At 42.6% G+C, this 144,179-nt stretch overlaps 3 protein-coding genes across 3 annotated transcripts in view; 1 reads left to right on the forward strand and 2 right to left on the reverse strand.

Annotated features, from left to right (window-relative positions):
- The window catches only part of LOC134490725 (E3 ubiquitin-protein ligase TRIM39-like), an 11,486-nt gene extending 6,521 nt beyond the window's left edge, over window positions 1–4,965 (reverse strand). The window contains exon 1 of the mRNA XM_063293968.1: window positions 4,358–4,965. Within this exon, the coding sequence (XP_063150038.1) occupies window positions 4,358–4,789 (432 nt within the window). The 5' untranslated portion in view covers window positions 4,790–4,965. The remainder of the gene's footprint in view (window positions 1–4,357) is intronic.
- A 4,735-nt stretch (window positions 4,966–9,700) lies between these two features.
- RAPGEF3 (Rap guanine nucleotide exchange factor 3) lies at window positions 9,701–70,073 on the reverse strand. Its single transcript, XM_063293969.1, has 28 exons — window positions 69,824–70,073; window positions 69,057–69,272; window positions 43,962–44,015; window positions 42,409–42,515; window positions 40,417–40,538; window positions 36,606–36,768; window positions 35,742–35,826; window positions 34,073–34,133; window positions 33,526–33,602; window positions 32,261–32,407; window positions 30,796–30,911; window positions 28,659–28,747; window positions 27,639–27,717; window positions 26,417–26,567; window positions 25,738–25,820; window positions 22,886–22,925; window positions 21,903–21,984; window positions 21,479–21,625; window positions 19,201–19,298; window positions 18,354–18,479; window positions 17,928–18,109; window positions 17,271–17,361; window positions 15,023–15,073; window positions 13,678–13,765; window positions 13,286–13,350; window positions 12,960–13,014; window positions 12,320–12,391; window positions 9,701–11,536 (listed from the first exon to the last, which is right to left on the reverse strand). The coding sequence occupies exons 1-28, from the start codon at window positions 69,827–69,829 to the stop codon at window positions 11,418–11,420; spliced, it is 2,772 nt and encodes a 923-aa protein (XP_063150039.1). The 5' UTR covers window positions 69,830–70,073; the 3' UTR covers window positions 9,701–11,417.
- Window positions 70,074–98,690: 28,617 nt separating this feature from the next.
- On the forward strand, window positions 98,691–120,621 carry SLC48A1 (solute carrier family 48 member 1). The gene is made up of 3 exons (XM_063293970.1): window positions 98,691–98,896; window positions 115,887–116,054; window positions 118,034–120,621. Exons 1-3 carry the CDS (start codon window positions 98,758–98,760, stop codon window positions 118,168–118,170), a joined length of 444 nt encoding a protein of 147 aa, XP_063150040.1. The 5' UTR covers window positions 98,691–98,757; the 3' UTR covers window positions 118,171–120,621.
- The last annotated feature ends 23,558 nt before the right edge of the window (window positions 120,622–144,179 follow it).

The raw sequence follows: 144,179 nt of genomic DNA on the forward strand, positions 1-144,179 counted from the left end.
TCAGAAAAAACACACACCAGGCATTTCTATAAAAATAAATGTATTTACAGAAAGCACAAAAACATAAGTTTCATATCCAGATATCCTGGACAGGCACAAAAGCTTTACAAGCTCATACACGCACACGCGCTCAGAGTAGGACTGGAAGGAGAGGCTGTGTAAAAGGAAACTGAAATAAGTCCAGGCAAACTCCCCTCCAGGCAAGTTCCTAAGATGGTCATTTTTTTCACACCCAGACCTGAGGATACTTAAGTTTGACCTTCTGACTCTGCCAGAGTGATTTGTTACCATAGTAACTTAGTGGCTTGGTCAGTGCAAACAACCAAATGCCAACAAATGACAGCACCCATTTATATAAAGCTAGTTCATCTCTTGCTTATTTGGAGTAAGATGCTCCACTGTCAGTCCCAACTCAGCACAGCAGAACAGGATAGAAACGTGGAGGGAGGGAGGGAAAGAAAGAGATTCCCCCTCAGTGGCAGACAATCAAAGCAAATCACCATCATTTCTTAGAGCAGACAGTAAGGATATCACACTGGTTTTAAAAGAGAAAGTTGAGAAAAAGGAAGGAAGTGAAGAAGGCAGCCAATAGTGAAGGCGACCTCAGGCTGTGGTTTTAGTGGTCCAGTTTCGGGCCTTGAAAACAGTAGGACTGATCTAGAAGGATAAATTGTTGATAACTATTTGTCCTTATTGGGTGCCAGCTCCAGATTTCTAACACTTTCTATGGGATAATTCCACTGAACCCATTACAAGCCACAGAGATAACCATGCCACATCAGAAACTAGTTGACACTATCTAAACTGTCTCAGAGTGCACTCATTTGTAAATATACCTAACAACATATGATATTGCTAATGTAGCCATTCAACAGGATAATCATATCAAGGAATCCTGTAAGGAGACAGATTTTTCAGCATTGCCAGCTAGGAATGTATGGATAGTGGCAAATCTGATCCATTTTACTGCCTTCAGATTTCCACGCCAGCAAAACATAAGCTCAGTTTGTTGATACATTTGCTGCTCTATACAGGAAGAGACAGTGATTATTTTTATTTTAGAAAATGGGCAAAACAGTGGAATTCTTGACTTTTTCTTTCTTTTCCTAGCAAACAAGTGCCATGTCAATGTAGGGCTCTTTACAAAAACTGCTGCTCCTGTCCAGCACTTCATGGAGAGATCATTGAATTCTGAAAATAAATAAAAGTTAAGTCTCACATTTATAGACTGCCAAACTCCTAATGACTCTTGGCTAAAGTTTACCTATGTTTACTACTATGTCCACACTAATATTCATCCATGGATCTTACCTAGAGAGAAATACCTAGATATGCTTCAAGGAAGGTTCTACTGTCAACCCATCTCTGTTCAGACGTGTCACACGTGGTTGATAGGAGGTTACCAACTGGAGAAAGTAGTTTTTGGAGAAATCACTGGGCTTGGAGATAATGTTTTAAACAATGTTCATATCACAAGTTGACACTAAAAGCATAACACACCATGAAAACAGAGCTGTTCCATTCTCTGATAAGAGGGAACTATCAGTAAAGGGTCGTCAAAGCCAAGTTTCAGAGAATGAAGAGGTTTACACCATTTTTCCAAGGGCCTTTTTTCATTCTGAGGGAAGTTTGACCTGATTCTCTACTTCCTGGAGAAAGTAGGAGATCGAGGTTTCATGATAAAGGCTGTGACATGTGGAGATAGGCATTCCTGTCTGCAAATGCTTCCACTTCCACCTGTTGCTGTTGAAAACACAGGAAAAGAGAATAAAAAGTTGGCAACAATGATGTGAGCTCACTGTTGCTGCAGACAGAACAATTTTACCACAATAATATGAGAGAGGGAAAGAAAAAGGTGGATGTAGAAGCATTTTTAATGAATAACATCAGAGTTGCCACTTATTGTCCAGCTGTGTTCCACTGCACTTTAGCAGCTGATATATAGAAATGTGGGGGGGCGGGCGGGCTTTTTTCTAATCCATTTTGTCTGCCTGCTCAGGAAAGCTCATTCTGCTTAATTCTGGCCAAGTTATAAAAGGTGGAGGAATATTGCCAGGTGAAAAAAAAGGCTAGCAATCCTAATTCCTAAATGTAATGCTACCACAAGGGTTAAGAAAAATTGCTCAACAGCTGTTTGCAGAACATTACTGCCCTCTAAAAATGTCACAACAGAGCTGTTTCTAGGTTTCTTTCTTTGTTGTTTTTAACTGGATGCATTTGTTAAAGATATCTTTTTCTTTCAGACCATTAATTTTGATGTTCTGTGCCTATAGAATCAGTAGTAAATAAATTTAACTTGGGACCAATATTAAAGCAATTAGCAAGTTTTTGGCTAACAAAAAATTTCTTCTAGCTAGACAGTCATGGACTGGGAAGAGAAGGGAAGGGGAAGGGGAAATTTGGTCTGGAAAAGGGAGAGGATTTTGTTGGGTGTTTTGCCTAGCTTGTACAAAAACGAGCAGCACAATTTCCCACCATTTTGAGGATGGACGTACAGGAAAACTGTACTCTAAGTACTAATATATGCTTCCAAAACAAATAAAAACACCCTCTCAAAAGCTAAAACTCCTGGAAAATGCATAACCCTGTTCATCCTCATAATGAGATGCTATCTGCTTTGTAACAACAAACCTGCTCAGCACATTCCTCTTTCCCCCCACACGTCCATGTTCAATATGGCCTTTGGGAATAAAAAGAAGTTGCATAACCTTGGGTTATAAGATGCTGATCTCTTTAGGACAGTATTTCTCAGGCTTGGCAACATTACGATGTGTGGGCTTCAACTCCCAGAATTCCCCAGCCAGCATATGCTGGCTGGGGAATTCTGGGAGTTGAAGTCCACATATCTTAAAGTTGCCAAGGTTGAGAAACACTGTTTTAGGAACTATAGCTATTGTAGGAAGCTGAGATGTGTAATTTGGCTAAAATTAAACAAGGTGGTTAATAGCTTTTTACAATTCTCAGATTACAGTGAGGGACTTGTCTGTCTTAACTTTTTTCATTGTTCTTGTTTCCAGAAGGCTATCAAAGGGGGCAATTACTTGTTTAAGAGGGAAGTAAGCTTGTGGATTTCATTAGGAGTTCCCATCCCAGTGCTTCCTCTCCGAGGCTTAGAAATGGAACTAATAAAAACAACATCCTCTCTGTAAGCTTCTAATGTTGCATGGTGAAGATAGGAGGTCTTGCCAAGTCCAATTTGGTTAGCCTAGTCTTGTTGCATGAAGATAGATTGTGTCAAAGGCTATGAAGCAAAGAGAATAACATCAACCCTGAAAATGTTTCCTGCCGGGGTTCATTTGGAAATAGTCATTGAAGGCTGCAAGTATTTACATCAGATCTGTTTCTGGGAGAAGCAAGCCCCCTTTGAATTATAGGCAGCATTTAAAGAAAGGCGAGGACAAATTTGAAGGGAATATGGGGGAATATTGGTAAAAAAAATCTGCTATTTTGAAAGAAGCTAAAAGAGTTTCAGACTAATCAAAACAGAGAGAGAGAGAGCAGAGAGAGCAGCTGATGCTGTAATAGTTTTGAAGCTAAAAGTGCCTGAATGGGAGGCCACAAGGAGACCCACGTGTGCTACTTCAGGGATGCCAAAAAGGCAAGAGGTGGAAGGCAACACGCTCCCCTGGCCTTCTTTTAATAGTCACAAAACCCCCCAGGATCCACAGAGCAAGGGTGGAGATTAATTTTCCCAAGCAGCATGCAGTAAGGATTTTGAGAGGAGCAACCTTAATTCCGTATTATGTTCAAAAAGCTTAACTAATGCTCTTGGCAATTTCATAGCCCCTCAGGGCCAAGGTGGGTGAGACAGTGGTAGCCACTGCACTTGTCAGTTATGCATCTGTCTCCACCAAAACAAAGTCAAGGGTCATAGAGGGCTTTTTTAAAAACAGAACAGAGAAGCACAAAGGCACAAGCATCTGGCAGAAGCCACGACGACATAACGTGCATCACAATGTCATTGTGCAAATGATGCAGATTACATCATTGGATGAAACTGCGTATCATTTGCACATGACATCACTACCCCTCTAGCAGATGCCCATTGATGTAGGGAAGAACAGTTGAATCCTGCCTGGGCAATTTGAATCTAAGAGCGGTCAGTTTTCTGCATCTATGCTTCATCTGTCTATTTATTGGCTATACAGCCCATCTTCTCTCTGACAGCCGAAGGAGGCTTACCTGAGAAGTCTCCCCTCCATAACAACAACCCTATAAGGTAGGCTGGGCTGAGCATGTGTAACTGGCCCAAAGCCACCCAGTGAGCTCTGTAGGCTACTGAGGATTTGGACAGGCAAAGAAGCCCATCCTCACTCGTGGCCGGCTGTTTTGACCCCAGACCCAGCTTCCTCCTTACCTTGTAGTCATGAGCAGCTTCCTCGATGGGCAGGACCGAGTGCATACGATGCTCCCTGGATTTGTCACACACCAAGCAAATGGGCTCCCCATCATTCTGGCAGAAAAGCCGCAACTTTTTGCTGTGCTTCTCGCACAAAGCTTCGATGAGTCCTTGGCTGGGCCTCCGAGCCAGCTGCTCGATGCCCTCCACAATGTTGGCCAGCTGCTTGTTGGAGCGGGAGCTGCTCAGCAAGAACCCCGTCCGGCACTGGGGGCACAGAGCTGCCCCAGTTGCAGAACCGGCTCCTCGCTGGCAATAGTCGGAGATGCACACCTGGCAGAAGTTGTGGCCACAGTCAATGGTCACCGGGTGCTTCAGATACTCCAGGCAGATGGAACAAGAGACCTCGTCCTGAAGCCTCTCCACGGGGTCATCCACCCAGGAGGCCATGCCTGCCTAGAAGACCATGAAAATCTGCCTGAGGGTGGACAGCAGCCTCATTTGCAGCACACGAGGGAGTGGTTACAGCAGGGAGGAAGCTTTGGGTAAGAATTTCCTTCTTGGAACCCTTCCATCCGCTTCTTTCTGTTGTTGACGCTTTTCATTCCAGACCAAGGCAAACACACAGAAACCAAGCTTCTTTTGAAAGGAAATAGAAAGGGGAGGCAGGAGAACAGGGCTTAAGCCAAAAGGCAAGGTCACCACCTTGCGTAATTTCCCAAACAAGGTAAACGGATTTCAGGGGTGTGAGGCAAACAGGGCTGTGTTTCTCAAACTCCTGCAGAAGTCTGTGTGATCTGCAGTCTCCTCCAGAAGTCTGGGGGATTAGAATCGTGTTATTGATGCAAGTGTTTGGGGTTGGGGTTGAGCGGGGAGAAGAGGGAACAAAGGTACTAAATTTCACTAAGAGAGCCTGACCTACTTTTCCAAACATGTATTAGCCCTCCCATGCAGCCAAAACAGCTAATTCTCTTATTCAGGGAAGGGCCTTCCCATGAGATCTCGGAACAGCCCAAACCCTTGAAGCTCCTGAGAAATACACTCAATTGAGAGCTGCATCCAATACTTCCAAGGATTATGCACAAGAGAATCCCATGCACACATTTTTCCAGCAGGATTTGGATCAATGTGGCATCCATTTACCCCAGCTTCTAATAGCAAATTCAAGCACTGACTGCTAAAACAGTCCTTGCATGCTTGGGAAATCAGATTTTGTAGAGACACGTCTTGTCTTTTTAATTAAGAGGGTCCCTGCCATCACCTCCCAGAGTTGCTGGGAGTCGGGTGGCATATAAATTATGGTTGGTTGCACAGTCAGCCAGATGTTTAGATTGGATTTGGCATTTTTACCCACCTATCAAGTCTTTCCCAAGGACCTGGGATAGGCAGTTGCTGTTGTTTGATGGTGTTAAAGGTTTATTTCCTCCCACCAAAACTCCAAACACAGCCAGGAAGTGTAGTGAGAGTTGGAAAAGATCAGAATAAATTCTGGATTGGTTTAGCAGTCAACTGGTCTATTTTGGAGGGCATAATTACCATGTTAAAAAAAAGTGTGCTCCAGTTTATAGTTGGTGGTTCCATTTTTGTCTGGCTGTAGCAGTACTTTGCCAACAGTGCGAAGGAAAAGGAAAAACTCGTTCTTCCCTCCCTGCTGGCAGCTCCTGGCAGCTTCACTTTCCCACATCCAGGAAACACATATGAGACCAGCAGATCTTGAGGATGAGGTCTTGTAGTTCCTGGCAAACCACTTCAGTTAAGAAAGCTCAGATGTCCCTCATGCCATACAAGGAGCCTCTCCCTCTCTCCAAGATGTGGAACCGGGCCAGCAGCTCACTGCAAACACCTTGTTTCTCCTTTTCCAAGTGTGCAGCTAAGGCAGTTTTCTAAATCCAATGCTTGAATTTGCTGCTAGGAGTGATAAATGGATGCCAACTAAGTGGATGCTGACTTTTTCTTTTTAAAAGGTGGCATTTATCTTACTCAGACTCTTGACGCAAACTCCCAAATTCATTCTCGCGTAGCACTGAGAAACATCAGGACAGACCTTCAGCTTTTCTACCCATTCAGCAAGATCCTCAGCACTCAGAAATTGATTGTATCCCTTCAATGGAAGAGGACACCATTGTTCAAGATCCCCGTATGACTCTGGAAGGGAATTCCCCATATGCCAGGAAGGGAATTTCCCAGATACGAGAAATGAGCAAGATCTTTTCTCTGATGTCTTCTTGAGCTTCACAATCCCTGCCCCTCTCAGACCTACACTGGCAGCCATTCTCTCCCAGGGTGCCCTGGGACTAATGCCATGCCAGGGCCATTTGGAACTGCCAGCCAATAGCTCCTTCAGGAATTGCATCATCACAGAGGAAAGCCCCCCTTTTTTAAAAGAAAACTGGAATGATACTGCAAAGGCTAATTCCCCCTGTACATAAACAGTCAAACACACACATTTTGGAAAATGTCTCCTCTTTCATCCAAATTGTCACACACAAACACACACTTGTGAATAGCACGGCAAATTTTTCATTTGGCTTTATCCAGATGATCATTACAGCATAGTTTAAATGGGATACAGTACCTCCTTGGCCAGCTTCAGGGCAGAACCTCAAGGCACATCATGTTAGTCTTCAAAAGTACAGAATGCCCTGCAGAAGTCACTTCCCATTCTGTTCTCCAAGTCAGAGACTGTGAAGGACAGAGCCTAGTACACTTAGGGGAAGTCAGAATCAGCACGGCTAGCCAGCAAGCCAGTAGGCAGGAAACACACTACATAGAGGGGAAGTTGTAGTGAGAAGCAGGTATGTCTGTCACTCCGTCAGTTCTTCCCTATAGCTTCTCATTTTTGCACAGAAGCATTTCCCACACCTGAAAGTCACTATGTGTCAGATCCCCCACGTCAAAAGCCGACACTATGCTTTTTCCTATTTATAGCCCATCTTCCAGTCATCAGCAGAACAAGATCGAATACATTGTTTATTTTATCTATATATTTTTTAAACTGCCTCAATCTTAAAAGACTATAAACAGTGTGGTCATCCTGTCTAAACAAGAGGGCTATGTTAGGGCTTAAATGTTTCCAAACCTGATGAGAAGTCAACACTTTGCAAGAATCTGAGAAAACAGTAAAATATACAGTTTGCAAGTACCTGGAAACATTTTGTACACTGGGGAAGAGCAGCAGTGGAACATCTTACTAGGATGAGTGAAGCACTATATGCTGCCATCACAATGACTGTGGCAGTAACGACTTAGCCTTATTCTGAGAAGACTGTATCTTGTGCTACAGTCAAAATATCATTCCCTGCCTGCTCTAAGGGGGTTCTTCATCCATGGTCCCACAATTGAACTCTAACCACAATTAGTGGCATGGTTTCCTGGTGTTTAGGGAAGGGACATTCCTCAAAATATGATGTATGCTCTAAAATTGGTTTAACCTAATTAATAAAAGCATTTCCCCCCCTCCCAACTCTCAAGGGAGAAGAGGATCAGAATACTCTAACTCCACTTTCTTTGTTCTAGTTTTGTCCCAGCCAAGCTCTGGCCACCCACAGAAGGTTAAGTAAGGGCCCTGCCATCAGCAAGTTGCTCACCCCATTTTGATCTCCAATTGATTTCTTTCCACTAGTACTTTATCCAGCTCTCAAGTGGAGATAAGGCTTCCATCTCTTTGGGGCCTAGTGATTTATATGGATCACAAGCAAATTCAGCAGTGCTATCAGTGGTCCCTCTGCACCCCTTCTCGTCTCTTGAAAACAGTGATGAGCTGGTGAAGGCATTGTAATAAATTAATGGCAAACCAGACATAAGAGGATTGTGCATGTTCTGAAAATGATCCAGAAGGTGTTTTGGCATGTACACTGTCCATCTTTAAAGCAGGAAGCCTGAAAAAAGACGTGGCTGCTTTAAAGACACACTGTGCTTGACCCTGTGCATTCTAAAGCTGATCTTCTGAATCACTTTGAAGCAAAACCTTAATAGTGATGGCTTGGATCAGAAATAAGAGGGGCTGAAATTTAGCTATGGAATCTAGCCATGGTACTGCAGGGATTCCCTAGATGCAAATTAGCCCAACTCAGCATCTGTGACTAAATGATAAATGCAGACCATTTCCCACAGAAATGTTGGCTGTTTTGTCTTAAGTCTTACCTTATCTGCCTCATTTGTGAACCTGTAATTGTGCTGAAGAAGGGAAGTAATCACATCTTTTTCTGTGCAACTGCCAACAGTGAATCACTGAAGGGGAGCCTCTGCTCCAACTTTAATTGCCAGAGTTTTCATAGTGCAAATGTAATATTAAATTGTAAAATCAATCTATATCCACCAATGGTGCATGAGAGTACTTGGATGGCAGACAAGCGAAGTCCAAGAAAGCTTCTAATAACAAGTTGCTTTCATGTCAGAACCAAGGGAAATCCATACCTCCTCCCCACTTCACCGCTCAAACTATGGTCTGCAACAGTTGTGTTACTTTCCCAGTCTGGATGATGAACTTGTGAAGCATCTCATTCACAGAATTTTACCTAACAGGTGGCTTTTAAAATAAAACTGAACCTTGACTGCCTTTGAGCTGATTCAACTGCAAAACGTGAAGGAATATTGAGTAAAGCAGCAGCTGTGGATCAAAATGAGAGTATCACAAAAGGACTGTGGAGGAATCAACTGGGTTTATCTTTGTTAAATGTCTCAACATCCTTTTGCAGGCACTGTGAAACGAAGAGCATGTCATTACAAAGTTGACCAGCTGCCCAACTGTTAATGCTACACTACCTTCATTTGGAAGCACTGAATAATTAAGAAGTGGTCCTGTACAGAAATTAGCTTTAGAGATAATTGGCCAGGAAGCAATGGACACACACTTTCTGGGGTGAGGAAGTAAACCCTATTTCCTAGTATGTTTTGTTTATGTGCATGTGATTATTTTCCCTAATGTACACATTTTTATCATGCTGTTTTCTCTAAGATATCCTTCTGGCAAATCATGTTATGTCTGTTTCTCTAACATGCACATTCTCTATGAACTTTTTGGTTAGAGAACTGCAATACAAAATACAGAGAATGAAAAATAAATCGAAGCACACCTGTATTTTGGTTGTCATATTAGTTAATGATTTGCAAATTCAGCTATTTCCTGTCAAAATTGAAAACAAAGCAATTGCTGCTGCAACAGTACTCACACTGATCTTTGACTATACATTTTTGGGAAAGGATTTAAATTAAAATATTGAAGATTAGGAGAAACCTGACCTAAACCACCACTTTTTGCCCACAGCTGGTCTAAGGGAGCTGCAGGCCCAGTGCAATGCTAGGTTAGAAACTCCACCCCTGCCCCCAGCCCTAGATTAACACTGCAGATAGATTCTTACAGAGATGTTAAAATTGTATTTTCAAAATGGAATACCTACAAAATCAGAATAAAAAAATAAAAGATAATCTAGAAAAACATACTGTACACAAAAGTCACCATGCAGTAAAATCCTTGTTAGGAGAATGACCCTGTTGGCCCAGTCTGTCCATTGGCTCACACAGAGCTGTTTTAGCCTCTAGCTTGCCACGCCACCCCCAGCTTGCCACCGCTGCTGCCACCACCACCACCAGCCTCAAAAAAGTCCTATCTACCTAATATACCAATTGGCTAACGGGGAACTGCATTAAACAAGGGGTAGAGTTGGCCACTCAAAAATCCCTTTGGCTCAGTCTACATGCTGGCTAATCCAGAGTTGTAGGAGCCTGTGAGAAGATCTGGTCCCCCTGGAAGTCCCTTGTGTTAACAGAGTTGCATTAGTTAAGGGGTAGACTGCCCCACCTGAAAACCCCTTTAGCTCATTGGTTGACAGAAAGTCACATTAGCCTAGCGGGGGACTTGCCTACCAAAAACCCTGTCAGCCTCAGGCAAACTGAGGCACTCACTTGGTGGAGAAACAGAAGCAGACAGCCATAACTTCTTTATGTTTGGACCCTCACTGACCTCTAATCTCCTTCAGCCTGCCATCTGCTTAAAGGCTCTCCATTTGGGGGCGGGGGGCAGCTCCGTATATTACAACCCTCTGAAACCAGCCCTGCTCTTGCCTCCGTGGCAATATAAGGAGGGCAGAAACAAGGATGCTTGAATCAGGTGCTGCACACCTACCTGTCCCTGCAACAGAAGCTGCTTGCAAGTCCACAAATTCTTATGGGCAACCCTGAAATTGGCGTGAAGAGCAGCTTGCATGAACTCTAAGAAGCATCCCATTTATCTTCTGCAACCCTGTAGTGCATCCCATTTCTAGCAGGTTGCCCACTCACATCATATACAAAAGAGATGTGATGTCTCAGTGCAGTGAAGGCGCCAGACTAGGACAGAAGGACCCAGCTCTGAGTCCATCAGATGCCACAGAAACTGATAGGCCAGCCACTACCTCCTAGTCCAGCTTACCTCAGAGGATTATTGCCTGTAAGGAAAAACTTGGAGTGGGAAATGCTGTGTACTCTGCTTGAGCTCCAGCAGGAAAGCAGGATATACATTTAATGAATAAATAAATACATCAGTATATTCTGTGGATTAGTTCAATCAATTCAACTGGAGAGATGGAGATGGCTCCATTCACATGTTTTAAAAGAATCCTATTTAAACTTGGCAGTATTTAGCAGCAAGGAAAAGGATGAAGAGAGAGAACTCCTAGACAGAAAATAACAATCCATCAGACACACCAAAGCAAATCTTCCCATTTCTTTTTTTTTAAAAAAAACCCACATTTCTGTTGAACACTGATAACTGATAAATGGGAGTGTTTGCTCCTTTCCCAGTAAGGCAGCCCAAAGTGATCCATAAAGCAGCCTTTTTTCATGCCAGAAATTTCACAGCCTGTAAAACCATCAAAGGTGGCAGGACACACATCCTTCCTCAGGCTCCGCAGAGTTGACGCCTACTTTTCCAGCATCAGGGCAGAGATCAAATGGGTCATCAAGAGTATGAACAACTTTCCCATCTGCCTGGGATCCTCCTCTGGCCACTTGTGAGGGCGGCTGGCCTAACCCACAAGAAGATACCTTCCCAAACAGTCCTTGGCAAGCTTTTGTGTCCTTGCTTGGCAATCTTCCAGCATCAGGATTCAAGGTCTCGTGAGAGCCGCAAAAGTTCCTTCTGTCTGTCAATCACTCTCAGGTGCTGGATGTAGGCCCAGGTTGCAGCTGGGCTTCGAGTACTGAGGGACTGTTCTGAGCCTGATAAGAAACAGATCAGGATTAAGGATAACTATCATCCGCAACAGTCTGAAAGTTGCAGAAAGCAGACAAGACAACTAAATAAGGGATCATGTGACAGAGTCTCCTAGCTGCGTTGAGGAAGAAAGTAATTAAACAGGCAGAACCTTTTCTTTTTTGGCTTCTGATGCAGATGTGGCCAGTGATGCAATTAAGTCTCCCAAAGAACCGAGACCAACTTTATTGGCCTTCTGGGAGATAGGGGTGGGAGTCAAAGGATAATTTTAGAGCAAAGTGGTGCATTGAGCCCCATAATTGCTCAACACATCTATTTTACTTTTTCCTCTCCAATACTCCCACCCCACAAACACATATGCTGCTGAAAGTTGGTCATCAACTTTTGGCAGAAGAGTCTTGTGGCTGGGATGGGGGGTGGGATTCATATGGGTTGCTTATCCCTGGTTGAGCCTAAACAGCAGTGGCTCTTCAAGATTTAGGAGGTTCGCCCACCTCCAATCTGGACCTGTAGATACCAGGGGTTGAATCTGGGGCCTTTTGCATACAGAGTCAGAACTCTGTCACTGAACTATAGTTATTTCCAAGGAGTTTCCATGAAAACCTCTGTTAGTACATAGTCCTTATGAAACAGCTGTTGCCACATTTGTGTGGGGGGGGGGAATACCAACAGCAACTTTTGAGGAGAACAATATAAAAAGATTGTCTTTGGAATTGTCAAATCATTGCATGCCAAAGTCTAGAGTGAAACAATGTGCAGGAGACCCCTTCCCCACTTTGCTTGCTTACAGGTTGAGGCGCGCATTGCCCGAGCTTCTTCCAAGAGGTGCTGGGGGCGACTCCGCAAGGGAGAGAGGGGAACTGAAGAAAGGGAGAAGGAGAGAAAAGTAAAAATGGGAAGTCAGAGGCTTACAGATGAGGCATGTGTGACTTCCTAGCCAGCTGCTGCCAATCTCTGCTTTTAGTTACCTGCAAAGACATTTTTCTATGTTGCTGTACATGCCAGCTCTAAAAGAAATGCCCATCTATCATTGTAATGCAAGAATCCTTGTAAAGCTTCTAGTCAGGATACATATTTCTCCCTTGATGCATCTCTCTTAACCTTCTGATTCAGATAACCTGTTAATCTTCCCTTTTTAACTGTATGACTTGGAATGGTGGTGAGCTAAAATTTTACTTTTTATTAGAATTAAAAACAGATAAAACAATAACATCACAAATTAATTTTTTGTTGTTCCTGTTGAAAACAGATTTGTAAAATGAATGGGGGTAATTGTTCCAGAAGAGACAATCATTCTATTTCATCAGGCAACTGTATTTGTGCAAGAGTCCTGTGTGGCCACCATTCTAGATTGCAACGGGTAGATCTTGCTTCCCTTGATCCTCACTGATAGCAACTCCCCCATTCCCAGCACCCTTCTATACTCACGGCTGGGATGACTCCGGCAGTGATGCACAAGGCGAACAGCTTTGGCCATCATGCGCTATACAGGGCAGATATGGGCTTGTGTTAGATTAGTCACTTGTCCCCCCCCCCCATTTTCTCTAATCAAGTTATTTGTAGACTGAAAAGCCAACAAACACTGCGTGCATGCGTGCTCAAGGTGCCCTGACCTGCAGTCAAAATCTCAGAACACCAGAGTATTTTCTCCAGCTGGTGTATAACATTCTCCAAAAAGGTATCACCCATTTCTCTTACAGAATAGCACAATGGGAAGTCTACTTCCATTTCCCCTGCCCCATCTCTCTACTCACCAGCTTCTCAAAGTTGACAAGGTTCTCCACCAAGGTACGGTTGCCCTCATGAATGAAGGTCATATCTGCAAAGTGAATGCAAGTCTCTCATCATTCCTTACAAAAAACAAATGGAGACTAGATACCCTTTGTAATTCTAGGACAGTCTTGAAATCTTTTGAATAAGACGAAGTGTTCCTTGAGCTTCACATCTGGTAACTTCTTAGATAAGAACATGTTTTCTGGGCAAAAATGCAGAATTAATTTTCCATCAGCTTCTTTTGGTTTCAATGCAGTTTCATTACATTTCACATTTTAGAACCTCTAGACCAGCTATGGTTATTATTAGGCTTTATTTCTCAGTTACTTAAAACTGCATCTGTTTCTGTTAAACAGAATCCATGCTATTATACCTTTAAGAAGGAGGGGCATAAAAGGGATCATGGGTGGAGATAGTTTAGCCACAGCCAGCCTATAAACACGGTGATTCCAAGAAGGATCCTGGAAAGAAAGAGGATAAATCAGATGGGATGTTTGCAGTCAAACATGCTTTAGGCAGACAACTGGCTCCTCCAAACCATTCTTCAATTGTGTGGCTTTAGCTGGACTGTAGAGGATGATGAATTAGTAGGCATTGGCAATCTTTTGGAGGCCAATGGCCATATTTAACATTTGGGGGTGGAGCTGAGGGCTACAAAACATGATCAGAGCTGGGCTTTGGGAGGAGTTGGTCAGTTTTGCTTTTAAACAATTTGTCTATTCTAGGGCTTACTTTATGGCATTTTCATGCATTCCCAAACTTCAGATGGTGCAATATTATAGAAAACTGGCTATCAGGTTTCAGTAACCATGATTAGAGTGGATCCAATGGCTACTAAAAGGGGAACTAAAGCCTCAGGATGTCTACTCCTAGCTTCCATGCCTGTGGAAACCCAAAAGTATATATTCTGAAAAAAATTAAAAATAGCTAAACCTCATGAGGTCACTATCTCACAGGAAACCTCACACTACAGTGCCAAAATCTTGTATAATTTAAATGAAGATCAAATGCAATTTGGAGTTTAATGTTAAGCCTCATAATGTTTTGGCAATGTCATGAGATTTTGGGCAAGATTTAATAGTGGAGGTGGGGAATTGAGGCCCTAATGCTAGTTTGCACAGTGGTACCCAATCTCCAGAAAAGTTTGCTGAGCTCTTCCTTACATAATGGATCCTCTTCCACAACACCCACCTACTCATATCTTCAGAGGTCCAGAAAGAGATTTCCATTTATCTACTAACAGAGAGAATTCCTCAGCACACTTGAAGTTTTTGAGATTAAGAGCCAAAGAAATTGAGTTCTTATTGAATCCAACAGGGAGAGATCTCAACTTGACCACACAAATATCTGAGCTCATGCCTTTGTGGGAAGGATCTCTAAAGGTAAAGAGAGGGAGGTGCCAACTATTTCAGATCCTGTTCTAGGTGGATTATTTTTCTCCTATCAGGCTACATATTATTATCTCTCCTGTGGAAGGATCCTGATAAACTGTTGACCACCTGAAAGTCAGAATGTAAATATTCTGACTAACATAACATTGAAACTACTATTCTACTCTAAAGTCTAGCTGCAACTCCTAATATAAAACTGGTGCAAGCCACTCTCTCAGCCTCAATTCCCCATCTGTAAAATGGGAAGCAGAGTGGGGATACTATGTAAAATGAGAGAAGAAAGAAACCAACAATTCCAAAGATAAACAGGACCGTCTTTCCACTCACCAACATTCGTTCCATAGTGCCATACAGCTTTCTCGTCTTGTGCGGAAGCTTCTGTGATATGAAAAAAAGTCAGAAGGAGACTTGTTAGAAATGGCCAGTAAGTTAGTGCAGAAAGTTGGGTAATTCATTGATCTTATATTTGTTCAGGTAGGACTTTGCACATATGAAAGAGTGTCAACACATCAAGCCCACAGGTAGAATTTTCATATGTCTGCAGAATAGCATAAAACTTTGTCAAGTAAATCATCAAGAAAATGTTACGTTTTGTTAAGTAAATCATCAAGAAAACCTAGTAAAAAAGAAGATCCTGGGCAAAGTGGTCAGCCAAAATTGACCAAGATAGGCCTTCCTTATTGGGCATAAATCACATCCTGTCAAGAAAGCAGATGACTGAAAGTCAGTTCATATAAGTAACATGTTACTCAAGCTGAGTAATTTCTTCCTTTGAACTAAAAGGATGTGAATCATTTATGAGCCTTAGCTACCAGAAGACGACCTCACCAATTCGTACTCAATAAGCTATGGAAGAAATCCACACTGCTTCTCAAACTGAACATCTGTATTGTGGCAAAACGTGCAAATAACCCATTTGGTGCCTATGTGATCCATTAGTGACTAACAATACTATGTCCATGCTGTAAAACATAACCCAAATCATAGAAATGAACCACAAAAATAAGCAAGCAGACTTAATTCTTCTTAAGGCTGATGTAAGGTCCACTGAGTCGATATTTCAAAACTTGGCTATTTCCCTGGACACGGGCTAGGATGAGTAGAGCTCCTGTTGAGAGAGGGGTATGAATGTGAGCCCAGTCATCTATTCATGATGGTTTGCTTTTGCATTCAGATTTTTTGTTTGGGTTGGGGAGGGGTGTAAACCACCCAGGGTTGCAATGTAAATTAGGCGGTCATATGAATTTCCAGTGTTTCAGTGTTTGCACATATCCACTTAATATTCTGCTCTGTCAACTTTTCTGCAAATTATTTTTTAAATAATGAAAATCTCCATTTGTTTTTGCAGTTTCCTCTTCTTAACACCATTTTAAATGCTATTCTTCCAATGTATGCTCTTCTGTATCAACTTTCCCACAAACAGGTATCTTTCCCAAATAAACACTGTTCCACACATAATTCTTAATCAAGAATAACAGATGCCATAGTACTCCAAGAGTTACCACCTTGCTTACTGCAAAAAAAAAAAACACTGCATGTGAGCATGGTGAATTTCTTCAACAACCCAGTTCAGAGTGATCCACTTTCCAAATCCCCATAAAATGGTCATTTGGGCCCATTTTGAGCTAAATTTATTTCAGCTGGGAACTGATAAGTCATACAGTTGCAACACTATAATCCCTCCAAGAAAGAGATGTGGTGGTCAAAAGTTGTGACCACAAATAGGACATATTCCAGGATGTGGTAAGCCATATTTTAAAAGCATGTATAGATACTTGATTTATCCATTAGTTTATGATGTCAACTTGGCTTGATTCACTGCATCAAATATGAAACTCTATTAAGTAGATGTTTTCCTGTTCTGGAATTCAGTCATTTGTTACCCTCCTCCCAGTTTCTGAAGAATCCAACTTCTTGTGAATTTCAATGGGGAAAGGCCAAGACTCTCCTTTCTGGGCATTCCTTACCCATTTGAGATACTGGAAAACACGGTCCTTCACCGATTGCTCTAAATTTACTATTATCCCTTACTTCTTACCCAGTAACTGAATGTTAAGACCTATTAATGAAGCTCCCAGAACATCTTGTACAAATGATAATGCCCTTCAGGTCTGCCTCTTCTGTCCCAAACTCAGTATTATGGTATATACTATGCATATACACACCCCCTTGACCAAAGATTAGTACAATCCTTCTGTCTGGGAACCAAGCGCAGCTTCAAGAGGGACACACATGGAGCAGTGAGAAAGGAAGAAGACACCCACCTAACCAGCCAGATCAGCTGAATCAACCAGGGCAATCAATGGGGTGACAGATGTTGCAACCAGATCGCCCTCACACCACAGACAGAGAGAGAGACTGATTGCTGTTTTGCACTCCCTCCTTTCCTTAATCATGACCCCACAAAAATGATAAAAGGTCCAGGAAGAGTCTTTCAAAATGGTAGATAAAGATGAAATTGGAAGATACAGCAACCTGCTCTTCTGAACACGCTTTAATGTAATGTAAGTAAATAGTTTCAGACCAAACATTGTTGATTCAACTGTTTCCCCTTCTCTGGGGAGCAGAAACGTACCTCCCATGTCCTAGAAAGGCGGCTGATGGCAGAGTGGCTCAGGCCAAACATCACGGCAAAGAAGGAATTCAGGTTCTTTTGGTCTTTTAGGCTGAAACCAGAAATACAACAACATCATTCAGCCCAGGAGGGAAATCCCAAGCAAAGTTGATTATAAACTGCAAATGTTTCCAAAGGGAAAAACAAGATAAGCTCAGTCCCTAGAGCATCAAGATCTCTCATTGAAAGAATTATCTGTTTCATTTTCAGGGGTCTCCAAAAAGTGAATCAGGATCTACAAGGAGAGGTTTCAGTGCTTTAAGGGGGAGAATCATCTTAATGTTTAACAACAGCAATAGCACAAAGCAGGGAAAGACAACCTGGTATTTATGGATGACATCTCACTAAGCCCTTTGGCTGGGTTCCTGAATTACACTGCTTTGAATTAGAATGCTAAACATAGGAAAGCTGATAAGGAAACCAAACATGGAATTTTCTGTGAAAGGAATATAAACTATTTTCTGGGGAGGAGAACAGATTTTGGGGCTGATACTAAAGGTGTCCTATTGCTCAATTATTTTTGACTTGTCTAATAGATCTCAAGGTGCTCATAAAACGGAAACAGATCTTGCAAGCACACAGTCTGGCCAAATATTTTCATAGCCGGTAGGTTCTTACTGTGCAGCCAGCTTGATGAATTTGCGGAGCAGCTGGGCTCTCTTGATAACGTCAGGACAAAGGCAGAGCTCAGTGGTGACCCAGAACTGCAGCTCATTGAAACGACGCAGGAAACGCTCCACATTGGCTGTGGTTGCACTGGGAAACTTCTGTGGCCCAACAACGTAGTAAATCAACTCCACCTTAAAAAAGCACAACAGTCAGGGAATCTCCACCGTGCTCCAGTCTTAGACACAAAGCCTTGCTTCAATTCCACTTTCAAATGTGCATGCTGACAGTCTAAGATCTCTGCTTGGCTTGACTTTAGACACACAAAGCCAGTAATCTCAGCTCAGTACCAACAAGGATGGTTGAATAACTCATGGCAAGATTGAGAGCACCAATCCTTGTAAGCAAACAAATAAAGTGTCAACACAACATCCTTACCTGATGGATGCTTTTGAAGAGGTTCCAGTCATGCTCAGTGAACTGATTAGCCAGGTCCTTTGAACTAATGAAATCCAAACTTTCCCAGGAACCAATACTGGGGCCAAGCTGTTCAGGGTGAGGAGCCTTTGCAAATGGAGGGAGAAAATGATGCCATTTTTGCTACGTATAGATGTCCTGTGCATACTGGGTCCTAGAACAGAACCTTAATTATGTTTGAACTCTAAGCCCAGGTAATACTAGGAATGAAGATGTATTAATCCTACCACACCCAGTGCACACATCTGTACTATAAGCCTTAACTATCCTGCAGCCCCTTTTAGGAGCTTTGGATTTTTGTTTGGCATTTAGTAAAGAGGTATGAACATATTTGGTTAAAGAAAATGCTACCGTCCTTTCATAAATCTGTAACTCCAAAACCATATGCAGAAGACCAGAATCATTAAACAGCTCCAGTTTGGAAATATAAAATCTTTTATCAGTATCTTGGCTTCAGAGTGAAAGGGATACAGATATAGGTCTGCTGCTTCTTGGAGAATGATTTTTGCCAATAGTTAATTTCGGGTCTGATTTGGGATATTCCCGCCCTGTTTTGGGTATAGATTGCTCCTTCTCCACAGACTATCTCTAATCTCACACAACTCAGGGACTTCATCCCTTCAGTTCAGTGTAACTTTTAGATTGAAAAAAGCCACTTCCTATGGTTGTAAAGTTTCTGCTAGATGTTTTCTATATGCCAGGTTCACATCTTTGATCATTGTACTGAGAAGGTGGCAGTAATGGTAAATAGGACAGGATATTAAATAGGAAGAGACCTGAGAATTTGCCCCCTGCATGGATCACTCACCAAGTTGTGAAGCTCTTGAACACTGACAGCAAAAAGTCTCTCGTTCAACCCCAGAGATGTAAACACACCGAAAGCTTCCATGGGCAATACAACTTTATCTGCCAGAATCAAATTTCAGAAAGCAGGTTGAGAAATACAGTTCTCTCTCAACAGGCCACAAGGAGGCAGCATATGGCAAAGCATCAATATTAACTGTATGTCAAATCTCTGCCTTCCACAACCATGCTAGAGAACTGCAACTCGGGACAGCACACCTTACTGTTACCTCTACTTTCTGCCTCCATTTCACATTCACACTAATATATTGTTTTCTCCTCCCGAATCAATTAGTAGCTGGCCATACATGACATCAACTGGCATGTGGTTGTGCATTTAAAAACAAACCCAAGTGGTGGACTTTCACTGAGTCTTCAAGGGCTGCATGTGAGAATGAATGGGATCGACATCTGCGTTCACATAGAAGTGTACATCCACATTACCGCTTTCTTCCCATCCCCAATACAAGATGCATGGATAAAAGGGTTAAATCACCCCTTCTCTGTGCACTGAGACAACCTGGTTTGCCCCTCCCCTCCGAGCGGGAGTAGAATGCCATTTAAATAGAAAAGGAGGAGAAACCTCTCTCTGTGTGCTGCTTCTCCCATTTAGACTTCTTGCTCCACAGCTTGACTAACAGCTGTTTGGCAGACTGTTAGGAGCCAGATTGTGCTGGGGAGGAGAAAGGAGTCATGCCCTTCCCAGCACAAACATGGAAATTGAGGAAGTGTGAGGAGAGGGAACTGAAGGAGGGGTCAGGAGAAACCAGCCTGGGCCCCCATGGCAGACAACACAGGAGATCTTCAAGAGGGGCCGTTTGGCCTTATCTGATAGGCATAGATAAATCCTCATGTGGCACTTTCATTGTTTTTTGAAGGAAGCCAGACCATCTGAAGCATAAGGGAATAGAAACAAACAACAGCTGACCCAACATTCATCTTGATAGATGAATGTTATGGATAAACAAATCACAAACCACACAGTAACAGTGGTAGGTAAACTTACTCTTCTCTTAGCTCATTGTAGTAGAAGATCTTTGTTAGGCTATGGTGGAAAAATCAGGAGTCTGGGAGCACCTTTTCAGACTAACAAATTTTATTAAAAGACAGAAGCTTTTAACTCACTTCATCAGATGCACAGAGTGACTAGACTGATACAAGATTTAAATTACTTGAAAATTAGAAGTGTGCCCTAGTGAATCAGATGCTCTACTAACGTCAGTTCTGTTTTTCTCCCAATGCCTCAGGTGAGATCCCTGCCATTTTTTATCTGAATAAGTGCCGCCACATGTACATTCATCCATAATTTATATTCAAGGACTTCTTTCTTGATAGTATTTTCAAAATCAAGGAAATAACTTCCTCAGATTATAAAACTTTGCTAGAAATGTGGAAACAGGTTTCAGGATGATTGCATGGGAACTAGCTAACAACAGGGTCTACCTTCTCTGCCACGAACATTTCAGCTTTAAACCTGCAGCAGTCCTTTCTAGAATGGTTTTGACACTATTGAAATGCATCTATGACTAACACCAATTTGGGTGAGACCCTCAGTAGCTCCTGGACAGGGTTTGTATGGCAGAGCCACTTGCCATCTCATGAGGCAGGAGCATCCATCTCCCAATACTGCCACCCCTGATTTGATTTATGTGCCATCAAGTTGTTGTCGACTCTTAGTGCCCACATACATACATTTTCTCCATGATGATCTGTCCCCAACCTGGTCTTTCAAGTCTTCCAATGGTGCGCTCATTGCCATTGCTACCCCTCCCCATTATTTAAAAACTCCTATAGGCCCAGAGTGAAGAAGGCTCATTCCACTGAGGACTTGATCAGTATGGTGGATACCATCAGCAGCTCCTGCTGACCACACCAGCTGCTGCTACTGCTACTGCTATTGCCACTGCTCTTTGCCTCAAGGTAAAGCAAGCAGATGGGCAATAGGGTAGGGAAATGTCCTACAGCGGTCTCATGCTACTGGTAAATTCTTGAAGATGTTGACTTCCAATGACAGACCTACATGGACTGAGCATAGTTAAAAGACTTTCCGACAGCCAGCAGCTCTAAAAAATTATGTTTGTCTACATCCTTGGAAAAGGGTTGTTGCTGGTGGGTTGTGTGTAGCACTGAGTTAAAGGATCTCCTATTTACATGACTGGCATCTCGATGTAACTCCTGCAAAACTCCCATGGCCTCATTATCTTCCCAGGGAAACAGCATATGTCAGGTTACAGTGGACTCACCTCCTGCTGAATTGACCTTGACTAGGATCCAGTCTTTGTTCCAGTCCTGACAGTCTGCTAATGATGCAAGGACTTCCTGCACTAAGGCATTCACCTGTAACAATGTGGTAAGGCAGGAAGAGTCTGGTCTGTATATGTCATATGAAACTATAGAGAAAGATGAAAAGACAAGGAAGGAATGTTAGCAAAGAAGCTGTTCCTTAGATATAGAATACAGGCTTTGCACTGTATAAGTCTCGAATAAGTTCAGTATTGATTGTTAAAGTACCACATCAAGCCAATAAGAACCTTGCGATCATCTCCTGGAGCCAAGCTCCCATATTGGCCAAGCTACCCTGGCATACTGAGAATTGTTCTGATTACACAATGGAAAATCAATGTCAAGCAGACTAGTTTGATCCTTAAGAAAGGAAATCATGATGACCTTTGTCCTTAATTCGGATGGTGTAACTGCTGTTCAGAAAAGGTTCTTCTTGGCTGGCAAACCAGTTCACAACATTCCTGGTCTGGGAATGAAAAAAGAGAAGAGACAGAAAAGCATTACCATGCAAGAAATTACAGCACAATAGAAGTGGACACCCATCGCTAATACTAACATGAGGATCCCTTTCCCATGTCACTCACATCAGTCCCTTAAAGGTACTCAATGCAAATGTTGGTGTCCAAAGATATTCCTTTCTTTCGCTCCCAATCTCTCTCCCTCTTTGTCTATATGTATGAAGGAAATTCAGGTTTCTTAGAAATTCAAGTTTTCAATCTTAGGCTAGCAATATATACATGCTGATGGACGAAAATAGTAGAAATGACAGTAATGGTCCATGAAACAGGATTTACAATGGCTAACAACAGTGATTTTGTTGTCTCTCTCTTTAAATAGCAAGAGAGAATATGTTTTGCAAATTAAGCATACACATTCCTATACCAAGGTTAACCAATGTAATTCTGGTTACAGAATTTAGCTTTTCCTCAGATGCCCTTTGGAAGGTGCTGGGGTAGAAAATGTTGAGTTGCTTGGGCATGTCTCATGTTCTCTAAAAGGAAAATGGGATAAAGCTAGCCTGGTTTCCTTTTCCTTTATGCTAAGGTGTGTTGTGTCATAAGATGAAAGAGAGAGGAAGAGAGCAAGACTCCGTAGAATAGATTTATTTAAAGGAAAAAGATGCCACAATGAAAAGACACGTTGTGCCGTAAATGAAAGAGAGAGAAAGAGCATATGTAGCAGGTTCATATGTCTTCTGAGCTGCTTCCCTCCCTGAGTTCTGCTTTACTTCCACCAAAAAAAGTCAGTGAAAATAATTAAGCAAAATTGAGCTTGTCCATTTGGGAATGCCCTGTGCAACTACTGAACAGTTGGAAAAAGGATCAGAAAATAATTGAATAGCCTCTGCTTAGAGGCAAGGAATTTACCTGTAGCTTTGGAGATGCACAGTTGCTGCCATTTTCTATCCTATTCAAAGAGGAGAAAAGTCCATGTTACCCAGACTGCCAGAGGCTTGCAGTGTGTACAACCAGATACGGTTTTTGAAAAAAACAGAGCAGCGATGCTAAAACTACAGGGATTCAAGAAACCCAACATACCACACATTCAGCCCCACAATCTTCCAAACATCAGGACCGCATCATTAACCTCACCCAGTTTAGATTAAGAATGACTACTGGGTGATCCAGAAAATCTGCCTCATTTGGTCCAGAAGTTATCACCCATGTCAGGATGGGAGCATGAAATTCCACTTGTTGGCTGGCAGTTCCCTCATCCTTTTGCTGCATGTACCACACTGCAGTGGCTTCTACTGGAAGAGTGTTTAGTGAGACTGCTTTTAGAGATATCAGATTGGTATACCTGGGTAAACTGACAATAGAAGGTAATTCCAGCTTCGTCAATCTGTTGCACCACCAAGAAGTCTGCCAACGGAAGATAATACTCCATGCACTGATAAGGTGGACCCCAGTCCAGGAAAGCTCATGCCATAATAAATCTATGAATATTTAGGGGGTCAAATGTCTCTTTGGTGTGGACCAAAGATAAAGTATTGGAAGGTCTCTCTGGGTGACTTATGAGACCTTAGGATATCTAACTGCTGTTTCACAGTAACAGCAGAAGTCAGTCTCTCTCTTTTCTGGAGCCAAAAAAGGTTGATAAGGGGACAGAAAGGAGATATTTGGATGGACAGAAAGCATTGTTCTAACAATGAGCACAAAATTCCTGGATTAAGGACTTGATCCAATTCTCATTATGATACCTGTTACAATTCTTCTTCTGGGTAAAGCATGATGGTGTTCCAGGAGCAGAAGGCCCCACTAATGCCACTAACTAGAAAACTGCTAATTAACATTACAACCTTTCATGGTGGTAGGAAGATAGAGAAAAAAAGGTCCACAGTCAGCTTCTAGCTAACAACCGTAGTGTTGATCTTCAGACAACTCCTGCAGTGATATAAAAAAGGAACCAGTAGAACAGAGAGACAAACTCTCCTTCAGTAAGAAACAGAACACAGTTCCACAACAAGTGATCAATAGTTGCAACACCACTACAAACCAGTCATAAAATATCATCCACCTTTCCAATAAGAAACCATCTGTTCTGAGCAGAACAATGTCCAGACAGCCCCCTGAAGAAGGAAACTTCACAGGCTCCACCAATCACTAACCTTGGTGACTGAAGAAAAGCACTAATCTTCCATCAAAAGGAATATACCCTCTGGCCAGTAATATCATAATCCCATTTCTTCTGGCAGATTTCCCCACCTCATGCCTAACCCAATTTCTAACCTCCTTGACTCTAAAAGGTACCTGCAGTCCACTTCTGAAGGATCCAATGCATATTTAGCAATTCAATTTCTTACTGAAGGAAAGTTTGTCTGTCTCTCTGTTCTATTGGTTCCTCTGTGTCTGCTAATTCATTCTCCAAAATACCTACATGGGATGGAATCCACTGAAATCTAACATGAAGGTTTTGGGAAGAAAGAATATTACTCAGACTCCAAATTGCAGCCAGCATTGATGCCTGATTTGACTTACTGAGTTTATATAACCACCCACCTGCTCGTATAGCCTGTAAACCAGAGTGAGAATCCCACAACATCACAAACTTCTCAGGACACAAACCCAGTCACAATTCCAAAGCTAAATAAATTGCAGTCAGTTCTGCTGTCATTACATTACTCCCATCCATCACCTGAAAACCCTTTTCCACATTCAGGCAAGGAACAACTAACAGAACCAAAACCCTATCACCGTGTGCAGCCTTCAACCAATCAGTACATTCAGTATTTTACAAAAATCCATATCTGGAAAAAGCTGATCAAAAGTCAAAGACTTGATAACTCCAACTGCAAAACAGAATTCTTCCTCACATCCCCCAACAAAACCTTAAATGGGTGATAAATCCACACTGGATTCAAGGACACCATAGAGTCCACTGAAACCAGTTTCCTTAAAGAATCTAATTCAGGCCAAGAGGAAAGTCTAACAACAACATGAGGACAGCAGCTATACAAAATTTTACCAGGATCACCAAATTCCCAACAGGGAGTGTATATTCCACCCCAAATGCCAAACATCAAGCGCCGTAATCTATTCCACAGCATAATGTTAAAAGAACTCTGCCATAAAGTTCCTGATGCACCACAAATAATTCAAAGAGCCTTAATCTGAATTAAATCCAATTTATGTGAAACTGTTTTAGAAGCCAAGGAAAAGACCTGACAGCCATAGTCCAACAAAGGCCTCACAAAACACGATACATCAATAAAAGGGACTTTTAATCTGCTCCCCTAGCAATACTATACATTAAGTGACAATGTGGTTTACTCTCAACATTTTGAACATGGGGAATCCAGTTCAACTTAATCAAAAATTACATCCCAAAATTTAAACTGAGAAACTCAAATAATTGGAAAAATATATAAAAACAATTCCAAATTCACCAGAACCCTCTTCCACATAAAAACCATCCCCACAGCCTTAGTTAAGGAAAATCTGAAACCCTGTGCACTCCCCCACTATTTCAAATCACTAAGAGCCTTATACAATTGTTCTACAGCTCCGTTACAATCTTTTAATTCTAAGTATATATCAACACTTCTGAGTTGTTATGTAAACATTTGCTTGCAATTGTTAACTTGAAGTCTGCCCACACCTGCATTCAGACCTCCTAGAAGAAAGCTAGGCTCTCTGCCATGATCATCCTACTCATGACTAGGCTCTTTTCTGACAACATGTGCACAATTACACCGTTCGGGAAAATATGGCAGACTCACACTCGATTTCTCCGGTGATCCTGTATTTGTTCTCGAAGCAGGGGGCCCAAACGAGCATCCTGAGTTGCGCATTCTGACAAAGTCTGCAAGACAATGGCCAAGACTGATTAGCAAAAGCAGCAAGGCTGGCTACCTTGGAGAGGAACAAGCCAGGTTTCCAAGTCCACAATAATGGGAGAAGAAAGCTAGTCAACCAACATGGCCAAAGGTAGCTAATGTGAAAATAAATACACATGGGACACAGTATAGTTCCTTTTAGGTCAATAATATAAAGTTGTGGTGGCAACAGCAGCAAAATTAGGAAGGAGAATGGTACTTCAACCTTCCAACATCCTCAGTTGCAAAGACTGCTGGGGAAAGGGAGGCTTTGCGTGCATGTACGCACATGTGCTATGTGAATGCAGGAGCAGGTGTGTGCTCTCCCACCCAACACCCAGAGGTCACTAGGAGTCAGGCAGCAATCATCCTTATCATCAGCATATCTACCACCACCATGTATGGACCTCAGAGGGGAAAAGGTTGCACATTTACCAGGAATCCATGCAGAAAATGCTTCCTGAGCCACACCAACTTCCATGGTCACTCTTTTACATAGTATAATTGATGTCCAGCCCTACTGCCCCTCTGCTGCTCCCTAAAGACAAACTGCTCCCTTGGGCCCACACCAACCTCCCCTTACCTGCAAAAAGGCCACAGCACAGGTCTCCGCTTGCAACAGCCGTCCATAAAGTGACACCCACTGGTTGACCAGCCACAGGATCTTTTGCCTTTTCCCCAGGATATAAGCAGCTTTGTCCTGCTCCGAGCCCTCAGAAGGTTCCGAATGGAAGGTGAGCATAAGTCAAGGAGGTGCAGGCCCAGGATGACACGATAGACCCCATTCCAGTTCTGAGGGCGGGAGGGGGTTCTTTCTGGGTGAGGCTTAACTTCTTCCCATGGCAGCAGTATCTGGGAGTAGCAGGCCTCAAGAAGCTAGCATTTTAACTTGCCCACAATGTCCAGAGTGATATGAGGTTAAAGACACTGGGGGATATTATAGCCAGACACCAAATGTTGTTGGGAGTATTCCAAAAGTAGCAGTAGTGAGATGCAGACAGGTATCAACAGTGGGTCCCTGAGTTGCTGAGCCCCGTCCTAAGCTGACCAGCACCTCCACAAACTCCAGGCCAGGCTTCCCCATCTACTGCTTCCACATGGGAGAGTGGGGGGTGCAATTCAGCCCTTCTGGCAGGTGCTAGGCTGGAGAAGGTTGGTCATGGACACCTCGACTACAACTTTTAAAGTTGTAGTTGTTGTTGTGTGTCCCCCCTCCCCATATACTGATGCAAAATTCTGCAAACTAGAGTTATATGGCTCTCATAACTATCAACGCTTATGGCATGGAAAAGTTAGAGAAAGGAGTCTTCAAGGAAAAAAATAAATTGGAGGGCTATATGTACATGGGTATACAGGACACGTAGGATTTTCCCATCAGTATCAAACTTGACTGGGACTCAGAAATAGTATATAAAAGCAGATTGGCATGATATTTCTGGGGAGAATTTAAAAACAAAAAACAGCAAAACCAGATTTTATATTTAGCTAGGAACATACCTAGTGCAGCCTCTAGAATGACTGAGAACAATGGGGGTTGTAATTTAATACATCTGGGGAGCATGTGGTTGGGGAAGAGTGCCCTAGTATAAAAGTCAGGTCTTAACAGCCTTCGAGCCAAATCTGGCCCTGAAGAAGTGCTATCTCCTTCCTCCACTGCACTGTATCAATCCAGAGCAAAGGAGGATGCATGGAGGTTATTACAGTGGTCTTTGCCATGGCAACCCAGTATAGTTCATTCCAAGAAAGCCTTTCCTGACTAGGCTTCTCCATCTAAGATCCAAGGCAGAGGCAACCAAGAAGGATATCGTTGGAGCAGAGTTCTGCACAGCTGTGGTGTCGGCATGAACACACTGTACATCAGGAGAAAATCTCCCAGAAACGTATCTGCAAAGAGGAGAGCAGCCATTCTGAAACATGACTTCCAGGCTAGATGCCATTCTAATTTACTGCCAGCTAGTGTAGAAGATTTGCATTCACTCCCCTCCACCCTGACATAAAGCTCCATACACGTTCCCACACAAAAACAACCACAGACCACCAGATCAAAGGGATGAACAAGCAAGCCCCCCTCTATTAAAACAAAGCCCATGGATGGTCTTCCTGTCCTAGAGATCATCTACTTGATTAGGGCTGGGGGCCCTTCCAGGCAAGGTCTGATCCTCAAACAGGTAGTTTTTTTTATTGGAGTATGGATAGCATGGTTATTCCCCCACATCTTTTTCATCTTGTTTCTTTCCATGAAGGCCATTAAGAAAAAGATAGCATAGCTGCACAGTGTCTTTTCATTGGCTGAACTTGAACAGGAATGCTGCTCTTGGCCTCTGAGTGACATCCTGGAGAAGGGAAAGGACAGAGATCACATCCAACTATGGCTGGGTTCAGGAAGAAAAGTGGGTGGAGCGAGGGCAACCATTAAAATTATTTAACTTAAATTGAGTAATTCCACATATTTACAAAAAAAATTGCCCATGGTGACATTATTAAAAATAGTGCAAAAATGGTGAAGCAACTGCATGAAATTAATTGAAAATAGGTAATATAAAAAAGTAATAGTCTCCAGGGATCTAATAATCTTCCTTTTGTAATACAGTGAAAATGACCATTCATAACAATTTTTGGAGGGGCCTTATGACTTTGTGCAGCCTTATGACACCCCTGCCTTAGGAGACTTGATTTGAAATCATCCCCGGGATACGAGTCTCTGCTCAGTCCTGCTCTGGACAAATTAGTTTCCTGCAGTCCTCAACTTCATACAGTATCGTCTTATAAGGCAATAATTGTTCTGGAGATTTTTCCTTTATGCAAACCAACTATGTGATACTCACCAACAGGATCAGAGAGTGTAGAGTCTGAACGCATGGTTTCCAATAGATAATCAAGTATTTTTTCAGGGGTCCCAGCCATTACTGAATATCTGAAGGAAAGAACAAGATATTGGTATCCAAGGTAGCGTGATTACATGATGGAAGCCAAACTCAAGAGACCTACTGTACCTAAAAGATACCAAACAGCTACAGTTCATCAGGTTTGGTAGCCCTTCCTTCACTCACTGAAGAAGCCACAGGTTGGTTGCATTTGCACCCATGATGGTTTCCCTCACTTTTGCCTCATATAATTAATCATCTACTCCAGCCTACAAGCAATGAGTACAGATCCCCCACTTCCACAGATGTGAAGCAGTGTATTCATAAACAAAACCAGCATGCAGCTTACACCAAAATGATTTGCACAATGAACATTGCTGAAGCAGAGAGATTTAAGAACCACATTAACAAGGAATTAGGGACTTCCATATAAAACATGGAGTGGGGAGGAAGAGACTGTCTGCAAGGGAAGTTTCCCTATTCCATCAGAGGGAAAAGGGGGGGGGGAAATGAGGAGGCAGATACAAGAGAGGAAGGAGCAGGGAGACTTCTGGGGAAGAAATGGCTAACTGAAGACAGCTTCACTAAAAGCGGAGCCGCCGACTGTGATGAGCCAGTGAGTAGATCAGCTCTTTGTAATTCCTCTCCAGACAAGGAGAGGACTGGAGATCACCTGCAGTTGCTCTTCACGAGGAGAATGCAAGACAGCAGTTTCCAGTGGGTTTAGAATTCTGGGAGACAAGGAAATAACCATTTTGCTGAAACCAAGGTTGGCATCTTCAAAAAGGACACTGGGTTCACATGCCTCCTTTTCTAATCACTTTTGGATATTGCTTGTCAACTGCTTTTCAGCTATTAGGACCTTTGGATCAACAGGTTTTACAGCACCGGGTGAGTTTCCTTCAATCCTTAGTGAAAGAAGTTTTAAATACAAGTTTAAGACTTTTTTTTTTCCTTTTGGAATGAACAGCAAAATGGTGCTTAGAACTTTGGTTTTGGAAAGTTACAAACAGACCAAGGGTCCATATGGATCTGAAATAAAATTTGGAATTAATCGTAAGAATCCTTCCCATGAGAACACGCTTTTGTTTTGAATTCTCCTAAAAAAACATGATAGGATGAGACTTTGGAGGTTGTACTCTAGAGGGAACCAGAAGGAACTAAAGATTGCAATTAAAGGAGAACACTTAGATTTGACTTAATATACAGAATGAAGCAAAATATTTTAACACTGGACATACTGAAGGATATTTATGAACAATGGATTCAGAAGTTAATTTTAAGAGTGTCTGCCTCTATAGATAGACTGTGTTTAAAAGACGTTATGAGAGAAAAACAAGTTATATCTGACAAGATTGAGACTGATTTGAAAGTGGATTTAAAAATGACAGGCTACAAGAATGATATGGAAAAAGATGCTACACTGGACATACAAAAGAAGCCAGCTGATACCTTAATAATTAAAAGGGATATACAAATAACAAACCAAGACAGCGATCCGGATAAGTTTCTTCAGGTTGGATTGTAATCTAAATTGGATTTTTACAAAAGAGGCTTGTTAGAACTTTGAAGAATTTTGTGAGAAGGGACAAAGAAAAAATGAAAAGAAATCAAGTTCTAGGACATTATTTGAAAGGACTAAAGATCAAGATTGTTAGAAGTAAAAGGAAGGAATATAAAGTTCGTTTATTTGATCAAGGTTAAAGTAGATATGTTGTTATTTCTGGTAACCCTTAATTGACTTCTGCTGATCAGGACTGAAATGACAATGCTTTATGGATTTGTTTATAGATATGAGATGGGATATGGGAAGAAGAGATCATTTTTGCATTTTAAGAGAAGGTGAAAAGTTACTCAAATTGTTTATACTTGTTGTGATGAAGGGGAAAGCCACTTCTTTATATATTTCTTTTCTTTCTCTTTACTGTATTCTTTTTTTCTTTCTTTTCTATTTTTCATTTTTTTCTTTTCTGCACCTTCTATTTTTTCTTTTATTCTTTTGTTTTAGTTTGTATTAGTTTGTATCTTTTTAATTGTAATTTAATACAACTACTCTTAAAAAAGGGGGCAGGAAAATGAGGGGGGCAGATTGCTGTACCTACTGCTCCCTGGAGTCCCAGGAAGGTGACTGGAATTACTGCCTTGTGAATTCTTCTCTAAAACAAGCACCACTTTCCCATGTTCCTTCAGCCGTAGGGTGTTAGCTTCAACATCCTAGGAAGGAAAGCAAATTATTATGGGTTAACATACATCATCACACACTGGCCAAGAAATGGATCAAGAAAGAAAAGAAATAATCCCACTTCTGAATTTTTTATTAGATTTGGCATCCATATGCCAGTCCTGCACAGCCCCACTACCGGGCTCCTGGCACTTTGTCAGAGTGCTGGCATAAGGCATGCACTCCAAATGGCTTCTGGTAAAATATTAGAGCAGAGCAGCAGCTTTTTAATCATAGACATCCTAGTATTTTATTTTGCATGAAGTCTGAAGTATGCAATCAAGTACTGCAAGGAGGCTGGCTAATCAATATGATGAAGGTTGGCGATGATTAGAATTTAGCAGAAAAAAATCTACAGCCCTCCATCATTGCTCTAATATTCATTGATGCTTATTAATGTATGTCAGAGGTAACAGAAACAGTGGCATACAGGTAGTCCTCACTTAATGACCACAAAGGGGACCAGAATTTTGGTTGCTAAGCAAAGCAGCCATTAAGTGAATCCAACCCAATTTTATGACCTTTTCTGCGGTGGTCGTTAAGTGAATCACCATGTCATTAAGTGAACCACATGGTCACTAAGTAAATCATGAGGTTCCCCATTGATTTTGCTTGCTGGAAGCTGGCTGGGAAGGTCAAAAATGGCAATCACATGACTGCAGGATGCTGCAACAGTCGTAAATGCCAACCAGTTGCCAAGCACCCAAATCATGATCATGTGACCTGGGGGGAGACACTGCGACAGTCGTAAGTGTGAGGATCAGTCACAAGACAGTTTTTCAGCACCATCATTAGTCCAAACTGTCACTAAACAAATTATCATTAAGCAAGGACTACCTGTACAATAATAGAGGCTGTGTGTAATCTGCATTAGACCAATAAAACAAAGGCAATGATACAACACAATTGGGCAATGTGTGACTTTCCAGTTGTTGATTACAGTAGTCAAGGTCACTAAACATGGGAATTTGGGTTCACCTCCATCTAGAAAGCCACATATTGCCAATCTAGCTAGGAATAAACAAATTAGAGTAGAATAGATTGAAAGGGCAGGGAAGTTGCAGCCAAGAGAAGTGTAGCTGGGTTCTGGAAAAGATATAGCCATGAGGAACAATCTGGAAACACAAATAATGGAAGACAGAAGGGTGTCTAAGTACTTCATGGCTTAAATTTGGAGTAGACTGTGAACTTTATTTATACCTGCCTTTCCATCCTTCAGTGCTCTCAACGTCCTTATATAAGAGACAAACTTCTTCCCACCAATCAAAGTATACTTAATGTTGTAAATCTGTCCCCAAACACAACAGCCTCAGTCTCCAGCGTGATGGATTTCCAAGCCTACCTTGAGAATCCGGTTGAAATCCCTTTTGTCCACTCGCAAGAAGTGGCAACTGTCTTCACGGAGGATGATGGTGGCAGCACGGGGGGCATCGTTCACGAGTGCCAGCTGACCAAAGTCATCGCCCTCATGCAGGGTGGACACTAAGCCCTGCAGAACGAGTGAGTGAACCAATGGTTTTATTCACAGAGTCTAGATAACCACCTTGGCAAATATGAGTTGTCATACTGAGATCACCTGACTACCAAAACTGCAAATTTGTTCTTTTCTGGTTTTGTACCTTATTTCTAACTTAACCAAAAGGAAACCAAATTAAATACAGCCTAGGAGGAAAGGTGTTAAGGGCAACTGTTGTAAGGACAGAAGGTTAAGCATACAACTACATTAATTTTGCCTTGCAAAGGCACACCCCCTGAATGTCTTTCACGATATGGTAAACCTGTTTTCACCCAGCAACATGGTGTTCCACCTTACTTTAACCTCTTACGTATATTTATTTTTCTATTATATGGCTACTGTACTCTGCAACCAGTTTACGATAAGTAATATAAACATACATAGGAAGTGAGCACACCAGACAGAAGGCCAAGCTATTTCCCAACCTCACTTTTCTGCCATACTCTCTATTTGCAGAGACAAATATATGTTTGTGTGCAAACTTATCTAAGTACCCATGACAATGTAGGGGAATGGGGAGCTAATTTGCAATGGGTAAATTCATTCATGTGGATAAATTTCAGCACTGAAATTGTCCATAGGGTGGGGGGAGGGGAAATTTTGGAACACAGAATTTTATTGCAATTTATATTCTTTCATGGATTTATGAATTAGGGAAGGGAAGGGGTGGGGTGAGGTGAGGTGAGGTCCAGGAGAATTACAGATGTTTAAGTGAGCCTTGCACATATGGGCACATTCCAGAAAGGTAAACTTTGACTCCAGACTTCCCCAGCTGACATGACTATTTTTGAGATTTTGGGTAGTTGGAGCCCAGACACCCAGAGAACACCCGGACTGTTGGGTTATTATATCGCAAGGGAAGAGTTAGAATGTGGCAAAGGAAGAGTTTGTAACACTGTAAAAGTGTGAGATAAGCCTGTACATTAATTGTCTGCAAATACAAGGAACTCTAAAGTCTAAAGCCTCAAACTGAGGGCTAGAAACATTGAAAGAAATAAGCTTTAACTCTCTTCTTGGTATCTGGACTCCTAGAATTCTTGGTCTTATTCTGAAACTAGCCCTTTGATGCCTACAGAGATTAAGAGTTCCACCTTATCATGTGTAACAACATTGACTGATCCCTTCCAAATGATGTACCAGGACGTGCCCTTGTCCCCTTGGCTGAACACTGTGGGGGGAAAAAAAAGGGACTACGTGTTAGTGACATGGAAGTTTCAGTATAGGCAAATGAAGTGCAGTTAAAAATGAACATTTTTTTTAGAAATAAATCAGCAGAAGAACAAATGGGCATCTTGAGCTAGAGAAGATGAACTAGGAATTTTTTAAAAGGGATATACAGGCTCTAAAGAGAGAAGAATGAACATCAACACTGACAGCTTTCCTCCCTGATTTCACAGGACAGAAGATCGTTGAATGCCATAGTTGTTCCTTTTTACAATGGTTGGCATGAGTTGTTATGATACTGCAACTGGCGTGTATAAAGATGCGTAACTGTTTCAAAGACACCAGCTCACAGTGCTACACCTGCCAGCCTAGCTGCAGCCAAATGGCTGCATGAAGTAGCAATGTGGGATACAGGAGGAGCACTGTCAGTGAGAGAGGGAGTGACACCAAAGTGACAAAAAAACTTTTACTCACACACAGTTCCAGCCTTGGCATGGGACTCAAAGAGCAATACAGCAGCCAACTCTCTCTTCACCTGCACCAAGGGGAAACAGCCAGTGAGTAGGCCCTCGAGTAACACGTTTCACTGAGCTATCACACATGTGGAAAAGCAACAGCTGGTGACTGAAGTGAGCATGTGGCATAAGGCAGCATTTAAGGTCAATCCTGGATTTCGAAACTCAATACATACCGAGACAAACCTCTTGAGGCCAACTGAAGATTTACAAAATAGTAGGCCAGCTTTTCAGTTTCCAAATGTTCTTCATCAGGGGAAAAAGAGGAATTAATTAATTAATCAATTAATTAATGAAGGGAAAGAAGTGTATAAATGGTGTGTAAATCATGTCTAAACTTGGATAATCTTAGATGGGATGTTGGGCAGTTTGCAGAGGTACAAATGAAGTCTTGTCAGGTAGAGAAGATGGGTTAAGTGCACACCACAATATTTCCCAAAGCTTGCTGGGAAGGAGAAACATGCAAATAATTGCTGGTCCCTGATTTTAGCTGTAAAGGTCAATATTGTTGGCATCCATAGGTCCCTTAGGAAATGGAAAGTAGAAAAGGGATCCATGGCAACAAAGCCCTGATTACTGTAGGTGCCTGGTTCTAAATTTCCCACATCCATTTCTAGAGGAGTTTTGCACTGTGTCAGTTCTGCCAGTGACATCCTGCTTATTTGGATCTCTGGACCATTGCGCCTCTGCATTATGCCACAGTTCCTTCCTGTCTTGTCCTCTACAGACATCAACAATATAAAGCACTTCGCCAGAGAAATCTCAATGCAATCACCAAGGGTTTGTTTTCTTAAATCAACAAGTAAATTACACAGTGTACATTAGCAACCCGAATGGGGAAAGGGCAAACACGCAAATAAGAAAATGCAGTAGTGCCAGTACTGAACATGATTTCATTTTTCCCGTAAGTCTAATCAGTAGATATTCAGGGCACATGGACAGGACAGAACAATCCTGTAGGCAGCAGTAAAGCTGAACAGGAATCATCCCTCCTTATTCTAATGCATATGTTTTATGTGCACCCCAGTATTTCAAGGAGAGAGTCAAGCAGAGTAGAAGTGAAGCCAGCTCTAACTGCTGGATTGGGTGGCAGCATTTGGAGTGACTGAGAGTTGATTACACAGATACGTAGCTATTAGACTGGCTGGGAAATTCATATCAAATGAATTGATCAAATCATATTCAGAGGAGGAGTGCCAGAAAATATAATATGTTGTCCCACTTGTTTTGTTACTAAAAACTTGGTTTATATGTAAACATATTCACATCCATTACTTATATCTGCAGTGGAAGCAGTAGAGTTTCTTAGAGGGGCTATCTTTCTGCAGCTGCCATTTTGTTTCCCTAGAATGCCGCAGACTTGTGCCATTTCAAGGCATTCTGGGAAAAAAATGTGGGCACTGCAACAGAATGGCATGATGGCTGGGCCATACAAAAAAATAAAATAGCAGTCGCAGGGCATCCACTTAAGGTGACAGGGAACCAGAAAAAAAGCAATCCTTTCCACTCTCAAATGTATGATGGACAAGACAATAAGAACAAACAAATTCCTGCCTATTTGTTACTCACAGCATATTGGTAACAAATTAAAGTTATACCAAATGGGGCAGAATCTGTCAGTCACTCACCGAGCTGGAGAGATGGGCTACAGCTTTGACATGCAGTAACTCCTCAAAGATCAGTGCAAGTTCCTCATCTGTGCGTTGGTTAGGACTGGAGGAGAAAGACCACAACGAAGCACAAGCTAACCCAGATCCTCCTGTCACTTGACGTTACACTGCTGATCTCAGATCTGTGCATACGCTAACATTTTAAGACCATATGATTAAATTCACATCTGTCTGTAGCCCTTCCCTCTCCTCAGGAAGGACAAGGATCTGGGCAAAATATTCATGCTTCATTCTTGACAGGAAGCCCCTCTTAGCCTCCATAGTCATTCCTGGCTTCTATACAAACCTTAGGTCCATCACCCAGATCCTGCAAAGCTTAGCTCTGCAATACGGAGGACCATAAATTCCCTTTTTAAAAAGCAAAAGGAAGGCTGAGTTGGTAAAGCTCCACGTGATTCTTATACTATACACTGTACTAAGGCATGGAAGGACCTTCCAAAGTTTGTCCGCTAGACTCCTCTTTTAGGGGACTTGAATAGAAAATTAAACCTTGGGGTCCAGTAGGTTCTTAGTTTCTGGCACTGTTGCATGAATGGTGCTTCTTCTGGGGGTGTTTCATTCTGATTTAAATATATGCACAAAGATGTACACGTATTTATAAGGGGTCACAGTGGTAAAGTTTTTGCTTCACATGCAGAGGGACTCAAATTCAATCCTCAGTGTCTTTGGTAATTTTTTCTTTGAATAGAAGCTATAGAACAGTGTGAGTTAAATACAGCGAATCAAACAATCATTATACACCGATTAATACTATGATCCATACACCAACTTCCTGAAATTTCCTCATTTCTTTCCCTGCCTGCCACATGGCTCAATGCTTACGGTTTGCGTAGGATGGTGGTGAGCAATGCAGTAGGGCCCAGCTGGGTCAGCAATGCCAACGCCTCCAGTAGTTCCTCCCCATCCCTGTCTTCAGCACTTGGTTCCAAGGCCACAAATCGGAAGAACTGAGCATCTCGATCTTGAAAGTAGCTCTCCTGTCGTACTGCAGGGACAAGGGGAGGTGATTCCAGGGTGTAAAGGAGGAAATAAGGAGGAACAGGTCTAGAAATGGTCTGATTCCACCACAGACTGCAAGGGAGGTGTTCCACCATATCATCATCTCATTACCTCTTATTAGGGGTAAGGAAAGTGATCTGGATTTAAAGAAGAAAAGATCCTTTGGAGTATATGTGGACAAGCATGCCCAGGAAAAGAAACAAGGCTCATCCACACAGCCTCCTTATTCCAGGATGAACATACTCCATTTATCAGTTTCTGAGGACCGGGCACTGGCTCCATCTCACAGACAGCCTACTGCTGAGGCAGGCTGAAGCTGGTCCAAGTTCTTCCAGTTCATCAGTAGATTCTGCTGCAGTGACCAAGGCATGCACAAAAGGGAGCAGGGCCTCCCAGTCCAGGAATGGGCATCATGGTGCAAAGGTCCCCACCTGCATCTCAAGCAAGAGCTGCAAGTCCAGGAAGACCCCCAAACTGCACACCAGTTCTGTCCAGGGAAGTGCTACCTCACTGAGAGTCAGAAATGACACCTCACCAGACCAAGGAGGGTGAAAAACCCAGAGCTACTCCATCCTGCTAGGGTTGAGTTGGAGGTGGTTCCTCCCCACCCCATCAACACAGCCTGCAGGCACTGGGACATCTGAGCAGCACTGCCTGACTAGATGGAGTGGAAATCTACAGCAGGATATCATCAGCATACTGACGATACTGCACCCCATGCCGTTGAATAACTACATCCAGCAGTTTCATGTGAACATCAGAAAGGAGCAGTGAGAGACTTGAACCCTGAGACACCCAATACTGCAAGGCCTAGGGTTAGACCTCTCCCCCACCATGACCAACACTGACTGGAATTGGCCGTGAGGAAGGAGGAGGAGAACCTCTGCAAAACAGTGCCTCCCCAATCCCCAAAGAGTTTCCAGAAGGATACCATAGTCAATGGTATCAAAAGCCATTGAGAAATCAAAGGAGGGCCAAGACGGATGTACCACCCCCATCCCGCTTCCAGAGGTCATCCACCAGTGCCACCAATGCCATCTCAGTACTGTAACCCAGCCTGAACCCTGATTGAAAAGAGTCCAGTTAATCCACTTAATCCTGGCCTACCACCCTTTCAACAGCCTTCCCTGAAAAGGGAAGGTTGGAGCATGGACAAAAGTTGTCCAAAACGGGTGGGTCCAAGGATGGCCGCTTAAGAAGGTGAGAACCACTGTCTGCTTCAAGGCAAGCAGAACACCCCCTCTGGCAAAGAGGCATTAACCAAGGCTTGGACCCAGCCACATGCAACTTCCCAGAGGGTTTAACCAACCAGGAGGGCCATCGGTCCAGAACACAGGTGGCAAATACATGGCATTATATAATAAAAGCTGTAATTAGAGCCAAACTAAAACCCTCCTTCTGGGTTTTCTGGCAATGCAAGTGAGCCCTTTCAAAATCAACCAAGGGAAAAAAAACTGTTATCACATCCAGGAAAATACTGGGATCTCTACAAATGGAACTGCTTTTTTTTCAAGCCACCTCAGGCTGGGAAGAACCAATCTCTAATTTAAAAATAACCTGTGTTACTTTGAGGGAGAGCAGCAACACTACCAGCTTTGTTACAGAAGCACAATGAAAGGTAGGCGGCGGGGGGAGACTTCCAGTGAAGTCATGGTGACCTAAATATGTCTCTGGAAGAGTGGAGACAACAACTGCAGCAAAGACTGAAGAACTGGTGTGTAGACCAGTTTTGGATGGGAAATCACCCACATGTGCTCCAAATGGCTGCTCCTTGCAAGGAGACTGCAGGACAGTGGACCCCCATGGTTTTGTGTGCCAGGAGACAAAGGATCAATCATCAAGCTCACAACTGCAGTGGAGCCTTTTAAAGGACACTAAGTTTACTAACTTTGCTACTAATCAGTTTCAGAAATTGACTATTTAATTATTTTAAAGCTATTAGAGATCTTCAGAATGACAAGTTTGAAAAGCCACCTGGTGAGTCTATCGTCATTTCTGAACAAAAGAAAAATTAACTATAAGTTTAAGAACTTAATTTGAAATAAATGGCAAAAAGCTAAATGAGATTTTGAACCAAGAAAATTATAAACAAATTAAGGGTCCAAACAAATTTGGACAAAAAGGAAAAAAAAACCCTTCCTTTGGTTTTGATTAGGATTGGGATTTACAAAATGACACAAAACACTATGACATTTAAAATATTAAAGGAGATCTTTGAAGAATGGGACCAGAATTAGTAGCTGCAATAGCAATAACATCAGTAATGATGTCTGCTTCTATGGATAGACTGTGTTTAAAGGATGTTAATGAAGGAATGACAGATGTGAAACAAATCTTGCTTGATGCAGAAATAGTGGAATCAGAAATACTGGATTAAAAAAAGAAGTATGGATTACAAGATAAAGGTATTTAAAGTGGAAATACAAGTGTCAGGTCAAGAGAATGACCTGGATAAGGACTCTTTACAGGAATATACAAAAGAACCTTTTCTCTTTTAACTCCAGATCACTGCATAACCCTCTCTCTCATAGCTTTGCTTTACCTCTGGAACTGGCAGTCATGATAGAGAAGGGGCACCAAATCAAATTATGGTTTCCAAGAAACTAAAGGTAGGAAGACATGTTTGGTTTGGAAAGGAGATCTGGGCAGCACTGCCCCATTTATAAATCTAACTTGAACTGGGCAGGGGGATTAAAGGCTCAGGGACCAGTAAAGCATTTAGGACCAGGCTGAGCAAGACCTGCTCAAACAGCTTAGTGGTCTTTTTATACACTATACAGAAATCAGAGCCTACCTCAAGGGATGATCAAAGCAAGCTCCCTTCAGCCAGATGAGAGGAAACTGAGTGCTGGGTTGATGGCCAGTATGTATCTCTTGCTTAGTCTCAGTAGGGAGGAGATTACTGATGTCACAGTAAGATACATAACTGGCTCTGTGACCTCACAGCCAGACCAACCAACCAATCACATAATTCCTCACAAAACCAAAGACTCTGAGGCAGTGTTTTTCAAGCCTGGGAACTTTAAGAGCATGCTGGCTGGGGAATTCTGGAGGTCCATACAGTTCCCATTGTTGAAAAACACTGCTCTGAGGCCTCATTTCCTTTCATTCACAGATTTGGTTCCATTTTGTACCCTGCCATTCTTCCACAGGACTCAAAAGTGGCAGACCCAGGATTTCCTACTGGTCTTCCATTCAGGAACTGATGGACTACATCTGCTTGGCTTCATCAAAATTGGTACATCATTTGTCTTTGGCTCATGCCCAGGGACACTTTGTTATCTGTTTGCTTTACAAAAACATAGCTAACATCTTGCTAGAGAAAACAAAGAGTAAGAACAAATAGACAATTTTCTCAAAGGAGGGAAGAAAGAAGTAGAAATCCCCAGTGGTCTGTATTGGGACCAGGAGCATAAACAAGAGTTCTCAGAAGATCTCAAGTACTGATAAAAGTAAGTCCTGGGCATGAAGGCTGAGCATATTACATTTCCAGTAGATATCATTAGATCATTTTTAAAAACCATTGTGAGGATCAAAGGAAAGGAGTTTGGCTAAAAGCAATGCAGAGAAGGTGTAGAGAGGGTATTTTGCAAACTGCCACATTTTTTATTCTCACACAGACTGACAAACTTACCATGAGCCAGCACCCCTTCATCCATCAACACCTGACAAAGCCCAAGGGCCTGGCTGCGGGTCTGCACTGAAAGGCCTGCACTAAGGAGTGCATCTACCAGCTCCTTCCCAGAACAACACTGCCTGGAAGAAACACAAAACAACAGTGATTTCCAAGTGCCTTTGAGATCAAGACAGCTGAGAGAGCATGCTTGGAATTCCAGGTAGGATTGTTCAGTATTAAAGCTTCAGGTCATTGTTTCTCACACTTTCTGCAAACATGGACCACTAAATAAACATTTGGAAAATGCAGGGATCACCTCATTAAACAAACCTCCCCTCTCGGAGCACGGGAGTTCCTTTTGAGGCTGAGTAAAATAATGATTATAGTTGTGCTGTGCATGGTTTCACATCCCTCCATTTTAAAAGAAATCATCATGGTTTATTACAGATGCTACTGTCCCCTTTCATCCATTGTTGGGGACAGAAAACAGGTGTGACTGAAGCTTCCTGGTTAGGTCCCTCAGAAGAATTCCACACATCATTAAATGGAGGAATTTGCTCCCACAAGTTGGGAAGAGCTGTAGTCATGATAATTATATGTGAGCTCCCAGATCAGAGGCAGCATCCTAGGGAGCAACAGGAAGGGAAGGCTTCTGCCATCAAGCCATAGGTTTCCTGGAAGTATCCAGCTGGACATTATGGAACCAACATCTTAAACTAGTAAGACTGGACTCTACCAGGAATGGAAGTATAAACACATACAGTGTTACATCTAATACTTAACTCTCTATCATCAACTCTGTTAGTAGTTCTCTGCAATTTCAGCCAGGGGCCTCTCCCTTCACTTGCTATCTGATCCTTTTCTACTGATGATGCCATGGACTAAGCCTGGAGCCTTATGTACTCCAAGCCTGTAAGATACCACTGATGATGACTCCTTTTGCATGGGGCTAATCCGGCCATGCTTTTCTCCTAGTCTTTCCTCAGCAGCATTATTTCATGCTACCACAGAGGTCTGAACTCTTATAGGAGAGAAACAGTGAGTGAAAAGTGTGAACGTGTAAAATTTCTGCATTAAATCTTCTCTGAAAATGCCCTCCTTGAGACAGTTTCCCCCCCCTCAACTGGGCTTTAGTTTTGGAGGCCAGCTAGGGAATAAACAGATGAAAGGCAGGTACTTGCAAGGAAAAACCAGAAAGTTCCCACATTCCAGCTCCAGCCTCACATTTATCCAAAGAAAAAAAAATCAGTTGCAAAGCCCATGTTTTTTCCCCTAAGATTCAAGACTTGTATCAACATTTCCCACACTCAAGACTTGTACCAATTTGGCTAACAAGATCATCAAATATTTCCACTTGCATGAGATTCTCAAACTGTGATGAGAAAGGAAGTGAATAGATCACCAATCTTCCAGGGATTTTGCCCAAATATTGTAAAATGTTAAAATGCAGTTGTTAAAATGACCTGAGTGGGAAATTCTCTCACTCCACATTCCCAAGTCCAAAATTTGTATCTTGAAACCTAAAATTCTAATTTCATTTCATCTCCAATCAGGGACCTCTAACCAATGGAGTTCAAATCATTCGGAGTACATTACCTGACATCTACATAAGAGCATCAGGGAGCAAGAAGTATAAAACCACTTTTCCATGTGATAATGCAAATACATCTGGGTGAAAATGAATAAATAAATAAATGTCCCTTTAAGTCATAGTCAAATGGCCTCTTAATGATTGCTGAAACAAACAATGTTTGTAAAAGATTTCTGCAAGGTATTACTTCCAGAACAGCTAACCCAATGGGGACTGAACACTGCCAAGGAAAGAGTTCTAGATCTGTGCAAAACTCTAGAAGCCTCATTATTCTCATATAATGCATCCTTAGATGTAAAATCTTTAGCAAAAACTGTATCACTCCCCATGGGAAAAAAAGCACGCTCACAGACATAGCAAAGTACCAGCTGCCCAGTTGCTTTTAATTCCTTCCTCCAGTGGGCCTGGTGTATATGTACCTGTAAAGCCGGAGGTGATGCTTATGATCGCGGATTATGTCTGGGTACATGACTACCAAGTGTGCGCAGAGGAGCCTTCCTGCTCTCCGGATTTTGTTGGACGAAGCCTGCAAAATAAAATGTAAGAAGGGCTACTGTACTTGAGCTCATCTTCCAGATGTTCAGCATCAGTGAATACTAATTGGGGGGGGGGCAGCTGGAAAAGGCAGTTGGCCATGCTTTAAGAAGTCATCTACCCAATAATACATTAGCAGAGTGTTTCTCAACCTTGGCAACTTTGAGATGACTGGACTTCAATTGAGATGAGTGGACTGGCTGGGGAATTCTGGGAACTGAAGTCCATGCATTTTAATGTTGCCAAGGTTGGGAAACACTGCATTGGCAGAAATATCTGCATTATATTGATAAACACTTCCCCTTACAAATATATAGAAGGACCGCAATCTTTATAGAAATAAAAATATATATTTTTAAAAAAACTTAAATAGAAAAGCAGTCTTAAGCTCAAGAACTGTGCTCCCACAACGAATGGCCTATCTAGACATCATCTTCCCATTCATATCACCCAGTAACTGGTATTACAAGGCACACTACCTCTGATTCTGGTGGTGTTCTATAACCATCATGCTTAGTAGCCATTGATAGTCTTACAGATTCATTTTTAAATGACTAGAAGCATATGGGTGATAAAATATTTGTTTGCACTGAGATTTTATTTAAAACTAGATGCCTTTAAAAAGATAATTCCCATAAAAATAGATTTTAAAAAAATGATCTGACTTTAAATGTATTTGTTGGCATCTCCTGAAAATCAGAGTTGTGAACAAATATATTTGAACTCTGATTTTTTTGTAATCTGTTTTTAAGATTTAAGAGGTTTTCGGGAGATGCAAACAGGTGCTATATTGGCCTTCCCATGTTTTGAAACACCTCTTCTTCTGAACTGATTCCAAAATACTGCACAGCCTGAATTTGCATTATCTTCTTGTATGTTCACAATAAAAACACTAATCAAGGATTAACAACCAGGCTTCCTAAATATAAATGTTAAATTCTTGTGGTCAATAGGATCAGTAAGAAACGTGAGAAGCCTCCAGCTCCTATAGTGTGAATAAATACCTATATTAATAAACATCAGAAAGCTAAATAGTACTTTCATGCGCTTACTCTACTCTACAAGCACCAACTTATCATAACGATTAGAATAATTCCCCTCGATTGCAGATGTAGGCAGGAAGAAGGGAGTCAAAACACAACATTAGCAAAGTCAAAGCCGAATACAGATCTGAACAGAGGACTTCCATTACCAAATTCATTGCTGGCCAGGCTGGTAACTCTGTGCAACGTTACAGCAAACCATCAAGGTCCATCTTCCCAAACGTGGAACCTTCTAGAGATGTTGGCATTACAACTCCCCAAACTGCCACTTGGGATGGGCAACTTTTGTAGAGGGCACCTACTCAGAGATGGTGGTGCTAGATCTTAAGGAACCAGTGACCTTTGTTGTATTTCACCTGATACTTTTTTGGTTGCACACATGTCATGTTTATTACCTGCTTCAGGTTGTGGCCAGGCACCAGGGCTGATTCGCTCTCTGGAAGAGGAGTCTGGAAATAAAAACCAACACAAAAATGAAAGACATTTCCTCAGTTTACAAGGTGAGGAAGGAACTATCCCTTACATTTGTGAAGTCCAGGACAGCACAAATATTATCCTCCATTCAAAGGAAGTGACCAAGAGACCCAATGTGAGTTCTATTTTTATATTATGTTTTGTCTTCATCCTTACCCACTGCATCACATCAGTGCTCACAATTTACACTGACCCTATTATACTCTTTTCCTTCACATGCACCATCTTAACCTTTAAAATGCTGAGTGTGATAAAGCAGTGGATGCCAGTATAGTTGCAAGTATTATTTTTATAATCTAGCCCTGATCCATTTTTCACTATGGCTACCTATGAGAGCATGTGTGCACATGCACAAGCACAGACCAGTTTTAAAGCATCCCATAGCACTTTAGGCAAGTTAGTTCTGGATCCCCAGAGGATTCTGTTAATTGCTACTATAACATGTAGTTTAAATGGACAATGAAACAGGAATCATAGATGGTTTAAAGAAAACATTTTGGCTTCTGCCCTCTTTGGCTGCTTTGGTGTGAATAAAATGACACTGTAACCCAACGTGGCCCTTTAAAAAAGGAAGAAAAGAATATTCCAAAGACTGACATTTACGGTAGACATATCATTCTTGCTGCTTTTTCACAATTAGCACATTGCCTTTCATGCCAAAGCAGCTGAAGATGAAGCTGCATGTTTATCAACCTGTCTAGATAGCCCAATTTTACAAGCAGATGGAATCCAAGGGAATGTAAGACAACCATTTGTTTGAAAAGGAGGTGAGAGGTCAGGCTTGCAAAGAAGATCAGATAATCACAGCCAGGTGAGTATATGTTCTTGGCATTAAAGACAACCATGAATAAATGCAAATCATTTTCTTGTATGAAATAGGCTTAATCTAGCCACCTGCATGAAGTGCACAAAACAGGCAGGATGTCACAGAGACTGCTGGTGCAGAAGAGGGGGGCCCTCTCCAGGGGAAAAGCGCACACACGGTATTGAATCTCTTTGGCTCCCAACCAAGAAGGCCAGAAAAGACCCGCCTTGGGTTTCTGGGTTTTTTTCTAGTAGAGTTTGCTTGTGCTTTTCAGTTTGGCAGGATTCTGTCTAGTAGAATGGAACAAAATAAACACTAGAGCTTCAGCTTCTGGACTCAGTGTGGTTCTTCGCTCTATACCCTGACACAGGATTTTGCTCCCCCATGAAGGAGACCGGTTGGGGAAAAAATGAAATACAGGGTTGTAACATCATGAGAACTACAGTTGATTACTAGTAGGGTAATATCACTTTAGCCAAGATAGGTGGAAGTATTTATGTAGGCTGAGTGCCTACATAATAGAGTGCTTTTTAAAAAAAATGTACCCCCCCAAAAAAAATCAGAACAGTTTTATCAGTTTTCCTTGTTCCTTCCCTTCCACACCCTCTTCTACCAATTGTGACTCACACTTGCCACAATTCCTGCTGCAGCTAAGCATATGTTCTTTTGCTTATTGAGGACAACAGTCATTCTGAAAGAAAGGTCTATGCCCCTCTCCCCAATTAACATCTGATAATGAATGAATCTTTATTATAGCCATAGGCCAGAAATAGAAGATATAACTGAAAACAACTTTAAAACATTATTAAACATTTGATGAGATATTCTGAACCCCCACTTCACCCCAAGAAAACTCAAATACATCCCCCTGCTTAACCAGGACTTGTAGAGGCTTTGTGGTTATTCACACACTTTTTGCAGGTCCACAGCTTTGGATGGATGGATGGATGGATGGACACTCAATTGTTACAACAGCCTTTTCAAATGGCATACTGGTGGGCAAATAAAAATCAGACTGCATTCATTTCTGATTACATAACTTGGAAAAACTGTGTGCATGTTTTTGTACTCCCTCTTTAAACTCATGTGCTTTGCCAATAATCCCAGGGTGGTGACCTGGTGACCTTGCAGATGTTGATGAATGTCGGCTTTCAATGGCTCCAGCTAGCATGACCAATTCTGAAAACATCTGGAAGGGCACAGGTTCTCCAACCCTGACATACGGTAATGGAAAAGTGGCAGTATCATGATGTCACCAACAAATGCTTATCAGGGAGATAAGGGAGTAAAGGAAAGAACATTACTATATGACCATTCAGAACCATACAATGTATATTTGCTCAGGGTTAAGGTTAGTACATCTGGGTGTAGAAAATAAATCCACACAGAAAATATTATTATCCCTATTTCAAGGGTTTCATGTGGATCCCAAGCCAGGATGTACAATCTGCCTCTGCTGAAAAATATTGCTACTACAGGAATGTGAAAGCTTAATCAGAGGTTTCTGATCTGTGCCTAATCCTTTAACGCACCATTTGATGCAATATCACCCATTTATAGATGCAACCTTTCCTTCAGCAATGTAACCCGCCTCAAAAAGATGGAAATTGAAACTAAGCCCCACTTACTCTTAGATGCAAATCAATACTAATCAGAAAAAACACAGAGAAAAACAGACATTGCACTACTTCAACAGACCAGTCTTTTTACTGTGAAGTAAAGTTGAGGTGGCCAAATCAGGCAGTGGTTTTTATGGACAGCGGAATGGGCAAGAATGGTATTTTGATTTTTTTCCCCAGCCCCCTCTTGGGCCAGCTGCGCTCAAACAGAAGAAATAAAGTGACCTAACAAGCTAGCAGCAAACTGCAAGGGTCACTCTCTTTGACACTTCAGCTAACTGCAGAGTGACTTGGCTGGAGTGCGCTGGAATGCGCTGGAATGTTGAGTGCTGTAAGAAGAGCCCATGAAAACATTTCAATAACCACAACCGTGTTCCTCACATTCTTTTCAGCAGCTGCTTCAGATATTGATCAGCCTACAGCATGGACATGAAAGACTAGCATTTTCCCAGCACGTGTGACCAAATTATTTACATAATATACGAAGAAACCAAGGAAGATAAAGAACAATGGAAGCTTGGACCAACATATGGCAAAACACAAAAGTGAAAAGCATTCAAATCCAAGGTAAGACAAACACATTTACTATGGAATAAAGCCCGTTGAACACAGTGTAACTTATTTCAGAATAAAAATGCATAGGAGGGCATTGTATGATTCGAAGCTTAAGAGAGCACGCAGTGGCTGGCCTCACACAGCACACTTTAAAGTAGCTTACATGTGAACTCAGTCATGGTTGCTTCTTCAGCAAGCTATTATTGAACAATGTAGGGAAAGCAAGCAGGGTGCAGGCGTGCTGCTGTGGAGCAGAAAGCACCTTGCCATGCCCTGCTGGTGCATTTTTAACTCAAATGAGTATTTATCTGGGATATTGTATTGTTCTATTGTGTTTTTAACTTATCCTTGAGTCATTTGATGATTAGGCAGCCTTACAAATCACATAGCGAGAATGCAGCTACTAGGCCAGCCCAGGAAAAGACGCAGCTTCTTTAAGGAGGCACCCACAGGAGCAGCAGGCACACTCACACCATGTCATAGCATCCTCAGACAGTGAAATGAATCAAGGAAACAGTTTACTCCTCCTCCTCTTCAGAAGCACTCTGTTCTTGGTAGGTACAGACTACTGAAACAAAACTTCACTGATCTACAGGGTCTTCTGCAAATCTTTTCTACACAAGTGAAGGGAAAATACCACCCTTACCTCCACTGTAATCCAGCCTTTCTGGAGGTACTGAGAGGGGGACACTTGCCTCTGCATACTCACTGACACCTTCCTTGGCCATTGCTTCATCCAGGGTAGAGCAATAGAGACTACTTTAGAAAGAAGAATGAACACAATTTAAGGAGAACTGCGCAAAAGTACAATGGAGTCCCAGAGGGCTTGCACAGGGAGAACTTCCAAAGGAATTTTCCCAAGTGTTCAGGTTGGAGAGGAGCTCCTGCAGACTTTTTCCCCTCTTGCCTGGCCCCCAGAGGCTTCAGGGGGCCACCTTGCATTTTGCTATCACCTCTCACCCTTCCATCAGCAAATATTTATTCGGCATGGACCTCTCTCTCCAGTTCTGGCCCTCACTCTTTTGTCCTCCCCTACCCTTCCCTGAAAGCCTGGGACAGACAGAACAGTCTCTCTCTACTCTTCCAAGATGCAGTTTTACTCTGATCACCAGCAGGGATGATGGCAGCCCTTCGAGGTAGGCCAGACAGGAAACCAAAACCATGAGTACTAACACTACCTTTATTGTAAGGTTACAGTAACAGAATTTTGTAAGTCTGAAAGTAAGTAAGTCTATAACTTCTCCCCTCCCTCGCCTTTACGTTCCAGAGGACTAGGGAGGGTCCCTTCTGAGACGCTTTCTCCATCCCCATTCCTTCTATGGGCTGAGATATCTCTTGTCTGACCATTGTCTAGGCTGCAGCTCTTCCTCCTGTCTCCTAAGGTTATTCTCACAGCCCATTACAGATGGAGGCAGATGGAACAAGGGATGTACCATGGGCCACTTGGCTAACTGTCTTGATTCCTGAATCTCTGCCCCATATCTAAATCAGAGACTCCAGGGGAAGAGGAGGGATTGGCAGGGAACTCAGTGGTGGAACCTACACATCCAGGAGCACAGAGCAGGGTGAACTGCCATGCTGGGAAGGCTCAGATGAAGAGGTTTTCCCCATAGCAGCACTCCTGGTGCATAACAGGGACTGAGATCCCAGGAGGAGCAAGAAATCTTGGAGCAGAGGAGTCAACCTTGCATTAAAACTATAAGGACTGTACCAGTTGTTGGCCTCATTACGAAGGCCAAATAGAGCTCAGACACAAGATCAGCATATTGTATGCAGGCATCTTTTTCTGCCAGCTCAATGACTGGTGGGTGCTTCTTTAACATGGTTATCTGGCAGTGTCTTCAGTCTTCCATACTACTTCATATCAAATAACAGAGAGCTGATCCTCTGGTCTTTCCTCCATCTTCTGAATGAGAAGGTTGTCAACAAGACTAGTTAGAAATTTCCTGGAAAGAGCATACTTTCTAGACTGTCTTTCGACAAGTACACGGATAATTAAAATCTCCCACCACTATTATTTCATGCTTCTTTCATGTCTTTATTTATTTATTCATTTATTTTCAGTTGACTTACGATGCCACCCAACTCCAATCGACTTGGAGCAGCTTTTTGAGATATATACAATTAGCTTTTGGAAAGCACCATCCATATCTTCGCCTTAGTTGGTAACAGCAATCAACAACTGTATGAATTTCTTTCTTTTCCCCCCTCTACTTAACCCAGATGCTCTCCACAGTACTACCAAGTTCATTTACTTGGGTTTCTGAGCACCTGTGGATACTTTTAAGATAGTGGCAACCCTCCTGCTATTGCATCTCTTCCTTCTGATCAGACTGTATCCTTCAGTGGCTACATTGCAATTATAGGAGTCATCCTGCCACTGATTCCCCACTATACCTGCTAAATCATATTTGCCTTCCTGTGCAAGAAGGTCACACTCTTCTTCACTGAATGGCTTTCTAGGCTCCATTACACCAATATATCAATATCTTTCTTCTACTTCAGGGTTTTTTGGTTCTAACCATCACAGGTTTCAGTTTAAGCCCTCTCAATCAAGCTTGCAATGTTCTGGCTAAACATATTTTTACATGTCCTTGTGAAGTGCAGTATATCCTATAGTAGCAGTCCATCACTGAGAATACAGTCCTGAAAATCAAGGCCATTGGACTAAAAGTGGCAGTAGCAAATAGTTGGATTCCCTTCCCCTACAACAGCTCCCCCAATGCCTCCCAAGCTTTTTCCCTTGCCCCTCACTATCTGAATCAGCCCCATTCCCCCCCCCTTGTTAAAGCCATAAATTGTATCTTGCTATACCAGTTTCACCCCCCTTTAGCACATTCATCCTGGTAAACCAACAATCTGGCAGTGCCACCCACTACCCTTCTCCAACACACACCCTTTAATCTCTCCTACATCCTTCTTTCAAACTGACTCCCTCTTGCTTCAGCACAGACCTGTTCCCTCCCCAAGCACTCTCACTTCAGGGGAGACCACCAAGCAGCCCACCCAAGCAGGCTGAATCCTCTGTGAGATCAAAGGCCACACCTTCTGTGTAGGCATTCATTGCTCAGGTGCTCAGTCTCCTAGTGCCAAGCATATTGATGTCATCAAGAGAACTGATGTTAGCTGAAGAGCACTTCTAATTAGGCCTCCAATACCCACACTCATTAATTGCCAAACACTCTGGCCTGACAATGCAAATTATGCCACTGAGCCCCCAACCTGCTGTAGCACAGCACTGCCACTAACATCCCTCAGAGCTACTCAGATAAAAAAGACTCCAGCAGCCTCTACCTTTTTGTTCTTCTCCCCCTCTCTGTCCCATAAGAGATCAATAACTGCTGTGACAGCAACTTCTCTCCTCTCTCAGTAACTCCAGCATCATCATTCCAACTCAACCACTGACAAATTTTCCTTTTCCATTACAGTCCACAACTCTGTTGCTGGCCAGCAATCATCCTCTGTCTTCATTCACTCCTGACTACTGTACTGTTCCGCAATTACTACTGTTCTATCAGGCTTCAGCAAATACTCAATCTCAATTAATCTCCAACCCCAGTTACTTCTTACTTCTAGGTCCCATCAATAATAATGAAGAGCCACATAGTCTCTCCAGCCCCTCACAGCCACCTGACAAGTAGCCATCAACCTCCACAGTTGCTCCCTTCTTAAAACTGGAGCTGGGTCCTCTCCACCTAGCACAGCAATATCTGCTCCACTCTCATTTTCCTTTAAACCTAGTCAGACTCTGGCATTCAGTTCTTCCCTCTCTGTTCTCCACTCAACTCCATCCAATCCAACATTATCCACTTGTACAGGTAGTCCTCACTTACTGACAGTAATTGGGACTGGGAACTCTGTTGTTAAGTGATGCAGTCATAAGTCAAAAAACCACGTGACCATGCTGCTTAGCGATGGCACATCTGACAGTCCCAGTTGCTGTCATTAAGCAAGGACAGTGTGGGTCATTAAGTGAGGACCTCACAAGACTGCGACTTCCGATTTTCTGCTGGCTTCCCTGTTGACTTTGCTTGTGTGAAACCAGCAAGGAAGGTTGCAAAATGCAATCACTTGACTGCAGGAAACTTCTAAAGTCCTAAAAGGAGAAGTTCTGGCTTCAACTGAATATTAACCTTTAAAATTCTCTGTATCAATGTATGTATCTGAATCTCTTTTGTAGCACCTCCTTTTTCTGAACTGATAAATCCTCATTTATTCTAATCTCCTGAACGGTGGCCACACATGGTTCCAATTCTCTGACTTTTTCTTATTCATAAACATTTCAGATCAGGACTACAGATTACCAGCCACTCATCTTCATTTTTGTTTCTTAAACACCATTAACAGAAATGTTTTATTCCTTCTTGATTGCCCTTCTTAGGCTCTCAATGTGCCAATACCCACTACTGTTAGGGACTCTACCAACAAACCCTTATTCATTCTCACTGTTCACTTGTTCCCTGGAAACTGGCTGTCTTATATTCCATATTACAGTCTCTGCTTACCCAGCAGAAAGGAGTTATCTAATCCCCCATAATAAGCAATCAGCAGTTCTTAGGAGACACCCCTTGAAATCAGCAGCTATTATGACCTTTTCACCCCTGCAGCTGCCCACCCAACCTCCCAGAATGCACAGCTTTCCCTTTCTTCCTTGTTTCTTCCTCCTGCTGAATTCTACTCATAAAACGTTGTTAGAAAACATTTTGTCACAAAACGTTATTTACAACTAACTAAAATGCTGCTTGCCCACCCTGTTCACTTGCTCAGTGTTTTAATTTAAACCAGACAAGAGATCTTTAAAAAAAAAAATTCTTGAGGATCTCAGAAGAGGCTTTGCCCCTTTTCACGCATACAGAAATATTCTTTTTAAGATGGTGCTTGCTGCCACATGTACTGGCACATCATATGAAACCCATAAATACATTCTTCAGAACCATTATTTAATTAATATGCAAATACACATAGATCAAATAAATAAAAAATGCTTACAAATAATCTGTTAATTTTATTTAACTAAGTAATGCCTGAAGGCATGCCACATACACAGGTTTAGACAACCACCTTTTTCTTGAAGGGATAATCATCACATAAATTGGGCCTGACTCATAGATCTACTTTAGGAACAATGTGTGAAATTTCTGGTGTTAACCTCCACTCAATCCATTTGAGGGGATGTACATGTTGGTGAAAACCATGCAGGTGGCACCATGAAACTAACCTTGACTGGTTTCAAAAAAGTTAAACAGGGTTTAATTTGGCTTATACTATGTTTGGAGGGGAGACCAACAGGAAAGCCCAAGACTTTAGGACAGTGTTTCTCAATCTTGGCAACTTTAAGATGTGTAGACTTCAACTCCCAGAATTCCCTAGTCAGCCATGCTGGCTGGGGAATTCTGGAAGTTGAAGTCCACACATCTTAAAATTGCCAAGGTTGAAAAGCACTGCTTTAAGCTAACTTCAAAAGTTTAAAAAAAATCCTGCAAGAAAACCATGGCAAGCCACTTCCTAATCATTGGCAAGCAAAACCAAAGGGTTTATGTAGTCACCACAAGCTGAACTTAGCTTGAGACCTTTTTCTTACACTTATCAATTTCTTTCTTACCAATGAAATGATGCCATACCACCATTATGAAACATGTGTCAATGAAAGAAGGCTGAAAGACTGTCAGGTTGTATGTGAGATTTAATCAGCACAGAGGAGGAACTGTAATGGCTGACAGGAACGTACTTTGATTGCTTGCACAACCTACAGCCTCAAGACTGCTCACAAAATACTTCCAAAAATACTTCAGCACTGACAGGCTTAATGTGGCAGGAGGGGCAAATTATTAAATACATGGGGAATACATTACCAGTACTGAGCTAATTGAACTTAATTTCAAATTTAAATCAAATCATACTTTTTTGCCCTAGTTATGCCCACTTGAGAGCCAGCTTGGTATAATGGTTAAGGCACCGGGTTACAAACCGGGAGATCATGAGTTCTAATCCTGCCTAAGGCACAAAGCCAGCTGGGGGACCTTGGGCCAGTCATTTTCTCTCAGCCCTAGGAAGCAGGCAATGGCAAACCACTTCTGAAAAACCTACCAAGCAAACTGCAAGGACTTGTCAAGGCAGTCTCTGAGAATCAGACACAATTGAATGGATTAAAAAAAAATGTACACTTATATCCTGATCCTACTTACTTTTGGACCAGACTGCCCCGGTCCCAAACAAGATTGCTCATTGTTGCTATATCTACACTCCTTCAGATAGTGCAACTTTACAGTAGCTCTAGACCTGGTGCAAGCAATGCTTTCTCCCATTAAATCAGAGGGATTAAAAAGAAGAAGGAAAAAAACAGACCACACACTGCATCTTGATGTCCTCCCTGTCTATATTGCCACTATCAATGTCATGCAGGGATAGGCAATCTAGATATTGCTGAACAACAACTCCCAGCATCCTTTGCTAATGGCCATACTGTCTAGGTACGCTGAGAGTTGTAGCTCAGCAATATCTGCCATGCCACAGAATGTCAGGGGTCGGCAAACTGAAAATCTAGGTGTAGTAGGTCAAACCAATATATAAATCCCATAAAGGAAACTATAATACTGCAGTAATGGTGTAGCATAGAACTTTCTCTCATTAGCTCCATCAATACACGTTTGGAGATTCACACAAGGGAAGATTGATAGGGGGAAAGAGTCCCTTTGCACCAAAAAAGAACAAAATGGACCAAATTGCCTGGCCTCATAATACACATGGATGCCAACAGACACCTTACCTTGGACTTCCAGGCTTTATAATTCTGCACCAAACTACCTATCACCCAACACAAATAACAGGGATGCCAGGACAGAGTACTCCCACATAGATAAGCAAGGACATGGGTGTGATATAACACAGAATGGCTGGACTCTCCCCTGCCTCCATGAAAACTCTTATTTTGCCTCTTGTACTGCTTAGGGCAGCCTTTCTCAACTTTCTGACCTTGGAGGAACCCTTGAAATATTTTTCAGGCCTGGGGAAGCCCCTGCATATTCAAGCTCAAATATAGGCCAGAGGCTACAACATTATTATATCCGTTTCATGTGCAGGCCTGTATATATGCATTAACAGTGTTCTTAAACTAAAAATAAAGAATGAAACTTACCTCTTTAATGTGAAATTGCCCAAATTTGAAATATTTTTTAAAAGAAATTGTGATCTCCCAGGGAACCCCTAGTGACCTCTCGCGGAACCCTTGGGTGCCAAGTTGAGAAACCTGGCTTAGGGCTTCCACATCTGGGCTGCCAAACCCTCCCTTGAAGCAAGCCCAAGAAAGGTTCGGCTTTCTCTTTGTTGCCACCTAGCAATTGTGTGGATTTCGGCATCCCAGAGCGGAGAGCAAGAGAGCCAAGCAGAGGCATCTGCTCAGAAGATGGGCCAGCAGCCCGGAAGCCACCCTGAGGCAGATTTAGGAAGCATATTCAGCCCTAGTATTTGCAGCTATGATCCCCTCAGGGTCGATGGAAAATTCTCTTATTTTTATTTCCTTGCTTCTCAATCTGAGCCAAACATCAAAAATGAGTCTCAGGGCTAACTGCCTTTCTGCCAGCCCAGGTTTGACGTAAAGGCCCCCTTTGTCCCTTTCCTTCTCCGTCTTGGAGATTGCAGGAAGCGATAGGCCACTGCTAATGTGTTTTTTTCTGAATTCTGAGAAATGTCCTCCCAGGAGAACACTTTCTCCCTTCCCTCCCAAGGTGTCTTGCCAGCTCGCCTGGGCTGCTCATTTCCCTCACTGGGGAGCACAAACAGCACCCCACCCCGTAACCTGTTTACACGACAAACATCACAAGGGCTGCCAGCTGCTGGAGTGAGCAACAGTGCCTCCAGCCCAGGCTGGGCTCCGAGCAGAGGCAGCAACTCAAGGCAAACTGCCTGCTGGCTGAGGCCAACCTGGCAGGCCCCAATTCTGCACAGGCCTCTTCATGTCTTTCCGTTTGCCTATAAGCCAAAACGGGACAGGCTTATGCCCGGAAACCATGCAGGAAAAAACCCCACTAGGTTGGTCTCCGTTGCCTTGGCTATTTGCATCCTGGTTTTCTTTGTAGGAGGACAGCTGAGTTAGTTTATGGTGGTGACCAAATGAGGAGCCTGGTAGCACTTTTTCTGACCAGCAAATGTTATTAAAATGGAGATGTTCTTGTGAGCTGCAATTCCATCAGATGCAATTGATGAAGTGAGCACAGCTCACCAATGCGTATGCCTTTTAATAACATTTGCTAGTCAGAAAATGCTACCAGGCTCCTTCTGATTTTTTGACTGATCAGGTGTCGGAGCCTTGAGGAAAATTGCAGGGAAAGCAGAGGACAGAAACAAACTGACACCACTTCACCCCCTCTTAAAGCAACGGGTCTCTCCCTCCGCTTAGCCTTAAAAGCAAACATACTTTTAAGCAACACAAGACAGACAGAGAGAAGGATCTCATTCTGCTCAATTCCCCAGGAACTGGAATTGTGGATCAGACTTGTTATATTAATCATGTAACTACCGATTCCCTTTTCTTTTTTAGTTCTGATCGAGAATAAGTGCAGAAAACCCCACACAAAGACAGGAGGGTTAAATCCTGTCGTCTACTTTGTGGGTCAGGCTTAAAGTAAAGGAAAGGCCATTCTGAGACAGCCATTCCCATCATTTTCTTTCTAAACCATTGCTGTAAGCCTTGGTTTAGAAAGAAAATCTGCCTGGTCTGCAATCTCTGGATGCAATTACATCAGCTGAGTAGGCGTGACTGGCTGGCATTCGTACCAAGGGCCAGGTGCCGCCTCCTGTACCCAAAGATAATACTGAAAAAGCAAGTGATTTTCCGTGGCACCAGTGAGTCTAGCTGCCAACTGAGGTCCAGAAGGGCCATCCCTTCCTAAATTTCAAACATCACCCAGTAGATTAACTCCTACATGGAGAGGTAAATGCATATTGGGTATGCTTAGATAAGTACACAGAGAGAAACATCTGGGTTGCAGGAGAAGCCAACTCCTGGTTAAAACTGGGGGTTGAATTCTCCTTCTATCACAACATTGGGGGGGGGTGTCTGCTAGAAAATGGGCAGGGTGTCTGGCTTATTCTTGCTTGAGATCCCAACCAACCAGCTCTTCATTTCTCCTAGATAATACACCATTTATTTATTTGTTTGTCAAATTTTATTACCGCCCATCTCCCCACCACCCCAGGAGGGACTCTGGGTGGTTACCATAGTGAGATTCACTTGCTTTGGGCTTAGTCTACTGAATTAACCCGGCCACTGAGATTTCTAAACCACTGCATGAATCCAGCTAATTGTGACTTAGCTAAATCACAGTTAAACACATCTTGCTCAGCCCAGTCAGCTACCCTATACGTTAGTAGTCAAGTGCTTAAGCAGAGGATACGACCTCCCACCCCTGAAGTCTTCTTTCCAAACTCGCCCTCAATCACTGGTGATTCTTGAGCATATTGCATTGGATTTTTCTAGGTATTCTCTTCTTTTTTTAAGTGTATTCTTTCACTACTGCAAATTGTTGGGACTCCCTTGGAACATGTTGTTGTTTCTCTACTGTTTCTTAGTGGAACCATTTGTGTTCCATTTTGATGTCATTCCCCACCTGAATTTAGCCATTACAGAATAATATAATTTTTTTTTAAAATAAGACCAAATCATGGAACGCTATCATATTATGGCTAGGTAAATATTTGCAGTCATGATGCTCTGAATAGTGTTTAACCACAGCCTCCCATTGGCCCATTAAATTGGTCAACAAATTCTATTATCACAAAAAACTGCTTTCTGAGTTAGATTAGCAGCCCTTCCAAGTGCATCAGATTTATCCCTTCAGTTGCTGATCCTTAGAATCAATCATGCATTGACCAAATAGACATCTAACCCAGCCAGGCCTACTTGTAGTATAAACTATCTGCTCTTTTAATCCGAACACTTAATTAAGAATTGGCGTTCATAATTGAAAATGAAAAATTGAAAGAAACAGAAAGAAAAAGTTTGAATTCTGCTAGATAAACTAACCCACTTCACCCAATCACATTTGGAAACTAAACCAAACACACACATTATTGCAGTTCTCTTCCTGCAGATCTGTTACAAAACTGTCCACCCTCCTGATATAGCCATTCTACTATTCAAACTACCTCAGGGAAGGTGGAGCCCACTGTCACACAATCAACATGGGGGCCTAAGGATTTGTTTTAATTTTATATAAATAAATCATGTCCAATTCTCGGACAGACAGACATACATACACCAGGCTAGGAATGGGGAGACCCTGAGTTCTAGTCCTGCCTTAGGCACAAAACCAGCCGGGTGACCTTGGGCCAGTCACTTTCTCTGATCCCTGGGAAGCAGACAAGGGCAAACCACTTCCAAAAACTTGCCAAGAAAACTGCAGGGATTTGTCCAAGCAGGAGTCAAAAACTGACTTGAAGGCATGCGCGCACGGATACACAGACACAACGTATATCAAAAGTCAGGCCCTATAGGCCAATCACAATACGTTTTATTAATTACTTTTTTTCCCAGAGAAAATGTTACAGTACTGTACTTAGGAATGTTCAAAAATCAAGTGTTAAATAAGTAAGGACATGCTTAGAAAAAAAAATCACTTAATGTAATTTATATAACAAATTGTCTATGGGTCCTGGTTTTTGGTATATCCTGTTCGTATACAATATGTCTTTGTGTCTGTATACATCTGTGTCTCTCTCTGTATGTACATGTACACACACTCACACACAGTATACATACACACACCATAGATATTCAAGCCAAATTAAACCTAGAAGTGCTTCCTTCTTTGCCTTGGTCCCTATTTACGTATTTATTTTACTTAGTTTCATGTCCTACCTTTTTCTTCATGGAAATGAAGTTGGAATCTATGATTCCCCCTCCCAAATATAGCTACACAACAACAGTCTGGCTATTTCACTCAGAGTGATTTGCACAAGGTCACCTAAAGAACTTTGTAACAGAATGGAGATTCGAAGCCAAGGCTCCCCAACACTTTAGTTGCCCCAGCACACCACTAGGCAACGTTTCACTTCTGCAAGACTCACCCTGTCATTTCATTGGACATGTTTTATTTTAATCACACACTGGGAATAATCATCTTAATAATCACGATCCTTTGGGCCGAACAAGGAGTCTGATATGATGGTACTTAAGGATACTTGGCTCTCCTGCTCCAGAAGAGTCACTATCCACTGGAGAATACGGAAAATACTATATCATTACTGCAATAGTATTATTATTGCTCAAATAAGCATGGATAATGAATAGCCATTGAAGAAATCTGTCATACGGATCCTCTGGAGATGCGGGTATTTTGAAATATAATTCTAGCACCAGATTAAAAAGAGCAAATTGCTGTTGAGCATTAGACCTGAAGAGATCAAACTCACACGTTCCATATAAACGTCAAACGAAAAATGGGTATGTGTAGGGTTCCTTCCCCATTTCCTCTCCTTACCTTAACATCAGACAGGTGAACAAATTCTGACCCATCAGCTGCAAATGCTGGAATTGGCTCCATTTTTTCAAAAAAGTTTCAGGGTCTGAAACTTTGGAAACTAGAGTTACATCTTTGCTGCCACGTTCTGGAAAGACAGCATTTAATCTGCATTACAGATAAAAGATGTCCAGGTGGGGGGGGGGGGACTTGGCCTGAAGCGGACCAGCCTGACCTGTTTTATAGCAAAAGAGGTTGGAAACTGAACTCCAAAAATTAACTGATTCAGCACTGTTCCCAAGAGGTAGAGATGCACACTTGTTATTGCCAAGCAGATTATTCAGAATCGCTATGCACAGACTTGTAGCCACATTTGGCTTGCTACCAAGTCAAAAATACACAAGGATCAAGCTGTCCTTGCCTTCTGGCATTTGTTCCTGCCAACAGCAGATAGTTCCTCACCTCTAAGAGCTTTCTTATTTTCTTCTGTTTACCTCCTGGCTCCACTCCTAACCCCAAAAAAGAAAGCCCATAACATGGAAAGGCAGTAATTCAATAATCAGCACCTCCAGTTAAAAGACCTCAGCTAACACAAGGAGGAGAGCTTACAGTCCAAGGAGACAACATTGACCTGTTGGACTAAAGGGTTGACATGCTGTAAGTGGAATGGGGAATCTGTGGCCTCTGAATATAGCTATTCTAGAGTTCTGAACATACCTGGCTAATTTGTTCCTTTTGCTTCCATTTTTCCTCCCAGATTCTCACTACACTTGAAGCAACTGCGCTGAACTTCAGCCTCTGCTCCCCCTTTCAGGTGGATTGCTCAGACTCTGAAAAAGGGTCACAGTTCAGTCAATACCCAGGAAAGGAGTCAGAGGCCCAGAGGCAAATGATGTGTGTTTTTTCAGCACACGGAATCACTTATATACTCCTTTTAAGCTGCACTATGAGAAAACAACAGCATCACAAAAGCACAAGGCTCCTGTAAAAGGTACAGCTGGCACCGGGATAGCTCTTCCTTCAGTATATGCCACCTACAACAGCTGACATTACAAGAGGTCAAATGCAAAGGGCACACCAGATGTGTACTGGATGCAGATGCCAACCCAGACCAAAATTGCATGAGCATCTGAAGGCTTTAACTGATGTTTTTCCTGCTTCAGTTTATACATGTACTAGCTGAAGACACTTTCCTATTTAATATCTGGGATTCTTATTTATTTTGGGGCTCAGGACCAACTTATTGGGCTTAGAGCCCATGACAACCTTTTATTTTTTCTTAAATCAGAAGGAATAAAAATGAAGTAGAAGTTACTTATTTTCATGCCTTGCCTTTTGGCCTCGAAAATATACACAATAAACAGAATACAGATGCAAAAAATACAAATGAAATGCTGAAAATGGAAAAAAAATGAAATGGTGATTTCTGGATTTGCTGATCAAAAAGGGTTGAATATTCCCATAGAGGGGAACTGAACTATATAGTGTAATCTTAGGGAGGGAGGAGGGATAAGAAGTTTGTTTGTGACTGCTGTGAAGAAAATCAGAAATTCTTTAATTACCTTTTTCTTTTTTTTCTATTGTCCCACTTTTTCTTTTAACTTTTTTTCCTAACTTTCCTTTAAATATATTTTCATGTTTATCTTTTACTTATGTAAAAATCTTCAATAAAAATTATATTAAAAAGACAAATGAAATATACATACAATTCCAATTAAAAGCTCAAGCGCATACTGTATTAAACGCTACCAAGGAAATACTGAAAATCTTATGCAATATCATAGATGCTTGCTCAGCTCTCCACATCGCTATTTTCCTTGCTGTCAGCATGCTTCCAGGGAGAAGGTTCTCTACACTACCAGTCAAAAGACATGGCATAACTATTTTATTTTTCTATCTATAATACGAATGCACGCCACCCATCTGGTGGGAGGTCCCTCTGGTTCCCTGGGGGGCGGAGTGTTCCTAAGCCCTTCCCCAACAATCTCTTCTGCATCTTGCCATACTCCTAGAGAGAGCCTCTGGGGATTGATGAGTTAACAAGATTGCTAATTCATTCCAATCCTGATGGACACTGGGCATCAAGTACCAGAGAAGATTAAAAATTACATTAAAAATATATTCACGAAATACAGTCAGTTTCCTATGATATCCTACCATGGTGCCCACAGCCAGCTCAGGGCAAAGGCTCAATGAGGTAAGACCAACTTCCTTACAAAATGCAAGGAGGGTTAGTGCCACACTGTACTCTCTACAGTCCTTGTAAGGAGGGAAACATGCCCTTTCTAGATGTTCACAGATTGGACAGACAGATTCCATTCCACCAAGGCATTATGGTATATCCCAGTGTTATGCTATATGGGGCTTTAAAAGTAACAACCAACCCTTTGAATTGGGCCCAAAAGCCTACTGGTAACCAATGCAGCAACATTAAGAAGATTATTATTCTATACTGAGGGGATTGTCCAGTCAACAATCTAGCTGCTGTGTTTTGTACCAGTTGCAGCTCCTGCATTGTTTCCAAAGGCAGATCCGTATACAGCACATTACAATAATGCAGCTATGCGGTGATCAGGATGTGAGTTACCATCACCAGGGAACCCTGGTCCTAGTAGGATTGTAACTGGGGCACCATCAGAAGCTGGGCCAAGGTCCCCCTGGCCGGAACTCCAACCTGCTGCTTCATTGGGAACTGAGAATCCAGGAGGACCCCCAAGTAAGAAATTACCTCCTTCAGGGGAGTATGTTCCTGTCCAGAATAACTCCCAAGACCAGTGTTATAGGGGTACCCAGTTGTTAAGGACCTGGGATGGACCATTCTAAAAGCTCACCACTCTTGTGGAGGCAAATAACAATTCTAGCTTGGTAGGATTTAATCTAAACTTGTTTCATCTCACCCAGATCCTTACAGGCTCCAGATACCTTTCAAATTTCCATGGCATCTCTGACATATACAGAGCCTGAGGCAGCAGTGTAAAGCTGGGTGTTATCAGTATATTGGTGACCCCTCAAACTCTACTTCCCAAATAAAAGATGGTTTCTCTAAAATATTTCATGAAAATGTAAAAAAGAAAAAGAAAAACACAAAGGAGAGCACCAAGCCCTGTGGAAGCTTACAATGAAAAATCCAAGGGCTTGAGTGTTTCTCCCCTATGAACACTGACTAGAATTGCACAATCAGGAGAATAAAATCGTACCTCCCACTCCCATCCCATACAGACAGTCCAGAAGGAAACCACAATCAATTGTATAGTACTGAATGCTAATATATATAGTTCTGATAGAACCAGGGAAGATACACTTCCCACATCTAAGCCCTGACAAAAGTCATTGACCAGAGCAAGCAATACAGTATCTGTCCCATGGCAGGACCTGAAACCTAACTGAGAAGGATTCAGATTGTTATTTCCTCTAGAAAACTCTGTGGTTCAACTTCTTAACAACTTTTCCTGAAAAGGGAAGGTTGGATACTGGGCAAAAGTTATCAAAGGAGGTCAGATCTGAGGAAGGTTCTTCAGTACAGGACATGCCACCCACCTGCTTCAAGGCAGGTAGCATACCCGCAAAGAAGTGTTGATTATGTCCTGGACCCAGCCATTCCTGCCTTGCCTGGCTGCCCCCAGGAGTCAAAAAGCACATGGATCAAGCTCACAGGTGGTGGTGTTCAAACTGCAGAGAAGCTCAGCTATTTCTTCAGGCTCCACTCTGAACAGAAGCCCAGATTACTACACAAGATGCCATCTCACTCACCACAGGGAATCCAGCCCAGAGTGAATATGTGGAATTTTACCTGCAAATAAACCTAAAAAATCATCTGATGTGGCTGCAGGTGCTTTGTCCTGCCCATCTTTTCCTGGTAGAGTCCAGATTACTTTGAATAGGGCCACCAGGTGGGAATCTGCGGATAAAGTAAGTGCAGAGAGTAATGGACGCTTTGCTTGAATATGGATCAAACAAAATTCCCGAATCACCCCACCAGCTCAGCAAGGAGTCATCTCCATGACAGTTCCATATCTGACTGCTACCTCCCTTTTCCTACTCATCAGAAGGATAGCATACAGAATTCTCAAGAGTCAGAAAAAGAAGGTTCTCATATCGCAAAAGTTACTTGTAGCTCAGCTCTTACCTTCTCCACTCACAGCAATCCTGAGAGAAACACCACTTCTATTCCCATATGCCATGGGAAAATAAATTCTCACAAAATAACAAATGAAGCAGGGTCCTGCCCACCCCCACTCAAACTGTAAGCAGGAACTCAAAGGACTTTTTCATCAAGAACTCCCCACATATAGAAAATTAGACTGCAGTTACAGAGAGCCCAGCCTAGCACTTTTCCTATCATACTAGTTTCCTGCAGGTACCATATTTGGGTATTTCTATATGGGAGAATATTATTTATTTGTTACATTTATAACATAACTTTTACAGAGGAGCACAAGCCCCCAACTCAGAGCTGCCACATTTGTGCAAAAAGGAGAGGTGGTGCAATCAGCCAGGAGGAGGAGTGCAGAGATCCGGATTCAAGGATAAAATGGGATTCAGAGTGGTTTCCTTGGGACTGTGCAGGGAAGCCATACAAGCTCAGGAAATGAAGCAGCTGTTTAAGGTGTTCCTGACAGGTGCTACACGTCTCCGTGCATGTTCCAAACCACATTATTCCCTTTGAATCTGGATCCCTACATGGTCCTAACAACCATCTGTAGTTCCACAAGAGCTGTCCTATTTCCTCTCTTCACGCTTTCAGCGTAGTGCCCAAGTGCTGGACCTCGAACCTGAGAAGCTGGAATCTAGACGCCTCTTCTCCCAGAGCAAGACTTTACTTCTAAGAAAAGACATCATTCAGACAGCAAAGCAGGGAGGATGAGAAATGTGGCAGGGGATTTATAAAAATGTGTAATGATGTAGCAAGACAGAAAGAGTGTATCTTCATTGCAGTAGATCAACCTTCCCCACTGGACTGCTCTCAAGATGGGCTGGCACAACAACTCCCAGAATTCCAAACCATTCCCCATCTGGAAGCTGGAGCCCCAAGGGAGCTGCTGATCATCTGCAAGCAAGTTAGTTGAGAGACAGGAGAGCGATTAGCACTGACAAGAAATGAACAGTGAGCCCATCCTCTCTCGGGTCTTCCTCAAGTGCTCTCCTGACCAGCATCCTGCAGGGCCAGCTTACTTGTTTGCCTCTGCAGATGTGGCCAGACAGATGTGAGCAGAGCCTTCTCTCTGCATCGTCTCACCAACCTCCAAGGTCACGATGTTAAATTTTATCAAGCTAAATTTTTAAGGAGCATCTAGGAACTGTCACAACACTTAACAAAGACCTCCCCGCAGCCTCCCATTAGCCTCCTTGCTTCTTCTGCGCCTTTAACCTACAATTGCATAGGAAACTTCCAACTACACTTCTGTCCTCCATTGCTCTGATTCAATGGGCGCATATACTGAACATCCTAAGCCATGGCTTTGCTTAATCCTGATATGTTTAAGAAGTCTCAACTAGATGGGTTCACACAACTTGCTGACTCATGAATTTTGCAAGCCACAACAGCTGAGCACATACATACACCACTACACTACTACAACAGCGAGTACTACTTCTATCAGCTAAGATTATACTACTCTACCACGGGAAGGACAGCATGTAACCCCCTTATCCTCTTTCTGCAATGCCTGGATTTGCTTTAACAATGATTACACTTTCCTACCATTTCCTGTTTTGAGGTGGGGAACAGATAAATCCCTAAAATTGGCATACCACTGTTTCCACCACAATTGCACCAGAGGAATTTTTCATGAGGAATCCACCTGAACGCCTGCCTTACCCTTGAGTTCCTTGCACATGTGATCAGCAGAGTTGCCACCGTTCCAGGCAGCCACTTAAACAACAGAGGCCAAGCCACTTCCGAAGGGAGCCGTCACCTCCCCTTTCTCCCCCCCTCCACCCCACCCTGCTTTTTCCGGCTGGTGGCTGCAGAGACCAGGGAGTCCTTCTGTCGCCAGAAATCCGGTCAAACTAGGCAGGAAGCCAAGCCAAGAGTCTGTCCTTTTCTTCCTAGCTATGTTTGGCTCTTCCTTGGCATCGCCCTTCCTTAAACCAAAGAAAAAAACCAGGAGATCCCTGGGGAAGCTGCTTTCCTCTGGAATGTGGGGGTGGGTGGGTTGGTGAGCACGCAGCTCTTTAGACAGGGAAATGAAGGCTCTCTAACAAGCAAAGTCCTCCAACTCAGAGGCCAGAGGATCTCTTTGCTGGGTTATGTTCCGCTGGCCCTCATTTGAATCAGGTCTAACTCCAGGAATATAATGTTCTTTTCTTCCTTTTAAAACTACGGTTCAAACCCCGGAGCACTTCATAACCTTAGGAAATAATTACTGTAGAAAGAAATCCACTTACTCTGAGCTTATACCAAGGGTTTTGTTGCACTCCTGAGTAAGCGCAGGCTGTCTTCTCAGCTCTTGGATTCTAAAAGGAAGCTATTATTTTCTGAAAAGATAGCTTTCAGGCAAGCGTGGGTGCTTGCACATCCTGGTTAGAAGCAAAGGACCAGACATTTTTGGGTTTGTTTATTTGTTAGTTGCTATATGTCGGTGACCAAGGAACTCAAACTGCTGCTTTAGCTTAATGACAATGCTGAGAGGTTGGTTAGACCAGTGTTTCTCAACCTCAGCAACTTTAAGTTGCGTGGACTTCAACTCCCAGAATTCCCCAGCAATCATGGGATTCTGGGAGTTGAAGTCCATGCGACTTAAAGTTGCTGAGGTTGAGAAACACTGGATTAGACCATATTTTTCCAGGACTGCTAAGGACATGTCCCTCCCCTGAGCCATTCTCAAACAGGAGATGTCCCATTCCCACAACTGGTCATTCTTCCCTCTTTTTCTTCCCTCACTGTAAGTTTTAGGTGACTTTCCCAGAAAAGATCTATAATAAAAGAAACTTTGGGGTGGTAAGAAAGAAGCAGTAAAATAAAGGAGGTACAGATCTTATTTACCCATTGTGCTAGGTCATAATTTTTAACCAGGGTTTACTGACTGAGCCATAATGGTTGGGTTCATATTGGCAACAGGTGAACCCAAACCAACCAAACCGCATAATGGTGTGAACTCAGACCCGACTCTCTCGAATTGCTGCCATCTGCCTGATGCAAGAAAGTACAGCCACTGCCAAAGGATGGAGGTTGAAGCTCATGATCAAAGTTGGAAAGTTCAAAAGGTGAATTCAGTGGTCTTATAAGTGATGCCCTTTGACATGTTCTATCCATAGGTTCTCCAGCTCATTCTGACAACTAGGGCCATGACTACCTGCCCCAAGTCTGGCTGAAATCACCAAGTGGAAAGCAGCAACAGCTGAGGAGGGTGCCATGAGGCCGGTGCCAATAGATTTCAACAGACAAGATCAAAAGCAAAGCTTGCACTAGCAAGCCAGACCATGAGAATCCTCTCATTCATGTCATCAAAGATTGCTGAGAGTAGCCCTGACCAGGATGGAGCAAAAGGTCCCAACTCTGTGTCAAATGTGCCACCCCAAAGTTTCTTTTATTATAGATCTTTTCTGGGAAAGTCACCTAAAAACTTACAGTGAGGGAAGAAAAGGAGGGAAGAATGACCATGCGAATCACCTGAGGTCCCTTTGATGCGGGAAAGATACCTTCCACTGTGATCACGAGTTGGGGAAGGGTGCCAGAGTTTTCCAGCAGAATACTGATCAGAACTAAGGGGTTTTTTTAGATTTTTTTATCCCTTTATTATTTTTATAAATAACTCAAGGTGGCAAACATATCTAATACTCCTTCCTCCTCCTATTTTCCCCACAACAACCACCCTGAGAGATGAGTTGGGCTGAGACAGAGTGACTGGCCCAAGGTCACCCAGCCGGCTTTCATGCCTAAGGCAGGACTAGAACTCTCAGTCTCCTGGTTTCTAGTTTGATGCCTTAACCAGTAGACCAAACTGGGTCCCTTGAACATATCAAGCCAGCTTTATATTACCATCATCACTGGGCTCCCAATTTGTTTCCATTCCCAATTCAAGGTGCTGGTACTAACCTACTAGATCAGGGTTCCTCAACCTTGGCAACTCTAAGCTGTGCGGACTTCAGCTCCCAGAATTCCCAAGCCAATTCCCAAACCTTGCTGGCTGGGGAATTCTGGGAGTTGAAGTCCGCACAGCTTAGGGTTGCCAAGGTTGAGGAACCCTGTACTAGATGATGCCCTTCATGGCTAGGGACCACAGTATCTAAAGGAACATCTTCAGAGAAAGTCTGAAATGCCCTCCCAGGCTGAAGGATGGCGAATGACTAACTAGCAGCTGGCCTTCTTAGTGGTAGCCCCAATTCTGGAATGCCCTTCCCAGAGAAATATTCCTACTATTACTTTATTGCCTCTTTGATGCCAAGCAAAGTTATTTTTATTCCTCAAGCATTTTGATATATTATGTGACTTTTAAATCTTACCTGGAGATTCTATAATGTATTATAAACCACCTCAAGAAAACTTCATTTTGAACTGCAACATATAACTTTCTGAAATTTAAAAAACCCATATAACATTTTCATCCACGGTTTCCCACTTCAACTGTGAAGGCTGTAAATGTGTATGTGTGCCTGCAGAGAGGGTGAGGAAGGGAGGAAGAATAAGGATGGACAGATACATTAGAGAATGTTGTTCTTCCCCCAAGTCATCCACATACCTCTGAACATTTTCTAACCCTCAAGCCACAGATCTTGGGGCAGAATGTTTCGGCCTGTGAAAATGTCCTCCTGAACAGTGCCAGTCATCCGAATAAAGGAAGAACGGGAAGGAAAGGACACTCCTAGTTCAAACTGGTGACTTAAATGGCCAAGTATTTATTCACTGGTCAGATCTGGTACATGAAAACTATGGGATTAAGCAGCCCTATTTACAACCTGATCTTGTGTAAAGAAGGGGTAAGCAACCTGGATCCACCTCATCATTATACTGAAAATGTAATGATTTCATGGCAAGTTAAGATATGAAGCTTGTGTAAGAAAATCATTCCACGTATCAAAGATCAACAAATGGCTTGATCAGAAAGTTTTGGAGAGAACTTAAACAGCCCAAAAGTCAAAGCGGCACTTATTCCTTTTAAAGATACAACAAATTGTTTATTTCAGTCTACAAATATGCACCACTTTTACATCTGTGTAAGATTCCTTTATGATGCAATCTGTGTATATATCAATGCATGAATGCCTATGATAATGCACCATGGGTAGAACAATTAACATTGATCTACCTATATGGCTGTTGTGGGGATTCTCCATGGGCTTGGCAAGACAATTTTACAGAGATGCATAATGATAACATTTCAGTGCAGTAATCCCCAAAGCCAACAGGATGGGTATACAAAGACCCCTCCAGAAAGAGATGGCTACAATTCTCATCATCCCCACCCAGCATATAACATTCAAATTCCTGCTCAACTAAGAAATGCATTAATCTGGTTTTCACATCATTTTAAGCCATGGTTTATTTCATCACATTTAGTTGAACGCTTTTTTTTCATTTGACCTTAGAGCAGTTTGCTGAAGGCCACATTCCCAAAGCTACTAGCAGGAGCAGGACAAAAACTAAAATTGATTTAATTTACATTGAAATAAAATTCAATATTGTTGATACAGCTACTTTCCAGTCGTGTATTTAATTATCTTTCCCATGTATCTCATAAAACATTAAATTTGGCAACAACTTTTAAAGGTCTCTGGGGCTGTGCCCAAGATTTGTGGGGGGGGGGGGGGGGGAGATGCAGTGCTGCAGCCCTTAGATTATGTAATTCTGCCACAAACCAATTTAAAACTGCAATGGCTAGAATCAGACATTATGCTAAGTTTTTTCTTGCTTTCTGCATTTATAGTATTATTCTCTTCCTTTCTTTAAATACACTGTCTGACCTTCTGAGGATCAACTCAAATATCCCTGAACTCCTTGGGAGCAGGGAAGTTTTCACCATAAGAGATAAGCAAAACCTATGAGTGGGACAGCTTTAGCCATTCACTAAATAGCATCACTCTTAAAAAGCAGAAAGAAACAAACAGAACCACCAACACGTTTTCTGCTGAGAACAGCAATGTTAAAAAAAGAAGAAAGAAAAATCAATCACAGCCCACTTCTAACAGAAGAGATGTGAGGGACAAATGTTTTCTCAGGACACATGAGGAATATTTGTTAGGCCTGTGCTAAAATAATATGCATACTCAGATTCTGGTGATGTAAAACAGTTTCACATCCTTACTTGGAACCGAAAGAACGCTGATCCCTTGCTCCGTTCGTGTCAGTGCTCCGCTATCACATTGACTCACAGGCATAACAACAAATGAGTGGTTTATCTTAGCTGCATCAATATTCCCACCTATGGTCAGGAGAAGGCTCCTTGGGACTACATGGACATATCCATCATGCTTCTTGGGGGAGGGGGGGGCTACAATCCTCAGATCCCCTAGTGGTCTCCTCTCCAGGTACTACCCAGGGCTCAGCTTGCTTAGCCTCAGAGCTCAGACAAGTTGGCCAATAGCCCCCATGAAAAAGCACCAACCTGGTTTTGCCAGCAACCACCAAGCATCCTAACTTACCCATCGGATGCCCTGGATCCTTGGGGCACTGGGCATCTGCCCCTCCAGCTGGATCCGATAGCTGCAGCTGCGGAACAAGTGCATCTTTTTCCAAAGCTCGTAGAGGAGGTTTCTTTCAGGGACTGGATCCACAAGCCCCGTGGAGAACCGGGACAAGTCTGCAACCTCACCGGGTAGAAATTCGACATTCCACCTTCCCTGCCCACTCCAGGCCACCTTTGGGAACGAGAAAAGTAGCTAAGAAAGGAAAAAGGGAAGATTCCTTTTTCCCATCCTGTTGGCACTGGACACAGTTCTTAAAAGAGCAGCGTGGTTATCATACATACCTATACTGTGTTTTATTGCACTTCAGAGCAGTCAAAGCCTTTTACTTCTGTGGTTTCAGCAATTAATGCCAAAGCCGTGCAAATGAAGTCTATTTTTTAACTCCAAGGGAGGGACGAAAGGAACTTTACAGAAGAAGGGTTTGCCTGAGGTCCATGTTGTGATATTAAATGCGAGATCTGACCTGAACACGGTTGCTTAGAGAACACTCTTGTTTTCCTCTTGATCCCTATCCCGTATTTTCTTCTACCAACTTCTGAAGCGTTGGACGACCAGGTGCCACAAGTTCTTTATCATTTCTTTTTCTTACAGCAGGATTAACCCAGTTTCTTCTCTGCTGGACGGAGTTCCGCGCCCACCCTTCTATATCTGGGCGTGGGGACCACAGAAAGCAGGAATCGGGCTTCTCTCCCAGGACTAACCTAGCTGGATCCCACGCTTACCTTCATGTCCGGTGCCTGGTCCTCATTGAGAATTCCCGGCGCAGCGAGGCCCACAGCCTTCGGGGGTCACACGCGACGCCGTTAGGACAGCAGCGAAGCTGAATCATCGGGCGGGAGTCGTAACAAAGCGCACGAGCCCGCTCCCTTTTGGCCTGAAGTTGCAACCCGGGCGGTGCGTGCTCCCAGCAGAATGCTTCGCTGGCACGCCCGCAGCCGTGCGGGAGCCACCAGGATCTTCTAGCTCTTGGCTTCCTGGCCACACACACACACACACCCCGTCCCGAGCAAAAGCAGCGAGAGGGAGAAGGAGCGCGCGCACACACGTTCCTGCTGTCGCACCTTCCCTCTTCTGGAGACGCGGGACAGGAGCAAAACCAGGAAAAGCGCCGCCGAGGCTGCCGCCAGGAGAGTCCTTAGTCCTGCGCCCAGAAGCACTCAGCTGAAAAGCCTTTACACCGGGAGCACCACACCCCCCGGAGCCTGGAAACGGGCAGACAGCAACGTTTCTGGTAGAGCGAGTCCCGAGTTCAAAGCGGCCGGCGGTCCCGGAAAGCGCCCCGCGGGAAGACCGGGCACTTCCAGAAGACGGCGGGCGGGCGAGCGAGCCACTAGCCAACCCCCGGCCTCCATGGTGGTTCAGAAATCAGACTGGCCTTGTTTCTTGGAGCCTATCGCAATCAGAGCCGGCTAGAAAACAACCTTGGATTTTAAAAGGGTCTTCTCATTACTCTATTTTGGGGTGAGATTTCTACCCTGACTTTCCTCCCAACGGTTCCATTTTGCCTACAGGACATTTCATGCCCACAACCTTCACCCTGTGAGGTTGGCTGCGGGGAGGGAGTGAGCTTCTATGGCAACAGGAGAATTGGACCTGGGTCTCCTTGGTCCTATCCGACATCGGAGGCAGTACACCAGCCTGGCTCTTCCATTTTCCACCCTGTTCTGTACCATTGCCCTGCTGTTTTTAACATCCTTTTTCTCCGAACAAGGTGTGTGTTTACCCTTAGAGCAGCGTTTCTCAACCTTGGCTACTTTAAGATGTGTGGACTTCAACTCCCAGAATGCTGGCTGGGGAATTCTGGGAGTTGAAGTCCACACATCTTAAAGTAGCCAAGGTGCCTTAGAGCAACCCAGCAAGACAGGACAGCTGATTACAGGGCCAACACTGAGCAAACTGGGTCCATCACAGGATGGAAGCAGAGCCATTTTTTAAACACTTCCCAATCACAATACAGTTTGTTTTTTGTGGGATAGCATGTGGTGAAGCCCCCTCATTGTGGTTTATACACTGTAGTGGGTTCTTAGAACCCAGGCAAACATGGTTTATTCAAAAAGCCATGGTTACACGGTTTATTCAAAAAGCCATGGTTAATATATGAGAGTCAGTTTGGTGCAGAGTCAGTTAAGGCATCAGGCTAGAAACCAGGAGACCAAGAGTTCTAGTCCCACCTTAGGCACGAAGCCAACTGGGTGACTTTGGGCTGGTCATTCTCTCTCAGCCCTGGGAAGCAGGTTACAGCAAACCATTTCTCATCCAAAGTGTGGTTAAGGTGATGTTGTCAATTGACACCCCCCCCCATTATCTTTGCAGTCACAGGTTTAAAAATACTTCTATTTGACTTTCCCTAGCTAATAATAATAATACAGCCCAATAAATGCAATACAGGAGCATGTGGCTCAGTTTTTTCTGAGCTAATTGTGCAGTTTCAGCCATGAAAATTTCTCAGCTGCATTCAGTGGAGATGCCAGCAACCAGCCTTCTTGGATTCGTCTTTGGTGCTACACCGCTGATTCAGCTGGATGCTTTCTCCCTTATCTGATCTACGAATGTGCAGTTTGGTACTGGGCAGAGTTGACTTGCAGAAGTTTATCCAGGGAAGTTCAGCAAGCCTGTAATGTAACAGGTCAGTGCGTCACAGCTTATATCACTACAGAAGCTGACTGAATGGACGCGTATTATTTACAGAAGGAGTCACTAGAAATTGAAGTATTAGTGGGGAAAATTATATGTGAAGTAGGACTTACGCAGCCTTTTGTCCCCCAAATTTATGCCCACCAAAGTGCAATGTTTGATTAAACAAATCTAAAAGAATGGGAATTCAATGCACCTCCAATGTTGGCATCTAACTCTTGGATTGCAGAATGTTTAAAGCATGGTGTGTTACATATACTGTGACTTCCCAAACTGAAAGATAGGTTAAAGTGCCGTTAAGCAGAAGCACCATAAACACAACTGTTACTGATGGTTATTTGCTGGTATGTTTACCACGGTGGTCAACTCCCCCTTCAATCCCTCAGGGATTGTAAACACCAGAGATAGAAGCAGTTACAAAATGGGGTTGCCCGGGCATGTCAAATTCACCTCCTTAACACAGGAAATAAATTATCTTGCATCAAATTCAGAGAGTCATTATTAATCCCCTTTCAGATCAACAGGGTTAAGATTTGCAAACAAACTGCAGCCTCATTAAGTTTGAACATTAAGTTGAAACTAGAGTCAGGTGAGCACATAAAGAAGTCACCCAACTGACCCAGCCCTGCTATGAAATGCCACCACCTTGCAAGGCAAACCACCCACTGAAATTATGCTATGCCAGCCACAAATCACAGGATGCAGTGATCCAGCCAATATGCAACCATAAACCGACTGACCGGTAAATACTCAAGCATCAGGTTTCATAACAAAATGAGAGCTACCATTTAGTCCCATCTCATGCCAGTTTCTTATTGGAATAAATGAGGAGACGGGGCAGGTAGATTAGACAGATACTACAGGGTTGGCTCCAAAACTGATAAAATCTTGTCTCTCTACTGTCCTCAGTTGCTGCAAGGAAGAGGGCAAAGAAAGATGTACATGCTGCCTTCTAAGCACTGGAAGTTTGCCTCTAGCTTGTATTCCTGCTTTCCAGTGTTCACATGGCTTCTCAATTCCAAGTTTAGCACTTTCCCACTATCAAAAGCTCTTGCTCGATCAGTTTCATTATGAGCTAGATTATATTCTTTACTGAGCCATTGTTGAGTGCACCCAACACATTAAGCAATACAGCATGGCTTACAAACCACAGTGACTGACTTCACCCAAAACACTAAGCTGATACCAAATAAACTACATTATTAGTTCATGCAGTGTGTTGGATGCAAGGAAATATAAATAGCCTTAGAATATTTAGCAAACTTTTCTTCCACTGCCTGGCCCTGATTCTCAGAAGAAATTGAAAGATGTCTTTGCCATTGTCTGCTCCCTGCTTTTTTTAACTGGAGATACCCTAGAACTGAATTTCAGATGTTCTACATGCAACACAGGTGCTCCACCATTACAACTATGGTTCTTCCCCTGGATTGTTTCCAATAGCATTTCCCTTATCCCTATTCTATTTTATTCTCATTCCCTTTATCCCCCCTAGTACGATAGCTTACTATGACACTGGCTTAGTCACTATCTGAAAGCAAGCCCAGGTATAGCACACTACAGCTTTTCCACAAAGTGCCAAATCCTAATCACTAGAATGGCAGACTATTGCATAAGGTTCAGTCTGGGCATAGAAGCAGCACTTAACTATTAATTTCTACAGAGGAGAAGAGGGAAGACAAGTTTAGAATACCATCAAGTAGAGTAAAATCAGTATTTAATTTTAAAAAGGTACCAGAAACACTTCTAGTAGAACCCTACTGCATGCCTAGAGGAAGCTACTGAAATATTCAAGGAACTAGACCTGAGTATTGAAACATGAATCAAATACTCTGACTGATTACTGTTTCTTTATAGAAGAGCCAAGTGATTGGGTTTATACACCACCCTAAGCCACAAACTGCAGGTAGAAGTCACAGTAATAGGCTACACAAAACCTGCTAGATTAAGTCCAACAAACTACTGACTTGTAGTGTGAGCCCAGCTACCAGATCTGAGCAGTAAACATCTGAACCATTAATAGACAGCAGCAAAGAAATGCTTTACTATTATCTAGCAGTCCAGACCTGGGTAGTCCTAGGCCCAGGTGCTAGAAGACCAGGTGATGTTCATGAAGAAGGCCCCAGGTTTCACCTGTCCTTTTTTCAGGTAGGGCTAGAAGAAATATGTTTCATGAAACCCTTTAGGGTTGCTGTTGCCAACTAAGGCAGGCAATACTGAGCTGGCACCAGAAGCCTACAAGGGGGTGCTGCCCATTTATCAACCAGGAGCACTCCGATCACATTAAAGTTGGTAGGTTGATAGGGGGCAGGGAGGGAAGGTGCTGCAGAGATAAGCAAGTATACAGTGGAAAGTGCCTAGCAAGAAGATTGGGGCTGAGCTGCCTGATGGAAATAGCAGCAGCAAATCGCTTGGAAGATGTGGGATTGGAGGTCCTATGTGCACAGTGGTGGATGGATTGAACATACATTTAGGTGGAGAGACTTGAGGGTTTCTAAAAACAAACTTGTACAATGCCAAAAGATTTGGGAGTATTGGTGGTAAATGTTATCCAACTAATGTTGTTTAAGGAGGAGCTTGGATAACCCCCCGAATTTAACAAGGGGCTCACAAGCTCTCTCCAGACAGCCCTGCTCTAATGGTAATAGATAACTTCATGTTAAAGTCAAGTGGACCTTAGGATCTAGGCATGTGCAAAACCTTCAGAAAGGTTGTCCACCGTTCCAGATATATTTTGAGCTGAAAACAGCCCCATTTCAAGCTGGAAACACCTATTAGAAACTCAAAAAACAACTTGTTTTGAACTCAGAATCACTTTTCATTCTCATAGCAGGGGATTTCAAGGAATGTTGTTTTACTGTTGTTGTATTATCTTTCAATTTTGTAGGCTACCCAAAATCTTACCCTGGAGAAGATGCTGATGCTAGGGAGAGTGGAGGGCAAAAGGAAGAGGGGCCGACCAAGGGCAAGGTGGATGGATGATATTCTAGAGGTGACGGACTCGTCCCTGGGGGAGCTGGGAGTGTTGACGACCGACAGGAAGCTCTGGCGTGGGCTGGTCCATGAAGTCACGAAGAGTCGGAAGTGACTAAATGAATAAACAACAACACCCAAAATCTTAGGGAGTTGGGCAGTATTCTCAAACCAATGAACAAACAAACAGTTTGGTGCACCCCTGTAGGCACAAGTTCTATTTTGAAGGGACATGGATTGCACCTCCTGGTCAAGTTCCTCCTTAGTAGATTTTTAAAGAGGTTCAAAAACCAAAGGACCCTCCTGTCAATAAGTAGTAAGTAGTAGGAATGTAAATACTCCACAAACTTCAAGAACCACCATGGCACTCGCTGCTAGGACCAGCTAGGCTGCATCCTCCCTTCCAGGGGGTAGCAGGCCATTTGTCCTCTTGAGAACAAGAAGATCAGTAGTTTTAGGTGGTGTTGGCATCCTGTGGGGCTCCCTAAGGACACCGCACAGCTGGTCTTAATAGGATGATGAAACACTCAGAACTACTTTCTAAATCACCTTGTTTTCCTTTCCCTGCCCCAACTGTTTGTTTTTTTCTTCCTTGTATATTTTCAGAAACTGTTTATTATTATAGAAGCTACTTTGGGAGCTTTTCAAGTTGGAAACCAGGGTATGATTGTTTCCAGTAGATAAACCACAAAGCATGCTGTAGTCCAGCGTTTCTCAATTTTGGCAACTTTAAGACAGGTGGACTTCAACTCCCAGAATTCCCCAGCCAGCATGCCAGTAAGGTAATGCTCAATTTCACATGCCAGTAAGATAATGCTCAAGATCCTGCAAGGTAGACTTCAGCAATTCATGGAGTGAGAATTGCCAGAGGAGAAAGCAAAGCCCAAAATCTCCAAAGAAGGCTGGGGATCTGCATAGATAGACAATAGTATCTGTTCAAGACTACAGTAAGCCATGTTTGTGTATGAATGCATCCTATGTATGAGGTCCATCCAAAATGAGCAAATGGTGTTTGGCATGGCTGGCTGGGGAATTCTGGGAGTTGAAGTCCACCTGTCTTAAAGTTGTCAAAGTTGAGAAACGCTGCTGTAGACAGTGGTGGACTCATGGCGTTCAAGATGTTCTTGAACTACCCCTTCCAGCATCCTTCACCATAGAACATGTGGCTGAAGCTGTTGGGAATTAGCATGGGGGAAGGGGCTGCTGGTTGTCCAGCCTTGTTATAGATGGAATTGATACCATCAGCTGTAGAAATCCCATCTTAAGGTACCCAAAAGAAGGAGATAGAGGGTGAATGTGGCATTTCTCATCTGATGAACGGAGTAATTCTTTGCTTTTCCACCATCTGCTGAAAGCACACAAGAGGATCGACAAAACCAAAAACCTCTCCTGATTGGGAGACGACATTAGCCATTTTAACCATACAATTCAGATTAAAAGCAGGGCAGGCTCCTGAACGTCCCAGGCCAGAGCAACCTTTTCAAAAGCCCTGGGGAGAGGGATGCTAACTTTCTTCTCAAAACCAGCCACAACGAAGGCCGAACAGTGACAGAAGCAAGAACCCAAACTCACCTTTAAAACAGACTGGGATTGCACTGGGCTGCCTGTAGCTTGCAGCGAATGGGTGTACGTGCAGTCCCACAGCAAGTGGTGCAATCAATCTAATATCTTCCCCTTAAAGGCTGGCCTCCTTTCTTTGAGAGACTGAAAGAGGGGGGGGGGGCTCAAAGAGACAGAGGGTCCTCAAGAAGCTTCAGATTTCACAAAGGCAGGGAGGAGAAGGTCAGGACTGAGAAGCTGTTCCTTTTCAGCAGGAGAGGCAGGGGAAGCACAACCTCCCTGAAAGTCACCTTTGCTAACCCAGAGCTGGGTTCATCAGCTGCAGAAAGTGTCATCCTTAGCTGAATTCAGCTGGATTAAATGCTCACAGATACATACAGGATGCAAAATGAACAGGGGGACCGAAAATCTGTGAAGTGCAAAAGCCACAGCAACCATGTGGACTTTTCTTCGCACAAACGGAGAAGAACAGAATAACTCATATGCCCAAGAACACTCACATATAACACAGCACCACCTTTCTAGCACTCTATGCTAGAATAACATCCTCAGTGAGAATGAAATCCAAAGACTGTATAAGTTATGTTTATACACCGTGCTAGGCCATGATTAACTTAAACATGGTTTTGTTGAATAAGGCATAATAGGCTGGGTTCATATCCCACACTAAGCCACAGACCAGCCAACCACATTTGGACTGCAGGGCCTGAACCCAGTTTTTTAAATTCAAAACAGTAATAGCCCTGGTTCACAAAACACAAAGTCATGAACCACCGTGGCTGGGTTTACAAGACACATTAGGTTAAAAAAAAAAAAAAGGACTTATGTTCCTAACACCAGATGGCAGCAAACTCCAAGTTTGTTTGTTTGTTTGTTTATTGGTCAAATTTAGCCACCACCCATCTCCCCCAAAAGAGGGACTCTGGGCGGTTTACAACAAAATCAAGCGCAAAATATAAACATTAAAATCTCATAAAACAGTTATAATAAAATACAGTAAATAAATATAGAATCCAAGAAAGGTATAAAATCCAGGCTGGTGGGAGGGGCTCTAGGGTGCGAGCCACCCCCAAGAATGGTTACCCACTTTCCCGCCCCAAGCGAGATGGCAGAACCAAGTCTTCAGGGCCTTCCAGAAGGTCAGGAGTGAGGGGGCCTGCCTCACCTCCAGGGGCAAGATGTTCCAGAGGGCGGAGGCCACTACAGAGAAGGCCCGTTTCCTGGACCCCACCAGATGAAATTCTCTTATGGACGGGGTCCGCAACATGCCCTCTCTGGATGATCCGGTGGGGCGGGCCAATGTAATGGGGATGAGACGGTCCCTCAGGTAGCCTGGCCCCATGCCACGTAGGGCTTTAAAGGTAATAACCAACACCTTGAATTGGACCTGGAAGCAAACTGGCACCCAGTGCAGCTCACACAGCAAGAGTGTTGTATGTGCCAACCTAGGGGCACCAAGTTCCACTCGCTTTCCTTCTAAATCATCATTCAAGTGGGCCAGTTTGGGAACTGTACATTCAAATGAAGAGACAGAGGGTTGTGATGAATGCTATGGGAAGTTCGTACTCCTAGGCTTTTGTTTTGCTCTTTTCCTATTATAGAGATGACGCAAAATTGGCCTAGATGTGGGGGGACTCCTATTTGGACTTGTAAACTCTGGACAGTGAATTGCTTTTGAGAACACTGAGATAGAGCTTGCTTTCTGATCTCTTAAAGCACAAAACGCAGCATAGCACGCATGGCTCCAGCCAGAACTAGTCAGTGTGTGGCTCTATCAGTTCAGATCCTCGGTGTTTGTGCAAGGCAGCTGGCGCATTACGTTTATTAGGCTTGGCCTCTGCCAAAGTTGAGTTAATCTCAGAGCTAACCCTATTGTAAACTATTCCAAAAGGCAGGCTGAATTCAGGTGGATTAAATACTTTTCTTCGACTTATGCGCTAGTACTATATCTCTGCCTTTGTTCTGGCATCCTTGCAACAATTCTGGCTGGGGATAAAGGCCGCCTCTGTGTTTTCCTAAACCAGCTAATATGATCTTCAGGCTAAAGCCCCTTAGAATATATTTCACCAAATTGCAGCTATATTATATTGATGGTGGCTTTAACCCACCAGATACTCAACTATATCATTGAACGTTCATTTTAACATCTGTATTGTTCAGGGATGAGACTTATTACAATTCCATTCCTCTTTGGGGCCATTTGGAGAGCAGCATGAAACACCTTTGAAATTTTGGAAACTTTTAAGGTCCAGATATACAGTATTACACTGCGACCTTTGTGTTTTGTTTTGAAATATTTGGTAATTAATAGGTAAGCAGTTACATTTTGATTCCAAATCACATGCAAAACTGATGTTATGGCATAACTCAAATTTGAAAATAGTGGGTTAGATGTTTTACTGGAATGCTTGGGTTAAACATATGCCAACATATATTGTAAGTACATTAAACTCAAAACACAGTCTCTCAAAAAATTGGTACAATAGACTCTCAGTTAACCAGCACCCATGGGGATTGGTAGATGCCAGATAAATGTTGTTTCTGGTTGCTTGAGAGTTACTATTAAACCCTAATACCCACTAGATGGCAGCAGAGAGATACAGATTTTTTTTTTGCTGGTTGCTTGAGTTCCAGTTAACTGAGAGTCTACTGTACTTTACTATGGGATTAGTCCTTTAAGTCAGTTGATTGCTAATGGTTGCTTTAAATTTTTTGAGAGATTGTATTTTGAGTTTAATGTGCTTACAATATATGTTTGGCATTATGTATAATTGAACTGTGTGCTAGCTAAACAATATGGCCCCAATGATTCAGCAGCCTCCAAGTACCTGTGATTCTAGTTTCTTCAAGAGATGCTGCACTTGAACCGAAACTAACAATTCAATTTTATAAGATACTACAAAGGGAAATGAAAGTCATACATAGTTATATATCTGAACTATGTAATGAAGAACTAGAATATCCAGTTTTAAATAATCAATGGATCCATCGTGTTAGAAAATGGGAAACTTGATTTAAAAATGAAATTAATTCATCATAAAACATTATTTTGTGTTTACTGGACCCCCTCAAAGAATGTTTTAAAAAGGATGGATATTAGATTTCTTAAACTGGCAATGTAAGAAATTTTAAGGTTCTTTAACTCATTTGGTCTTGATTTCTTACAGCCTTGTTTTGGCTTAAAATTACTATACATATAAGCTTGGGAAGAAATATAATAGTTAAGAATCTCAATGTGATGTTGAATTATTTTCCTAAAACATGGATACTATCATCTCATGAAGAGCAGTAGCTCTGTCAAGCCTGTGGGACACTAAAGAGTATAATTTTATTTAATTGGAAAGGAAAAAAAATTACTCTCCTGACTTTAAGGAATGGATCCAGGATATGAGTTGTTTATCTTTCTCTATTCCTGTACCTTAAAAAATGCTCTTAAAGACATAAGAAAGCTGGTATGCAACTTTTCTTAAGTTACCTGCCATACATACCTCTATGGCCCAGATTTTATCTCCTCCTTTCCTGCAGCCAATGATCACATAAATAACAACATTCCAGAACAACCAGATTCATTGCAAAGTATTTCCAAGTGTTAGAGACAAAGAGTGGGAGAAGGGATGGGATGGGATGGGATGGGAAAAGAGCAGTGAAAATGTTTGCCATCATGGCCTGCAGATGCAGCATCTCGCTGGTCACAAGTACTGTAGATATAGGATGCTGGAGCTCTTTGCAGTCTTCACAAGTCCCCACACCTTTTTGCTCTCCTTCCTTTCCTTTGTTCATCAAGATGCTCTTCTGCCCTCCCTTCAAAGACATTTTTAGAACCTCCTTTCCCCAACCTAACACTCCCCAGGCTGATTGGGAATTCTATGAACCAGAACCCCAATATGACATGTGGTATCAGGTGGCATAAAGTCTTTTGTAGACCTAGCCCAGTTTTCACCCATCCTGGCATCCTCCAGAGCTGTTACGATTATAAATCCCAAATTTCCAGCCATGAAGTTTCTGGAAGCTGCAATCCAACACATCAGGAGGGTGTTTGACTTGGGACAACTGGACTACCCATTCCATTTTCTCCTTCTAGGGCTGGAGCTTCTGTTCTGTCATCTGCATCCTTTGACGCTCCTCACCTTGTTTTGTGAAAATAAGCCTCCTGTCCGGAAGCTGCACACAGGTTTTGCCCATGCAAGGTAGGCAACCTGATGCCCTCAAGGCCTTTTGGGTCACCTGCCATTAGCTTCAGCCTGCATGGCCAATGAAAAAGCATTGTGGGGGTAACAAACAGCACTAGATCCCCTGTTCCTGACCAATGTAATTCATGTGAAACATTTATAGTAAAGGTAACTGTGTGGTTATCAGCAGGTTGATATGCAGATGTGATTTGACTTATTTACAAAATAAGACCCTCAGGTGAGCTGGGGCTACAACTCCCAACATTCTTAGTGCAATTGGCTAATAGCCAAGGATTGTAATAGTTGTTGCCCCATCAAGTCTGGAGGGCACTAGCTTGGAAAAAGCTACATTAAGTGATATGGTTTATCTCTAGGGTGTGAAAAGCTCTACTTGATGTTTTTTGAGTAGAAGTCACATGAATGCTAAAAGTACAAGAACATATGAGCTTAGAACACAGAAAAGGCCTTGCTGGATTAGATAGAGAACATACCAAGTTCAAATCTGAAATTTTCCTAAATGTCTGTGAGAAGCCTACAAGCTGAGGCATCTTCCTGTCCTGTTCTCCAGCAGCTGGTATTTTATGAAATAATGCCTATGAACATGCAGGTTCTACCTTGCTACCACAACTGACTGACTCTGATCCCCTTTGAACAAGTGGCTATCACTGCATCCTGTGACAGTAGGCTCCATAAATGTCAGGCAGTGTGCTATAACCAACATTACAGTGTAGGACATGCTGACTGGTGTCCTGGGAGTTGCAGACTAACCTTTTCCAGAGAGAAGAAGCTGAACTGGGGTCACTAGGATTGGTTCATACATTGCACGGAGATATAATCTGGGTTGTTTGATTTGGCACTATGTATAATTCCTGTTCTTGCAGCTTTTAAACCATGATTTACAATTTAGCATTATGTGAACCACCTCACTGTGTCTCATTTGACACCTGATGGTAAACACAAATTCTTCTTTAAGACAACGGGTAAGCCCAGCTGTCTCTGCTGCTTTTGTCTCCTAGGGATCAGAAAAAGGACTACATTAAAAAATTCCATATGCTACTTTAACACTGGAGGAAGGATAAGAAAATAATATAAATAAATCAAGCATTTTATAAGGACACAGTTTTTATTTATTTTTCTAACCTCATGATTGGACATCCTAATCATTGCAGGAAGACTGCTGGTCTTGTCCTCAGTATTTACCCAGCTGCGAATATCTAAGCCAGCAAAAACTGGGCAGAGAAAGAAAGGATGTATGTAATTGCCCCATTATATCAAGTACTTAACTCTGCCCGATCTTCTGTGATCAGGTTATTTCACAAGATGTGCCTGAGTCATCATTAATTGTTTACAACAGCAGCCAGGAGAGGCCCCAGGTAGGTGAGTATTGGGCTTTGCCAGAAAAAGCAGAACAACTTGGAAGGATATGGAGCTTTCAAGCTGAGCTTTTCAAAATGTTCTAAACAAACTGTCATTTAAACACAAACAAAACTCATATTTGAGCGATACCAGCTTTTCCCCTTTAATCTGCACTTTTAAACGTAGGTTTAATGAGCAGCAATTAGCAAGTGGTCCTGCTTATGCCTAAGCCAGCAAGTGCACCTGTTGACTTCTACATCTCAAATGGCTGTTTAAAAAGACAGGAGTGGAACAAGCCAGATCTTTTGGCTGGTCTAACCTCAAACCTGACACCATCCAGATGGGATGGGATTCCAGCTGCCTAAATTTCTCCCTAATTGAGGGTTGCTCCTGCTTGTTGAGAATGCTTGGAGGTTACAGTTCAAACTCATCTAGAGGGCACCAGATTAGCCTGACTTCACAAAGCCCATGGCTTTCTTTGGTTGTGGTTATCCAATGTCCTGAACTGCAAGTTGGGGTACCCCATAACCCTTTGTGGTTAGTCCACGGGCTAATGAGTTATCCCAAAAAAGTGCATTTCATTGAATAAACTGCTACTCATTAGGCTTCCTGTGTGAACACTGCCTTTGTGGCTTCCCTCTTCAAATCCCATACCTCTACGTTGCCTGCAAAAGGTGATGCTTGTTGGCTATTCCCTTGGATTCCCTGGCAGAATCCAAAATTTCAAAGATGGGTGTTTGTCACTCCTTTCTCAAAATGCCAAGGATTCAATCTAATTCTTCCATGAATTATACTAGTGGGACTTGAAGCGAACATTTTGCCAACGTACTTGAAACCTGTCTCAGTCCAGCCAACATTCAAGGGATATATTTGTACTTAATTCCTTCCCAAATGGAAAATGCCTGTTTTCTTTGCTCCCTCCTGCTATAGATAAGAAATGCATCTAGTTTGCTTTTGTTCCCTTAAGACAGGCATGGCTGGTTAGCTCTCTTTTCCATGCTCCTTGACCTTGGTACAGATGCAAGAGATAAAGATCAGGAACGGGTGAGGGTGGACTTTTTAGTGCTGGTAAGGCAAGGGGTATTTCTGGAAAAGGTGGATTCATAATCTTGTAGGGAGGGGAAGAGTTTCTTTCGTGACAGCTGGATCAGGCAAGTCACACAGTTGTGGAGACATCTAATGTGAGAATAACCGGAAGTTTGAAAACTGCACAGATCCAGACATTGCAAGGTTGATCAATATAAACCAGGGTTCTGCAAGAGGTCACTAGTTCCCTGGGAGAGCATGATTTATTTTAAAAAGTTATTTCAAATTTAGGCAACTTCACATTAAAGAGGTAAGTTTCATCATTTTTAGTTTAAGAACACTGCTAATGCCTATCTACAGGCCTATCCATGAAATGAATACAATCATTTTGTAACTTGTGGGCTATATTTGAGCCTAAATGTGCAGGGGTTCCATATTTTCCTTGAAAATATTTCAAGGGTTCCTCCAGGGTCAAAAGGTTGAGAAAGGCTGATATAAACTGTCAGAGGAAGGGGAGGGGAATACACAGAATTCATTTTTCTTGTCTTTTTAACCCCACCCAAAAAGCATGAGGTGGCAAATGGTAGGTTCCTTCCCTCATCATTTTTGTACATTCAGAACTGCCTTGGGTGGAAGAGCTACTGTAACTGCAAGCCAGAAATGATGCCTGCAGTTCACATATTGGTGCTCTACCACAGCTTTTGAAAATTCTGGTTATTTGAACAAACTAGAATGCCCTGGCTCACCCGAGCCATTAACCATGCTTTAAAACCACAGCAATTAAGTGTATACATCACACTAAACCAGAATCAAATAGACCACATTACTAGGGCTGCCAGATCTAGGTTGCAAACAACCCAGATGCTCAGGAGATAGCAGCTTCCATCTTGCCTTGCACTTGTCCAGATTTTTTCAGCCCAGACCTGGGAGGCTTGACATTACAATTTAGCACAAAGCACACCTTTCTCATGGTGCAGAAAACAATGAAAAAAGGCTAGCCCAAAGAAATGGATGTGGAATGTTATGTTTTCAGGACTAAATCTTACAGATTTCAATGGCTCTGTTGTAAATTTGAATAAGTTTGGATCTAACTCAGGTATTCAGGATAAACCCATAAGCGTCTTCCTGCCTTTCTTCAACTCTATAGTGTGGATAGATCAAGTGTAGAATATACAGTCATAGTTATTCCCATCTGAAAAAGGAAGTTATCTTCATATGAGGTTGGGGAGAAGGGGTGTTTTGGGTGAAGCTTGTTTAAAAATTGGTTGCTTACAGCCAGTGGAGGAGGTCCTCTAGTGGCACATCTGTGGAATCACAGGCCCCTGTTAACGTTTCTGGACAATGCATTCCATTAAGGCATGCAAGATTACCCTTGCTGCTGCTTGTCTCATCTTAGGTTAATTTTGGGATCTACCTCAAGGTCTCCAGAGAAAAGAGACAGGTTGCGTTCTATAAAGCACCATCTGTTTAGTTTATTGGCAAAAAAAGTGCAGAATTACATATATGAGGCTCAGAAAGGTGAGGTTACAATCCAACCCTCTTTCCTGGGAATATGTTCCATACAGTATTTACATTTGAGGAAAAACAGATAGTACTTTGTACATCCATGTTTTCTGATTTTATATCATCTATTCCTATTGTGAATCCTCAGAATCCATCACTTACACATTCTTCTTTATTGAGAACTATTTTAAAAGATACAGATTGATTCTTGACACAGCCCTTTTTTTGCATGGCAGTGCCAAATGCATACACAAATCTTTATCTGAATTTCCTCTATCGCATTAGGTTTTTTAAAAAAATATTTTAAATAAATTAAAAGCCTCCTACCACAGTGCCTGGTGCCTCTATATTTGTAAACTTTAGTGATAACTTAATTCTAATTAGTTTGACACTGGAAAATTGGCATTTGCTAATTAACAAAATGGCAGTGTTCCCACAATACCCTTAACTGGGACATAAGTAGGGGTTCTGGGAACACCTAAATCCATTTAGCAATCAAACAATTGTCCAGCCCTTCCTACTTAATCTTCCAAGAAAAGCTTAAATGTCCCATAAGAAGATTTTTTTCTCAGACTCCTTTTAAGGTAAGCAAGACCTACAATGGGGGAGAAAAGCAACGTGGCTTTCTTGATCAATCTACAGCAGTGTTTCTCAACCTTCGCAACTCTAAGATATGTAGACTTCAACTCCCAGAATTCCACAGCCATCATGGCTGGCTGGAGAATTTTGGGAGTTAAGGTCCACACATCTTAAAGTTGCTAAGGCTGAGAAACACTGCTGTAGAGTGATCAAGAAAGCCAGTACTGTAACTATAGGCTGGCTGCAAGAGGCCTGATTACTGTCCCACATGCCTTCTTAACTCAGATTGGCTTCAGAGGCCAGAGTTTACTCCTGCAAGCACTTACAACCAGCAAGCAGAGCATCTGGCACCCACACTCTGAACATTCACTCACCCTCCTGTGCTTTCCCGAATATAAATAAGCAATGCTTTAAAAAGCATTCTTTGAGAGCGCAGTATGCATTCTCCATACAGATGATGAGTCAGAGTCTGAGGTTTGCTGCTATCTTCCAGGACCTGCCAGTCCTGGCCGAGTGACCTTCTGGATGCCAAGAATGCTTTCTGAATTCTTTGCAGGGATCTTCTAGTCTCCCCTCCTGAATTACCAGATGCCACCCCCCCCCCCCCGTGGGATCTCTATGCCTAAGGGATAGCAGTCTTCTTCATTGCTGCTTTTCTCCATTGTAAGTGTTGCTTTCCTTAAAGGGAGTCTGAGAAAAATTTCTTCTTATGGGACATTTAAGCTGGGGGGTGGGGGGAGTTAATCTGACAGTGTTCTCTCTGGCAGCTTGTCTTCTGTGGCCATACTGGTGGAGGGAGGCGGGTGAGAGTTGAGGGTAAGGGAGCTACAGGAAAAGGGGGCGGTGGCAAGGACAGAGAGTCCGACAGAGTGGGAATTGTTGAGTTTTTGTGTGAACTGAGTCTAGGAACAAGGCCTTTTTCTTTCTCCCCTCCTCCTTTCATGTCCACTGGTTCTTGCCAGAGCAAAGGCGAAGAGCTAGTGATGTTGTGAAGCCTTGCCAGTATCCTCCTGGGGCAAAGGTCTAGGGATGCTAGGTAATTCTTGGGGAAAGTGGGAAGGGACTTTATATTCCCCCAAAGGTGATATCTGATCACCAGGAGATCTCGCTGAGTTAGTAGCTTATCCAATTAAGTACCTTGGGGGAGTAGAGTCTATACCAGTGTTTCTCAACCTTGGCAGCTTTAAGATGGGTGGACTTCAACTCCCAGAATTCCCCAGCCAGCATGCTGTGATCATGTGGTTGAAGCCCTGCCCTCTTTTAAACTGTGTTGCATGTGCAACACATGCCAAAAGGGCGGGGCTTTAACATGCAGTCGCAGCCAGCATTTTAGCTTGTTTGCACCCCTTGCCTCCGTAGGGGCCCAGGGTGACAGCCCATTTGGGCCAATAAATTCAACTTCTGTTTATTAGTATTATAACTCAACAGTGTAGTCTTGAACATGTAACAGATTCATTGCCAGCCTGAACACACGACAATCAGTCTGTTTGTATCAAAGAGAGGAGAAATTATTAACCTGGAAACATTTTTGACAATCTCTAGTATTTGTGAACAGTCAGCATCTATATAAACATGCTTCAGCCCTGAAGGTGCATGGTAAAAAAAAAAGGGGGGAGCCTAGCTAATCACTTGTAGTTTGGGTTCCTCTTCTTAAAGCCCTGGGGTGAAACAGCTGATTCAGATATTGTACTTCCTGTGCCATGTGATTGCTAATACATCTGTGCAAATGTAGCATGTGAGCTGACCTTGCTATGATGGTTGGCAGCAATGCCTTCACTGGCAGAGAAAAGTCATAAGGTTGCTGCCCATCAAGTCAAGACTAGTTGTGGCAACTTAGGCTGAGCTCAACAGAATTACAGCATTTTCTTTCCTTCCTGCAGATTTACAGAGGACAGGAAGCCTTCATCTGGTCAGATATGGCATTAAGCCATGGTTTGTTTGGCCATGCCTTACTGAATAAATCATCATCATTGGGGTTTGCAGGACACTACACTGTAAACCATGGTTTACAAGCGGCAGAGGCTGGGTTTGTGCAGCACCCTGAGACAAAATCAAAAGCCAACAGAGGATGGACTCTCCAACTCACCAAAGGGATTAATAAGCCAACAATCTCAAGAGTGTCAGGAAAAACTAAGTAAACATTCCTAATCTGGAAGGAAGCAGCTATTAAATAAATAAATAAATAAATAAATATTAGATTTGGGGGAGGGGGAATCCACTCTCTGAACACCTTAGGAGTTCAATGGGGGGAAAAGTGGATATCAGCATTTTTAACTGTGCTGCCCCAAGCATTTTCAATAACATAGGGCAGTGTTTCTCAACCTTGGCCATTTTAAGATGTGTGGACCAACTCCCAGAATACTTTTGCCAAAAAAAACAAAAACCCATCGGTTGAACTCAACTTGAGAAAGATTCTGGGAGCTGAAGTGTTGAGGTTTTCCTACTAATAGATTAAGACTGCTATTGTAACAAATCATTTTGGCCAGGTGAAGGGGTTGCATTTGATTGTCTCCTCTCACGTGCTTCATGCAAAATAGCCTGGGGGGAGGACCTGCCCGGACTTGTCTTCCCACTTCCTCTTTCTCTCACTGCCGATATGTAGCGAGTAAGGCTTGCTCCAAAGAGAGCTAAGTCCTTTAAATATGTTTTTGCTTTTGTTTTTGCTTTCTGTAAATAAATTATTTTTATAGAAATGCTTGGTGTGTGACTTTTTTGACCTCTCCTGGGCTAAAGGCTTTCCCAGCATCTGCAACAGGTTATGTGCCCAGTAAACAACGCAGTAAAACCCAGAGAGAAAAGAGAGGTCAGCTCCACACCTCATGCACAATTTAAAGGCAGGTAGCAAAGACCTGTGAAGATTTTCTTTGGAGCCACCTGGAGATTTTCCAGCAACTGCCGGTCTGCAGGACTTAGAAGCTAGCTGAGGTGACTTGCAAAAGAAGGAAGAAGCCATGGCTGCCTCCCAGCCCTCAGCGATGCCTCTGGAGCGCCTATCAGAGACCAACTATTTGAATTGGGCCCTGAAGATGGAAATGTATCTTCGCAGAGAGGATCTTTGGCTGCAAATTGGTGAGCAAAACCCCCAAAATCCCAGTGCTGAATGGCTGAGACAGGATGAGCGGGCTAGAGCCACCATTATCTTGGGAGTTGAGGACAATCAGCTAGTCCACGTGCGAGGCATGCAGTCTGCAAAGCAACTTTGGGACGCTTTGAGAGACTTATATGTAAAGGCAACAGCAGGGAGTAAAGTTACTCTGACGAAAAAGCTGTACAGAGCCTACCTTGCAGAAGGAGAAAGCCTTCTTGAGCACCTGCATTTTATTCAGCAGCTGTATGTTGAGTTGCAGGAGAGAGGAATGGAATTTACATCTCTCACAAAATCCTATATCCTCCTGTCCTCACTGAATGAAACGTGGGACACGCTGATTTGTACCCTGGAGGCTATGCCTGAAGCAGACCTCACCCCATCGTATGTTACACAGCGCTTACTCGCTGAATGGGAGAAGAGAGAGGAAAGATCCCCCCCCATCTCTTCTGGAAAGCTGCAAGACCAGAAAATGAGGGAAAAGAAGGGAAAGGAACCTGAGGCCACAGCACTAGCAAGCCAGCGATGCTTCACTTGTGGTTCAGCTGGACATTTGCAAAGAGACTGTGCCATGAGACCCAAGAGTAGAAAGACAGAGCAGAAGAACACAAGGGCAACACAGAAGAAGGCTCTTCAGACAACCCAAATTGCACAGGTTGCTGAGAAGGGTAATTCTGATGTATGGGTGTTAGATTCTGGGGCCAATTGTCATTTATGTAATTGTAAAAGCTCTTTTGTGTCACTGTCTAAAACTGAAAGACAAAGTGTATCTTTGGCTGATGGGTCTGTGACCAAAATTATGGGACAAGGTGACTTGTATTTATCCTGCTTAGGAGAAACTGTAAAAGGTGTGTTGTATGTGCCAAATTTACAATCAAACCTTTTATCTGTGGCACAATTGGCTGCAACAGGGTATATCATAACATTTAAGAAAAATGGTTGTGAGATACGTAAAAATGGGAAATTGTGTGCTACTGGTATGTTAAAAGACTCCTTGTACATTGTGCAAAATGCAAGGAAGCCAAGCTGCAAGGCTGCAGTTGGCAACACACCATATCATGACCAATGTGTACACCTGATGCACAGGAGACTTGGTCATGCTAATTACAAGTATATAGCACAAATGCCACAGCTGTGTGCTGACCTAAAGATAAAACCCTGTGATAAATACTTAGATTGTGTAGTTTGCAAAGAATGCAAAACACAAAGCTCCTGTGAGTAAGCACAGTGACAGAGTTACAACTAGACCTTTGGAAATTGTACACTCTGATATTATTGGTCCTTTTGCTCCAAGTCTTGGACAAGCAAGGTATGCAATGACCATCATTGATGATTTCTCAAGATACACATTTATCTACATCTTAAAACACAAAGATGAGGCATTTGAGACATTTAAAAGTTTTGTGACATGGGCAAATGGAAAATTCCCTAGGCCTGTATCTGCACTCCAATGTGATAGAGGAGGAGAATACCTTTCTCACAAATTCAGAAGGTTCCTAGTGGAAAAAGGGATAGAACAAATTCTTTCTAACCCGTACACCCCTCAGCAAAATGGTGTTGCTGAAAGAAAGGGCAGAACCTTGCAAAATGCGATGGAATGCATGTTAAAAGATTCACGATTATGTTTTAAGTTCTGGGGAGAAGCTATATCGACTGCTTGTTATGTTCAGAACAGGTTGTATAACTCTATGATTCAGGACACTCCATTCCATTTGTTTTATGGTGTGAAACCAAAAGTAAGCCATCTTAGAGTGTTTGGTAGCACTGCATGGGTTCACATTCCAAAACAGCAGAGAAGGAAAGGAGGCCCCACAACAAAGAAAGCCATCTTTGTTGGCTATGAACAAAGCCAGAGGAGCTACAGGTTCATAATGGGAGAGAAATTAATAATTAGCAAAAGCGCTTCTTTTGCTGAACAAAACTGGGGGAGATTAAATTCTAGCTCTCCAGTTGAACTGACCACCACAAAAGAACAGCAAGGACTTGCTGATGGTGATCTTTTGCCTGATGAGGACATTAAACCAGAAAAGCAAATTGAAGATCTGTCTGATGAGATAGATGCTTCTCAGGAAAGTGATAGGAGTCAAAATTTAAGCCCTGTATTACCTCGCAGATCTCAGAGGAGTAATAAAGGCGTTCCTCCATCACGTTTTCAGGCTGAAACAGTAAAGGCTTTTCACATATTCACAGAACCTGAGTCTTTAGAACAAGTGAATGCTTTACCACCTGAGATTGCACAAAATTGGCATTCTGCCATGCAACAGGAATTAGCATCCTTGAAAGAAAATAAAACATGGAAACTGGTAAATCTACCTCCCAATGAACGCTGTCTGGGTTGTAGGTGGGTTTTTCAAACTGAAAAGGGATGCTGATGGCAAAATCCAAAAATATAAAGCAAGGTTGGTTGCAAAAGGGTTCACTCAAAGGAAAGATTTAGACTTTGACAAGACTTTTGCACCAGTTACTAAAGGTGAATCAATTAGATTACTGTTAAAAGTTGCTGCACTCAAGGGAATGTCAGTTAACCACTATGACATTCAAACTGCATTTCTCTATGGTGATATAGACCACAGATTATACATGCAGCAACCCCCTGGCTATGAAAAAGGGGAGAATCTAGTCTGTGAACTGCAGAAGTCAATCTATGGGTTAAAACAAGCTGCTAGATCCTGGAACCAAAAAGTAGATGAAAAACTGCAGAGTTTTGGTTTTGAAAAAGGAAAAGCAGATCCCTGTGTATATATGAAGAAGGACAAACAAGGCTGTATGTATCTGTGCATTTATGTTGATGATTTGCTGCTATTCACATCAACAGAAAAACAAAGGCTTGATTTTGAAGCCTGCATGAAAAGCCATTTCATATTAAAAAGCCTTGGAGTTGTGACCAAGTACCTAGGTTTGAAAAAAAAACACAGGAAGAAAAATGGTAACTTTCTGTTAAACCAAAGGGGAGATAATGGTAATGTGAATGGAAAGACATATAAAGTCAGAGAAGATTGGTTTGCATCTTAATCTGTAGTGTAAAAAGGGGAGTGTTGAGGTTTTCCTACTAATAGATTAAGACTGCTATTGTAACAAATCATTTTGGCCAGGTGAAGGGGTTGCATTTGATTGTCTCCTCTCACGTGCTTCATGCAAAATAGCCTGGGGGGAGGACCTGCCCGGACTTGTCTTCCCACTTCCTCTTTCTCTCACTGCCGATATGTAGCGAGTAAGGCTTGCTCCAAAGAGAGCTAAGTCCTTTAAATATGTTTTTGCTTTTGTTTTTGCTTTCTGTAAATAAATTATTTTTATAGAAATGCTTGGTGTGTGACTTTTTTGACCTCTCCTGGGCTAAAGGCTTTCCCAGCATCTGCAACATGAAGTCCATACATCTTGAAATGGTAAAGGTTGAGAAACACTGACATAGGGTGTTGGATGCAGAAACACAAGGGAAAGCACTGTGAATTTGGCAAGCTGCAATTTCATGTGATTGCCCCTTCCCGCACATTCAGCAGTAAAACAGGAATTTTTTCAAGGTGGTTCAAAAGCAAGTTTTGGAAAGGATTCAGCCTTCTAAAACACTGGCTTTTTAAAATCAGATTTCAGATTTAAGTTCACCTGTTGAATCATAGGAAAGGGGCACCCACACTTTGACATCAACAGATGATTGAAGAGAGACAACCAACTGGGACTTCATAAAGCTAATTATGAAGCTAATTAGAGTCGCTTTGGCAAGATGGATGGTGAAGAAATGTGAGGAATAAAATAAATAAATAAATAAGGAAATGAAAAAGGAGCTGTTTCAAAATTTGCCTAAGACAAGCTTGCAATGTACCTACGTGGCCAGTGATAGATTTCAGGCCCCATCTATACAGGAGAAAGTAACTAGACACAGAACCTTAATGTTGAAGGGATCATTTAGATCAGTGTTTCTCAACCTTGGCAACTTTAAGAAGTGTGGACTTCAACTCCCAGAATTCCCCAACCAACATGCCAAGGTGGAGAAACTCTGATTTAGGTGACTGAATCCAATCCTCACCAGAATTTGGCAGCAAACAGTCACAAAGAGAGAAGGTCTCAATAAAACCCCACCTGCCTGTATGACATAATTATAGGGCTGTCTGCTGTTTATCTTCAGGTCTCAACTGAGGATGATGATGATGTGTCATCCATGAGAATAAACAGGAAAAGAAGTGCTTTTCCTAGCCCAACAAAATTTCAAAATGAGTTGCAAAATTCTCTCTTGTGTTTATATAAAATTTACTTTCATTTTATCTGGGACATTTCCATAAATGTCTAGATAAAATGCTTCATCTGGAAACCACATAAGCCAACCCTTTCCTCTATGGGAAAAGCAGGGCATTCACACTTTTAACCTTTAATATATGTCAAATCAGATTACTGTTATAGCTCCAAGCCCAGCTTTCACATGAGACGGGTTAGTACTTCATGACCTTTACTTAGGGACACATTTTTCACTTTTTGGCAGATCTGTGGCAGATCTCAGGCTCTAAGAAAGGATGTGGAAATGGACTAGGCCTCTTCAGACCTAAGATTAGATTAAGACTAAATAAGATTCGAAAGCTTTGTCAAAGGAATCTCCATTAAGTAAAGGAGGTAAACCAAATGAGCAAAGAGATAAACCATTAACCAGATGAGTCAGAACTGGAAAGATGTCATTTACAGCCTGTTGCAATACAGCTCCAAAAAGACATAACACTTGTAACCGGTTGTACCAACTTGGCACCCAGAAACTGGTAAATGAATCAGTAGATCCTCTTTCATATTTCAAAGACAAAAAGGAGGATAAGTGTGCAAGCCACCATTCTCACAGTAAGGATCACAAGCCGCCACCCTACCTCCATACACACTAGAATGTTACATACAAGGAATAGTGAAATGGTTGGACCTTATGATGTCATCAGGCAAGTCTCTGTGACATCATTTTGACTGTAAGACAAAAATCTGATAATTGGGCAAAGCATTGGGATGTAGGTCAATGATATTGGAGCAGATCTGGAACTGGGGAGGCCCAGAAATAGAGACAAAATAAGGAAAGTGGTGAGTTATTTCCTTTCTTGCCCCTATCCCTTGGGATAGTTTCTTTTTAGTTTTTCTACTGGGTCCATTTGAATTCTAAGGAAACATTTTTAAAGATTCCAAAGAGTATTTTCTTATTCAGATTGAAGTGAGATTTCTAATAACCTTGTCTTAAAAAACTAAAGCAAAATTCAAAACTACCTGATTCAAAGGTAGTCAACTGAGATTTTCAAATGGCACCGAGTATTGATCATAAAACATGGAGAGGACTATGGGGTTGAAGTCCAAAGACCCCCCAAACCAAAAGGATTGCCTTACCACATTTTCAAGTAGCTTACTTTATTTATTTATTATGTAAGATTTTATTTATTTAAGAGATTTATAAAGCCACCCTTTTCACAATTTGTAAGAGGATGGCTATGTTAGTTTATGGTACAGTATCTGCCATCTCTGTCCAGTGCATGGCAGAAATGCCAGGCCTTTACAGCTCTATAGAAAGCCAACACAGTCAGGGCCATCCAGCCTTGGGAGGATCTCATTCCCAAGGACAGGCACAGCAACAGAGAAGGCATGTCTCCTAGATGCCATTAGATGACATTGCCTCAAAGAGGGGACCTGATGTAAGCCCACCCTGTGTGACCAAAAGCGACAGGCAGAGACAACTGGAGAGAGATGGTCCACAAGTAATCTGGTCCTCTGCCATTTGTGGGTGGCAACTAGCACCTTGAACTGCACCCAGAAACCTACTGAGAGCCAGGAGGCCCCAAAGTCACAGCTACTATGCCTGTTTAGGGCCAAATGAAAATAGGTGACCAAATGAATTTGCTCAATAAATAAAATAAATACATATTGGTTCTAGAGACTTCAGGGAGATGACCAAATCCTGAAGAATTAAAAAGACATTTGCAAAAGTGAGAAAAGGGGGAGAGGAAGCAAAATGAGGGTACCTTCTTACACAAGGTGGTACTTACACAACGTAAAGAGCAGTTGTTTTCCACAGGTTGACTCCAATCCCCATCATTCCCAGCTGGGATAACTAAAGATCAGAGATAATGGGCACTGGTGTCCAGTAACTTCTCAATCAGCTCCCTAGGTACCAGAAAACAGGGTCTCCTGGTAAATAGGATTTGTTGAAGAATATGCCGAGTCACATGGTTTGATCCATCAGCCTGTCATTGTGCCAGAGAAAAAATACCAGTCATTCTCTTGAAGGGACTAATCATCTTTCGCACATATCACTGGTGATCTTTAAAGCAAAACAATAACACATAATTAGTGTCACTTAGTTGTCAAATCTTGTCTTCCTGTTTCCTCCCTCCTTGTACTTCATCCTTCACACCCAACATCCATATTTTTCACACTTCATTTCTTGTTCTTTAGGCTACTGCTTCTTCCAACCCATCTTTCCTCAACCTGGTGCCTTCTGAACATGTTGGTCTCTTGGCTGGGGATTAAAGGAGCTTTAATCCAACTCATTTGGAGGCTGGGAAAGTTTTCTAACCATTTCTCTGGGGACTCCAAATCTTGTGCCCTTGACAATTCATTTTCATATTTCCACTGAATTATCAATTTATCAGTCCGTGACCTGCCCAGGCAGTTCTACCTCTCTTAGAGCTGGTATAAATGATCTTTTCTCTCCTTTTTTCGGTTCACAAAGCTATGAATATCTACACTGTACTTTATAAGGGCTCAAAAGCTAATTCCTTCCCTCTGCAGCTGGAAGGCTCCATTGCATTAAGTCTGCTAGCAGGATGCCTATATCCCCTACTATTATACTTACAGCCAGAAGTATATGCTGCACACACAGCATCTTCATGTGTTACATGAATGCCACACAAGTGTGGCAAGAGGCACAAGACTTTCCTGTAAATGTGTGTTCTTTTTACTGGCAAGGGAGGAGCTTGCAGGTAGCTGTTTATAGATCCTGATCCATCTGTGAGCTGACAGGGTGACAGGGTGTAGAAAGGCAGAGGTTTTCAGAATGACCACTGAAGGAAGCATAGAGCGACTGGCATTTCAGAAATTAACAAAATAAGGTTATGGAAAATAGCAACTGTTACGCTACGAATTCAGGATAGAAGCCTCCTGTCTGGGGATAATGATAAAGGTTTGTCCATATGGGAGTACAGTAGATGCAGTCTTGCAGATATTGTTCCTTAAGGACTGTGTAAAATGTTGTTGCTTTGCAGTGATGCATGTTACATCCATGGACTTAGTGTGGGTGTATTAGACTTGGTTTGAATTCACTATTGCATAACTAACCCTTTCCACATACGGAAGTTGCAAAATTGACTCATCCCACATATGTACTACATTTGTAGCACATTCATATCCAGCCTTTCTTTCATCATAGAACTTACAACTTTGCAGATTCCTTGGCCACCTCCCATTCCGGTACAGGCCAGACCTGTTTAGGTTCTACCTGGTGGCTACATGATCAGCCTACAGACCAAGCAATGGAAAATACAATACTTTCTGGGTAGCATATAGGAGATGCAGCCATGTCTCTGCCATTTGTAAGTTTTGGCTGTGTGTATGTGCATGTGTTAAGCTGTGCAAAGTTCTGAAGGGTTGTTTCGCTTCACCGGCAGTTTGAGCAAAGAGCCCCCATGGAATCGCTTTGCAAACCAACACAACTCTCTTGCTGCAAAAATGAAGTGGCTGCATTGCTTCGCTTAGAGTCTAAAGCCTTCTCTGCAGCAGACCCACAGTTCCAACAGCCAGAAGAGGTTTCTGCGCATGTGCAGCACAGTAGTAATATTTCTGCACGTGCACACGATGCACGCATTGAAGCCACTTCTGGCTCTCAGAGGCACTATGTTGCCTCGGCAAGCCCAAGAGGTTTCCAGCCAGGAAACCTGTGCCTGCCTGCCTCACACAACCCTACCAATGCACATATAACCACATCATGCCTATAGGACTCTTACAGGACCCAAGCAGATTTGTGCCAGGTGTATGTTGTGCATAATGACCATGCAGGGTTTCTCAGCCATGGTTCCCTGGAAGCCTAGGGTTCCATGAGAGGCCACTAGGGGTTCCCTGGGAGATCACGATTTATTCAAAAACTTATTTCAAATTTGGGCACCTTCACATTGAAGAGGTAAGTTTCTTTCTTTGTTTTCAGTTTAAGAACACTGTTAAGGCATATCTACGGCACTACCCATGAAACGAATATAATGATTTTGTAACTCCTGGCCTATATTTGAGCCTGAATGTGCAGGGGCTCCTCGAGGCCTGAAAAACATTTCAAGGGTTCCTCCAGGGTCAAAAGATTGAGAAAGGCTGCTTTAGTGCATCTCATACAGAGCACCTCACATGGACTACTTTGTGTGAGTGTATGCTCGTGAGTGTAGGGTGGAAGTGTATTAACACGTTCAAACTATGCAACTAACACTGTCATGTATTGTATTGTCTGTGAACCACCTTCAGAGTAAGCAGTCCAAGGCAGGTGATTCTCAGCCATCAATATCTCAGTCATCCAAAACTGTGTCATGCATGTTGGTCAGAATATAATTTGAGCCAGAGCCCAATTCAGAGGTAACAAACTGAGTGTAACACATTTGTAAGCAGATACAAAGCCTGTTTCTCTCCTTCAAAGCAGTCTCTGTATTTATGGGATTCAAATAAGTTCTTCCCATCAAGAATTTTGTTGTTGTTGTATAAACAGAGTCATGCCCAGAGAGATCTACTTAGAATCCATACAATTATGAATTTTTAAATGTATTTTAAATATTACACCATCATCCATAATAGAATGAAGAAAGCATACTGGTCGCATCTTATACAGTACAATACGTTTTGTTTCAGAAGAAAACCAATGTCCTTACTAGTAAATTGCTCAACTGTCTTAATATCATCAACATCATTGATCGGTGACAAATTTGATAGATAAATAAATCATTGTCATTAGCCCAGATCAATCTACTGCAGGATGAGGGTCTCTTCACTGAAGGTTATAGAATGTAATCTACACACGGGTCCTGTGTAGGTTGGTAAGGAGTTGTTTTTTGGACTTCCCAGTCAGGGCTGAGAGAAAGTGACTGGTCCAAAGTCACCCAGCCAGCTTCTGCACCTAAGCGGGGGCTAGACCTGGGCCTTCCCACTGCTAGTCCAGCACTTTAACCATTACACCACATTAACATATAATTTATATTATAATTTAGTGGTAGAAGCTGAATCTCAGATACACTAAAGGGGGAGGGGGTCCTGCTCTCAAAATCAATCACCTTCCTTGCTGTCAGTAACAGGAAAACAATCATTTCCAATTGTCAGATTCTACCATATCAGATGAGGAAGTGGTGCTAAAGAAATTCTGTCAACTCTTTCATATGTTGTAACAATGACGTTTTCCACCACTGGGAGGTGTGTGTGGGGGCATTTCTGGAGGCACGTGAAGCAAATTAGCAGTCACTGCTATAAACACAGCTTTAGTCATTGTCATAAGCACATTAATGCTCTTGATTCAGTGAGCTAGCAAACATGTTGGGTACAATTCACTGGCGCCACCAACACAATGCCAATACATATGGAAATCCTTTGGGAGTTGGCCAAAGACATTTTGCTACTGGAGATCAAGAGCCAGCTGGCTACCTGTGGAATATGAGTCTCTGCTTGTTGCACTGCACTTCATTGGAGCTAGATCACACCAGTATGCCTTTCCTTAATAATTTCATTAAAAAAAAATTTGTCCCAAGTTGCTCTTTGTCATAAGAATTTCAGAGCTCATCTTTTGTGCAGGATCTAGTGCCAAAAGAAATGGAGCCAAACAGGGCCGTTGAGAAAGAAAAGGTCCCAGATATTTGCAGAAGTGCAGGGACCAATGAACACTGAGCATTCTCAGGGCCACCAAATATTCAGTTGAAAAAGGAAAACAGGTTTGGCAGATCCAGATGGCTTGCAAATTAGAACTTCTGTTAGTTGGTGAGGAGACAGTGAGATGTTTTGTTCAAGGTCCCATTCATTTTTAGTAAAGTGCATCACATAACAATATATAATAGTCAATGATCAAGGCATCATATGATTTAATACCTTTAAGACTGTACATTATCTCAATTCTCTTTGCTTGTAGGTACTGTAGCCTTTCCAAAACAGAGTATTACCCAATATCTTTTAAGTTTTCTTTTGAGAAGATTTGCTATTAAAGGCAACAATATCCTCAATTTATCCCAGTCCATGACTTATTCCAGACTAAAGAATAATTTGCTGCGATGCATGGCTTAGATTTTATTATTTGTAGATCTTTCATTGTATATTTGCCACATATAGGCATGCCGTGACATGGTATCTATAGACATAATATATATGTCTTATAAGCCTAAGCCATTAAATTACATCTCAAAGCCTTGCATCCTGGTTAATGAACCCGAAGAGTGTAAAACAAACAAACAAAAATCCCACGTCTGTTCAACTCGGTGGATGATTTAGAACATTAACTGTTTCTTAGACTACCCTACCACACAGGGTTGTTGTGAAAACAAATAGAGGCGGGGGAAAAAAATCAACCGCTCCCTCGAAGACGGGCGGGATTCAAGAGCGAAATAAATAATCTCCTAATCTCATGAATATTTATAACATGGGCAGTGCTCTTTTACGTAAAACGGGTACAAACCCGAGCCTGCCTGAGTCCCCCAGCGCGCCAGGAGTCGCTGCGAAGCCGGCGGGCCGGAGGCGGGCCGAGGCTTGGACGCCGCTGGGGCGGGGGTGGATCGCTGCCTTTTCTTTCTTCTGCCGCGGCGGCCGGCTCAGCTCCGCGATGGCGGTGACGAAGAAGATCGCGATCCGCCTGGCGTATTCGGTGGTCGGGATCATTTCGGGGCTGTCGGCCTTCCTCGCCTGGAACCTGGCGCCGAGTCTGCGGCAGCCTTACACCGCCTCCGCCGGCGGACTCTCGGGTGAGCCCCGGATCGGCACAGAGCAACGCGCGTGCAGGTCTGGTCGGGTGGCCCCCTCGCTCGCCTTCCTCCCTGCTTTTGGGTCCGGGAGGGGAGCACAGCCGAGATCCCCCGCACCCGGTACCGTTGCAGCCCTGCCAAGCCGCCCGCCTCGTTTCCGAACGCCATACAAATCCCCTTGGATTTGTTTGCGGGGGAAAGGGCCGTTCAGAAGGGCGACGGGGTGGTTCTGCTCCAAAGTAAGTTGTATTGAGTTCGGTAGTGCTTTAAAGGCGAATAGGGTTGTAGGGTTCATCTTTTATTTTTCTCATTTCCTTGCCCCCCCAAGTGGAATTCCTCTGCATCTCGTTTTCTGTATATTGTCAGGTGTCCGACAAGCGCCCCAAGGCAGCCCTGCAAAGAAAAACACAGAAGTGATGGCACATAATCAATCTATCAAAGTTACTAGTCCACAGGGCTTCATGAATAACCCAGGGACTTGTCCAGGCAGTCACTAGGAATCAAAAACTGACTCAAAGGCACCCAAAAAAAACAAAAACAAAAAGCAATTCATAATGAGTCAACTCACATTTGTTATTTAGTAGATGTATATCCTATTCTCCATTCAGGAGCTCAAGGCAATGTAATGTTCCCTCTTCTATTTTCCTCCACAACAACGCTGTGAGATTGGCTGGGCTGAGAGAGAGTGACTGGTCCAAAGTCACCCAGTGGGCTTCTGTGGCTGAGGTTGAGTTTTCTGTATGACAGACAGTAGCCTTCATTTACCATCTGTCCTTAACAGTTATTTTATTTTATTTTTTCTGCCTGTTGCTTTAGGCCTGCATCCAAAATGGAACCCATTGAAAACGTAGGATCCTTTAAAAAAAATCCAGGCTGGAAAGCCACTTGTTTTAAGATTCTGATGCAGTTCATTTGGATGGTTGTGACTTGTATTGATGCTGTGTTGATCACAAATTTGCTCTCATAATTTTATTTTTATAGTTGCTTACGATACACCCCTCGGGGCCATCATACTAAGCCACTTTCATCTTGTGCTTCATTTGTTACTCTGGTATCCTGCCTATTCAGGGAGTTCCAGATAACATTTGATCTTCTCTGTTCATCTGATGTTAATGGCAGTCCTGTGAAGTAGCATGGCCAGGGAAGTAGTGATTGGCCCAAGGACACCCTGCGAATCATGTGGATGACAGGTTTTGAATGGGACCTTCAGAGTCTAGTCCAAACCTCTAATCCTAATGCTTTATTTATTTATTCATTCATTCAAATTGTATGGCCGCCCATCTCATCTAAGTGATTCTGGGTGGTTCACAACAGGTAAAAACAATTCAATGAGAGCAAGCTAACAACCAATATACAAACATATAGAGCCAGTTTGGGGTAGTGGTTAAGGCAACGGGCTAGAAACCAGGAGACCGTGAGTTCTAGTCCCGCCTCAGGCATAAAAGCCAGCTGGGTGACCTTGGGCCAGTCACTCTCTCTCAGCCCAACTCATCTCACAGGGTTGTTGTTGTGGGGAAAATAGGAGGAAGGAGTAATAGGTATGTTCCCTGCCTTGAGTTATTTATAAAAATAATAAAGGCGGGATAAAATATCTAAAAAAAAATCCCACCTGTAATTAATTTAAAAAGAGAGAATCATGATCAGCAGCAGAATTCATCCTACGTCAGCTCAACACAGCCACTGTAAGAGCTCCCCACCATTGCCAGACCCCCAGGCACGGCAGCAGAGCCATATCTTCAGGGCCTTCATAAAGGCTGGGAGGGTTGGGGCCCAGCTAAAGTTCAGGGGATGATGTTCCACAGGGCAGCACCACGGCAGAAAAGGCTCTTTGCCTGGGTCCTGCTAGATGACATAGATGGGACCCACAACATGCCAGTCCTGATGGGACAGGTAGACGTAACTGGGGATAACTGTCTGGTTACCTGCTTCAGGTTCATGACATGAATGTTCCCCAACCTTTTAGGCTGGTCAGCACATTTTGAGCAAATAAAAACCTAGCCTGCTTTTTTATTGTCTCAGAAAGCTTATTGGGGTCCATTGGACCATGCCATTTATTTCCAGGAATGCTTATTTCAAGCATTCCTGGAAATAACAATGATCCAAGAAACCAGCTTTGTAGGTTTTTGGTTTCTCTTAATTAAAGTCTTCTCTGAGTTGAGCTCAGCTCCTAGTGCTTTCACAGACCCAACCCTGTAATTCTCTGTAATTTGTCATTGACTTCTGGGATTTTTCTGGGGACTTCCCAGCCTAGGCTGAATTGATTATCTCTCATTCACCTACTGACCAGATCTCATCCTGCTTTGCTTGTCCAGTATGGCCAAGGGCATCTTAATGCAGTCTTATCAATTAGTACATTTTAAAAAATGAGGTAAAAGGTGAGGCAGGGGGCCTGGTAGGCCCCAAAGGAGGTGTCTGGGATCCTACTAGAGCAGTGTTTCTCAACCTCAGCAACTTTAAGCTGGGTGGACTTCAACTCCCAGAATTCCCCAGCCAGCTTAAAGTTGCTGAGGTTGAGAAACACTGCACTAGAGGCACACCAGTAATCCTGGAGTCAGAATTTTAATATGCCATCAATGCAGTACAGCACCTAGGAGCCAGACTTCTGTGAAGATTGATTTGCCAATTTAAATGCAACCCTGCACCAGTATTATATAATTAGTAGCTTGGACTACTAAGGAGTTTATTTACATTGCTTCTTGCAGGGCTTGCCTTTCTTACGGTACTGCAGAAGTTCTCTGGATAGCATATAATTAAAACAACAATGCACGGTAGAAACCATGAAAACGGTTAAGACAAAACTACACAATTAAAACATGCAGCTTCTGACTGAGTGGCATCCTTGGTTGTTTGCTTGCAGACATTTCACTACCCGACTAGGTAACATCATCAGTGCTAGCACTTCAGCTCACTTCATCAGAGCATGGAGTGGCTAGACTGATGTGGGATTTCATGAAAGTGTACGCCTTTTAATAAAATGTGTTAGTCTGAAAAGAGACTACCAGATGCCTTCTAGGTTTTTCTGCTTCCATAGACTAACACACACCTCCTCCTACAATCTCCCCCAGATTGATGGCTTAGCTGGTTGGAGGTAATACGTGTGGAACCTACGTACATGTGGCATTGCTTTATTCTGAATCAGACCACTGATCTGCCTCTTCAAGTATTTTATTTATTAGATTTGTATCCAGCCTTTCTTCTGGGAACTCATTCTTTACTCCAGTTTTAAACCCTTACTCCTGTGAAGTAGGTTGGGCTGAGGGTGAAAGACTGGTTCAAGTCATTTAGTGAGGGTCTGTGGCCAAGCGTAGACTTTAACCTGGATCTCCCTAGGTCTAATCCAGTACCTTAATCACTATATTATTCGGGTTCTCATAAAGCTTATATAAAGTGGTGATAGTTTTCCAAAATCTTCAACAAATATATTTTCCAGTTCTGAGGTCCTTTAATTGAAATCCTAGTCTGATTGTCTACTGAAGGATTCTGGTGGTTAATATGCTCATGAATAACTTGCTAGTCAGCTAGTGTTTTCAGGATACCTGACATCTTTCTGAACAGGTTCTGGTTCCAATCTTATGGTTCTCCTGCAGTGGGAACCTGGGGCTCTTTTGATGTTATCGACTCCAGTTCTCATCATCCCAACTGATGGGCTATGTTGGCTGCAGGGGATGGGAGTTGAGAGTCCATGATCCCTTGGAAACCCTTAGGTCTGTCACAACATGACCTTGTCTTGCCATGCAGCATGGGCCTACTCTGGAGGTGTCACATGAATATCTAATGGCTTTGCTGCTTTACTCAACAATGTTATAATGTGGCCTGAGAAAAGCTTGAAGAAATAATGGAGAAGAGAGAATGGCAGGTGCATTACATCCATTAAAGACATTACTATGATTTTGCCTGTGTTAAAAGGCAAGCTCAGGGAGATTCCCAGTGAGCTGACTGAATTAAATATGGCTGGTTTACTAAAGCCATGCCTGCAAGACAGGAAGAACACAAGGATTCACAAGGGGCAACTTGTTGAGGCAAGAAAGATTGAGGATTGGATCCGTAAGAGGGCAGTTTGTTTTGGGTTTTCTAACTTGGTAGTAGTTTGGAAAACATCTGCATGTATCCTGAATTCCTATGGGGAATTCTTTAAAAGTTCTGTCCCTGCTAAATGTGGGGAGATAGACAAGAATTGATCTTTTTTCTTTATTTTTTGAAGCTATTAGTCCTTAGGATCCAGTAATATATCCCCTGCTACTGATGCCTTTGCAAATGTTTAGCAAAAATCTTTGCCATCTAAGACCTCTTTAACCAAAATTGTACATATTAATTTGAACCTGGCAACTTACATATGCAAAACATACTTTCTTCCACTGAGCTACAATTATCATTTTTGTTTATGTGCATGTTTAATTTTTCTGTGCAGTTGCATGTATTTAACCCATATGGCATCTAAGTGCCAAGCAGATTTATTTTGCGCTGTAGCAGCAGGGGTGTATGTTTTTATTCAGACTGAAGGTCAACATATTTGCTCCAAACAGGAGTCAAAGCAGTTTTTCTTCATTTTTTAAATGTATATTTAATTAAACCATAGTTAATTAAACAAAACTAATGTGATTGCTGTGGGTGAACGTGATTCAATTAAACCTATTTTTTTCAAACCAAGGGATGGGAAAGGGTGCCCATTAAAGCTAAATTCATCTAAAATATATTAATTAACCTAAAAAGTACAAGCAGTGACTAGATTGATTCTCCAAACACCTGAAAAGTCTGTTGTTTGGTAAAGCAGTCTGAATTTAGATTTTGTCTGTTGCAACCAAAGTCCACTGAAGTAGGTGTGCTTGAAATTGAAGTTTTACTATAATTATGATAAAAATTGGTATTTGGGAGAGTTTTGAGTCACACGCAGTTCTTTGAAGGCAGTCTTGGAGTGTGAGGTATTGCAACTTTGTTTTTCAGAATGCAACCATCCACTTTTGTGCAGAACATAATACAGGCCTGAAATTTATTCCCCATAGATTAGATTTCCATCCAACCTGATGGCTCTCCAGAGGAGGAATCATTCTTAGTTAAGCTGAGACACAGACAACGCCTCTGTTCTCCAGTGTTCCAGTCCCCTTTCTCACATCATTTTTAAAAAATTACTTAAGTGTCAAGACATTCTGGAAGAATTTAATCCAAAGACTGCTTTATCCAAAAGACTGAATTACCTGGCTGGTTTGAATAGAGCAAAAATACTGTTAAAAGAGAAAAAATGCCATTACAGGGCTTTCTCTTAATTTGTTTCAATAGTTTGTATTGTATTTCCCACCTTATTTATTTTTTAATTAAAAAATAAAGGATATCTAGCAGGCTGCAAACTAAAGCATCAATCTCAAGTATAAACTTTTCCCCCCAAGAATATGGAATTTTATTTATTTGTTTGTTTGTTTATTTGAATTGATTAGCCACCCAACTCCAGTGGAATAGTTGGTTCCCAGACTGCTGCAGGCTACACCATTCTCAACTTAAAAAATGCTTCCTTGCTGGATGTCAGGAAAACTGTTAGAAAGAAAATCACAAGGTTCACCTTAAAGTATGAAAGGATATTTGTTGTTTATTCGTTTAGTCGCTTCCGACTCTTCGTGACTTCATGGACCAGCCCACGCCAGAGCTTCCTGTCAGTCGTCAACACCCCCAGCTCCCCCAGGGACGAGTCCGTCACCTCTAGAATATCATCCATCCACCTTGCCCTTGGTCGGCCCCTCTTCCTTTTGCCTTCCACTCTCCTTAGCATCAGCATCTTTTCCAGGGTGTCCTGTCTTCTCATTATGTGGCCAAAGTATTTCAGTTTGGCCTTTAATACCATTCCCTCAAGTGAGCAGTCTGGCTTTATTTCCTGGAGGATGGACTGGTTTGATCTTCTTGCAGTCCAAGGCACTCTCAGAATTTTCCTCCAACACTACAGTTCAAAAGTATCAATCTTCCTTCTCTCAGCCTTCCTTATGGTCCAGCTCTCGCAGCCATATGTTACTACGGGGAACACCATTGCTTTAACTATGCGGACCTTTGTTGTCAGTGTGATGTCTCTGCTCTTAACTATTTTATCGAGATTGGTCGTTGCTCTTCTCCCAAGGATTAAGCGTCTTCTGATTTCCTGACTGCAGTCAGCATCTGCAGTAATCTTCGCACCTAGGAATACAAAGTCTTTCACTGCTTCTACCTTTTCTCCCTCTATTTGCCAGTTATCAATCAAGCTGGTTGCCATAATCTTGGTTTTTTTGAGGTTTAGCTGCAAGCCAGCTTTTGCACTTTCTTCTTTCACCTTCATCATAAGGCTCCTCAGTTCCTCTTCGCTTTCAGCCATCAAAGTGGTATCATCTGCATATCTGAGATTGTTAATGTTTCTTCCAGCGATTTTAACTCCAGCCTTGGATTCCTCAAGCCCAGCATGTCGCATGATGTGTTCTGCGTACAAGTTGAATAGGTAGGGTGAGAGGATACAGCCCTGCCGTACTCTTTTCCCAATCTTAAACCAGTCCGTTGTTCCGTGGTCTGTTCTTACTGTTGCTACTTGGTCGTTATACAGATTCTTCAGGAGGCAGACAAGATGACTTGGTATCTCCATACCACTAAGAACTTGCCACAATTGTTATGGTCCACACAGTCAAAGGCTTTAGAATAGTCGATAAAACAGAAATAGATGTTTTTCTGAAACTCCCTGGCCTTTTCCATTATCCATCGGATATTGGCAATTTGGTCCCTAGTTCCTCTGCCTTTTCTAAACCCAGCTTGCACATCTGGCAATTCTCGCTCCATGAATTGCTGAAGTCTACCATGCAGGACCTTGAGCATTACCTTACTGGCATGTGAAATGAGTGCCACTGTTCGATAGTTTGAACATTCTTTAGTGTTTCCCTTTTTTGGTATGGGGATGTAAGTTGATTTTTTCCAATCTGATGGCCATTCTTGTGTTTTCCAAATTTGCTGGCATATAGCATGCATTACCTTGACAGCATCATCTCGCAAGATTTTGAACAGTTCAGCTGGGATGCCGTCGTCTCCTGCTGCCTTGTTATTAGCAATGCTTCTTAAGGCCCATTCAACCTCACTCTTCAGGATGTCTGGCTCTAGCTCACTGACCACACCATCAAAGCTATCCCCGATATTGTTATCCTTCCTATACAGATCTTCCGTATATTCTTGCCACCTTTTCTTGATCTCTTCTTCTTCTGTTAGGTCCTTGCCATCTTTGTTTTTGATCATACCCATTTTGGCCTGGAATTTACCTCCAATGTTTCTAATTTTCTGGAAGAGGTCTCTTGTCCTTCCTATTCTATTGTCTTCTTCCACTTCCGCGCATTGCTTGTTTAAAAATAATTCCTTATCTCTTCTGGCTAACCTCTGGAATTTTGCATTTAATTGGGCATATCTCCCCCTATCACTGTTGCCTTTTGCTTTCCTTCTTTCTTGGGCTACTTCTAGTGTCTCAGCAGACAGCCATTTTGCCTTCTTGGTTTTCTCTTTCTTTGGGATGTATTTTGTTGCCGCCTCCTGAACAATGCTGCCAACTTCTGTCCAGAGTTCTTCCGGGACCCTATCTACTAAGTCCAGTCCCTTAAATCTATTCTTCACCTCCACTGCATATTCCTTAGGAATATTAGTGAGCTCATATCTAGCTGATCTGTGGGTCTTCCCTAATCTCTTTAGTCTGATCCTAAATTGTGCAAGAAGAAGTTCGTGATCGGAACTACAGTCAGCTCCAGGTCTTGTTTTTACCGACTGTATAGATGTCCACCACCTTTGGCTGCAAAGGATGTAGTCAATCTGGTTTCGGTGTTGTCCATCTGGGGAAGTCCATGTATAAAGCCGTCTCTTAGGTTGCTGGAAGAGAGTGTTTGTTATGCACATTGAGTTGTCTTGGCAAAATTCTATCAGCCTATGTCCTGCTTCATTTTGTTCGCCCAGGCCATGCTTACCTGTAATTCCAGGTGTCATTTGACTGCCCACCTTAGCATTCCAGTCTCCCGTGATGAAAATAACATCTCTTTTAGGCGTGTTGTCCAGTAGGTGCTGCAGATCCTCATAGAACTGCTCTACTTCAGCTTCTTCAGCATCTGTGGTTGGGGCGTATATTTGGATCACTGTGATGTTAGATGGCTTGCCCTGAATTCGAATTGAGATCATTCTGTCGTTTTTTGGATTGTATCCGAGCACTGCTTTAGCCACTTTACTATTAATTATGAAGGCTACTCCATTTCTTCTGTGGTCCTCTTGTCCACAGTAGTAGATCTGGTGGTCATTTGATGTGAAGTGGCCCATTACAGTCCATTTCAGTTCACTGATGCCCAGAATGTCTATCTTTAATCTTGACATCTCACCAATAACCACATCCAATTTGCCCTGGCTCATAGATCTTACATTCCAGGTTCCAATGGTGTGTTGATCCTTAGAACATCGGATTCGCCGTTCACCACCAGCACCGTCGGCTGCTAGCCATCCTTTCGGCTTTGAACTAGCTGCATCATCACGTCTGGGGCTAGTTGAACTCATCCTCTGTTCCTCCCCAGTAGCATTTTGACCATCTTCCGACCTGGGGGTCTCATCTTCCGATGGTATACCAACATATCTCTGGTTGTACTGATCCATTTAGTTTTCACAGCAAGAATACTGGGGTGGGTTGTCGTTCCCTTCCCCAGGGATCGCATTTAGTCTGACCTCTCTGTCATGACCTTCCCATCTTGGGTGGCCCTTCATGGTTTAGCTCATGGCATCATTGAGGTGCTCAAGCTCCAGCACCACGACAAGGTAACAATCCTTTGCTGAAGATGAAAGGATATAGTGATTCTAAAAAGGGAACTGGTTCAGTTGCTAGAATTCTCATAACCCCATCCCATTCCTTGCAATAAATCTTGATAATGAGAACTCTGCTTGAGAAGGAATCACCTTCAGTTTTAGTCAGCTGCCAAAGTGTCTGACAAAATGCTCCTAGACCCTGTGTATACTGTAGAGCAGTGTTTTTCAACCTTAGCAACTTTAAGATGTGTGGACTTCAACTCCCAGAATTCCTCAGCCAGCCATGGCTGGCTGGGGAGTTCTGGGAGTTGAAGTCCACACATTTTAAAGTTGCTAAGGTTGAGAAACACTGCCGTAGAGGTATAATTTGAAAATAAAAAATGAAAGGGGACTGCAGTTCATTGCTTTGCTTGTGACTACCTAAAAAGGTAGCTGAAAGTATCAGAGAGCATCCTGTGAAACTAGACGAGGTGGTGGCAAGCAACGTAACTGCTTTGCCTTCTGAGCAGTGGGTTCTTGGTGCCTAATTTGTGATGTGTTAATAATTTAATCTCTAAATTCCAAATGTGCACATTGGGGTAGAAAGATTGGGGATGCTGGCATAAAGTATAATAGAGCAACTTTCAAGCCAGGGTTTGTAACTGGCTTCCCGTCTCTGGCTTGCTGTTGGAGTAACAAGATGGAAGCCCCAGTCTGAACGTAATACTAAACTGGCTGTGGCTGGTAGGTTCCTGGCGGTTTGCAAGAGGGCTTATGGGCGCATTTCATTGCACAATGATGCAGCAGGAAATTGCTATACTGTTGGAAAGTCCTCCCACCGCCGGATTTTATGGGAAGTAAGTGGATGTGATTTGCAAGGAAGTTTTTAAGAATACTTGGAAAGTTTGTCTTGTGTAGTTCGGTATTTCAGCCCAGCTGATCAAGCCAGCCTTCAGGATGTGCTCTGTGTGAGAAAAGGCTTTCTTGGCAGCCTGAGGAGAAGAGTTTGCAGATGAATTACCCTGAGCCCTTTCCTACCAAACCTGATTGCCTTTGTGGCAGGTGAAAGGCTGTATGAAATGCATTTTTAGCCTGACTTGTTTTCTCCCAGAAGGGAGGTTCCACCCCCACCCCAATACTCTTACTGGAAAGAGGAAAACAGTTTCCCAGTCATTGGAGATATGGATGAACTGAGCACATTGGTGATTCCGAGCTTTTGGCATGGTCTCCACTTGTGGGCAGATCTAATACTTACTAGATTAGGGACATATCTGGGATTCCAGCAAATGAATTTTTTGGAAGCTGTGGGGTTGAGTGCATGTTGTTTCCTGAATATGCTGCTACCTTGAACAAGTCACCTTGAGTATTTTTCATCAATTTCATCAAATCTGATGTTGCCTTCCATCTGGAAGGCAGGCTAGGAATTTTACCAAGAGAGTGGTTGGGCCAAAAGAATGACTGCATTCAGGGCCAGGGAAGGCAACACCAAGCTGCAGATGGTCCCTCCCTTAAGCCGCCTCCTCCTCGGTGCTGCCGGACAGTTGCTGATGTCACTCAGCAGCATAAGTGATGGGGTGGGGGGGGACAAATCAACACAATTGTTTTTCTGGAGCAGCCTGGCTGAACGAGCCAAGGATTTGCTTGTACTGGATCTGGGCCAAAGAGGTCATGCTTGAATGTGCGGCCTTCTGACAATAGCTTTTATGCTCATGAGAGGTGATCTTCAGAGCCATGGATCTGCTGCAGCCTGGCCAGAAGGAATCCCAGGCCCAGATCATGACTGTCCCCTGCCTGCGCTGGGAATGTCATAAAGTGGTGGCACTCAGCAATCACCAATCATACACGCTCCAGATCTGCCAGGACCATGTTGTCTGGAAATTCTGGGTGTTGTAGTGTTCAATTGTGGTTAAGGTATTGGACCAGCAGCAGGGGAACCCAGGCTTAGTCCTCTCTCAGCCATGGACACCTACCTTGTGACTTTGGACCATTCTGTCTCAGCCCAGCCTCCTTTGTAGTGTTGTTGTGCAGGGAGTGCTGGGTAACACCACCCTGAGCTCCTTAAGGCAAGGCAGGATAGAAATTTAACATGTGCATGCATACGTCTGGGAGGCATCAAACTGGGAAAAGTAGCTGTGGTTAAGAATTAAAAATCTAAAACCCACCACCCCTTTCTTTAACCTACCTAAACTTGGTAATGTAAGGGAGCTACTGCTTTTTCCAACAGAAAAAAAACTATATGCTCAGGAAAATGCTGTAACTATTTTTTAGGCCTTGTAGACTAGATTACCACTTTTGGGGGGTGGGGGGGTGGTTAGCTTAGATTCCAGTGACATTTCTTAAAGTGGAATCACATGCCAGGTTTGGGCAGCGTTTCCAGGGGACCCTTTTATGTGATCTCCATGCAGTTTCAGAGGCATAGTTGAGTGAAAAGAAAATAGACTTTATACCTTAGCTTCAAGACCCCTCTAGGTTAATGATTGTTCTTCATTCTTTGTAAAGAGCACTCTTGTCCCTACTAATCCTGACTGAGTTATACTCCATGTTCATATATAGCTTACAGTCCTTCCCAGTTGGAAGTATACATTAAAATTTGGGAAATATTGATTGATTCATTCAGTGGCTATCCCGCCTTTTCACCCGTTATTTCTCACAACAGCCTTGTAAGGTAGATTGGATTGGAAACTCGTGTGTGGCTCAGTGGGCTTCCATGGCTGAGGGCAGACTTGAATCTAACTGCACTGGTCCACACTCCCATATTAAGTTCCTTTGCTCTACATTGGTGTACCTACCAGTCCTGCAGTGCAAAGTAAGGTGAATTGGCTTTTTTGAAGAGGACTGTAAATGAAGTGGCATCAAAGGTCCAACAGTTGTAATTTATCTGTGACGGTTATTTATATATACAACCCACTGTAGAAATTGCCACTTTGCATGTGCCAGCACCAACTGATGGTCCATGATGATGATGATGACTTAAACTTGTATGCTGCCCAACTCTGAATGATTCTGGGGGCTCAAAACGAAGAAATTAAAATAAAACATAAAAATTGTAAAAATGGCAAGCGAGATGAAGTGAGGGGACTCGCTCCCCCTTGCCGAAGGCCTGAGTGAAGAGTCTAGTCTTCATGGCTCTTCTAAACAACAGTGGGGGCCATCTGGATCTCCATGTAATGGGCTGTGAGAATAACCTTGAGGGACAGGAGGAAGAGCTGCGGCCAAGGCAACAGTCAGATAAAAGAAATCTGAGTCCAGGGCAGAAATGTAATTTGAGAAAACATCTCAGATTTGACCCTCCCTAGTTCTCTTGTAGATAAAGGCAGATATGGGGGAGGGAGGCACTTTCAGACTTGCAAGATTCTGTTACTGTAACCCTATAATAAAAGTGGATTTAGTATTCATAACTTTGCTTTCCTAGTCTGGTCTACCTTGAAGGGCTGACACTCAGGGGGAACTTCGTTCCAGAGGGCAGGCACTAATACTAGAACGCACGCTTCCAGGATCCTGAGAGTAGTGCGCCAACCCTGCAGGATCAAATCATGGGTGACAGGCCTCAAGTAACCAGGTCCTATTCATAAGCAATCTCTAATAGTTTATCCTGTGTATTTAATCACCGTGCTGCCTTCCTTTTTTTCTTGAAAATGTGGAAGATGGGTCTATTCATATTTATTTATTCGATTTCTACAGCTGCCCATCTCAGCAAGTGACTCTGGGTGGCTTACTTAGTTTTGATATATTACTTAGTTTTGATGAGCACATGATTTAAGCAAAGGGGGTGATCTTTATAATTAGCCAACCTCATGAGATACCACTTTTGCTCTAAGTCAGAATCTTTGCTGCTGTATTTTAGTTTTTTTGGTGTCTAGAACTGGTAAATAATAAAGTATAAGTGCATGAATAAAATGCAGTATTAGCCAAACTAAGCTGCTTTATAGCTTCTAATTAACTATTTTCGTCTGATTATTCCTGGAAATGCACACATATTTAATTGATAGCTCTTCATACTAAAAATTAGCCTGATCGCAACTTCCAGTGCCTCTAGAGTTCTTTTTTTTTTTTAATTGAAGCAGCTCAGAGGAGCTGGGTATGATTAGATTATCAAGTTTTAGATACTGATTGGTAATCCAATAAAGTATTTTCCCAGTAATGCTTTATTTTTTTAATATAAATTTTAAGCCACGTTAAATATATGGGACTGTTTTGCAATCCAATATTTTAGTATCATTACTTTTCGTTATTGGGAAGAAAACTTTGGAGATAAATATATTTGTACAGTTTGCACAGCCCACATGTTTTTGTTTTTGTTTTCAAAATCAAGGTCCCTTGCCTAGTTGATCGAAGGGTGCTTTTGAGTGCAGAGGCTGCAGAAACAAACATAGAAATTGTTACAGGGATTTTGAGAAGTTCTTGAACTTTTTGCCAACTCATTCCTTTCCAAGGACTGTTTTGCTGAGTCACAAGGGTGTTTTTCCAATGCCCTGTCAGGAGTCCCTCATCACAAGGCAGTTGGCTGCCTTATGAGCTGACTCAGTTTTTGAACATGTGAGGAAAAGACTTGAGTCTGACCCCTTTTTGCTCAGGAAACAGGGAAAGAGTGAAAATGTGACTTGGCATTTTTAATCACTAGTATCACCAGAAGCTTGTTTGTCTTTATGTCAGCTTTTAGAAAAGGGGAAGTTTCCTCCTTGGCTGAGCTTTGAAAAACACTTTGAGGTTTACTTTTTCCCCTAAAGAAACTTGCAGAAGCCCATAACTTCGAATTTTGGTTTTTTTTAGTGCAAATCCATCTCAGACTTTTCTAGACTTGCTCCCCAGCTTTCTACACTAGCTATAACTATTAGTCTCATTCAGTGCAGTCAGCCGGTGGGTCCTTCTGTTCCAGTTTTGCTGAGGCAGCTTCTTCCCCCAACCTGCTGCCCTCCAGACATTTGGGGCCTATGATTCTCCGAATTCTTAGCTATATCTGAAGAGCTTTAAGTTGGGGAAAATAGAGACAGTAAAGCTGAAAAGAAAAGGGATTTCCAAGAGCTATGCATATGGTGTGAGTTCACTGGGATTCCCTTCCATCAGAGCCACAACCATGGAGAGATTGTGTATTTCTCCCAGGCTGTGACTTCAGTAACAAAAAAACCCCTCAAGTTCCCATCAATAAACTGCTTTTTTAAATGAGGAGGAAGCTCTCATTGGTACCCAAGACAACTTTTTCCACTTAAAATAGTAGCTAAACTTAAAATCCTGTGTTGTTTCTATAATTCAGGGGTTGAACTGGAATATGCTGCAAGCTGAGGCCAGAAAAAAGGTATCCCTAGAATTTTTTAAAATTAGAAGCTTTTGTTAATTGTTCATTCATATAGGATTCATATACTGTATATGGGTTGCTTTTGTTGATTACTGAATATTTACTTGATTTGGGTAGATTTTTGAAGTCTTCAATTGATATATGATACTTTAATACACAGTACTGATCTAACATTACTTTAAATTTCTTACTCAGTTTTATATGACTTGCCAATCTCTTTTTTTTTCTGTTTTTCTTGGAGTTTTTTCCCCAGTTTTTTTTTCTCTTGATTGTGTTTTTAAATATATATTAAATTAGGTAGACCCTAAAGCATTTGCCAACAGCTGGTAATAATGGAGCTGTGGGTTATGCTGCAGAATCTGCAGGATGCAGTCTATCAGCTCTTTCTGCAGTCTCTCCCTCTGCTCATCCGGCATATCTGAAGTGAAATGTTTACACATGTTCACTATAGATAGATGTAGGTACATAGACACTTTTTCATGACAATTCTTGCAGATAGACTTGCACTAAGTGGGCACAGCAATAAACAGCGCTCTCTACTTCAGTGTTTCTCAACTTTGGCAACTTTAAGATGTGTGGACTTCAACTCCCAGAATTCCTCAGCCAGCCTACCCATTCCCATGCTCTGACACCTTCTCAGAGATCTTGATGCCTTCCCACTAGTACAGTCCTATAACAGCTGCTGCTGCCCTCTTAAAGGGGCGATAAAAGTAAAGATGCCCCCAAGTTGAGCTCAGCTTTGGTGACCAACATGGACAGATCCATGCAACTTTTCCCCCACCAGCTCCACATGTTCAAGAGTTAGCTTCGTAGGTTCAAAAAACCCTGATGATCCCAAATGTTGCTTTGGGAAAGGGAGGAGAAAATGCTCTTTTCCTGGACCTCGGTGTTTTTTGTTCCAGATGCTGCCAGCCAGGCTGTCAGTGGCTCCCAGTGCCTGCAGTACGATTCCTTGGAGAGCATGGATGCCACTGCATGCCTATCCTCTAGGTGTCATTTTCTTGGCAACTGGCATTTGGTGTGATCCAGCCCTGCTCTTACTACAGGTGTATCTGCTTCCCCTTTGGAGGATTCAGAGCACCTCATTTTGCAGAGTAGCCTCTGTTGCACGTGGCTTCTGCACTCTGACTTGCTCTCCATCTCCAAAGCAGAGGCACTCTTACCTGAACCTTTTGTTCCTCCGGATTAAAAAAAAGTAACATTTTCAGGTCAAGTTCAAGTTTTCTTGGCAACAGAATAGAATAGCAGAAAGTTTTCTTGGCAACAGAATAGAATAGCAGTAATTTGCCATTGTGTTCTCCCCCAGTTCTTCCCTCAACTTCTCAGTCCTAGCCCTGGAATTCCCTATTAGTCCATCCAAGTACTAGCCAGATCTGATCCTGCTTAGCTTCTGCATCCAGACAAAGGCAGCCAGTGTTGCCACCTGCTAAGATCCCCTTGAGGAGCTACCCCCAAAGTGTTGTATTTACTCTCCAATTCTCAGCTGCTTCCTATTTCAGCTGGTACCAGTTGCTTGTAGCAAACTTTTTTTACCACAAGAGGGCAAATCTTGTGTCTTATCTTTTGCCTGATTGTTTGGGCCAGTGAAATCTGAAACTATGTTTACCCAGAATTAAACAATTTTAATTTTAAAATTAAAAAATTAAACTCTGTATTTAAGACTTTTGATGCTACAATGCCCTGGACTCCCAGCACAGATATCTCCAGATAGGCTTCTGCTCTTTTCATTCAGCTAGCATGGCCAATAAAACTATGCTGAATAAGACAGGCTGTAGCTTGCACATCTGAAGGATGCCAGATTGTCTCCAGCTTGGATCAGTTACTGAAGTTGGCAGCCAAGGCAGCTGCTCCATGCTCTTGGAGAAGGACACAGCTGCTTTAAAGAGCTGCAGATCCCCACTCCCACCCCATGCATACATATACTCTGTGGTACCTATTTGGTATTGAATATGAAGCATTGCACAGCCCTGATGTCTGATATTAGGTTTGGCTTTTGTGCAGAAATGCTCCCCATAGTCCAAAAAAGTTCCCTGAACATAGAAAACAGACCTAATTATAGTGCTGAAAAGTTATCTACCGTATCTTTTGTCCTGGCATGCTCGCTTTCTATAGGCAAGGAGTATATTGGACGAGAGAGGATTTCCTTTTAGAACTCATTTTCACTTTGAAGTGGCACATGGCAGAAACATTTGAAGATGCTGAGAACCTGGAGCAAAGGTGCAAAGGAGAGCAGATGACTCTCAAAAGCCTTGGATGCGCCTCCAAACACCATCACCAACACATGATTTGGAATGTGACAGAATTTGGACATTCTTAAATCCACTGGATTTATTTATTGGTTTGTTTATTGTGCTTTTATAATCACTTCGATTAAAAAGACACACACCTAAATTGAAGCGACTTACAAAAGTGAAACTCACAATAGAGTTTATCAGCAGCAAAAATATCAACACATCCACATATCCAAAAAATGCCATAGCAATAATAAAACAGCACACACACCCCTAGGTACCTACTTCACATCTACTCAAACCCCAAAGGCCCACTTGAAGAAGCTTTCTAAACATTAGTAAGAAGAACACTGTTCTTACTTTGGGGGCAACTGGTCCCATAGGAGGGGATCTCTGGGATCTCTTCCAAGTCCCCTCCTGCAGCCATTTATGGGGCAGGGACTTTCACCTTCTCCCAGCACATCTGAGGTGGGCAGGTTTTGCTTGGAGCAGGCAATTTTGAAGGTACCTGGTTGTAAGCCATGTAGGGAATTGGGTTAAATTATTTTAAATTAAAACCAATCAAACATAGTGTGTTTCTCTTGTCCCCCATTTTGGAGTGCCACTTACAGGCCAAAAGTCACTCTGACCTAAAGGAAGTTGCAGAAACCTGCTGGTTAAGGCTGCTGATCAATTTTGGAGTTTGCATGCCCACTTTTTACTGATTCTCCTTCTCGCTTGGTTCAAACAGGTGTCTTGGCACTCTGGGCCCTAATCACACATGTGATGTATATGCAGGACTACTGGAGGACTTGGTTGAAAGGTCTGAAGTTCTTCCTATGTGTTGGCATTTTCTTCGGCATACTCTCCGTGGTGGGATTCTGCACATTCCTGGCCCTGGCCATCTTAAAGAGCCAATGTAAGTCCATGCCTTGGTTCTCTCTTGAAGTCTAGCTCTAACACTAGCAGAGCAAACTCTGTGCAGCCAAAAAAAGGAGGAAGACCCATTTTTGTGACAGCCATGAAGCCTGCTCCACTTCCCCCTCCGCATTTAGAGGTTCCACCAGGCATTTCCACCAACTCTGTCTGCATAGATTGGGACCCTCTGGACAATATTGGGCTCCATCAATCCCAGTTGACATGGCCAGTGTTCAGAGATGATCAGAATTGTAATCCAGCAGCATCTGGCTCCCCAGATGAGTTAGGAACCTGCTTCCCTAAAGCTCCAAAAGCGTGTGCATTTGTGCTGCACTATTGCTAAAGGTGAATGTGGCCTCCATGATAGCTAACGGATTCAAAGGACCAAACAGAGCTTTGGTGCAAGGGATGAGCAGTTTGTTGTTCTGGTGATCTTCCATTTCAGAGGGCAGTAATTATCTGGGCTACAAGGCAGCTTTGTACTGTGTACCTAGGAAGTTATCTGCCCAATCCTCAGCCAGCTTATTGATCTATCTAGCCTATAGTAGCCTGTGCCAAGCAACAGTTGCTCCTCATTTCTCAGGCTCATGCTGTTCATCAGTGCAGCTTCCCTGAAATGTTCTTAGCTGCAGGTGCCACAGGTGGAAGCCAGGACCTTCTGTTTGCAATGTATCAGCTTGGTGATTCTGCTCCAGTGATGGCAAATCGAGAAGCATTTGTTGTGTAGAGAACAGGATCCCAGCATTGCATTTGTCAAGGAGTCCCTCCCACCTTACCACTGCATGGAAGGGTCCTTTGCAGGAATAGGTGTAGGTACAAAGGCTTATATGTGAGCTAGAATCCTAATTCTACAGTCTTTCAAGTATTTGATTGTGCCATTGAGTGCCTGCAGATTTACTTTCTCAGGATCAAGGCTGGATGCAGGCAGTGCTGATTTAATTCTGTTTGGCTCTACAATAATGCTTGAATATGATTCCCTTGAAAGGGGAATCCAAAGGTGATTTTTGATCTGTAGATCCTCAAACGGCTCAGAGATTGGCTTTCCTTATACTGCCATGTAATTCCTGAGATTTGCCAAAAAATGTATTTGGTTACTCTAAGCCTCCTTCTCTAATTGGGGGTTTTCAGATGTGTTTCTCTACAGCAGGCTAGGTAAAAATTCTAGGAATTCTAATTTCAGCACACCTAAGAGTCCCCGTAAGCAATATCCTTTTCTTGGGATGTCTTCCCTTGGAGACATTAAGTTTCTAAAACAATTGTAAGGTTTTATTTTGCTACTGCTGTTAGGGACTGCCAGTCCCATGCAGTAAAGAGAACCCTATCATCACAAAGCTATTTTAATTGGGAAACTGCAGACGAGGATATACTTTAGAGTTATCAGCTAGGAAAAAATTGTATTGTGGAACAAGTACTGTGAGTTGGCTGTAGTCAATGGCAGTCCTTCAGAGATCATTCTAGGGATCCCATTGAAGTTCCAAAATGGGTTAAAGTAAATAGATCACCATACATTCACCAAATGGATGTGGCTATTGCCAAGTCTGATATTATCATAATAGAGTCAAGTCATGGTTGAGGCAGCACATAAGTCTACTAAATCAACCAACCAACCAATCAAAAACCTGTGAGGTTCTTGGAAGCATCAAATTGTAACTGGTAAAGACATAATCTTGCACCAGGGGCAGAGGCTTTCCAGGTATTGCTCAGTTCCTTATCTCTGACTGTTGGGCATCCTGCTTGAGAATGCTGGAGTTAAAATCTAATAACAGAGTCTAGGACAAGTGAAAAATCTCTGGTGCTCTGGTGCTCTTGAGTGATAGCAATCATAATCCCCAGTTATTTTGACCAGTGGTTCAAGATTGAGCCCTCTGACTTTACTGAGTAGATGTTGGAAGTAGTGAACCTAGTTGGTAGGGTTATCAGCACTGGAGCGATGCTACTTTTTCCTCTTAATAAGATGCTAAATTTGCTTGTTCTTCCCAGCCTTTAAGGATCCACGGAGCTACTACCTGTCCTGCATCTGGAGCATCCTTTCCCTCAAATGGGCTTTTCTCCTTGGCTTGTACTCTCATCGGTACAAGAAAGAGTTTGCAGACATCAGCATTCTGAGTGACTTCTGAGATCCTGGACATCAGTTCCATCAAAGAAAGACCTTGGAGGGTCAAGGAAGGCTGTTGTTCAGCTGACTGACCCTTGGAGGCAAGGGGTTGGCAAGGAGGCGGCTGAAAGAAGCCAACAGCAGGTGCTTGACCTGCTTCTGCGTTTTCTCTGCTGGTTTCATTAGGAGCGCTTCCTAATTGCTTTTGTCCGATCATTTGCCCTTTTGACTAGTTCTGTTTGTCCATGTGCACTCATCTTTCACAAGGATTTTGTTGTTTGAATGGATGATTCAAGATGTTTAGCAGGACCCGAGTTTTGATTCCAAGTCCCTAATGTCTATGACCTATGGCATTTTTCATAGCTTTTTTCTTTAATGAGAATGCGGGGGCAAAGTCTGTGGTCCAGTGCTATCAAGCAAGGATTGATTTGTACTCCTTTCATACAGATGTATTTTTATAGCTCAAGGTGTGACTCCATTTTAAGACAACTTTTTTAAAGCAAGTTCTCTTCCCTTGTCTGATGCTTTGGTGGGGAGGCTTGCATGTGTGCTGTGGTCTTGGTTATCACAGTTTAGGGACAAGAAATGTATGTTGTGAACAGAACTCTGCTCTGCACCCTTTTTTTTTCTCCTGCAGTCTTAAATGGTTATGATGGATGTTTCTTTAATTTCAGTTAGGCAAAGCTTAAATACTGTTGTAAAGGCATCTGCAGTTTTGGAGAGTGACCCTCTGGGTTAAGAAGGAACACAACATTCCTATCCAAGTGTTTCCCCTTCCCCTGTAGCTGTCTGCTCAACATAGGGAGGGACCTGGAGATTTCCAGATGTTAATCACAGCTGCCAGCAGCCTCAGCCAGTGGTGATGAATACCATGAACTGCGCTTCAGAAGTATCTGGAAGGCCTGCATTCCTCATCCGTAATGCCGTTTTCTTACACTTAGCGTTTTTGTCTAAAACTGTTACTTTATAAAGTGAACAACTGGCCTATTTTAGGATCAGGGGAGCCAATTCATTCTTGGGAGTCAACTGTGTTGTCTTTATTTCTTGCAGATTGGGACAAAAATAGGTAATTGTCACAATTATTCGGTTGTTATCTTATTCTCTGATTTTTACTTCTGGTTGAATAGGAATTCAGCGGACCACGTTGAATGAGTTATGAGTGGACTGTTAGCCGAGGAACTTGGACTGGTCACCCCGATCAGTGGACTCACATTCTGTAACCTACTCTGCATAAACTAATTTACAAAAAGAAAGGCACATTTTTTTTTAACAGAACACTTAGCTGCTTTAGATCAAGCTTGTCTGGGATAGAATTGAAGAAGTGGGGTAGGTGCCATGTATGAGAAGAAATGGTGGCTTGGGAATTTTTCTGCCTCACCTGGACACAACATATTGCCTTTGAGTTCTTTTTCTAAACTAAATTGCCATTGTGATCTCACTTAAAATGCTTCAGTTGTTGTACAGTGGATGTGTTTGAAAGGGTGGGCATGTTGCACTATTCCCCCTTCACCCATCTCTCCCCTTTTTGCTTTTGCTGACCTGACAGCTGGGTGTGCAATTGCTCCTTGCAATTTCTTTCTCTCCTACTCTAAGAGCTGTTGGCATTTCTTTGGGGCTGACACTCTTCGTCCATCCAAAGGAAAGATTTGGACTAACCCTAACCTGAAAGCAGAATTATAGGGGATGCCCTGTCTCTTAAATTTCTGTATCTTTACCCATCAAATCTGTAGACCTTTATGTAGAATGATCCCTAGTGAGGTGGCTGTGGCTGAGCCAATTGTCCCTAAGATGTCAGGAAGCACTGGGATGAAAATCAAGTGGGTTATTGTTCCCTTTGGATTGATGGGTGATTAATCTGTTGGATATAAGGCAGCTGTAGAGATGCTTCATGTTTATTGACAAACTCCTCATGCTTCAAATGCCATCCTGTTTGTCAAATATGCTGCATGGCCAATGGTACTCCCATCAGGCTTGGTGATCTGTACCGCAAGGACCAGGTTTCTCGGCGTTCTTTTGAAAAACAGGGACTCTCAACAGCACAGAAGGGATCTGGTAGATGCAGGGACACCAAATCTTCACGGACAGTTGAAGAAGTATGTAAGAAGAAATCTGTTTGGCGCAAGCTGTCCTCCAGTAGAATGAAGTTATTAATGTGCTAAAAGATCATTTACTAAGGAGTTTATGGTGAAGAAAATGGTAGCCAGCTTGGTGCCAGACAGTGGAGAAAGTGGGACTTTGTCCATGCGGTGCTTCATTACTGTAGTAACATTGCAGAAGACCCAGTGGTGATGCATTACATTCATCCACTCTTTTCAATCTCGCTGTTTCATCCCTGTTGAAACTCAAACAGCAGATAGTATGTTTTGTGCTTTGCTTTCTCCTCTCCATGTGCAATAGGTATGTGAAAGGGAATGGTTCACCCAGGTGAAGGATGTTCGCATGCCATTTTTCTTATTAATAAAATAAAGTTTAAAAACATTTAAAAGTCTCTTTCTTTCTTGCAGAGGAAAGTCAAGAGCAGGGAGCATGTAGGTGAATCTGTAAGTACAAAGCAGGTGCTGAAAGAGTCCAGATATACTGGTCCAAATTTATGTCACACAATGGAAAATGCTGAGGCAGTAGCCTTTGGACATCATTTTTGAAGGAAGCAAGTATCTCCATTATTTAATTAATTTATATATTTCATTAGAAAGGGATGCTTGCTTTTGTTCTTAAAGGATATCACAATAGCTCTGCACACTTGCAGCACTTTTAAATGATAAAGAGAGGCTTCCAGATATCACATTTTGGCATGCATGTGCTTTGCTATTATCCATGGAATAGCCACTGACTCTTGAAATAGAAATTGTGATTTTTTTTTCCTGCATGAACTATGGAGAGGATCCAAGCATTTGCAAAAGCTAGCACGGTTTGCTCCATCTGCTAGTGACTGACAGAAGGAGGTGTGCTACTGTAATTCCACAGCCTGGGAACCAGCATCTTTTGCCTCCTGCTGCAATTTCATTCTGGTTGCAGAAAGAATGAGTATTGCAAGATGCTTAAAACATCCTAGGCTCTATATAGCTCCAGAATTTCTCTTTATGGCCCCTGGAGCTCCTAATCCTTCTGCATTTTGGAGGCAAGAAATACATAAAATACATTTTTTGAAGGAAAAAAGCCACTGAAACTGGAGGAAAAAATCTAGGAAGTTCCATTCCTGCTTGTGTGTGTGTGTGTGTGTGTGTAAAATGCAGCCTGCTCACTGTGGCCAACCTCAGAAATGTTGCTTTGGCCTCCTGTTTCTAGCCCCATTGTTTGGATGGGGGTTGGGGAGAAGAAGGCAGAAATCTCGGGCTTTATTAAAGAGGGGAATAACTAGTTAATATTCTGGTTTTCAATATAGCACAGGGTTCTTTGGAAAACAGCTGGTTCAGGAATAATCTCCAGATGCTGGTGACCTCCAGTGCCTATCATCTTTCATAACTGGTTGTGCTGGCTGAAACTGGTGAGAGTTACAGCTCAACCCTTACCATTGTGATAACTTGTTATAAAGGTACTATTTTATTGTGTTTTATACTACATTTTGTGTTATTTTACCACTGTAAGCTATCCAGAATCATTACATGAGATGGGTTGCTATATGAATCAAATAAATATCCTTTTCCAGCATCAAAAGCCACTTCACATCAGGAAAGGAATAGAGGGGTGGTTTCTCAGCAGTTTCTTTCTTTTAGACTGCAATGATCTATGGCAGTGTTTCTTCAACTTTTTTCTCTCAGGACCACTTCCCACTTTTAAAACTATGGAGGACCCCAAAAGAGCTTTTGTTTGTATGGGTTGTATTTATTGATACTTACCATATTAAAAATTAAAATTGATACATTCACTGCCACTACCACTTCTCACAATCGTCTGATAGGATTTTGATATTGTATTACATTTCAACATAGGCTGGCAAATTGATTTTGTGGACTCCTGAGAGATCCTTGTGGGACCCCCAGGGGTCCTAGGACCACACTTTAAGGAACACTGATCTATGGCATAATGATCCACTACCTTTCTTGTCTTGTCTAATTTAAGGAGTTCTCTCCTTTTTTGGGCTAAAAGGATAACAGCGCAGGCGTTATCCTGGTTAAGAATCCTCAAGTTAACTCGTGGGATAGCAAAATAAGATTAGAGTTTTATTAATTGTCTGATGCCATCCATTTCTGTACTATTCTTTCTAGATCAGTATTGAACAGACACGGATTTTCAAAATTTCTTGGTACAATAGTGCAGAAGGTCAAATGGAAGAAGCCCTGGGGGCCTGGGAAGAAAATGTAATCGTGATGGATGAAAATATTCTGGAATGAATTCCAGAGTTAAGAGACAAATTATACAAAAATGAGAGAGAGAATGGCAAGTGGTTTATATCCAAAGTCCCAATCTGTTGTTTAAGCTGTTCCTTGAAATACAAATGATCTATTAAATACCATGATTCAAATGACTTTGTATCCACAAACTAAATCAATTTCAGCCCATGAGCTCATGTCTTGGCTGATGCAGGAGTAATGAAGGTACAGTTTAGAATGGTAAATTGTCTCACGTTTCTGACAAATTGGTGGTTTTGGTCTAATCCAGCCACACCTCAGGCAAGAAAGGGTTGGGGGTGACACCAGCACAAAGCTGGAGTCATCCTGTGGAATTTTGGAATAGGTGAAGGGCAAGTCTGGAGCCAGAAGATTTAGGATGCACAGGCATAAAATGCCTGAAATTGTGCAGGAGGCAGGGCAGATCAGTCAAAACTGAAATGCAGATAGAAGATCAAGGTCTTCAAACTTCTTTGGTCCCATCCTATGGTCACCAAAAGAGCAACCCAGGTGACAGGATCTTCCCGTTGCTTCTTGAAAGCTAGATTTCAGAAGGGAGCTTGTTCCATATAAACAAAGGCTGTTGAGAGGGGCTGTAGGTCTGCAAACTCTGCCCTTCAAACAGAGAAAAAAACAAGACCAGCTCCAGAACTGGCATAGTTCCCTCCCCCTGGACAATGAAACCACTGATCTAGTGGGGGAAGCCGTTCTTGTCATCTTCTGCCCTACCAATGCAAGCCCTGTTTTTTTACCTAAGTCTTTTCTAGTCTCCTTTTCCATAATGGAGTGCATGCCATCCACTGCTTCACTAGGAAATAGGGGGAATGGATATAAAGACCCTGGGTTTTCCAGACATCACCCTGAAACAGGAAAAACTGCTGATTCTTGGGTGACATAACTTCTTTTCACCTCCCTTTGCAGCCACTGGGAGATTAAAACACAAAAAGTATTCCCAAAAAAGTCAGTGGGAGAAGGAAGTAGGAGGATGCTTCAGCAGCCAGACAGCTGATGTCTGCGTATTTTCCTTGGATCCTTCCAGCCAAACAGATGCTACAGGGAATTCTAGGATGTTGTTCCTCTTTCCTTTCTCTCCCTCTTAATGGGTCTGATTTTGTGACAAGAAAGAAGAGAATATGGATGGGAAAGATGGCAGGGTTACGCACGAGCACCCAAGTCACGTGAGTTTTTATACACTAAAAACTGGAGGAGAGGCCTGTAATAGAAATTGATTTCATAAATAAATGGATAAATCAATCCTAGGGGAGCTGTTCCCCCTGTTCCCACACTGTGGCCATGATCTGGAAGAAAAGACATTTTGGCACGCCCCACCCCCCTTGCGTTCTTTCCCCAAATATCCTGGCCTGGGAACCTTTGCATTCACTTCCGCCAAACTTGTGATGGAAATGGGGGGGGGGAGCAGATGCTGCCAGGCCAAAGGCCTCTTCCCAGACAGGCTTGCAGGGCCTCAGCCTCTGTGTTGGCATGCTGACAGGGCAAGGCGTGGATGTTTGTTTCTCCTCATCTGTGGATTTTTGTCCCGGAGCCAAGAAGCCAAAAGATGCTGGTGGGAGGCCTTGATAATTGGAACATTTGGAATGAATTTGGATCCAAAGGGCCAGGACGGTCTCTCCGCTTTGATGGAGTTCCTGGAGCAGGATGCATGCCAAGGCTCTGTAGCCTTGCGGTTAAACACCCCAGCCATGCAATGCTGCAACAGCCAGCTGGGGTCTGGAACCAATTACAACCAGAGTGAGTTTGAAATAGCCCCCCCAATGAACACCTGGGCCTTTTGGGGAAGGGGGGGACACTGAGCCATCAATGTGGCTGCCAAGGTCTCCAAAGAGGCCCCAGCATTTATAGAACAGGAATTGATGGGCTGAGCATTGACACTGATTATGGTACTTGCAGTTCCCTGACCTGGTGCCTTCCAGATGGGCTGGACTTCAACTCCCATAATTCCCTTCTTTCAGCATAATCATTGGCCCACTGCCTGGGCTTTGGAAGGCTTGAAGATACCTGGCAACACCCAGTTGGGAATAAACCAACCTTCTCCCTTTAAATTAGGAAGCAAGCCAATCAGTGTGGCATTGTGACTGAGGCAAAAGACTAGGACTGGAGTGTCAGCCCACCAGGTAGGCCAGACCATGAAATCACAGGAAGGCTAAAACTACTTTTATTGAGATTGGCTCTAATAACAGAATCTTGCAAGTCTGATTGAGGTGTGCCTCTTCCTCCTGCTGCTGCTGCTGCTGTCTTCCTGAACTGCTTCTGAATGTTATCTGGCTGTTCTGAACTTAAAAAAATGTTTCAGCCCCTTGTGCCTAGGTAATGGTTCCTGCATATCTCCGTCAAGATCATCTGCCTTACTCTCTACATGGAACAAATGGGTTCAAATCTGCCCTCAACCACAGAAATTAATGGAATGCCTTTGGGCTATTCTCTTTCCAAACTACAGGATTGTTGGGGTGGGGAGTAATGGAAGGACATAAGGAATGTACATCACCTTCAGCTCCCAAAGGAAAGCTGGGATATCAATCTAATGAATAGAGAAGAAAATACATATACCCCTCCCCTTCCCCATATCTATACCTTTGGGGGTGCAGAGTCCAGTTTTTAAAGAGAGGCATTCATCCTTTCTCCTGCCTTGAAACCAGGCTCCTCCATTCCTCCCACAAAGGCCACAACATGTCATCATGAGAGATTTGGGGGCAGCATGGCACATAATCAAAAAAAATAGTTTAAGGGTCAAACATAGGCCTTTCATCCAGCAGATTAAGCTCAGTTCTTGACACTGCCTGGGAAGTATTTATTTACCATTTAATCAAGCTAGCTTAGAAAGTGTGTCTTTTGAATGAAAGGTCACCAAGTCTGGCTTTTTCAGCAGGTGGTAGGAGTAGAAATCTTGTGAGCTGTTCCTTCTTGTAATTTGGGTGGGTTAATTGAACTAATGATATTTTATTCATCTCTGGCACTAAACTGGCTTTGCATTACGTGCTTTATTATGTAGTTTATTGTAAGTATTGTATACCTTTAACCTTATTTACAAAAATAGGTCTGAAAGATACTTAATGTCAGTATTGATTGGAGTGGTATATAAGCCCTGAAAATAATAAAAGAATGGGATGGGATGGGATGGGATGGGATGGGATGTCAAAACAAAACAAAATATTTTTATTTTTATCTCTTTTCTAGACTACGGTAGATTTCCCCTAATTTCTAGTTATTTTTTTCTATCCGTGGTCCACTATTTAACCCTCTCAGAAGTCTTTTACCATTTGAATGGTATAATCTCACAATTAAATTGTATTCATAATTGTAACTTAATTTATTATTTGATTGTTATCTAATAGCTGCAATGAGAGATGGGCAACTTTGTCAAGTTTTATTTCACAGAGTTTTTCATTTGACCAACCTTGGGATTTTTTCTTCCCAGGTTGTGCATCAACCTGTTATTGTCATAAAAAGCCTGCATGAAATTTCATAGGTAATAGTAAGCACATTTTCCTGAGTTATTTTTTTTCTTCTGCACACATTTTTTCAAATATATGCACTTTAAATACATTGTTTTTATCCATGTACACGTCATTTTAGTACATTTTCTTCAAATATCTGCATTTTTGCATTCATGCTTGGCTTGGAAAATAGTACTGCAAACATGAAAAATTTCTGAGAAGGAATTTGGATAAGGTTGATGCTGCCATAACTTGTGTTTGCAATATTGCAGTATTCAAGACATTTCTGAATAGGAATTATGAGTTCTGTAGGATAAGAACCTACAAAGTATATGGGGATTTGGTTGAGTTAGCTTCAGCAGCACTCATGGGTCATGATATAATTCCCGACCCCAGTGGTGCGAAGCAGTTGTATTGACAGCAAAAAAAAAAAACCTTGCAAGAGAATACATTGGCCAGCAGAGGCCAGTCATTACAACAGTATGCAATTCCTTGTGTGTCAATGTTCAAATGAGTATGGAAAGAAACCCAGGATTTCTGGCCCTCCAAAATATTCCTGCAAATCCACCTTATTTGGCAAATGTATTATTAATCCTTCCTACCAAGGCTTACCTAGTAACTGCTTTGTAAAGAATTTAAGGATCTCTGTCCATCCATCCATTCATCCCTCAGCTCAGTCCTGTAAAGTAATGAACCCTCCTACATTAGAGGCTTTAAATCAGGCTGGATGGCCAATTCTTAGAGGTGTTCTAGGCAGCAATGAGACCTGATCACCTTTGAGGGAATCAAGCTGTGGCAAAATAGAATAGACAACATTAAAGCTGTTGGGCTAAGATTCTTACACAGCAAAAGGTTATGCAAGATCATTTTTCTTTGAGAACAATGTCTAATTTGAGAACGTGTGTCTAATAACAAGTTAAAAATGTAAATATGGCAGTGAGGGAATGCACCCACTCACTTCTGCCAGCACATATTTATTCTAACATATAATAAATGACAGGCAGCAGGTAAGAGTGGGGAAGAAGACAAAAGGGTTACACAAAGAAACATCAACCTTCTATCATTCAACCCCATCATCTCCTTCTCCTACATAGTGCCATAGGATTAACATTAACCTAGGTCTATTGCTTACTTCTCTTTCTATCTGTCTACTGTACTCGCTTTTTCAGTCATCTGATATAAGGACGCTGTTACACTTCTTGACCTCAATTAAGTTGGGTCCTTCACGGTCCTTTATTGTTTCCCCTAGAAGGCTGTCCCTGGACTATTCCTTCTACAGCTTTCAGGCATCACAGGAAGGCACACAACCCTAGTTTATCAAAGAAGATATTTCACCTTCCACCCAATCCTACATCTCCAATATTGTACAGTATATGTTTTGCTTCAATGCTTCTTCATCACCTCACACCCCCTATTTCCAAGATCACATTCCTCGTGAAGCTCCCCTCCACATTCATTCTTCTTATCATCCACAAGGCCACTCTCTGCTTTTTCGATCAGCCATGGAAGTTTATGTTTTCCTTCTGCCTCTTTATTCCTCTTTGCCTTTCAATTAAGCCCATTATTCCACCAGAGATGCACATTTGGCCTTTGAGCATTAGGCTGGGGGCTGCATTCCCAAAGTGGGTGGAGCTAAGCTCAAAAACTGCACTTGATTCAATTTAAATATGATCAAAATTAAATCGATCAAATATACTCAATATGGTAACTCCTTCTGCATTTAATTATTTCCTCCTCCTGTCATATTTAAAATTACGATCTGAAAGCAACTGTTGGAGCTAAACTCCAAGACTAAACTCCAGACTCTTGGGGCTAAACTCCAAGGTTTTAGGGGTTCATATAAATGGGGGGCCCAGGGCCGCAGCTGGGGGGGCAAGCGGGGCATGTGCCCTGGATGCCACGCTGGGGGGAGTGCCAAAATGAGTGCTGGGGGGGGCGCCAAAATGGGCGCAGAATCCATGTTTGCCCCAGGTGACACAGACCCTAGTTGCAGCCCTGAGGCTGTGCACCGAGTTGATAGCATTACAGACATATAATATTCTTGCTTTTCCTTTCACTGAAATTCTCCTTCATGCCCTGATCATTTCTCACCTTAACAGTTCTAATCTCTTTTTTTTGCTTTTGCTTTTTCAGTGTTTTACCATCATCTCACTTTCAACCAATATGTGCTGCTGAATGATCCTGCTTTTGTCCTTCTGACCACAGGACTCCTCTCCTGAAATGGCCCTTCTAGCTGCCTGTTTGCTTTGGATCCCACGCAAGCTTTTTCTCCTTACCTTCAAAGCCCCACATGGCCTTACCCTTTTTAAACTCTTCATTAAAACAAACAAACAAAAAAGAACTAAAGTTTTCTTCCAGTTGACTTCAATTCCTGAAGATTACGTGGACACAATTGTATTTCTCACTGCCTTCTTCTAGTGTGCATGTGTGTGTGTGTTTGTATGTACACATCTTCCTTCCTTTCTCAACTACCATACAGCCCTGGAATTTCTTTGGGTTTCCCATCCAGGTACTAATCAGGACCAACTCTGGTTAACTTTTAGGGATCAGCCAAGGTTGCCTAGGTTGCCCACCTACTGTAAGCCTGTTCTTACATTCAAACACTTCCCTTCCTGTGACCTGTATGTAGCTATAAAAAGGTCTGCTTTCTGAAATAAATCTCCCCATTTTCCATTGCCTCCCTGAACATCATTATGCAATTAACTCCATTACTTCTTTTAAATCCTTCCTTAAAACTTTTGTTTCCCAAGAAATCTTTGGACCAACCCTGTAGATCTTGCATCTTAGGATATAGAACATATTTTAGTATCCAAACCACAAGAAATATAATTTAAATTATCAGCTATTTTCCGTTGCGTATTCAATACATTCATTCTCCTACTTCACCTATCACTTCCTGTATCTCTTTGGACTGTAAGCCCCTTGAGGCAAGGTTCTCTTGAGAGTATTCTCTACATAAATAGTTCCAAATAAATAAGGAAATAATATCATAGCCACAGAAAAAGAATTCACATGCTATTAGTGCTTCCTGTAGATAATGTATTTTAAAGCAGAAGCCAGATGGCTTGAGGTCATGGCTAGCACCTTCCAGAAATGTTAAACTGCAACTGCAACAGCCCCAGCTGCAGGTTGAATGGCCATGAATTATACGCCAAATATTTAGAAAACTCCAGACTGGTGACCCTTTCTCTAGGTTGCAAATACAGACAAGGCTTTAGGGGAGACCTGCACAGCTTTAGACCCACTATGTGGAGTATAAACCCATCAGCCACATATGGTGGCCTGTTGAGTACTCATCAAATCAGGCAGTCTACTACTATAGATGGCTGCAAAAATGGGAAGACTGACCTTAAGGGAGAGGTATAATTGGTGGTTTGACTCATTTGGTTTGGTGGATTACAAGGTGGGCAGAACTGCTTTTAAAAGGGACCAGATACATTGCAGCCATTATCCTGTGGTGGTAAGCAAGGGGGCTTTTTGATTTTCCTCTTCTCCAAGGTAAGAACTATAAGAAGAAGAAGCTAGGTACATTTTCAGTTTGGTACAATTGACAAAAACATGAAGGAAGGCTTGGTCTTCCTAAACAGCAATTAAATGGAGGATCTATTTGGCTAGCACTATGCTCTGCCTTCTGTTGTTCCACTTTCTGACCCAGATGAACCTTGCCAAAGTACCAGAATTTTGGCACTTTCCGTGTTGAGACCAACAGAGTTTCTAGCCCAATCATACAAGACTTTTCTGGGTGCCAGAAATGTTCCATAGAAAATCCAAATCCAAATCTAAGTCTAAGTCTAAATCTAAATCTAAATCTAAATCTAAATCTAAACCTATTACTTGCTGGAAACATAAGACCTATGATATTTCATTTCCATTTCCAAACACAATACAATGTGTGATAAAGGCATTCTTGCCCCAGTGTATAATTCTTTCCACTGATCATTCCTGGTCACAAATGTGCAGGTTTCTGCAATGTTTTAAACACTTACCAAACCTATTTATTGGTAAGAAGACCACCAAAGGAATATGTCACTAGTAAACATTGATTCAATGTTATTTCTTAGCAGAAAGAGGCTTCTCAGAAAAGGAAATTGCAGACCTAGCCAAGAGGGATTTCAAAAGAATAACTGCCTCTGCATTCTCCAAATTTACAGATTTTGCAAAGAGAAAAAAAAATACAATTCTAGCCCTAGATTTTAGTTACCTTGTAGAATCACTCTTTCTCAATCCCTCTCACCCAAAATGAATTTCCCTATCTTATGATGCTTATACCTTTCTCATTGTCCTATCTTATGCAGTACAATTCAACACTAATGGAGCAATGATGTGCATATAAATTTCATAGTAAATTCCGTTTTCAGATATAAATCCCAGAGGAGTCCCTTGCAGCTGACACCTTCACATGGATGCTCAAGGTAAGGGTGTTACTCTATGTATACTTGCTTGAGAATAAAACCCTTTATGGATTTCAACCTGAGGAAGTGTGCATCGCTTTTGCACTCTTACCTCTTCATCAAAGTAAAAGCCACTGTGTTTGGGAACAATGAGTTGGGTTGCTCCTGTAACATCACACTGGAAATGCCAAAAAGGGGCCTTCCCCTATGATTTATTGAATTGTGTGACTGGCACACAACCCTCAACACATGGATGAGAAGGGATTACATGGATGTTTTTAAGTGCATAAAATAGAGGTAAGCATGATGATGTCTCTAGTGCACAACACTTCTGCGCTGAGATCAGTAGGGTTTTAAAGAGTGTACTTCTCAAGGATTTCCTTGCGGATGGAGGGATTTTGTATGTGTAGTCACTTTCAGCCACAGAGAGCTGGCTGGTGTTTGCAATCCACACAAGGGCTGTGCTGCTAATCCTATAGCTGTTCTCAACCCATCAACTAACAGCATTTTTCCCTTAGGCTGCAGGACACTCAGTCTCAACTCCAATTTATACTACTGCCCTGCGGAGCATTAGTCTCCAAGGTGGAAAATATTCTGTTCAAAAGGAAGACTGCAAAATCTTTCATATAAAAGGGGAACCTGCTTGAGGATGTTTAATTTTTCTGACAGTGATATTTCAAATGTGGTGCATGTACAAATAAGCATTTGACAAAACAAAAAAACTGTAACTGGAAACTGGGAACATCTTTAATTCACAACATGAAAGAAAAATAAAGTTCGAATGGGATGGATTCAGATTTGGCCATGCTTAGACCAGAACTCTTTGAAGTCAGTTAAGATTAAATTAAGTCCCACATTCAATAGGTCTATCTTGAGACTAAGGCGAAGTCTGGACTTACCGCCTATTTTATGGATGAATACAAGGAGTCACTGTAGTGTTAGAACTATAACTGGGGAGCACTGGAATCATCTATACCACGGAGAAGACATTTTTCTGCATTTTTTTCCCCTATCAGTTCCCATTCAGTCTAGAGAGGACTTATTTTCAATAGTATGTCAAACAACCTGAGAATAAAGGTGAGCAACAGAAGCCTCTTTTGCAGGGGCAAAAACTTTTGAGAAAGGGAGAAACAAATTTCAGCACAGGATGAACTCAAACCTCTGCAAAACTATGAACTCACAGGCAAGCTTTAGGCGAAAGTGACTACAGAACAAAGTCACGCATTGCATTACGGCAGCACCCCACAATTGCAGTACTGAAATTCATTACAAAACTGTCAATTTCCTGGGGAGCAATTTGGGCTTGATTTGGGAATTTGGAGGGAGATAAAGTGCATGTCCTCCTCCTATGAGATACAATATGCCTTTTCTCACCTTTAACCTCCTCCTCACCCCAAATCCAAATCAAGCTAAAATTGAGTGCCACAAACACTTTGGGAGGCTAAGTTTCAATGCCTAACTCAGAAAAATTTTCCTAACCTGCTATAACATAAGTATAATGATGTTTTTTTAAAATAAGTCTGGCTTTACACATTGTGCTAAAACCTAACGTTGAGAAGCACAATATTTTTGGTAGCTAGGGGACCTAATTGAACTTTGTGGTGGAGGGGGGCAGTTATAAAAAGCAGGCAAACTGGGTCATCTACATGGAGAAGATTATGATTTTTAGTGTTTCTTCTCAGAAATTTGGAGGGAGTTTAGCAGAGAGGGTTCCTGGTTATTGCTCTAAATTAGGGGTCCCCAAACGCTTTAACTCATTGACTCCTTCATGAAGTTTCAGATTGTTCAATGACCCCCAAACATGTATTATATGAAAATAATTTATTAAATACTACTTTAATTAAGAACAATAATGGATAGTCCCACCAACCCTTGGGGATCAATACTGACCACTTTGGGGAGCCCTGCTCTAAACACTATAAAGCAATATTTCTCAACCTTAGCAACTCTAAGATGTGTGGACTTCAACTCCCAGAATTCCTCAGCTGGCTGGGGAATGCTGGGAGTCCACACATCTTAAAGTTGTCAAGGATGAGAAACACTGCTCTAAAGCTGACTTTACAGGATGGATTTCCTGCCTTAAAACAGTGAAATCCGTGCCACTGATTATAAACTGGTGGTCTGAGGGAGATTGGGGGTTTAGAGACCCTATGTGGCCCTATGGCCTCACATTACCAGCTCCTATTATAAGCTATGTTCAACAAACCACATAGCCTGGATTCACACACCTTAAGCCTGAGCTGAACAAATCATCTTACAGCTTAGCTTTGATATCTGCAGCCAGGCATTGCTGCAATCCCCAGTTATTGTGACTGGGTTTACAGGTTGCACAAAGTCACAATTGTATTTATTATACTTGGATAAACTACAGTTGCCTAGATTGATAAAACACACCAAGCCACAAACCATGGTTTATAAGCTACCGTGGCTAAGAATATGCTAAGCCAAAATTAAGCAAGCCCCATTGTACCTTACCTTATTGTACAAACTAGACCTAATAAAGGATATCAACTGTCCAGTGAGTCACAGTTGGCTCTTGGTGACTTCAAGGACATATCTATGCAATTTTCTTCACAAGTGTATAGAGGTAATTTGCCACTGCCTTCTTGAGGTTTCTTTCTATTTTATAAGACTGCTGTATAGTACACATTTCTATGGAAAGGGCTCCAAATATATACTGTATGATCACGCTATCTATGCTGGGAATTCTAGGCGTTTTTAGGAGAAGATGGTAGAGATATCTACACAGCAGGACATAACAAGTAAATAAAAAGCCAAATGCCTTGGAAATAAATTCGATAGATTTCAGTGGACCAGGAGGGTGCTAGAACTAGAACCCCAGTATCAGAGAACTGGGGCAAAAGCCTCCTCTCATCCCCAACCCAGCTTGTTGTTCGTTGTGTTTAAATGCTGGCCTTCGTAATCTTCATCCAAATCTGGGAAGGATAATTTTTTTCCTCTAACTAAGGTAGGAGAGGTGCCTAGGAGTTAGGGGAACCTTCTGGGGTAGAATCAGGATAGCATAAAGAGGAGGGGAAAAAAATTGTGGTATGAGCGTGTGGATTTCAAGCTGTATTCTTTACTTACACATAAACATTCAATTTTAAAGACAAGCCACTACAATCTATACTTAACACTTTCTGTGTTTTCTAGTAAGCAAGTTGGTAGCTCAGGAAAAGTAGTTTTATTTACTACAGGATGATTGATTCCATGAAGATGTCAGTGTGATTTACAAGCCCAGTTGAATGAGAGTGAACAACTCTCTCATGGATTTCAGGAATATTAGAAGCTTTGGCTAATGAATCCATGCTACTGGTGTACCGCTTAAGAATGTAGCATCTTTTGCACATCATTACCTTTCCTCATGTGGCAAGATAACAGACATTGTGGGGAAAACATTCTAAATGACCCTTTTTACATGAAACTAAACCTATCAGTTGTAAACCAAAGTGGGCTGATTTACTTACTGAGTAAATGTATACAGGTGTAAAAGGAAACCACACTTCATGCAAAGATGATGGCTCCGTCACTGATTTGGATCACTTTTTTGGGGGGAAGGGGACATTCCCACTGGGCAGAAAAGATTGTCACAAGGAAGAACAAAGCTTAAGGCTGCACTTTTCTACCCACCTGAATGACTGAGATTGAATGCGTCTCAATGGGAGTAGGCTTTACATGAGAGCATGGACCAAATCTGTTTTCTAACCACGAATATGATGAATATGTTATGGTTTTGCTGTCTTGAGGTCTGGACTCTTTGTACAAGCAAGAATTCCCAGCAGAGTAAATTAGACTGTTACAGACGAATGGAGATTGAAAACTTTAATTAATCTTATCCAATATAAGCATCCAAAAGCACCTATTCTTATGTAGCCAAACAAATGCATGAGGGGACTAATGCCAGCAGGTTTTCAAAAATATAAGGAAAAAAAGAAGTGGGGGAGGACAGAAGACTCTGGAGAAGAATCTGATACTTGGAAAAACTGAAGGCAATAGAAAAGGTGTCTGGCAGAAGGACAAAACTGCTAGATATTAGCTTACAAGAATGCAGGACCCACAGTTTCTGATAGACAATCCTAGTGAGTTGTTGTCCTGTGAGTCACAAAGAGTTGGAGCCCCCCCCGCCCCCCCCCTGCCAAAGTAAACTTAATACAGACAGTTGGAGGAGCATGGAATGCTCTTGGATGGGGGGGGGGGAGAATAGGACAGCCCAGAAGGGGGCATACCTGGACGAAAACCAAGAGCAGTCCAGTCTTTTTGTACAGAGGTTGTAAATCCGAAAGAGAATGCGTTCTGAGGCTGGCAGACGCAATAATAATCCTGCATCAGATGACATGGCCTGCAGGCCACCAGCTCCGGCTCCAATAAACCTGTTACGGTAGCCTTTAAGGAGCCACAGTCCTTTTTGTTGTGTTCTTCAGGTGTGCTCCTAATCCATACTGAACATGCAGTCCTCTTCTTTTTGTCCAGCTCCGGGGTTGGTGGGGAGACATACTGAAATCTAAAAACGGCTCAGTTTATTGCCTGTAAGAGCAATGGCCTTGAACTTAAGGCAGTCCCTCCAAAAGCGAAGAATAGGCCAAGGACTCTCATCGACCGCATTACTGGACAATCCTGAAAGCCACCTCTCGTTTTGAAGGTGAATTATTTGGGAAAAGACCCCGGACCGTGACCGGCTCTTAATGGCCTTGCCGCAGAGTGAGGAACGAGAGACTGCGAGGGGTGGCTGGTGCGCGCCCGCTGGAAACCCGCCGCGGCGTTTCTGTCGCATCCTGAGCCGCTGTCCCCCTCTCCCGCGCAGGCCTGGGGATCCCGATGGGCATCCTGCGGCGGAGTGCGCCGGCGGGGGTGGGGGGGTCGGGGAGGTTCGCCTGGACTAAGTACAGCAGGCAGCGCAATGTGGAACCCGTTAATAGAGAAGGAGGCGCTGCCTTTGATGTCTCTCTTTGATCTCCTCCTCCTCCCCGCTCTCGCCCGTAATAAATGGAACCTTATTTTCTCCGTCAGACAAAAGGGAATCGCCCCCCTGCAGCCTCGGCCTCGGGGCTCCTGCTGCTGCTCGCTCCCCCGCCCCCCGCGGGCAGCCCGCCACATGGCAGCAGGGCCAACCGGGCCGAGAGGGAGGAGGGCGCGGGAGCGGCTTCCCGGCTCGGGGACCGGTGGACGGCCGGCTCCGCGGAGGACTTCGTTTCCAGCGATACGGGTAGTTGGTGCGTCCCGGAGCAGCCTGGCTTGCCGGCCGCCAAAACGGGGCTTCTTGGGGCAGAAGATTGCGAGGGTTGTCAACGGTTGGTCGACCTGAGAAGCTGGGCCTGGCTAGCCTACGAACACGATCCACCAGAAGGAGCGTTTCTCCCGCTGCCCGGAGCAGGAAATACGGGACGCTGCCACGTCCCAACAAGGAATCTCCTTATAAAAGCCAGGCTAAGGGTAATAGCGTTTTTATTGGGATGAGGATGAGGATGAGGATGGTCTTTGTGTGTTCCTCGCTTACTTGGGGCTGGTTTTGCCCGTTCTCTTCAATGATCCTCTTCCTGGGTAGGCCACCTCTTTTGAAGCAAGATGGCTGCATTCCTCTAACTCCCCTCTCCCCCTGAACCCGGTTTGCACCCCAGACCAGTGGAAAAAGTAGAAAGAGGGAACATTACTTATTTAGGCATCTATCATATATTTATAACCTGCAGGTTCCCAGCACACCAGCCTGTAGTGGTTCACGATCTAAATAAAACAAAACAGAATTGATACAATCCGGCAGCCCTGAACTCCAGGACACAGTATGAAACTGAGAACTAACCGGGACCCCAAAACACAGAAAGGCTTGAGTGTAGAAATAAATCTTTATCCTCTTTTTAAAATACAGTAACTGGGAGGGGGGAGGGACCATCTAAACTTCCCCATTGGGAAAGGCGTACAGCTGGTGCCACTGCCAAGAAAGCTGTTGCCATCCTCAGTTCCAAGTAGGTTGCCGTCTGAATTGGCACCAGTAATAAATCTCTTGACAATGACCGTATCATGGGAATGTGGGCCACTTCTTACTCACATCGTGGTTCATGGGGCTGTGGAGTTGGCAGCAACAAAGGCAGGTCTATAAAGTTCCAGGATCAGCAATAAGCCCAAGCTGGTATACACAAATGTTGATCCAGGGTACCTGGTTAGGCTTCATATTGCTTTCACTGCTTAACTGAGGCTCATTAATTGCTATATGCCTGGTTAAGTGACAGCGACTAACAGATCTTGATAAGCTCAGAAAGGTTTGCAAAGGCAGGCCTGGTTGGTATTTCCCTAGGAGAATACCAAGAAATATCTTGTAGCCTAGCCTGGGACATCGAAAAAGAATCCTGGAAGAAATCAATGCAATTTCTGTGTAATTACTGAGAAAACTACATAAATGTGGCCATGAGTCATCAAGCGCTGAGGCTGGCTCAAAGGAGGCTTTATTATAATTGTCATGCAACCAGCATTATTTTGCTGGCTATAGTCTGACACAATGCTCTAGTTTGTTTAACTTTGATTTGTGGAACAAGACATTAGCAGCCAGGTACTCATATAATGCTAAGCCATGAATTACAGTTTACAAACCACAGTGACTAGCTACAGTTATCAAGCTAAGCCAAAAACAACCCCCATTTTGGCTGGACACAATGTGTGATTCCCAGGTGGAGAGGTTTTAGTTTTAGACTAGGTTTCTGCAGTGTATTAAACTGTAATACTGTTCAGATACCACAGTAACTTGTAAATCATGGTTTATGGTGTAGCATATTATAAGAACCCCTCCATTATCTCAGTATGTACATCATACCAAACAAGCGTGGTTTGAAACCTAAACCATATTTAGACATTTCGGATTTGTGGACAGATTTATAAAAATAATAATGGCAGGATAAAAAAAAATCTAAAAAAAAATCACGATTCAGTGTGACTTATTTGCTGTTGCTTTTCAAATGCTAAGAGCCGTGAAGATCTGGCTCTTCACTCAGGCCTTTGGTGACAGAAGGGAAGACACCTCGCTTCATCATGCTTGCCATGTTTTATCTTTATCTATTATTGATTTTATTTCTGATTTATTTTAATGTTGTGAGTGATCCAGAGTTGCTGAGAGCTGGGCGGCATACAAGTTTAATAAATTATTATTAGTATTAGTATTATGTCCATCAGAAAGTGTTACTGGTTCTGTTCTGCCTCCTGAGACAAATCTATAATCTTAACCACCATATTTCTTTAAACAGTTCTACTTCAAGCTGCCACCATTAACTTCCTGAGTGGGAGGGGGATGTCAGATCATTCTCAGTCACAATTAATAAAAAGCCCTAGTTTGCAAAATGATTCAAATTGTGCTTTCAGATTCTGCATTCCAGCTTCGGTGTATACTATACTTTGCCAGTTCACAACAACCTTAACATGATCTAGTATATCAATTGCATTGCACTGAAATTGGTATGAAGCAAAATGCTGAAAGTTACGGCTTGATGTTTGCTCATAAAAAATGGTTACAGTTGCAATATGACAAATCAGTCTATTTCTGGCCCATCTCGTTTTGCTTGTATCCAGTCATTCAGTCAGTCAGAAAGTATGTCCTGACTCATTTCCACATCAGTCTGCAATTAAAGTACAATGCGGGGAAAAATCACATTTATTTTCATATGCCATTTTTCTTTGCATCCACATTTCAGTGCACTACTTTTGATAATGTTCACATTTTGAACAGTTTCTGAGCAGGAAACTAATATTGAGAGAAGAATGCAGTCTGAAGATGTGCTCTGAATCGATTATTAGTCCAAAAACATTATGGATTAGAGTTTTTTGCTTACAAATGAAGACCAAAGAAAATGGGAGCCATCTTTAGTTGCTTATTATTGTAGCTGCTGCTGCTATTATTATAGTATTATATAATAATATTATATTATTATATTATTATTATATAAGCAACATACTGGTATAGTCAGTTCATTTCTGAGATTTGTGAAATTCTCTTGTTTCTAGAAAAAAGGCTCATCAAAACTTCCTAGTGGCATTTGGGATTTGTAAATTTCAAATGCGATGGAATTAGTATAGAATCTATCACCAAAGGCAGGTTTTGTAGCTCAAACCTTGAATGCAGTGAATGTGGCAACAATTATTCCTTGCAATGAGAAAAATGGGAAGGTGTTTCCTAGTTGTTGGTTTTTTCTAGCTACATCAAACTATCCTTAACTGTAAAACGAAGTGTCAATAAAATATTCAATGCTTGTTCCCTTTGGCCTTTTTTTTCTTAAAATTTTTTTCAACCCAAGACTACTGGGACTTTGTACATGATTTGAACAGTCTCACATTAAAGAATTTTTGATGGGATGCTTGAAGTGAGTTTGTTTTTGTTTTCTGTTTGTTTTCTGTATACAAAGGTGCATACATCTGGGCTACAGAGCTACTCCTTGTATGGACTTAGGTGCAAAGCTGGTAGAAATTCCTTAGAGGAATGCAACAGAGCAGCCTTTCTCAACCTTTTGACCCTGCAGGAACCCTTGAAATATTTTTCAGGCCTCCAGGAACCCCTGCACATTCAGGCTCAAAGATAGGCTAGAAGTTGAAAAATTATTATATTCATTTTATGTGTAGGCCTATATATGCATTAACAGTGTTCTTAAACTCTGAATAAAGAATGAGACTTACCTCTTTAATGTGCAGTTGCCCAAATTTGAAATATTTTTTTAAAATAAATCATGATCTCCCAGGGAACCCCTAGAGACCTCTCATGGAACCCTGATGGAGAAACCCTGCAATAGAGGAATAAGAGGGAAGGACCATCCCGGAGTGATTGCTTTGCATCAGAAGATAATAGGCTTAACCCGGTGCATCTGTCTCCAAGTGTGATTGGGACAAGCTGAGAGAGCAAGCTGGGGAGACCAGGGCTGGCCTATTTTTCTTAGGCAAGGGCTACATGTGGCTTTTAAGCAGTGTTCCAGATGCTATATTCCCACAAAGTAGTGAGTGGAGCTGGGGGGGGGGCGTTATTTACATTGGAATTTAATTAGAATTAATTATGATTTAGATAGATACTCTTCAATCATAACTTCCGCAACTTCCTCTTTCTAGTCCATTAAAAATTATGTGTCTGTGCTGTGCTTAGTTATAAGCCTGTGATAAATAAATTGATCACTGCTGCTTCTACTGAACTTCTGGAATTCATCCTTTGATTAGCCATGCAGGAGCCTCCACTGGGGTGGGGGGGGGGGTGACTTTTTTTTACCTTCCCCTGTGGATGCTCTTGCATCTGTGGCACTGAAACCGCTGGTTCCATACCTCTGGTATAGACAAAGCTGAAATAAGTTGGATCACTAGAAGGCAGCATCCTTTAGGTGACCATTTCCAGTTCAACGGACATTTAGATGGCTTGGGACTTTTGAGATGCTTAGACTGGTTTTTGAAACAAGAAAAAATAGAAAATTAACGTGCCACATAGAAAGCATGGTTGGGACACTTCAGTTTTACCAAATGAGTCTTCCTTGGGCAGATAATATTCCCGCTGCTTCCCCTCTCCTCCTCCAAAATTCTGAAGGGATAGATGAGCCTGCATGTTTCCATTAAAAAGAGAACTTCAGAAGTGAACTGACTATAGGATTTTGTCTGAATCAGGGTTTCTCCACCAGGGTTCCGTGGCACCCTAGGGTTCCGTGAGAGGCCACTAGGGGTTCCCTAGGAGATCACAATTTATTTAAAAAAATATTTCAAATTTGGTCAATTTCACATTAAAGAGGTAAGTTTCATTCTTTATTTTCAGTTTAAGAAAATGCTGTTAATGCATATATACAGGCCTACCCATGAAACGAATGTAATAATTTTGTAACTTCTGGCCTATATTTGAGTCTGAATGGGCAGGGGTTTCCCGCGGCCTGAAACACATTTCAAGGATTCCTCCAGGGTCAAAAGGTGGAGCAAGGCTGTTCTGAATGTATAGACCAGCTTATAGAATCTTCCCTAGGTGCTGTTGAACAAAAGTTCCTAGAGTGACTTTCAGACTCAGAAAATTTCTCCCAAACTTTCTGCTTTGTCTCCCTCCCACCTCCTGCATCCACACACACACCTTTCGACTTTCCCCATTCCAGATCCAGCCATCTTTATCAGTTCCAAAGCAGAGAAGGAGGTTGAAGTGAGCCCATGCTCCAGGGGTGTCCCAACATGGCTTGGCTTGGCTTTGAACAAACTCCCTGTCCCTTATTCAGCTGCACAAACAGAATGGCTGTTGGTTTTGCCATGGGCCACTGCCAGTCCGGCAGTGGCTAGTGACCCACAGTAACTCACCACATATATTGTTGGGGAGGTGAAAGGGGAGCGAATGGGTTCATTGGCCTCCTGTGCTCCCCATAGCACACTTTCATGACCTACCCTTCTAGGAAGAACCCCTGCTAATATCCTGCAACATTTCTGCTCCTCCCAGACAAAGATGGAGATCAGTTGCATAGATGGTCATGACAACAATGCAACCTATAAAGCCCTAGCTAGAGTGTTAAAATAAATATTAAAATAATGTATGTCGATTTGCATCCTTTAAGCATGGGAGCAGGAAAGGACAGGATGGCATTTGCTGGACTGATGGAAAGAAGAACAATTGCAAAATACCCAGATGGAGAGAGGGCCAGAAAAAATTCTGACCAGGGGAGCTGAACTAAGATGAAGGCCGACATAACAACTAAGGACAAAGAACTTGTGGCCCAAGTCCAGGGTCCTACAGTCCAGAAGCCCCTAGCTAACCATACAGACAGTGGCAGATGATCATGGAGCAAGCAGATCCAGTGAAGGAGAATGCAGGTTGAGTGTCCACACTTGGCGGGTCTTGGGCCAGCCAACACAGCTGATTCGGGTTGCTGCTGAATCATTAGCCATTCCACTGAGGGTAGGAGCCTGACTCAGGGGAGGGCAGGCCATGCGAAAGATAGCACAAGGCAATGATCAAGGAGCCTTGGCTTCTGGCTTCTCCACATTACTCTCCTTCCACCCCAACCCTCATTTTGGTTTGGCTACCAGGATGGCAAATACGCGTCCTTGGGCTCGAGTCCTCTAGGGCCACCAAGCTGCCTGATGTCATACTCCTAGGCACCGGCCAGGCCACCTGCTGTACCTAATTTTATTTTTTTAATTAAAAAAAGATGAGGAAGCTCCAGTCTCAAGGATACTTTGTGTCTCCCACAATACCCCACAGAGACTCCATAGGCATTCTTGGAAAACTAAAATGGTCTAAAACCATAATGCAGCCCAGGACTTTATACCGAGAGGTGCCTGTTTGCTTAGTTAAAAGACATGGTTAAGCTGAGGTAAAAGAGAATAGCCTAGTGGGGTGCAAGAGATGATGGAGGGCAGTCTGGGAAATGGGTAGACCAGGCCTGGGCTGCAAAATTCTGGTTGACTTCTAGGCAGCAGCACAGAATTAGTTTTCTGCATCTTTTTCCTGACATCTAGTGATCATCCAGTTTTTCGCAGCCCAGGTGTACAATGTCTAGTATTTTCTAAATGGCCATGCTCACTGTGGCAGCGATTTTGTGAAAGTGCCCATGACATGACCTCCAACTTCCCAGTGGGCCCACTTGCCCCAATTGATTGGGGACCATTTCCAGGTTCATTCCTAGCATTAGGCAAAATCCATGTTCATCCTGTAGTCCTAGTGCTGCTGTGATTCAGGTCAGGTTAAAAAGGGAAACCAGAAGTTCTTCAACTGGATTTCTATCCAATCAAGGTAACATGCTGTTGGTTTGGCTTGTGTAAAGGGAGCATTTCTTACACCTCTAGACATAAGAGTCCAAGGGTCATCAGGCGGCACCCAAATTAAATAAGTTGAATAAATTAAATAACTGTAAAGTAAGAAAAGTTTTAAAAGGGGAGGAGAGGGGTCTTCTTCACAGGACAAGACAAGGAATGTTTTACAGATCTCCCTCATCTTGAAACACAGCCAGGGATTTTGGGAATACAAGCCCATGCATAGACCTATGAGACAGACCACCCCACACTTACCAAGTCCTACAAAATGTTGGTTTGGGTAGGCTCAGATGCAAGGACCCAGTGCACTTCTAAAGAATGGGTGTCCTTAGATCTTTGAGTGTCCTCTCCGGGAGGGAGTGGTTCTGATTACCCTTGATGATATCCTGGCTCTTACTGTGGACTCAGGCTTTGATACCTCATCTTTGGCCATTTGTGAATGGAGAACATGGTAAGTTCTGAATCTCAGTTTAACTGGGGAGAGGAGATAAGATGACAGCAGCCACCCACAGATGAACCATTCTTTTAGCTTTAGCACACCTGGCAAAAACAGCCCCTGGGTTGCAGAACAGAACATAATCTTTATTGCGGTCAGTGACCAGTCCATAAAACACTTGGATACATAAAATTAATATTGATTAGTTAGTTAGGTGAACAGATTTGTCAGGCTGCTGCGCATCCTATGTGTCATGTGGCAGAATTTGGTCACACTTAAAGAGGTAGAATCATTTGAATCTCGTAAGAGGTTTAAATAGAACTGATCACAGTGACCAGGCTATTTCATTAGGTGTGGAATTAGCAGCTCATGGCAGAAAATGGACGGTACAGTAAGGCAAGCTTTATGGTTTTTATGGCTCCTTCACCATATGGGCAGAGCCTGGATTCAAATAGGATCCCTTTGTGTCTCTCTTCTAAAACCACTGATGGAAGGGTATTAAACTGTGCCAGGCTTAGGGCCTGCCTTAGTTTAGGAATGTGATTCGGTTTAAGTATCTAGTGCAGTGTTTCTCAACCTTGCTGGCTGGGGAATTCTGGGAGTCGAAGTCTACATATCTTCAAGCTGCCAAGGTTGAGAAACACTGCTCTAGTGGGTCATCAGTAGAGGGTGTGAGGACTACTTAAAAATATGTCTTTGGGGAGGGACTTCAAGTCTGTTTAAATGTCAGTGTCCTTGAGACACTGTTTGATTGTGTCTACTGTATGTTCTTGCCCCAGCATGTGCCCTTGGGATAAGGAAAAGCCCCAATGTTCCAGTTTCTTATATATTGCCATGGCCCAGGAAGAAATGAATTTTTCAGAGAGCACCTGAGGGGTTAGGCCTTTGGGAAAAAGAGCAGTTTAGTCCAGCCCCTGGATTGCAACATGACCAACCTGGTTACCACCTTATTCTACAGTCCAGCCATGCCATTACATCGGACAGGCTGTAAAAGCTATTGTAATATACAGGCCTATCTAAAGCTCCCCCTCCTATAATGTCTGCAGCCAAGATCTGCCTAGCTAACCATGACTGTGTGAATGCAATCACTGTAATTTGTAATCCTAGATTTATAGGTTTATACTGTGCCATGAGTCGTAAACGACTCGACAACTAACAACTAACAACAACAACAACTGTGCCAATGCACATATTGGGACTTAATTGACAACCCATGGTTAAAGTAAATATACCTTAAAATGAGGCAGGAAGTCAATCAGTGTGTAACCGGGTCTTAAGCCTACCTCTTCAGATAAGAAAACTGCAAATGCACTCTTATTCCTCAGCAGGTAAAGCTGATCTCCTGTTGCCTTTTCTTTTAAAGAAAGGAACTGGCTTTTTCTTTAGACCAAAGTTCCAGATCCCCTGCTTAATTTTCCTTTTCTCTTCATGCAGTCTCTCAAGAAAAATCCAACTTTGCACGCACACACCAACACAATTTCTCACACACCCCATTCCCCCCTCTACCCATTTCCCCCCCCCCCTTTTTCCCTTTTCCACATCAAACAGAGTGTAACTGGTTGTGAATTTCCTCTGGTGAAAATCAGTAAAGTCTGTTGCTCATACAGCAAGTCAACTGTAGCAGCAGCAGCAGCATTTCTGAGGTGGAGACCTGAACATTTCTGGATGCCTGTGAGGGCAAGAATGGAACCAGGTTTATG

This window comes from Candoia aspera, chromosome 2 (assembly GCF_035149785.1).
Source record: "Candoia aspera isolate rCanAsp1 chromosome 2, rCanAsp1.hap2, whole genome shotgun sequence".
NCBI classification, from domain to species: domain Eukaryota; kingdom Metazoa; phylum Chordata; class Lepidosauria; order Squamata; family Boidae; genus Candoia; species Candoia aspera.

Bases quoted from the DNA above. Each gene is read 5' to 3' on its own strand.
- RAPGEF3 (XM_063293969.1), bottom strand. The intron at 42,516-43,961 runs GTAATAAACATG...TTTATTTTGCAG, and splicing joins CTGGCCACAACCTGAAGCAG to GCTTCGTCCAACAAAATCCG. The intron at 13,766-15,022 runs GTGAGTGGAAAG...CTTTCTTTCCAG, and splicing joins GCACTATGGAACGAATGTTG to GATCCTTCTTGGAATCACCG.
- SLC48A1 (XM_063293970.1), top strand. From the start codon at position 98,758: ATGGCGGTGACGAAGAAGATCGCGATCCGCCTGGCGTATTCGGTGGTC. The intron at 98,897-115,886 runs GTGAGCCCCGGA...TGGTTCAAACAG, and splicing joins CTCCGCCGGCGGACTCTCGG to GTGTCTTGGCACTCTGGGCC. The intron at 116,055-118,033 runs GTAAGTCCATGC...TGTTCTTCCCAG, and splicing joins GGCCATCTTAAAGAGCCAAT to CCTTTAAGGATCCACGGAGC.